Below are 116044 nucleotides of genomic sequence, written 5' to 3'. Positions count from 1 at the left end.
GCAAGAGGGTCACACTGACAAAATAAACGCCTTCAGATGGCTCCTTAACACCTCACTCGGGCAAAACTTTCTGCAGCAAGGGACGTTTTGGTTCTTAAAATTTTCCTTTTTCGTTAGAAACAGGTGCTCTTCAAATTATTGAAGCCAAGTGTAACACAGAAATGCGGCTTGGCCATTGCAACAACAAGCCAACATCTGCTCTAGGGCCCCTGTGCCCAACTGCACCCTGACAGATAACATCACAACTGGCACAAAGCTTATTGCTCAAAATAACTCTTGCGATAGTTAGAACCTTCCTACCGACCAACACTGGGCAAGGGAGATTTGACATCAGCCCGCTTCCTCTTTATAAACAAACATATAAAAGGCTGGTCTAGCTTTTGATGTGTGTTTAAACACAAAAGTTAAGTAAACAAATATTTTTTAAGTACTTTGATGTAAAGAATAATGAAAACGATAGCCTGCACACATTAGAAAGTGTTTGGCTAGGAAGGGGCTGTTTCACTATCAGTGAACAGCACAGACCAAATCAACCAGAGGATTCATTAAAAAAAAAAAAGCACCAAAAAACCCACCAAAGCTGCCTGGTTTGGAACAGACAGTTGTTCCTCTTTAAGACAAATATGTATTTTTCAATGTAAACTCTGCATTGCAGGCTTTAGCCAGTCTCAGATCTACACATATTTTAGAGGAGTTCAAAGCAGCTCTGAAAATAAAGAACCCAAACCAATACAACAAACAAATCCACATAAAAAAAAAAAATGAACTAAAGAATTAGTTTCTGTGCTTCAATGGCAGTTTCAGAACAGAACAGTCTTAAATATTTATTACTCTTAACAGAAAGGTATGCTAATGCTGCTCTGAAGCAAATTGGTAACAGAATGCCAAGGCCAAGGCTTGCAAGTTGCTAATTTTACCCTAGCTCAGTTTCCAGCCTCTTTTTTTTTTCCCCCCAAACTTGATTTAGAACATCAGGTTTGTGGTTTAAGAGCATGTCAGAGCACACCTCTCCCTGTGATCTGGGTGCAGGTGAGTTGTAGATAAAGAAAAATGCAAAGACTGAGAAGACAATCTTGGGCTTAAAGTACCGAGATAACAGAGGCATATGGTAAGGATAGAGCCTGGATGTCACAGCGTCATACAAAACACCCAGAAGGTTTGCAGAAGGGAAACTGTTAGAGTAGTCCTACTGCACGGACAAAAGAAAGCAGAGTTTTGAGCAGCGACACCATCTAAAATCCAGAAATGACCATGAATTCAAAACTTTTTCCCTGAATAACTGCCTTTCTGAGAGGATCCAGGAGACAACCTTTTAAAGTAACTGAGCTCTAAACACATGGCTACAAAGAGCCAAGGAACCTAATGCATGGGTAACTACAACAGAGTGACACAACTACGAGCTCTTGAGAAAGCCCACTTGTATTTGATCTGACTCTCTAGGCTCTAACAGCTTTAATCAATCTACCCCTACATTTCTTACTGTTACAAGATCACCATTTGAAAAAGAGGATGTTCCCATGCTATCAGCAAGGCTATGGGAAACAGCATTGTAAGCAACATAGCAAAATATCCTAAAGGAAAAATCAAGTGTTCTTGGCTATGTAGACAATGATTTAACCTCAGTCCCCTACGAATGTATGACATTCTTTTGTAAGGTGCATGCAGGTATGTTATTCAGTTCAGATTAAAACTAAATTGTAATTATAAGGTTGAACTATATATAATAACAGCATGCGATGATACAAACTACCTATGTGGTTGCCCTCTGGTTTCTAACACTCAAGTTAAATGGATCTGGAGAGGAGTGAAGCCAGAAGGGAAGCTTGAGAATCACAAACTGTTAGCAGTAATAGTTTGGGGCGTACTTGCTCAAGACCATCCCCAATTTTCACGCATACAATTGGTGTGATTGCGAGTTTGGAACAGCAAGCATCCAGGAAATACATGCTAAAACTTTAATACAAACTGATAAATACTTAATTAAATGCCCTTATTCCTAAATCCATCAAAAAGGTGCTTTTTACTCCCTTCCTGGCCCCGTATCTCGTGCCCATACAAAAGACAACAGTAAACACACCTGAGGCTATTCTTCCTCCATACCCAGCTTCATTTGCAGCCTCGGTTTTGCTTGTTATTAGGAAAGACGTTTTTGCAGAGCCTGAAGATTGGTAAGCATTAACTACTGCAAAGCACCGTGAGAAACAGCACACAAACAGGCTGAAAGAAAAAAGAGAAAATGGCTTATAGCAGGCATGCAGAATGTTTTTGATTTATCGCAAAAACAGAAGTGTTTATAGCAGAAAGATGCTGCATTGGCAGCGTCTTGCTGTCAACTGCTAAGCTGCTAACTCTCCTAAGGACCTGCATTACACCACCAACCTAATGCTTATGGATGGGCAGCTTCATCTTAACCTAAAAGAGGATATCCACACTGATAAGTGTATGTCAGTAGGATTTTTCAAAATTGCTTCACATAAGATGTTTTTGAGAGAGTGATGAAAGAAAATTGCTTATAATTTTATTTTAAACATTTTAAAAAGATAAGCATGAAATAAAAGGTTACATTTCCTTAGCACGTTAGTATACAAGTTACAAAAGCAGGGTTAAAAAGCACTACAATTAAATACTATTTCTATCTGAAAATAGGAAATAACTTGGGTATCGCTAACAGAAAAACAGTCATTGCAGACTAAAAGGCCTGATTTTGAAACATGAATGCACGATGAGGAACTTTCCCCAACAGCAATATTGCACATCCAGGTGACTACATATATATAAAACTAATATTCTTTTTTCCAAGGACCGAATGCATGATCACTTGTGCTAACGACTGGTTAGTTGTTACAGGTTCACATTGGTTATACTGCGTATTGTTCGTTTTGTTGTGCATCAAAACTGCACAAGCACAAACTATAGTTATTTTGAAACCTCACTGAAAAGGTGGGCCTCAAATTATCAGCAACATTAAATCCTGGTTAAAGATTTATTCAAATAACCTCAGTTTGCCTTACTGTTGTAAAGATCATATGAATAAACCATGAACTTCCTAACACAGAGAAAGAAAGGATTAATTTTTATTAAAATAAACTACGGGTTCAGAAACAAGCCAAACGCTGAATAACTGCAGCTGCTAACAGATCATGAAAGCAGTTTTAACTTTTGCTGTCATCAGCTGATGTGACTTTTTAATGGTACTAAAACATAGATAGATCTAAAATCTTGCTTAATAAATATAATTTTATAAGAAATTTTTCTTTCTATAAATATTACACTAGTTCGTACAATATTTATCACTAATTGCAAAAGACTTGACAGAATTACCTTCATTACAGTTCTAAATGACTAAGATACTCTAGTTGACTGAATTTCCTTAAAAAGTTTTATCTAATTTTGCCTTTGCATTTTTATTATTGTTCAATATTTTTATTTGCTCCCTACTTTTTGCATATACTTTCCAAACACAAATTTGGCTGTCCATCCATGCCATCAAGGTAATATTTCAGACTCTATTACTTCTTAAGCCTTCGCAGTTTTAACTTCCTGAGACCATTTTCAACTTCTTTTTTTCTTTTTTGGGCAAGCTTCTCTGAAGACTCAGGCTGCAGTTCTAAACAAGATGATGGCATCCCAGGCAGTTCTTCTATGGTTGTGCTTGGCTCAGTTTTGTTTGTCTGTACAATATTGTTCCTCTCAGAAAGGGGCCGGGAGAGGTTTTTTCCCAAAGTTAGTGACTCCTCATCAGACGTGGTACTCTTTATCATGTTTTGTTTAGAAAACAATCTCGAATCAAGCGGGGTCTTCTCCTCCAGGAATGGACCTAAACAATCATCACTGTATTTACTCATTTCTGTATCGCTAGGAATTAAAGAAGCCCCTTCAGAGGACACTTTTTTCCAGAAGTTTTCTTCTGAAGCACAGCTCTTTTGTTGAGCCTGTGTTTTGGTCACTTTTTGACTTTGTTTTGGACCTAGCAGTGCTGACTCATAGCTACAAGGGGGGTTCTCGCTTAGAAGACTTGACTTCAACCACTCCACAGAGTGAGGTTTTTGCTGGCTGCTAACATCATCTGGCTGTCTCCGATTAACATGATTTTCCAGCTCTAAAACAGGAAGCTCCAAGCTGCTCTCAGCTGTAGTTATGCAGTCCTTTAGCTGTCCTGTACTCCTACATTTCACTTCAGATTGAGGACTGAGAGATGTTTGACAGTCGTTCTTTCTGTTCCCTGTCTGTGAGTCCACTGAGCCAAGATACACTTTCTTGGGGTCCTTGCTGATTTGAGGTTTGCTTGTGCTACATTTCCTTGGTTTTGTCCTTTTCACACTGCAATAAAAAATAATTTTGTTTTTAAATTAAATAAAGAATCTTCACTGCCTCAATCCTCCCTTCTTATAAACTCTGAAACACCACCAGGGCAACCCTCTTTCTGAATGCAGAAAAAAGCCCTGTATATCACGTTGACAAGCAGTAATGTTTGTCTAGCATGGGTAATATCAAGTGCTATCCATCTGATTTTCCAGTGCACTAGGGGAACCCTATTTATTAATGACTAAGCCATTAAGGAGTTCTCATTCTATTCCAAGAGGCAGAACTGGATTCATTACAGATGTTAAAGGTCAACACTGCATAAGTATATTGAATTCCTTCCCAAACAGCCTAGATAAAATAGTATTTCATAAATGCCTAAATGATTTCAAACCATTCCCATATATTCACATGCATAATGTGTATCTAAAGAAGAGAGGGGGGCAGGCACGGAGAGCCAGCGTGTGTGTGTCTGTGTGAGAGTTTCTAATCTCTATTTTAGAATGTTCCTCTGGAATTTTTCCCAGGACATTTCAAAGCATTACTTTAAAGTTAACCACTACTCATCTAATATCAAGCCCATTCATCTGGGAAGGACTTAGGTAATGCAAATAGATGATATTCTAAAGGAATAGGAATCACAAGGGACATGATGGAGTGTCAGTACATAAACACTCCTCAGCAGTGTGTTACCTAGAAATTTAGATTTCACATAGGCTGTAAAATGAACTTTATCCACAAGTATTGTAGCTGCCCATGTAAGACTTTGAGTCTGAAGATACTGCTATAGATTGTCCCATGCTGAGACTGCTGCTCTGCTGATGCCAAGCAGTTCCCAGGTCAGCATATCTAACTCTTCAGAAAGGGGTCTCCTCAAAATAGGTAGAGGCGGCGTACCTCCAAATCTAATCTCATTTCTAAAGACAATACAGATGAGACAACACAGGTAAAAAGGAAAGTTGCCAGGGCTCACAGCAAATCCCCAATTCCACACTTGATTTGGGGCTACTGGCAGCTTGCACAAGTAAGAATGGCATCCTCGTACAGCAGAGGGCCAGTGAAATGTTCAGCTGACCAACTAACCCTCTCCATGCACTACATGAGGGACACACTTTAATTGTGACCAAAGATCCAGACTAGTACAGCGGTACACTGCAGTCTCTCAAAATGAACAAAATCTGGTGTTTTTCACCAGATTCTAACATCACGTTTATTTTGGCTCAGAGCTTCATTCAAGGAAAAAACACCCTGTTTTTACTCTGCCTAGTGCTATGCAAGATGTGGATTGTAATAGCTTTTTACATGCTGTACAAAACATTGATGTACAAAACAATGATGTACAAAACAATGATGATCATATCCACACTAGAGTAAATAAACTATGCTACACTAAGTAGTTTCTTAGTAATTTAAAATAATCTTTCATAAAGGAGTTTATATTATTTGAAATTTTATTACATGGGCTAGATTCTATTTAGCAAAATTTTACCAGATTACAAATTTAACGCCTTAGAAAGAATAGTTACATACATTTCTTTCAAGATGTCGTGCTTTGTCTGCTCATTCAGACTAATCTTAAGCTTCTTGTTCTCAGCAGACTCCGTAAAATATTCAGACGTCCCATTGGAAAGTTCTTCTTTCTGCTCCAAAAGAAAATACAGGTTTAAAACATCAAGCTATTATTCAACATAAGACTCCATTTCTAATACTAAGACTTACAGATGTTCTTTATTATTTTGATCTGAGCAGTCTAAGAGAAACAGAATTATTTTTAATCTTTTAATATTTGGTAGTCTAGTCAGTTCCCTCCCCTTTCAGACTCCCAACGAACATATTTCATATGCTAAAATATACCGCAAACAAACAAGGCTGCAATGTAAAGGATGTAGCTTTCCAAACCGTCTGAGGAAACTGTTGGCAAATATTTGACATCTTTGTGGCTCAAACTGTGACAAATGCCAGGAATCTCTCTTGCAGACAGGAGCATGTTTGTCAGGTTTTTTTCTGAAGAGACTGACTGGCGCAGTGGTCTATACACTTATTCTCAGAAGAATTCCCATAATTTTCCATACTTACAAAAAAATATACAGAGCGTTATTTGCTCATATAAGAAGGCAAGGGTTAAAACTTTTAATACTAACATTCAAACGCTCACAGCTTGTAGAAGTTGGCTACCACAGGACAACAAGGGAATTCTTTCTGGTCTCAGCTAACAGCAGCACCATGGTTTTATATAATACGAGATTGGGGCGAGAGGGAGGGAAGGAAAATGCTCTTTTTCTTCAAGCTGTGAGCATTTCCTTTCACAAGGAAACAATCTCAATGAGAGAAGAGCCATTTACTGACTTCGCTATTAACTACCACATACTTCAAAAAAGCATTATCTCTGAGGCTACGGAAAGGAGAGAAAAAAACGTGGCAAAGTCAAGAAGAGAAGATGCTTTGTGCGTCTCCTTTTATTTGGTAGCATTTTTCTTCATCAGCCTGCATGATGCAACTTCTGATCAGGGCTCATCAAACGCAGGGAGTGCTTATTCATACAGTTTCTTGCTCTGCACTATGAAGCCAGCACACTGGAGCTGGGCAGTATGAAAGAACTGAAGAAAGTAGAGGAGGACTGTGGAGGAGCAAGGCCAAAGCGTGTACATGACCGCTCAGGAACCTGTCACCTACAGGGGATTAAGTCCTGCCCATTTTAATTTTTATTCCTATTTTAACGGAGAGAGGGTAAACCTCACCACTCTTTCCAGAAGAATAAGCCAGTGAAAATAACTTTCTATTTTGTAAGCAGAAAGAGGGTAGCCAGGCAGAGAAATAAAGTCATTCTGACAGTTTAAAAAACTATAGCTGTGTGGAGCCTTCCTTTTGGAGGCAAATTACACAAACGTGTTTGTGTGTATTGCTAGATGCATGAAGCTCTGTCCACTAATGGTGCAACACGTGTGTTTACAGCAGGCAGAAGACACGAGACATACATGCAATGTGATTTCAATCTCAGAAATCAAGCCTAACTAGTTTAATCTGAGGGATTAATTGCTCCTTCTATTCTTGTTAGAGGTATGGACTCTCCTAATTTGACTAAATACATTTTCATATTTTGTAAACTATTAAAGAAGGGAATATTATTAAGATATTCAAGAGCTTTGCTATTTTAAAAGAAGCCGTACTCTTAACTGTAAAGTCTGTAGAAACTATTCTGATTTCCAGTAACACTAACACAACGCAGGCTGGAGGATCTTGCACAATCATGCTGCATCAAAGCAGCTGGAGAGCACTCTTACTTAGCCAGAAAACAGCAGCACAAGCAGAAGCATCTGAATTTATGCTTTATGGTAACTGGTAAGGCTAATTCTATTAAATCTTCTTCAGTCCTTGACACAGCAGACCGTGACAGGATCGCCAGTCCACTACAATCCTACAAGCAATCCTTGTAGATGTGGTGAGCAACGCGTGGAAAGTACCACTTTGTACAAAACCCACAGGAGGACTGGGGACAGTTCCTGCCCGCACGTAATCACTACTGCAGATAAGCAATAAACCCCAGTTCTAACTTGCATCTGATTATAAACAGTGCACGTTCATTGCTTGGAGTGTATCGTCACGCCACGGTGTGAAGAGCAGACCCTGGAGAGAGGCAAAGATGATGAAGCCACGTCACTTGTGAGTTGAGTCAGACTGGAGTCAATGGTCCAGAGCTGAAGGACTAACACATTCCCTCACTGTGCCATTGTCAACCTTTTATTTTGTTTTCAAATAACTTATCACATAAAGCAGTGACAGAAAAGGGTTAAGGCATTAAAAAAATTAAAAATCAGAATGATTTATATGTGAAACACTTCTGAACATGCCCTCTAAGTACAGTAGATTTTCCCCTTGGAACCACACCCTGTAAGTGCTGTATTTTGAGAGCTGAACAATTAACATAAGGCATATGAGTCAGTCTTTGAAAGACTCTGTGGGAACCAGAGAGCCTTTTGCTATTAGGAGTGATGTAAACTCCCTAAGGCTGGAATAAGTCCACAATAGAAGGCAGAGAGAGTCATAAATAACAACAATGGGCACTCCATATACTACTAAGACACTCAGCCATTATTGGTGATACTTCCTTTATTTTCTTTATTAGACTTAATAATTTTAGTTAATTAAAAAAAAATAAAAAACACTGTCTGTTTTGGGAATACTATTTATTTCCTATGGGAACTTCAGGACTTGTTAAAGAAAGAAAAAAAGCTAATCTGCTCTCATCCTGTCTAGTAATCCCAAATTCCTTTTAGGCAGTGAAATAATTAAAGAAAAATATTCCAGGCATAAAAAGGAGGACAGCAGAAGCAGACATCATATAAACAATGACACCATGACAGAGAAAAACGTCAAAGCACCGCCAGACTTGTGACTTGACTCTGAAAGAGCTGCAGGGAGTGGGACGGCTGCTAACAAATTAAAACCACATTTCTTGGCAAATTGTTAAAGACAGACATATTTACATTTGTATGGAGACTGGGTGGGCACAAAAGATTAAAATGCTTCTTTAGCCCTTGAACTGCCAAGTTCTATTAGAAATATGTGCTCTTAAAATCCTAGGGTAAGCTCACTCCTTTTTGTCACTAAAACTCGGCAAAGAAGGGCCTGAAGAAATGAAGCTTACAGGGTCTTGCTACCTTACCTGCTCATAACACTGGCCTCTCAAAACCTGATTTTAAGATCCCTAGCATTTATCCAAAGAGATGTCTGGGGAAAAAAAAACCCTCCATTAAGACCTACAGAGAAACATGACCATTAGGCACGCTTTACTTGCTTTAAGGCTCATCAAATTGAAAATTCTTTCACTCTCTTACTCAACTTACTATCTCACTCAAAATGAAGAAGAAATGCTCAAAAATATAAAAGTGGTGACTGCCATCTGCAGATCTCTCCAGGGCAGATGGATTCAGCAATACAGCATTAAATACCTGAAAAAGAACTGCTCATGGATGTGCATTTGTGAAGAATCCTTACAACTCTACAACTGAAGAAGAGTGAAAGGTTTGGCCTTTTCAGCCTGACAATAATACTCATACAAATACTGATATTTTTTTTTTTTCAGTCTAGGGTTTGGAATGCAGGGCTGAAAGAAAGATTTCTCAAGTGAACACTGCCCCCCTTCCTGCCTCTCATATGGTTTCATACTTTCTAGTTGTCTCTTACTACGCTCAGGATAACAGTTGCACATGCTTGTGTACCAATGCAGTAACATTAAGGGATAATTAAGTATCGTGTCTGGTTAACAACAAAAACCAAAACAAAACCAAACTCAAAAAACAGAATAAAAAGCCACACATTGTTTCGGAATTGCATTTATCAATGCGGCTCAACTTGCTCATCAAAAAACACTTAATAGAAAACATCAATGGGTCCAATAAATCACATTTAGCATCATGCGCTGTACAGAAGGAGACTCCGAATATAATCATGTAGATGAAGCAATGAAATAAAGTATTATAGTAGGCACACACAAGTGACTAAAATTATAACTAGTAAAAGGAATCGGACAGAAACAGTTATTTAGGTGAGCTTTACGTGAGCTTGCAATTTCATGATTTCCTCTTAATGTCACTCTAAGCAGTATCATGAGCTCAACCATCTAAGATAACCTCTAGGGCTCAGAACATTTCTAATAGATGATTGGCAGATCAGAGAGGTCAGACAGGACTTTCCCAATCTGATAAACAGAAAAGGGCTCCTAAAGCAAGTGCGGAGGCTTGCCAGTGAAGGATGGATCAGATACTATCATCTAACTGATAGAAAATTGACAGACACAGGACTTTGGGTCTAGTCTTCTGCACTCTCCCATCCCACATGAAGGAAAAGCTACCCACAATTTCATGATGCAAATTTTTCAGCTTTGCCAATGTAGTGATGCATCTGTCTTAGCAATTCTATTTATCAACTCCTACCACATTATAAAACATTCACAAAAGTTTTCCAAGTACGGAAATGCATGTTATTCTCAACATGAAATACAGTTCTTTGAGTGGACTTGTAGAACATTGCTCTACATTTTAAAATGGACTGTCCTGCTGTATATGTCAGTAAGTTCCAGTAAAAAAACATTAAGGATCATTCCATGTTATGTATGGGAGTACTGATTTTCCATTTGAAATAGGTATTTTTAAGGAATGCTGGTGGTTTTAAAAAATCCATTCTTTCCAAGATTGAAATTGAGGAAAGAACCAGAGAAAATTGCATCTCTCCCATGAGGAGCAGAACTGTACAACCTGCCTCTGTCCTAGCACAGAAAGCAAAATCTAAATGCTGGATCAGTACAGTCTTCAGTATCTGCTACCAAAATTCATTTTGATTTGACACCGTGGATCTTAACTATTATGTTTTTGCTTGTCTAGAATCCCTATTGTCTGTACTATTTAGCCCAAGAGCTGGCCCAATCTGTTACAAGTCCCTGGGATGCACATTCCACTTTCTCAAAATACAAGGTGTGAACTCAGGTTTCGCACTCTATACATAAGTCCTGGCAATTCCAAACTCTCCAAAGGTCCCCAAAGCATCATCAGATTACCTTAAAGCATATGACTTCTGTGAGGAAAATGCCTTCTTGCATTTGAAGTCTTTTGTTTGGAATTTAATTGTATTTTACATCTAGCAGGAATCCCAGGCTATTCTGAACGTAGGAAATTCAGAGTTATCCAGATTTGTGTTTGCTAGGTAACGGAAAATAAATAGAAAAATTACTAATAAGCTGTAAATGGCATAAAACAAATAAGTTACATGGGGGGCGTTTTAAAAATTGATGCACATCTGTAACACAGATAGCAAGAACATACGTAACACTGTCTAAAGCCACAGAAGGTGCTTCTGAAACAAACTATTTATTTACATACAGAGAAGCACGTGATACATGCTCTGTGTATGTGCTTGAAGGCAAAAAGCGTCAAAATTAATGTGAAGTAATTGAGCTATTAATCATTCTGATTTTATATACTGATGCTACAAGACTCAGATTCTATCTTCAGAGAAAGTGTCCACTGATAAGAAATGGAGGAAGAGACAATAGTTTTTCAACCAAAATAACTCCTCTCAATGACACTGACAAAAAATGTAAAGTGTACTAATGCTGAATTTTATTTTTTTAAGAAAACCAATGTCTTGGAAGCATGCATCTTTAGCTAGCCTTTCCTTTTAAGGTTCCTGCCTCCAGTAATTAGAAAAGAGGACATGCATGCAAGATATACTTTAAAGACTTGAAGACTTTTTTTACAAATTAAGAAGATAGCAATTTTTTGTGGAGCTTGACCCCTTTCCCCATCTTACAAACCATGAGGGAAGGAACCTACGACTCAATTGTCACATGAGTGTCTGAAATAGCAAGGCACTCCTGGTATCCTGTACTACAGCTTCTAACAGTCCGACATGAGGATCCTCTGTCTGCCTTCCAATCTAAATGGGTTATCAGAGTCAGCCAGTACAGATGTCTGAACTAGTAATACTAAAGTAACTTTCTTTTTATCCTTCCAGATACAGCATGGGCTATATGACATAACAGAATACTATTTAGAGTAAATGATGTATACAACAACATGATTCATATACTTAATCCTTCAATTCTTGCAGAAAAAAAAATACGGAAAAGAATACGTCAATTTTAAATAACAACTGTTCTCTTTAAACAATTACAACAGTGTTTAACAACTGTAGGAGATCTTGGAAAGAATAACTAATACTCTTGATCTTGCTGGTTATACAGAAGCAAAATATGTTAATTAGACAGAACTACACAGCCCAGGAGATAATTACTCTTTAACAATTTAGTCAATGTTTTAGCTTGGTTTCCAAAACAGAGACCACTACTCCTAAAGCCCCCAAGATTTCTGAGCTCACACTGGGGATGTGTCCCTCCAAATAATTTCATTACAAATTGTTAAAAAATCCTCTCGTGAACTTTGCCATCACATATTTCAGCTTACTGTTCAGTCAAGTTATGAAATTCCTACTAGTCATAACCAATTTCTGCTGAAGACTGAAGAACAGATTGCTCTTTAAAACAATTAAAAAAAAAAAATCTGTCAAATATTCTTTGCCCAACAGAAATACAGAGAATTATTATCAAAACCTGAAGTAATTTAAATATTTTTAATTCCTAGAGTCATCAAAGTCTCACAGATGCACAGGAGCTAAATAAAAACTTTAGCTCACTGTAGATTATTACTGCCAGCCTTCCACCCTGCACCTTTGCTGGAGGTGCCTGTCCTCTCAAAGCCTGCAGAGAGGAAAGAACATAATTCAGGCAAATTCCAGAATCTCAGCTCAACTCTGCATTAACCACCAGCATAAGCTGTGACAGCAAGAGAGTGAGAGGGGAGAGGAAAATGAGGGAGGTGAAGGGATGATGACAGATGATAATATCTTAAATAACCACAAGACTTTGACAAATGAGATCTTCTGAACGCTGCTAAGTAGTTACATTTATATCAACTGGAGCACGCATATGAGAAGCAACTACCAAAATCAGTAAAAGATTACTCAATTTGTCCCTACTTTTTAAAGATTGCTTCACATGGAAACCATTTTATGTGCTTAATCATTTATACTGCAGTTGCAGGACCTTTTGCATTTCTGCTATCCTTCACTTGGGCTTTGCACAATGAGAAGCACACAATCTTTTATTGAAGATGTATTCAACTCACTTACTGGCTTTAAGACAATTTAAGTATTAATTTTTGTTTCATTCCATATATACTCTAATATTCTGTCTGCTCTTCAGACAAATAATGCTACGGAACAAAGATTTTCAAATCTGTTATTTATAGCAATTTCTTGGCCTTTATCCAGAGATCATACAGTTAATTCACTCAGCAGTATGCATGAACACTGTAATTGCTCTTTTCAGTAAAAATGCTGTGCATTTATCAACAGATGATTTTCATTTACAGTCCTAATGACCCTCTACCCAGCTCTGAGAAGTTTCTCTGAAATTCTCCACAGCCTTCTCTAGTCTTGACTAATTGAAATAATTGTGTCAGATTTCATTTTTCATTTCATCATTCGTCCACTTCTCTGGATCATTAATATAACAAACAGCAGACAGCTATTAAACTTTTGCCATGCAGAAAATAAATCAGTCAGTTTGTAAGCTATAAGAAGAAACTAAGACAAGTTCAGACAAATCTCACTGAGGCAACTCACAGCATTACTGCTCTCGGGTATCCTCCCTCCCCTTCTGCAGGAGGTTCCTACCCCCACTGCAGGGTTGGCAGAAGAGAGTGCACACACATGCCCCAGCCGCTCCCACCCGCAATTCAAGGCACTAGCTTAAAATCCAGGGAAATTTGGTTTGCATGAATCCACAAGACCGTGATATGCAGCAAGATGAGATACAGGCATACAGCCCTTTTGGCAAACTCAGCTATAGGAGTGGTAATCTCCAAGGAGAAGAGGCAGGCAGCTGGGACAAAAGGGAATATTGTAAAACTGCTGAAGCATTCTTCTTTACGACCAAGTCAAAGATGTTCGTATCATTACTTTGCCATGTAGTTTCTCAGAGAGCAGTTTTATGATGCAAGCTAATTTAAAGCTATCCTGATACTGAAAGGGAAATCTCACCCTTACCCAACAGATGGTCCTGCCAAGTCTCTGTATCAACACTAGCAGCCATGCAGTGAGAGTCTGACCTAAGTGATCCAGCTGAAAGCTAACCACACAAACAAAAACCTCCAAAACAAAAAAAAACAACCTTTGTTTTCAGAGGGATCAATGAATTAACCCAGCTCGCCACACATGCCAGCACTGACAGACACTGAGGACAAGAATGCATGGCCAAGAGAAGAGCAGGCGGGAGGGACTGCATGTTTCAGTACCATCAATCTTACATCGGCTCGAGCAGAATATGAAGGATGAGTAGAAAAAAGCTTTAAGCGTCAAAAGAGAAAACTCACCAAAGACAAAAGCAGTTCTTTGGTCTTTTCCACTCTGTGGTATATAGGAAACTACAGGGTTCATTAGTCTGCAGTTTCTCCTCTCTATGTTTTTGAAAAAAGAAGTGAACACTGCACAGTTACCAAACTACAGCTTAATAGTAGTTAATACCAAGTTAATTATTAACTTAATATCACTATTAACTTGATATCAAGTTAAAAGAATTAAGTACATTATCTGAAATCACATGAAAAACTAGATTTTATGAAATTTAAAAATTATAATGAAATCAAAAGCCATCGTACAACAAATGTAACAAGAACGTGTGTTTTGGATGCTGCTTCCAAACCAGGGGAACTATCAGCTGTGACCTAAAGGAGTGGTTCTGCTCACTTCATCCAAATCCTGGCTGCATGCTCCTGCAACATTTTTTGTGTCACACTTGGCAACTGCATGGGTACAGGATGAGTTGGTTCAGTGAACTGACATGACAGAAAACTAATCCTCCAATAAAAAACCCGAGAAACTTCACAAACAAATAGTTTTCTGCTGGATCAAGTCAATGAACTAATTCATTCTCAACTGAAGAATCACTTGGTCCTTTGTAACCAGAAAGGAAAAGAATATATAGCTGGAACTAGAGGGGATGTGGACTGACCTTTTCAGTAGTAGCCCACTATTACAGTAGTTTAACTGTGATCGTTTTTATAGATATATATATACACACACATAGTTCCATGCCAAGATTAGCACTCACAGAGTGTGAATTGTGCAATTGTATTTCACAGCATTTCCTTCTTCCCCTACCCAATCTGATATCACTTAACAATAGTCTTCAAAGTATTTAAGATAACTAAACTCCACACAAAGTCTTCTACTAATCTTTACAAATTGCTGCTATCTGAAAAGTTTTCATTCTACCTTCCAGTAGACATGCTATTCTAGCAACATATACTCTATTGTTAAGTCACCTGTTAATTACAGCTAAGTGTATGTTTTCATGAAAGAACCAGAAGCCTCTTCCCAGCATAATCAAAATCCAAGCACATCCTGTCACTGATGCTCTTACAACACGAGTTTTAAGAATGAGAACTGTCTAAGGTACCTGAAGTATGCTACAATGACATGATTTATAAAATCAGACATGTATAAAGATGATTAAATTGTTTGTTTTCATTTCTCTGTTGGGGATTTAATAAGCAGAGGCCATATCTTAAGCATTTTTCTCCTCCTTACATACCTACGTAGGTGTTTTTTTTTTCCTTTAAGAGAGTAATATCCTGTTTGGAAAATAATCTTTTTTTTTCTGGTAAAATATTCTATGTAACTTAACAACGCTCAGTGGAAACTTTGAGATCTTTTAAATCAAGACAGGCTCTCCTAATGCCCGTTTTCGTTTCTGACTTCATATGAATTATGACTTCATATTTCCACTTTAATATCATCATCAGCTTAACTTCCCTCACGCTTTCCCTATAACTGCTTCCTCTCATAGACTCTAGTATAAAGCCGATGCTTTATCAATGAATACTCCATTGTTAGCATATTTTCAAATGCTCACAAGCCTCCAATAAGCCTTCCACCCATTTCCATTTCCACTGTTTCTTCAGATAACCTGTTTTCAACTTTCCATTTTAGCTCTGTACATAATAATCATCAAGAAAATGTCGTCATTGACAAAAGATGACTAATCTCTCCAGAGCTCTTACACATTGCCTTGGGTTTCCTCTTTTGCCATGTTCCCAAAACTGTCTTCTTTTTCAAGATAAAACTATTAAAGATTACAAACATAGTTTGGCAAAACAGGAAACAATGGTTTTATGTTTAAACTCAGCATTAATCAGCCAAGCTATTCTTCCATCTTTTCCTTGAAACTTCCAATTTCCTTATGCATTTTTAATAACTTGCTGTATTGTTTCTGTAATACAGCAAGTTCTTCAACAGATTCTTTAAGAGACTTCTCTTCTTCCAAAATTATTATTACTGCCTGTAGCCTGATTTTTAGATATGACCACAGGAGCACCTGTTTCTAAATAGATTTTAGAACACAGAAAATTACCTATCAGTAGATTTTTTTCAATTTTATTTCAGCTCTACCCTTTAGAAGTGCTCTCAAATCCTTTATTAGTTTATGCTTAAAGTTAATTTGAGAGGCTGCCTAAACCACCTTTTCCTTGGTCTTTCAAGATGCATCACAGAAGGCTTCAAATTGCTTCTCTCAGCAATCGATGCTAAGGTTTGTGCTTGTGAATAACTCAAAAGAAATCTAATTATGATCTTTCCTAAGACGTAGGACATAAGTATTTCATTTCATATCTGGCTACATCCCTTGAAACTCTTGGTTCAATCTCAGTCTATTTCAGAGATACAGAGAATACCTGTAAAAGGCAGTGAAAATGCAAAGAATAAAGTGCTGAAGATTGGTGAAGAAAGAGAGAGTTGCAATGAACTAAAGATATGTATCTGTATCAGGCTGACATAAAACCAGTTCCAAGTAATGGGAAAGCAGGGCATTGAGCCTGACTTGTCTTGACAGAGCCAAGGAATGAAAGCTTGACCCAAGCTGTAAAACAACATAAAAGCAGTTTAAAAAAAACAAAACAAAACAAAAAACTGTTAAGTCTTGACTAAGTCAATCACAAAGACATTAAGCAATGTTGAAAAAGTGACAAAGTTTCCATTAACATATATTCAATTACTTTTATAAAACACAGATAGGCCCTCAAAACCAAGGGCATGAGCTGATTAAACATTTAAAAGAACTTGCATGCAACATTATGAAATTATTCAAACCTAAACAACAGACAGAGGAAAACAAAACATAAGCCTCATTTTTAGCCCATGACAGAATACACTGGAGTATATCAACAGAAAGGTCTTCTGGGTGGTCTTTTGTAGTCTAGTTTGGAGTTCAAGCATACTCACTGCTAAATTGCCTAGAGAAAAGTACACACACAAAGCACAGATCCTTAGCCTTTCCTTCTGGAGTGCCAAAAACTTGAAATTACCTCTCAGTGGCAATCAAACACTCCTCTAGTTTGGCAAAGTACTGAGCTGGAGTGTATGATAAAGCCGGTACTAACATGCGGTAGAAATTCTGGATCAACAAAACAGTTTGGAGTGGACCTTTTAATGTAGAGTGGCAAGAATTAAAAAGATACTCCAAAACATTTCCTGAGCATCTGTTCACATCTTGCTTGTTCTTCAAATCAGGAAAGATGGCTTAGGGATAACTTTTTCATATTCTCTCCTACCAATATAGTACACTGACTGTTCCAGACAGTTCTGTGCACATATTGCATCTGCAAGTAAAGCAAACTCCCAAGACTTTATTATTGCTTAGGTCATGATCCCACTAAGAGATTTATTTATTTTAAAATATTAAAATGTTTAAACTCCCCTTTTCAACAACAATGAGTTTCCATAGACAAAGATCAAGGTTTGAAACAGTCAACCTGAAGTCCATAATATATTTTTCATTTGCCGCCTTTTTACTATGCAGAATCATGTGAAAGAAACTAAAGCGAACTTCTCATCTCTTATGGAAGATTAAAAATACCAAATGGGGGAATCAGATATCTCATAAGAGATACTTAAGCAAGAAAAAAAAAAGATAATTATTTCTCAGTAAAAATGCAGAGACAGGATTTTCTACTTAAAGCATCTAAGTAGTTTTCAAGACAACGCTGAGAAAGTAATGATTTTCAGTGTAGTAAAGTACTTCTAAAGCAGTTAATTTCTTTTTTCTGAGAGAGAGAAAAACATTTGCTTGATCTTTTGACATTTAAGAATACTTACTAATGTAGGAATAAAGATAATAAAACTGCACTAATAAATAAAAACACCTTGCTTGATATTAAAGAAATAAGTTGAATGACTGGAAAAAACCTTTTTTTTCAAGGGTCAAATGTACTTTAATACATCTAAAATAAAGTACTAAAATACACATAGACCTCAGCATGTAATTCTGACCCTTACTGTGAGCACAGAAGGGACCGCCTGCCATGTAGCAGCCACCTGGGTCAATGTGAGCTCTCCTGAGACACTCAGCAGTTAACCGCAGCATAACATTTATAAGCCTTTGACACTGATGAAACCTTCAGGATGAAATATTTAAGTAGAAATTTTTATGGCATTTTACTACACACCAGTGCCTTTTTCTCCATAAATATTTGTTTCGGATTTTGGGGGGGGGGTGTGTGTTTATTTCTGTTGGTTTGGTTTTTTTCCCCAGCAGGTTTAGCACTTGTCTATTTGTTTGGCAGAACAAATGCTAAGAAAATATAGAAGAAACCCAGGGACATTAAAAACTTTGCCGCTATAATTTTGGAAAGTAAAACTTTACACAGACAAAATACAAAGGAATAAAAAAGATCCTTAAAACAAGGTGCTAAAATTATACTTAGCTTTCTAAATATGTGGTCTTTTTCTATGAGGCTTATATGGTTCAGAAAATGCTGAGTTTCCAAAAATTACCATTTTCGTCTGTTTCAGAGTCACTTAAGGATCTCTTTTTGAATACTTGGGTGCAACTGTTAATGTGATTTTCTGTTTCCAAGACAACAGTCACAAATATGTTAATAACTACATCTATATATAAACATTCATCTTACTACTATAAAATAAAGCAGGAAATTTACAGAACAGTTTTGTACATACCAATACACCATTTTCACATATCCAAGCGCTTGGATCACATTCAAGTTTACTGACACAAACTATAAATCTTTCTGGAAACACACGTAGCTCTACATAAAAAAAATTGAAAAGAAGATTACAAAAATTATATGCATGCTGAAAACCACACATGACAACATATATACATGTTATTTTAGTAAACAAAAAAAAATTATTTTTAAATTGCACACTAACTCACTCCAGATACTCTACTAGTTTCTTACCTACTCTCTTCAACATCATATGCCTCCTTTTGTTTTGGTTTTTTAAACCATCCAAAAAAAAATCAGTAAGTCAGAATAATTTTAGTTCCCAAGAGGATAGTCATGGCTGCAAATTAGTTCACCTGCACCTCTGGACAAATATACCAGACAGAACCACTTAACAACCATTTATTCTGTGCTATTCTGGTGATGAGTCTTTTCATCACAAAAGCTGTAATTCATGTTTGTAATACATCACAACACATTCAGTCATAAAAACTCATCATAAGGCTAAATGTTTCAAACTCTGACTACAGTGATTTTTGAAGTCATTAAAAAAATTAGTTAACTACTACTGAAATACATATTTTACTCAAGATAACATGGTTTGTTGTGAACATGACAGAGTTCCTATTTAAAAAGAATTAAAAATGGAAGGATTTTCAGATTAGAATAGACCAGACAAAGCATTAGCAATGCTGTGAAAAAAATCACAGCTGAATATTTTGTTATTTTATATATCAGATTATTTCCAGATTAATATCTTCATATTTGCAGATCAGATTTTTTTTGTTGTTGGTTCTTGCTTTGGTTTGGCTTTATAAAAAGTGTGTACCACAGCAACTCTAGAGCCATTACAATCAATGATGGAGATGTTGAAACAGATTACCTTGCATTTGCCATACACAGAGACCTCAGATGCATCTGTATTGGCACAACAGCTTTCTAAGCTACTACAACTTACTAATGAATATGAGCCTTTCATAATCCTTGCAGAAATATCAACTCCGTTAGCAAAACTGTGTCCAAAGTAGTATTCCTGCTGTGCCTTATGTCCAGACTATCGCTTCTCTGCTTGTATCCTCAAGACCTGAAAAGCTACCCTCAAAGGTCTAGTACAATGGCTTCCAAACTTCATGTAGTCTACAGATGTCTTCCAAATGGGCTATAAAAGAAAAGCCAGGCAACTGTTACAAGGACTGAATTTGGTGTATGTGGTTCCAGTAATAGCCTCTTTGGTAAGTTCACTTTAGATATTAAGTGAGCATCACCAATATAAAGTATACAAGATTCTTCTTCTATTGGGCTTAACGTCTGGTCTTTGTGAAGTAATAGGTGTATCTTACAGAATAGAAACACTGGTGCCAAATTATTTCTTTTTGATGATATGGGCTTATTTTGCTATTTATTGGAAGCAAAACCCACCAAAATTAAGTTCCATCCTCATTGGGAACATCATGTGGAAGCAAAGTTTTGACTGCGGCATCAGAGCCTCTCTTTTCGGCAGCACTAGTAGTGCAAGTTCATTCCAGTTAGACATTTTTATTGTTACATTTTGTAACAGTTTCATTTGATGGCTAACAAAATGAAAGTATCTTTAGGTATTCGTTGACGCTTAAAAAAAGTTCAATTTTAATACACAGAAACCAATATTGAGACACCAGTGCAGACACTACACTATTTTACTCTAACTGTTCTTCCAGGAGGCTGGGAGAACATCTTTGATGAAATATTTAAAATCAGCACTCCAATCTCTTCAACCAATCTGGACTTAGAAAACAACTAGCTGGTATTTGAAGAGAGATTTAAACATTTATGAATATAAAGAATTCCTAGAACAATAAGAAATTATTTTAAAATATCCATTCAAGTATTCAATATTTTAAGGGCACCTAATTGATTTATTTTGCTTTTTTAATACAAAAACCTCAACACAAAGGCCAATGATCATTGTAACTTCTTTTTACTTCTGTTGGCGGAACAGGATTGATATCACTTCCTTACAGAGCATCTTGGCTTGAGAAAACATGAAAAAAAGATCTGGTCCAATGACATCAGCTATGTAAAGATTTTATAGCACTGAGGTGAATGAAAGCCTTTTCTTGCATACACTTGTACTGTACAGTTGATGTCACAAGACACTCGAACAATAATGAAGTGATTCATGCTGCAACCTCTGGTTGATTCATGCTGCAGAGACTCAGTAAAATGCTGAGTCTCATCATACTTACAGAATTTGGTGTGGCTTAGCTGATTACCCTGGGGCAAGGCATACACAAATTTAAATTTAAGTTTTAAAAAAAAATAATCCATCATACATTAAGAAAAACCTCTTTTTTTTTTAGCAAACATCCTAAACTAAAAAAAAAATAAAAAAAGCAAGCTCTGAAAAAAAATTTGATTAAGTAGACCAAAATCTGACAAAGTATTAGTCTATGTTCTCTTTTTTCCCCTCCCAGAAATGCAAAGTTGTAAGTAACACTATAAGAAACTGATTTCTTACCACGATAACGCTTCCCTACAGCACAACGGAGATTAACCCATCTCTTCATAAAGTAGGCAGTAATGTGAAAACTGTTGGCTGTAACATAAAACAAAGGGATAATAATAAGTGCAAGGATATCTTGGGCACTGTGGTCTCAAAGCATTGCACATCTGCAAAGACAGGACTGAGAGAAAGCGGCAGTTCAAGAATACAAAAGAAAACATAACTTTAAAGTAATACATTTAAAAAGAAACTGCTCATACTGAAATCTCAAAAAATTAGTATCTGAAGCAGGAGAAAAATCTAAACAAATCACTAACCACCAAGTTCTAGTATCCAACCACAGAAATAAATTTAAATCAATTAATTGTTCAGAGATGTAATCCACTTAATAGCCTAGCATCGTGGTGACTAGTCCAACAAGCTACAGTCCTATTCACTACAATGTTTTCATACATATTTCAACAAAAACACTAAAGATCACCAGTTACTTAACTGCCTTGTAGAGAAAGGCAACATACTCAAAGCTGATGGAAAAAAGCTGGCTACAATAAAAAAACCCAACAAAACACAAAGGAACGTGAAAGATCTTAATGATCTGCAATTTGAATTAAGTGAAAAATGCATACATTTCAACTCCTCAATATCCACAAGTAGACAGAGCTAGTCTGGCTAACCCAGCAGATACCTGTAACATACACAGAGGCTTCTTCAGTTCCTATTCCTGAGAATGACAAAAATCCTTGTGCAGCAGGAGCATAAGAAAAGGACATAAAGGATTATATTACACCAAAAAGACTATTAGACTATAGCTAAGGAAATAAGCTTTTACTTTTGTTCTACTTTAATTCCCAAATGACCCCGAGTAAATCAGTTAGGACTTGATTCATAAAGGTATTTAGCAACCTAAGTCCCACTGAAATGGAAAAAAGTTAGCATCTGGGACAACTCCTCCTTAGTCTCTGTGTACAACTCACTAAAATGAATGCGCAAAAGAGGGTATTTCCCCTGACTCTGATGGGTTTTGCAAGACTTTTAATTATTGCCACTTCCAAGACCATCAGATACCCTTGGTGCAATTACCACAGAAGAGTTAGAAAATTAAGTGCTACTGTTGTTCTTCTAATCTAACCATTTAAAAACAAGTAAGAAAAACTTGCTTGTTCCAGTCTCAATCTCTACTGAGCAAATGCCAAGACACGCCTTATTTCTAAATATAAGACTCAAAATGTACATCCTCTCCTGCAGAGTCTACAACTCTCCTACTTGTAAAAGGTCTCCTGGAGCTCACCATCAAATGCTGTTCAGCAGCATCTCTCATTAAGAACTATAGTTATTGATCACAATCAATCCTTTGAAATTTATCAGCCATCTTTTTCCTTCCCCTCAGGAAGATACCTAAAATTTGACTTCCCTTTAGAGATCAAGTCAAGATGTAACAAGTTGAACCATCCCTCAAAAATGATGAGTGTTAGAGAAAATTTTGGATGTAATCCACCAGCTTTATTAACTGTATATTTACGAGCACAATTAAAGAATATTACTTTTAGCTACTTCCAGTTTGGCATCCACAGTTATTTAGCATTGTTCATAGCGTTAGCCAAATCAAGGAATTTGCCCTGTATATAAATAAGTTATTAGTGTGATAATAGCATCTTCCACTGTGACCTCTGTAATGCTGAAAAAGTAACATTCATAAAAGTACAACTTTGCAAACAAATATTCAAACAGAGTAAATATTATTAAAAGAGTCTTTCCACCTCCATTTGTCTGGCATATTCCAAATGTATTTGTCTTGAGAATGTAGAAGTGTGAATCTTTTGCTTTTCACAAAGCACGATACATCATTCCTGAAATTCTTTTATGAATCGGTGACATGTACATCTGTTTATTTTTCTTGCTATCCTGGTATTCTCTGAGAGGTTAAGTGCTTAATCATATTTGATTAACTAATGGCCTGAATAAAGTTTGAAATTCCTTTTAAAGGGCCTTGATTCAGCTACCACTGTTCTGTGGAAGAAAACACCTACCTCAAATCTAACAAAATAATTATGTAAGAGATCAAGACACATCTACACTATTTTTGCAGTGTCAGCTCAAGTCTGGAAGTTTTATAAAGCCTTCACAGGGACTTGCACCTGAGCTAATAAGCTCAGCCCAGAGGGACTAACACTAGAAAATAATTTTCGTTTTGATGACTATTTACTATTTGACTTTGCTGAAAAAGCCTGAACAGATGATTTACTGTTACCTATTACTAACTGTGAGAAAATGTTAAGATGCATTACATTCAAGATACCTATATTTTGAAAGTATCACCCAGCTCCACTCACCAAATCTTTTGAAATCCTCTTGTATGTGACATCTGATCTAATCTAGTCAGCTGGAGTCTGCAGAACTTCCCTAGTTTTAAAGTTGCCAGTTACCGCAGAACTATAGAAACTGTGATATCACCCTTCTGCTTCCTTCAAGAGAAATCTATTATCCAATTAACCATTTTGATTCATGAAATAAGAAACTAAAAAATAAGCCCCACAAGAAAACCTTGTCCAACAACCTCATGCAACTTGCAGTTTTTTAAACTTTCTACACAGTTACTCAGCATGAGTCTAAGTCTGTTCTCAATTCCAGACTTGTCCACCGTCAACACTGTTTATACACTAGCATATACTAATGCTGGCTTTGGGCAAGCTGTGGATTATGCTCCACGGAAGGAGCTACCCAGTGTATACTCAGCAAGGACCAAAATCTTGTCTTCATGATATCTGGAAGGATGGACTAAGTGATATGTACCAAATGATCCAGCAGTAACTCCTTTTAAACACCCTCCAAGTTCTAACCTTGAGCTATAAACACAGTTTTGCAGCCAGTAATACAGACAGAAATTTCACTGATCTTAGGCTCAGCAAAACCACTTGGCCCAATCTTCAATTTCCTCTTCATCTCCATTTGCAGATTACCAACACAGCAGCAGAAATAAATTGCTGACAGTGATGTGGAGTTCTGTTTTTCTTATTTCAAAACTGTACCCAGGTACCAAAAACAAACAAGAAAAAAAATAAAAAAAACCAACCCTGAAACCGAAAATGTGACAGAATAAGAGTGGTTCTTGAAAAACCACAGTTCAGTTTCAGCTGAAATACGCACCAGTGAGTGTTACCTTTTAAGGGAAGGGGATTTGCCCCGCTCGTTACATTTCAGAGTCCCATGACACTGAGAGGACGTATCAGACACTGACTCTTAGCTGTAAGGCTATCCAGCAACACTTGTTTTCCAAAGGAGTCCAAGCCAAGCTGACTTGTGCTTCCAGAAGCTGCCAAAAAGAGGCTGTGGTGCAGCGTGGAGCAGTGGGAAGCCCTCTCCCACGGCTATTACAGACCATTCACCTGGGAGCCTGGGAAAATGCCTGAGAGCTGCTGAGTTATCTGGAGCCGCCTGGCAGGTGTTCGCTTCCCAGCGCAATCTGGCACCTGCCTGCCTCTGTAACTGAATTCAGGCAAGTCTTATCCAAAGCCACAGCACCAGCCTAAGAAGTCCAGCTGACCTCCAAACATTTCCATATCTGACAGGCACCTATTTCTCATCATACAATATTTTTATACCATCTTTTAAAAAACACCAATTTTTCCTCCCAGCCTAGAGGTTTCACATTGCTGACAGGTTGTTCTGGGTTAGGACCACCTCTAAAGTGGTCCTTTTAGAAAGTAACAACAAAGTAAATCATTGCAACACACAGATATTTTAAAAAAATTTTTAAAAAGGATGAATTTCTTATGTTACAATGTAAAAGTAAATAAATAGTTTCATTAGACTTGCTGAAACACTATGTTGTACATTAAAAAAAAATAAATCTACATTTTGCTTATGCTAGAGTAATTATTCCACATAGATGAAGCTATATTAGTAATAATGTTTACAGTATATGGAGCTTTTCATCTTCAAAGTGCTCTACAGACATATTATTACTTTGCTTTTTAGCAGTTATATTTCTCCACTTACAAATTATTCACCACCAAATCCAAATTCCCAATCATTTGTAAACAAAACAAAAAAGAAACATTTTATTTTAAAAGTACTGTTAATCATGCAGCTTTCCTTCATCAAAACAAACGTTCATATCACGTGCTCCATAGTAGGTTGCCATTTCTAATTCAGAAGAGATTCCATGCCAAACATTGGCATGTAAGTTGAAGTCCAAGTCCAGGACAGACCAAGGACAGCAGACACATGTCAGCAGATACATGTCAGCAGATACACTAGAATCACTAGTATCACTAGAATATTTCTGTATCACTCTCTCACACCACAAAAAAAAAAAAAGTCAACTTCATAGTTAATGGCAACAAGCATCCTCATTTAGTGAAAATTTTTATACACCAAGTAGGGGGTTCAAGCTGAGGATGGCATCCATTCTTTCCACCCAGTCTGCCTTCAGGTCAGAGAATTTTTAGATTCCTGTCTATTTGCTTGTATTCTCACTAGAAATAATAAAAATTTTAAAAGTAAAGTGTGCACTGATCAATGCAAAATAAAGCTCATAAACTTTTTAAGAAGTTTTATACTTAAGAAAACACATTCTAGCCATTAAGTTTATATACCTAAAGCGTGGACTAAAAAAATAAACAAAAGATTTTGCAATTTGCCTCTGTAAGGCACCCTGGAAGAAGACAACCAGCTTAAACCAAGTATAGAGAAAAAATAGATTACTGATTTTTTTCCTCCTTACTTTTTGCATTTTTATTAGTATTAAAGCTATTCTTCTATTCACTAAATCTTCAGAACACAGGCCAGTTGCCAGTACAAATAGGTGAGAGATTGGTCCCATCAAGGATGTCAGGACAAGATTTACTTACTATAAGGAACAGGGTCCCTGACTGGAACAAAAACATTAACCTTTAAATGAATCTGATGAGGACAGGATGAGATATGCCCAGCAGAAACCTCCCTGCTATCAGAATATTGATAGCTGGACTAAAACCTTCACACTGTCTAAAGCCTTCAGAACATGAGTCGTTATCAGTAAAACTGAGCCATTTTATGAAAGCCAAGAGGAGGGTTGTAGGGCTCACCTCCAGCAGGAGAGGTGCGGAATTCACTCTGAAACCAGAACTATACTGGCCAAACTGGATCCAGGGTAAGGCATTTCTTAGGCTGCTTGTCATGGGTATTCTAGAGGGAAAAACTGAGAAGAAAAGCAGATGTGAGACCGTCTGGCCACAAGATGAGAAATGCACCTGATGGAGGTCCTGAAAACAGCTCTGAAGGAAAATGACCGTCTTGCCCTCACTAATACTTGAGATGGAGAGGAAGGGCTGATGCAGTCCTGGAAAACAGCTCTTAAGATATAGTCTCTCAAAAGCCATTCATAATGTATGAACTGTAATAGCTGCTTTTGCTTTCAAGGAAATAAACGTAGAGCAAGGTGTTTGACAGCGTGACTGGTTCCCCTTGTTATTCATTAGAACAACACTATCACAGGTGCCAATACTATCATTACTATCATGCTGAAAGATTTTCAAGTAACGTCCTTTCAATTAAGTCCTCCACAGGTCTCCAGGCTCTACTTTTTTTTTTTCTTGGTAATAGGAAATAACTTGTGCAAAACTTCTGCAATAGGAAAGTCCTGAAAAACATCAGGACTATACTGCATCACATTGTTACAAAATATTATTTGGTGAATAAAGCCCACCAGTCTGCCACTGGACACGATGGGAGATAGCAAGAAGGAAAGAAAAGCTAGTGGAAGGTATCTTCAGCAGAACTTTAAAAAGATGGCATGAATATGAAAAGGTAGTTTCTTCAAAGCTGATCTTGATATATGGCAGCAATAAATGTTCTTGTCTTTATTTTTTGGGGACTCCTGTTAGGATAGCCCAGTGTGGATGGTCATGACTCCTCTTCTACCCTATCAGCTAGAGGACATTCAAAGTAAAGACATTTTTCCTCATATTCAGATGGAATTTACTGTGTTCCTGTTTGTGCCCATTGGCCCTTGTCCTATTGCTGGGAACCACTTAAAAGAGTCTGGCCCCATCCAGAATAAAGCAAGTTGTCCTAGAGTTTCATGGGTTTTTGTCTTTTCACACAAGAACTCAGAATATAAGGAAGATCTGGAGCACAGCAAATAGGTGGAATGTCACTACAACGGAGGCCTCTATTTTCTCTTTTTAAATGCTAGTAAATATTTAAGTCAGCTGCCGAAAGACTCTGTTTCTAAATAGGTCTCAATCTCTGCTCTCACAATCTCACATGCAAAAAGGATACCACCAAAAAGATGAAGAACAGCCTGCGATTATGATCCTCGGATCTATGCCACTCAGCTGTAGCAGTGGAATAGGTGCTGGTTGTGGTGCAAAGAGTTGGAGACTGATTGCAAAATGGTTTGTTACAAAGTGCTCGTTTTAACTTACTCAGGAACCTGGTATTATAACAGACCTGAATTAAGCAGCTCAGTACCTTGCAGTTTCTCGTATCAGTGTAACAGATAAAAAAAATAACAGTGTAAAAAAAAAAAACCCAAAACGTACACAGAGCATCTGCCTTCTCAGTATTAAATACCCAATTTAAGGTCTTTTAAGACCAAAAGCCATGAGCCTTACTTATGCCATGGGAAGACAACACAAGAGAACAGACAGGCACTGCCCATATTTAGAAAACTAAATATCTTAATTACAAGAATACGAGAAAGATACTCTGTAAACAAATACAAGACTGTCACCCTCTATCGTCTCTAAAGCAAGCATTGTCATTTAAAGAACTTTGTTGTCCATAGTTTTGTATAGAGAATATTTCACAGGCAAAATGTTTCTCTCTGAATAAATTAATTTGCTTTGCATTATAACAGCTCGTATCATTTTGAAGTTGATGGAATACATCAAGTTCTGTTACTGTGTCCACAATGCATACTCAAGATTGTGCTGGACTTCTTTCCTGCCATACTAGATTTTCATTTACTTCTTTTTTTTTTTTTTTTAATAAATTAAGGCCCAGATTCTACTAAACTTTGCTGGTGTAGTTTTGTTAAACGTCTGTCACTCGTGCCTTTGCAGTCAATGGAAATATTCTGTGTGTAATAAATACAACATATCCAGTACCTTCAGTGGTGAACCAAATGCACATAACTGCTCTCACTGAACTGCTTATGCCAAAGAAAGTATGCACAACTAATTTCAGGAATTGGCCCTCCATCTCTCTCTGGGCAGATTTTTGTAAAGCCTTATAAAAGTTTTCCAAATATAAATAAACCCACAAAAATGTTTGCAATTTAAAAAGCAGCATTTTCTCTCTTTGTCATATGATAATGAAACTTAAGAACAAAAGAACAAAGGAGAGTGTTATTGTGTAATATGGTAACACGGAAAGTTTAAAAGAAATTCCTATTCATCTCTAACCATGAAATTATACCTACAATTATTTCCAGTTATAATAAAAACAGGCAGGACATCAATGTTCAACATGTATCTATAACTTTTTTTTTTCTTAAAATGTAACAGCAATTTTTGTTTTTCTTGACTGCTGGTTTGAAGACTTTTATATTGAGACTTCTAGGGAATGCAAGAGTTAAAGATGTGTAAAACAGATTTTCTCACAGTTTAGAGAGAGCAAAACAACACATTTAGGAAGCCAGACAGCTAAAAGGTCAAAACGTTACACTTCCAGGTCAAACTTCTGGTTGCAATTAAGTAAATTCCTCTAAACATTTCTAGGGAAATCATATTTCTTTTAGGTTTTATTTCAAATCCCTATTCTTTCTTGCTTACATTGTAATCAAAACAATATTGCTCTCTTTAGAAATGTTTAATAAACAGGACTTGCTTTTTTTTTTTAAAGGAACCTGACATTTCATCTCAAAATAAAAAATCAAATTCTTATTTTTTTCCAATCTCATTTAATATACACTTCAACCAATAAAAATGGCAAACAAAGCTACCAAATATAGTTAATTTTTTTAAAATAGATACCCTTTCTTTTCCCCTTAGAAATCATATTTCCCTTTTCATCCACTTTCATTATCTGTATTTTCTTAGCAGGGTTTGGTTTGGGGTTTTCTAGGTTTTTTTTTAACTAAATCACGCAATTTTCTTCTTCCCATTCAGTTATAAGAAAAGCCCTCAAATCTAAGATGCTGACAATAGTCCTGATGTAAACACTGATGCGCCTGCCCAAATGTACCAGCAATCTCATGACTCCTATCACTGCCCAACAACATTACTTAGGTCTATAAATATAGACACTCTTCCCCTGTAACACACAGAGATTTTCAGAGGTTTTTTCAGAAGTCCCAAGCACACAGACACAGCACATAGACAAGCACAACAGGAATGCAGTATATGTGGGTTTTTATAATGCATAAGAGGTAGTCCTGGTATGCATCTAAGCAACGCAGCCCACTAGGTATGTTAGCAAGTGATATGTGCAATCACATTTACCCAAGCTGAAAAAATGGAATTCTAAAAGCATATTCATACTACACTAAAAATTTAGCCAAACCAAAAAGATATGACCAAATTCAGACATTACTGGCAAACGCTTTAGTTCAGTAGAACGCACGTATTGTATTAAACTGCCATCACTACTTTATAGAATCATAGAATCACCTAGGTTGGAAGGGACCTTGAAGATCATCGAGTCCAAAATCTGTATCTGTAGCATATTCCAGGCAGCACTCTTCGAGCTACCCCACACATATATTTGTAAAGGTCAGACAGCTTAGGAAAGTCAAGTCTATCATACTAAGCAGATAATTTCTTCTCTGGTATTTTAGACATTCCAACACAAGGAATTTGAGCATCCATTAAATGCAGACCACAGAATCTATAAAATGCTTCTAGCAGAAATCCTATTTGCCATGTTCAAAAAAGATGGGAGAAGATAATTTAAAGTCAAACATTCTTCAGAAAATTTAAACTAAAACAGTGAGCACTCAAAACCCCCCAAATCTACCTACTACCTATTTCAACTGTGCCTAGTGCTTAAACAGGTCCATAGCAGCTGTGCACCAATATCCTATCCTCTGTACTCCTGCTTCCAAATGACTACAGAAGCTTTAAAAAAAAACTATACAGAGCACACAAGAAAGAGTACCTTCAAGAGGAACAGATGTTGCACAGAAGAATCAGGCAGTCGTATATGAAATGGCAAGTGCTTAGGGACAGATTTTCAAAATCACTCCATGTGGATTTCAAAAATGTTGAATACCCACTTGGGACAAACAGATGCTAAGGGCTCTTTCAAAAGGTAGCTTTATGTTCCCTGGGCTAGATGAGAGTCACTTTGATATTCTCGAGTGAGTATAAAATCAGAAACTAAAGGTGGGGTTCATCTTGCCTAACTTGCAACACCTGCACAAACTAGTATCCTAAACTTCATTTTAAACTGGTAGAGATTAATTGCCCATCAACTTCTAGCCAGCTTTTATAAACTGAAAGAGGAGACATAATTCCACTTTGTAAATATGCATGATTAATGGATACCAACGTTTTGCCTATGTAATGAAAACTCAAAAAAAACCCAAACCCTTTAAATTTGCATAAATATGTGTCTTTGCATAAACTCAACTACTAACAGCAAAATTACTACGCAGATCTATGTGGATGCTATAGAAAGACTTATATAGGTATACAAGATAGTAGCTGTCAACATTTGTGCAAACACACATGGGTTTTGCAGGCACGTATACTTAAGAGTAATTTTCATAATATTGTTTTCTTTTCATAAAATGAAAAAAATCACATTGAAATAAGAGACAAAAGATGGAAGCAAGAGAAAGAGAACAAAGGCAGATATCAATTAAAGGTTAGAAGTCAAGGCTGTTTTCAAAATGAACATCAAGTTCTTTCTGTTCACAAAAATACACCAAATTAAACAACTCTCCTGTTGTTTTAAATAAATATTTCTTTTCAGTACAATACTAACTATATAAAACACTTTATTAAGGGTATCTTTAAAATAAATAGACTATTTCATTTCCTATCCAAGACCATAACTAACTTCACATGGGAGCTGCAACTTAGGGAAGAAGGAGAGCACATTCAACCCACCTGGTGCTGCAGCTGCAAATGTCCCATGTAAGACAGCAATAGCAATTGCTGAAGTCTCTGCAAAGTCTCAGTGTAATAACAGGAAAACAAAGGTAGATCCTTCAATCTAGAAATTTGAGAACTTTTGCTCAAAATTCAGACAATTTCTGAAACAGACTGACTCTGACATACTAATGAGTTTGCAGTTTATAGGGCAGGCTTCTTCCAGGGAAGTACAACGATAAGAAAGGCCATAATGGGTACGATCAAAGGTCCATAAAGCTAAATGCATGTAAATAGCATGCAAAAGCCACTGTAAATGTCTACAAGGGGAGACTAAATACAAGAGCAAAGTGCACATGGTTATTTCCCCAATACTCTCCCAGACTCTGGCCACTCTTAGCTCAGGCCTTTATTGAAACAAAAGAGATTTGTGAATTCCGTATCCTCCCTGGATTACTCTCCATGTGCTTTACTCTCAGTGTAAGCTTTTATCATACCAATTATCCTTTGGCAAAGAGTTCCACAGTTTGCTAACTACCACAGCACTTCCAATACCTTCCATTTGATGCCCACTTGTTCTCAAATGGGAAGAGAAGGAGAGAAGAAAGTATTTTGTAGATCTCTGTTGCATCCTCCCTAATTAATTTATTTTCCAGGTTAAAGACTCCTGGCACACTTAACCGTTCCCTGTATTTCCTATGTTCCCTGTATTGTATTTCCTCATCTTGAATCATCTTTCTTGCTCTTCTTGGAGTTTTTCCCAATTCTATTGTATTATAATCTAAGGTAAGAAAAAACAATCAATCACTAAAAAGAAAATACACAAATAGCAACTAAGTTTTTTTGTTCTTGTTAAATATCCCCTACCCTGAGAAAAGAACAAAATAAAATTCAGATATATATCCTTGATTTTCCAGAAGAAAAATGTTTTATCGAAAAAAAGAGGTTACTTTCTTCCCTATTAGCTGGCTATAAAAAATGGAAAAAAGTGATCTAAAGTAAATACAGGAAATATTAAGTACAAGATACTAATCAAAATATTTTTCATAAGTTATTGCATAAGTTACTGCATACTTCAGGGAGCTATGAGGCTCTGTTGTCACAGACAGATGAATCTAAGTTTAAAGTTCACAAAGATCTGCAGGACTTGGCCACAAATCATAAATGAGTCCATTGTAAAGAAGCTGCAGTATAATTCTTTTGAGAGACAGAAATTACAATGTGCAACTGCAAACATCAAAGTTAATTTAAAAGACTTCTGTCCTCCTCAGTCCCCTGTGGTAGCTTATCTGCTATAGCTTACTTTCCCTCCAGTTGCACCCATCAAATTTTTGTTGAGTAGCTCTTTAAGCAAGATAGGTGAAATGATTTTATTAAAACCAAACAAAACACTGCTTCAGAGCAGAGAATTAAGAGTTAACAGCTGGGAGGATGGTAATAAATCAGTTTTGCTGCTACAGGATTGTAATGTGGAACATATCCTATGCACATCTTACACATTTCACGTTTTCCAGTAATAGTGGACACTCCTAAAGTAAACGAGGGCTGTCTGAAAAGGGTGTTTTCCTTAAAAATACCATAATGTTCAAATTGAAATGCAAGGCCAGAAGAGTTTGGAATATTTACTACCATGATTTACTCTATATTTTCTGTGTGCTTACAGGAGCCAAACAGTAATTGCATAAGCAACAGACCAGAAGAAATTTATTTTCTTATGAAATTGCATCTTATGCATTTTTTAATATTAAATAAGATGTGAACTTTGACTCCAGATCTTTGTAAGGCTGAAGTATTCACAATAGTGATTGCACCTCTTCCAGTTTCTCATTTCAAGAGCTTATCAAAAGTTAATGTCTGCAAAGTTAATGTCTGAGACTTCTACCTGTTCATAAAGTTGAATCACACGTTCAAAAAGTAAATGGGGGAAAAGATGGATAGACAAACAGACACACAGAGGAAAAATATGATCACAATAAACCCCATTGCCCTTAGAAAACTAGGTTAAAATATAAAAAAAATACACACAATTCCAGAGAAAGCAGATAAAACCAAGCTGGGAGCTCTTTGTGCCATGTGACAGCATGCTCTCTAATTATTTTCACTGTAGAAGAGACTGTACAATAAAAAGATCTGAAATCAGAGCAAAAATGTTCCACCCTCAAGCCAAGAAAAACAACAAGGATGCTACAGAAGGAATGAGAAAAGATCTGAAAATTACTTGTATGATAAAGATAGTTAACTTTTCCCTGCCTCAAGAGGGGGAATAAGGTCAGTTTACAAGATACCTTCTTCCTTCCTTCCATTTCTAACACGGACATTTCTACCAGCCATGTTTTCTTTCTGCATCCTCCTTTTCAATTCCCCTCTGCCGACGTAAACTTTGCCTTCTTCCTTAATTTTCCATAGTCCTCCCTTTGTCATTCTCCTGTATTAAATAGCTCCACTCAGTCCACTTTATAACCTCATTACTTAATTCTTATTGCTTTTAATCAAAACCAGCCACCTTCTGTGGAACACAAAAAATCAGGCTCTGCTTTTAGCCCCTTTAAGTCTACAGTAGGTGAATATTATGACACACTAACTGCTTGACATCATCATGAAAAAACAGTATGTGTTATTGAGTAGCACAAGCGGTACAAAGTGAAAACATATGGAGTATATATATAAAACCCTAAGTTCTACGAATGTACAATCTTTAAAGGTAAAGTGAAGTAGTGGGCTCTTTTTAACGAATGAGAGAAGTTCACCAAAACATGGATTTTGTTATTGGGTGGATTACATTCATTGGATTTAAAATAATGCAGGCGAACCATACCTGACCAATGCCCTTCTTGCATGATTTTGGCCAAGAAAATTTGATGCAGGCGAAATTAAATCTTTGAAAATATACCTCATTTTAATTTTTTCTTAAAAAAATAAACCAATCCAAAATCAAACATGTTTGGACATTAAACAAACATGGAAAATGGAGAGTTTATACCAAAGCCTATGTCCAAAGACTAAATTAAAGCTTACTTTGGCAAATTGTTCATACTGGCCATTTGGGAGGGGTGGGGAAATTGTTCAGACAGAAGGAAGAATAGGAAGAACTTGCTTGTCTTGGCTACTTTCTCTCATTTTTCCATTCTTTCTTTCTTTCTTCTCCTCTGTGTAACACCCACAGATTTCCTAATGAGATGGTATGCGACCCACCACACACAGCTGTGTGGGTGTAATTTAAATGAAAAATAATGTAAATTAACAAGTAACATGCATGTGTATTTATATTATGTGCCACAAAACTGAAAGGTGGTATTAAATAATATTAACATTAAACATAACATTAATAATAAAAAGAAATTGCGATAGGTGAAAATTTTTTCTTCAAAATATTTATGGCAGCCAGTTTAACAACAGTCTTCTCTGCTCAACGGATCTACACAGCAGAACGAGATCAGCTCAAAGTAAGGTAGCTTGGCTTCTGTTTCTGAAGAAAACCCTAAATACAACATGCTTCCATGTTAGAGGTAGTGTAAAATCTTACTGAAACTGGTCTAATAATTCTGCTTCTAATAAATTTTGAATACATTCTGCAATGTGGAGAGCAAACTAATGACCTGAAAAGATGCGAGTTCAAATAGAGGTGGAATGCTGACCTGGGATAATTGGAGTAGTAAATAACCAGCTAATAAGCGCCTTAATGTTCCTTCTATAGATAGGGTTCCTTCCTTGCAACAGCGAGGGTTTTACAGCAGTGAAACTCTAGACACTGACTTGCATAACTTTGAGCAAAAGAAACCACAGTTTGAACAGCTCAAAACTTTTAATAACCTCCAAATGCAACAATAGCAGCAAGCTTAAACATTTCACCAGCAGCACCTACAGTATGTGTATGTAGTTAGCCACATACCAAGCTTGCGCATTTCTTTGTATACAACAAAACACCCTCAGCCAAACATTGGCCAGCTATCTCGCACTTCATCTGTTTGGGAAAAAACACAAAAACATATCTTTGTACTCTACAAACACAAGCTGTGATCCTAGAGAGGAAGGTAAAATACAAAAGGTTTTGTAGCCACATTTGAATGAGGATAACTGCTAAAGACCCTAAAAGGGTCAGTCCCTTAGAGGTAGGTCCCAGTTGCTCTGGCAAACGCCCACCTATTCTGTTATTTCCTTCTCAGGTAAGAACAGACTTGAATGTAACTTGAATAAACTTGATTCTTGGACTTGAACAAAGCACTCCTTTCTTACAAATAACAGCCCTGAGCAAAGCAGGCTGAGAGAAGAGGAAAGAGATTTGGAAATTAAGTTCAACATGAATGTTTGTTATCACAGACTGTTTTCTTCCTTTATTTCTTTAGTGTTAGTTAATGACAGTGAGATTAACTGCAGAAAACTGATAGAACAGTAATTCTGCCTCATCCAAAATAAATATTCTTTAATCTCAAACTGTCACAGATCTTACTGATGACCTCCTCAAATACATATCCTTAAGTTCTTCATTTTTAGGAAATAAGGGGAAGAGTCAAGCAGATCAGTTCACAACCCTAGGACAGCATACCAGTATTTTTAATAAATCAAAGAAAATATAAGACCCTAAAATCTCATGAACAACCTCAAATTAGTGTGCATCTGTCTGCATATATAAAAAACAATTGCTATGTCTGGCAGTTTTATCTTACAAAATCATTGTTTTTGAAAACCTACTTTTTAGTGAGGCAGGAAAGCTTAAAAAATAACTTACAAAAAAAATAACTCAGTAAAAGAAAACACAGAAGAACCTCAACAAATCTCAGAAATTCTGATCCCACCCTCTGTAACATCCCTCTGCTTCCAGTATAAGAGAATTCTATTTGTTCACTCAAACCCAGAAAAGTACGGGCATCTGAAAGTTCATATGTTTTACAAACATTAATATATTTTAAAAGGATAAAATGTAGTTACAACTTGCAAGGAAAAAGAGGGTTTCAAAATCCTTTCGTGTCCTGAAGCACTTTTTACTTATGTGGTATTGTGTTCCTGTGGGTGGAAAAAATCCCTCCCGTCATGCCATAACAATCTGGCTCCCATATATGCCTAAAATTTTGCAATATTAAGCCAACGATACAGTATTTAACCTGTGTTTTCTTGATTAAAAAACTCATTAACATTGATATTAGTGTATAGAACTGCAACCTTCAACTATAATTCCATAGAAATATACCTTTTCAATAACTGAAAACATTTTGAGGGGCAAGAACTTTTTCAGAATTAAAATTGTTAATATAATATACATTGAACTCAAAAATTGGTATCAGTATACTGATTGCATATTGTAAGTACGCAATTATATTCATTGTAGAATTCATATTTCAGTAGAGATCTATTACAACATATTTAAGGAAATGTGAGAAACCATAGCCAACACAGGACTTTACTACTGCAGCCCGTCTTTTCTGTGACAAGTTTATAACATGCTCCAGGCTGGTAATAAAAAAAAAAAGTCATTATTTCCTAAAGAACTATTTAAAAATAAACTGCTTGTGTGATATAACACCAACAGACAAGCCTATCAACTGTAAAATCCACCATGATGACCAGAACAGTTAGTGAAATAATATTAAACAAAATCATTTCATCTTTTTAATTCTAATTATGGGCTCCCATACTAACAGTACAAGTTATATGTTGATTTTTCAACACCACAAAATAAAAGCCACTTTATTTTTTCAATAACATAACTAAAGTCATTTCAGACCCAAACACCAGCTATTTCAAGCTTACTGGCTTTCCCGATGGCAAATTTCTCATGGAAAAAAACCATAAAGAACAGCAGTTTCCACCATACCTTATCTTACTATATTTTACAGTAAGTTAAATAATTTATTTTACCGGTAAGAAACAAAGGACCAGATGGTGCGTGGTGCATTGATTTCACTTGACCACGTTGTTTACGCGCTTCCAAGTAGTGTTTGACCCTTGAAGCAACAACTTCTTCTAGCAGCGTGCAGACCTCCTGAAAGAGTAACCGTTGGCCTATTTAGATCTAAATTTATATATGTGCTCACAGACATACAATAGAAATCAATGCAAAATCACTCCTTTTCACGCAAAAAGTAAAAATATCACCTGCAATTAAGTACTGAGGTATTACATAGAGGTAAGAAACACATAATTTAGGAAATGAATGGGAACAAGAGAGGAGGAAATCAAACAATTTTGCTACAAAACAGGAAAGGAAGTATGTTATAAAGTCTCATTTAGTAGACCAAATACATTATATTACAATACTAATTTCTGAACAGCAAACTAGTTTCATTTATATGCAAAGTAGGAAAAAACCATGTTAAAAATCTATCATAACATTAGCTATTTAAGCAGAATATTAGTAAAAATCCTCCAGAAATTGTCAACACACTATTTCTCTGCAAGAATCCTTATAAGCCACAACAGATATTTTAGTTCAATTCAGTGTCATTTTAAGGGGGAGGACTCGGAGCTAATTAGGTCACAGCAATCTTACTTCTTTAGTTCATTTGATTTTTCTGCTCCTAAACACAACTGTTCACATCTTTCATATTTCCCTCAGCAAAAGCAGAATAAAAACCACACACAACTCAAGAAGAACGAACCCTTCAGCCAGAATAACTATAGAAAAAAAACACTTGGAGTAAAAGCAAAAAATTAATCTCTTGAATACCAGAATAAACTTTCAGATCAATGCATACACACATATTTGAGACTTTTCCCTCAGTATTCTCATTTTCCATTGTGCATAACTGTGTGCTCACAGAAATGATACTTTGTGGCACACAAAAATATCATTTTACCTTTTTTCAGTCTTTGGACAATTGACAAAATTATATCAGTACCAACTAAAATATCTCAGCTTGAAATATTTACTTTTGATTAATCTAGAAAGTATGCAGAGCAACAAATTTTTAAAGTATTTCTCTAAATGAAAGCAATGCACATATATTGGTCAACCACGAACAGCATTTTCTTCTTACAGTAAGAAATACATTTTCCTTTCTGCTTGAAGAGTGCAATTATAAAATACTATATCTACTTATTCTTCTGCTTAACTCATTAAAGTGATCTCATTACACATTCCTTCACAGGACTATGCATTCAGGTTAGAATAAAAAGGTCTAGAAAGCAGCAGAAACACACTGTGCATTTTGTTCCTTCTGCAACAATAAAGATTAGCATGCACTTCTTTAATTTACATGGAAAATATTGTAGTTGTTACGCTTATAGAAATATTATTTAAGTGGTTCTCCACAAAGACCTATACAGATCTATATTTAAGAAAGCATGAACAAGAGCAGGCTTCAAGAGAACCACCCCTGTGAACTTTCTAGCTCTAAAAGGAACTTGCAACTGAGATCTTCTACATATGGAGAGATCATAGCAATGACCTGAACAGAATCAGTTTAAAAAATGTTTCACTTTCACTTTGTTATTCCAGGGGAAAATGAGATAGGACAGAAAAGTCAGGAAAATTTGAAGGGTGGAAAGAAAGAAAAGCTCCCAAATGCCTCAGTTTGCATCTCGCAGCAATCCCAAAATAACTCTACACGACACGTGCCAGCAGCGCACAATCTGGGGCCTTTGCAATGCCCAGCTGGACAATATGCACTGTATTTTCTTACACCAGCATCAAGCAAATGGGTACTCATTTAGCTCCCAGCACTGGGATGGCACCGTCAGCAGAGGCACTGACAAGCAGCTCCATTACATGGCATCCCTTTTCCACTGCAGTGTCTGGGCCCAGGCACCCACCTCACATCCTTCCAGGCTCCACGTGCTACAAACAGCACTCACTGACTTTCATCCAGGGTAAACAGGGGATCAGCAGAAACCACGTTTGTGTTACAAGGGGTGTAGGAGGTATCTGCTTTTCTCACAGACAAGCAAAGAGGGCTGTACCACCACTAGTATTTTCCAGAATTTGGAAACAACAACAATGTAGAAAACTGCTTGTGATGAATATATAAAGGCTCTCAAACAAACCCTCCAAATGTAGGCATAATACCTTATAATACCTCACTGATCTTTCTCTTACCGCTTTAACAAAGATTCTGCATAGGACTTTCAGGAAGCAAATTGTAAAAGCTATTGGAATCACACTTCTCAGTTGTTGAAAATATGCAACCTTTGTACTTCACTCAAAATGTGCGGTCACAGAAATGTAATGAATGCTGCCCTGTCATGCCTCTTTATTAAATCAATCATGATCTAATTTCCTGAAATTCATATCTTTTGTTTTGGCAGTCTTACAAAATACATTTTGAAAACCCTTAAAAGTCAGATAACTGAGATAGTAAAACTGGTTATAAATAGTAGTGGTAATGAGTATTCATTTAGTCAGAAAAAAGAAGTCTAAAAGATTTCCCCTATTTTCTTCTTTCTCTGCTTAATAAAGCACAAATCGGATGAACCACAGGCTGTTAAATATTCTGCTTTCACTCCCTCGGGGTATTAATTTATTGTTTCTTTTAATTTTATTTAAATGTATTACTTTGAGACATAGGGGATGCTCTGCAGTGACAAGTTAATTATGCCATTATTAGGAAAGCTATCTGCTGAAAATTACCGTAACAGAGACTTGCGGGAAAGTCCACAGGCATTTGAAACACGTCCTGCATTCGTTTTCAATAGGGAACTTCTCAAGTTCCCACACAGACTGAAATAGGGGAAAACTCCCACCAGTAACTCATCACAAGACTGTAGCAGAAATCACCCAGGATCTGATGGAAGTTACATTCATAATTTTGCTGGTCCCTGATGCACTGATTTTCCAAAATTTCATCTCTTGTCAGGATATACAAATGATACGCTGAAGAATAAAGACTGGGAGTTTCTTTTTAAATGGTTCTACTTAGTTTATCGTGCATACTTATGTTTTCTTGCACTCTCTAAATATATCATAAGTCACACTTCCCAGAATAAGAAAAAACAATTAATAGAAAGATACTTCAGCAACAAGCTCTGCAAAAATGATACTTGTCACAATCTGGCTTCCATCACACAGGATAATTTACAAACATTCATGAGAGATACGTTTTTAAAATTAAAACTTAAGGCAGATGAATCAAACCAGCTCACACACATGCACGTATGCAAACACACACAGTTTAAAAATTTAAAGACAAATTGAAAGTGGTCATTAGTGACCCAAAAAGCACATATGGTTGACTTAGGGGTCCCAAAGCAACCATTGACGGTTAGGTATAACTAATGATATTCTCATCACACTGAAAAATTCTGAACAGTTCAGGGCAATCCAAATTTTTCCCTGCAGCCACATGCTTTTGAAGTAGAACTGATATTTGTTGTACCTCTTTCTCATGATCTGAAAACCAGCTGGTGTCTTTACTGGAGCCTTCAGGCAAAATATGAACATCCACCAAAACAGCAAAGTTCCCACACTGAAAAAAAAAAAAAAAAAAGGAAGAAAAAAACCATTCAACTGTAGCTGCCAGGAAGCATATGTCAAGCAGACAAGGAGGTAAACAATCAGGTAAGCATATGCATCTGATTCAGAGATACAGCAGGCATAACATATAACTGTGGAAAATTATGAAGTACGAATTACAAATTTACCATTTTTTGTGGGCTTAATGAGAAACAAGAGCACCAAAGCTCTCTTGGGTAGCTCACTGAAAAGTTTAAACAATAACAACAAGCACAAGTACATGGAGTTTTCTTCTGCTATCTATATGTCACTTAAATCTGAGTTCAAGCAAATTTTCACGTGTAAAAAATTAGCAATTCCTCCACCAAACTCTAGTTTGTCTACTTTCTGAGAATGTAGTACTATTAAATCTCTAGCTTGCATTTTAAATTTATTAAGTCCTTAAAAACTCAGCCTCTTTAGAAGTCTTTTCCTCTCTCCAAACTACCTAATGTAAAGAACAGCAAGTTTGAAGAACGTGTGCTAATTACCTAATATTCACTGACATCTGTCATTTAGCCAGTACTATACTTTCAATGCTTAAATGATAATAAGGCTAACCTATTAACAAAAACTACATATGGTTATTAGGATGATACAGGCTACATCTGAAGACACATTGACTATTTCTGAAATTCCTTGATAGCCTTTAATTGAGGACAGTGAGACATATGTGGTTTAATTATTATCTTTCATCAGTACATCAGTCATTGATGACCTCCTAATATAAGGAGTGAATGGCACAAACACAACTCCTTAGTTCTTCTGTGCAATAACTCACCTCTAGCAAAAGAATGCTGCCTCTTTTGATGTGCAGAGGTATGGTGTATTGCAAGCTAATGCTTTCTCCTAATGTAACACAGCACAAAATCTCACTCAGACATACTTTAACTAAACAACTTGTAAGGTAAAAGCCAATTTCATCATTCTGTTTTGGCTGCTCGTGCTGCGCTTGTGATGCAATAAACTCACTCTTTGAGAAGACTGGACATGTGCGGTCATGGCAACTGCACATCCGGAACGTCTGATGGAATAGAAACAACATCCTGATTCCAGATAAATATCAAATGTGTATGTGCAATCCAGTGTTAGATTGGTCTCATTTCAAGTGGACATGCAGTGCACACTTCCTGCCCTAACTCTCTCTCTCCATTATTTGCTCTTCACTGCCAAACATCTGCAAATCCCACACCAGAATTCCAATTGTTAACAGAATGAGTTCTAGAAATAGTATGATATATATTTTTACACTATAGTTGTACGTTATCTACAGTCTAAGAGGTACATCTATATATTAGGCTTATGGTATAGCAGCAGTACAATTTTTGAGAGTACTCTTACCTGTACAGTTAGTACAAAGGACAAGATTTAGCATTGATTTTATTAATCATGACAGCTTATTTAGTAAGCTAGAAAACTCTGGGATTAAAAAACACTTAGATCTATAAGTTATCCATGAACAGAAGTATTTAGATAATTATTTAAATACAATGAAAACCTAATTCATGACGAATATATTGTAACTAGAACGCAAAAGCTTGGCAAATGAGACAGGCATTGTGAAATCATTTTGAGAAACTTCTAAGTTACTTATAGGTATCAGTCACTGAAAGAGCAGAATGCTTTGATCTATTTTATCAAAAGACTTCTCTTTCCTCCAGAGAACCAAGAATTACCAGATGGCTGCAACAGCAAACCTCTCCAAGCTTTAAATTGATGACAAAATATCTCTCAAAAATCTCTGGTGAATCATTAGTCAGTTCCAGCAAACTATAAAGTTGACTACTGAACTTCAAAGTTAGCAGACACTGCATATTATAAAGAGAAAGCCAGTAAATTATTCATGGTTCAGCACTTATAGCAACGAACAAGTATTTGATACATCAAGAAAATTCAAATTATCAAATGCTATGTGTTAACTTGCATTGTTTTCTATTGACTGCAGAAACTTTATGTATAGATACAGATGCAAAATATAGGCCTGTTTTTTTCAAGCAGAGATAACGTTTAATTATTTTCTTTTGAATGGCAATATTTGTCTCATTTGCCAATCTTGAAACAACTGGAAAAAAGAAAGTAACAAATCATATTTGAAACTATATAATGAAACAGTTCAAAATTATCTTAAAAATATTACTAGCAGACCAAACATTTGTAGTACTTCAAGGAAAAAGAAATATATACGAATAATGCATAATTCTTTGTAACAGACAAGCTTTCCCAATGGAAGATTTCTATCCCTCTGAGTTTTGGAGCACTCTTCTTGTAGAGAGCATACCTGGAATTATTTCAACATCAAAAAGCCAACAGTTTTGCCACTCAATTAGTATAGCTTTAAGACAGGATACAAGGAAGCATAACTGTCACAGACAAAGAGGAATAAGGGGAGTAAGAGAATATAAGCACAGAATCTTTCTGGGTCTCATTACCTTCTATTTTTCCTAAGTCCTAAACATGATATAAGCAACAGCTCCCATGCAGGCTCCTTTGCACTCTGAAATTATACAATACACTGTATACCCTACATCTCTATTTATACTAGATATGCCTTCACATGGTACAGCTTTATGTATGATATTTACACCAAGAAGCTCAATTCAGCTTTGGCTACTCCAGCAGAAAAGGAAAAGTTCCCTGTACAGACCAAATTCCAATACAAGTAATTGCAGGGAACAGAGGGAAGTGGAAGAAAAATGTACTCTGTTGATTTGATTATCTTAGAAAAGTTTCCAGATAATTCTTTGTTTCTATTATGAAGACACGCAGTTCTGTGAAAATACTATTATTATTTTAGAGGAAATGAAGTGTTTCCAGTCATTGTAACTGCAAGAAGCAACTTGTGCCTCCTAAGTACCGTAACTGAAAGGAAAACAAAAAGAACAGGGTTTTTTAATTCAGAGGTGCAATTGCTAAAACAAACCCAAATGCCTGATTTGATGGGACACATTTCTGTCAAGAATCAATACAAAAAACATTTCACTAAAAATTAGACAGAAACAGATGCGTCAATTTTATATATCCTCCATAATTCTAGAATTCAAAACCTCTTCATTTTTACAAGCTGGTTTTTAATGTTAATGTACTTAGCGTAACAGTCTAATAACATTCACTGTGCTATTAAACAAAGGACTTTAAATGATCTCAGAATGTTGTTAGTGTATTGTTGTACAGTAATGGCATCTAATTCAGAACATATTTTCAGGAATCAAAACTGTTTATATACAAATACATCAAACACTCCATAGATTCTGGAAATGGAAAAGATAACCAGACGTAACATAAACAGAATGAATACCACCACAAAGTGGTAAGTCAGTCAAGGAGAGTAATCTGTTCACAACCTGTTAAAACCTTGGCACAGGATAAACACATATTAGATGGTGGATTATTATCTGAAATCCCTCAATGAGTAGATAAATCCAAACAAATACTTTTTATCGCTATACTCATTTTTACAATTTACATTTTTAAAATACTCAATTTTTACATTTTTGCTCCTGCACGGGTACTCTCATTTCTTAAAATGCATCACTTCAAATAGCATAAAAACAGTCATCATAAACAAAAATACTTGGGATGCTGGGCATAAGCATGGTGAGTTTGTATTCAGTTACATCACTCCAAATGTTCTGTATCATTAAACCAGACAGGACCGGAGCACCAGCCTCCCAAGACACATATTAGCGTTTCTCTTTCTGTGATTATTCTATGGATGCGGGCTGTAGGGTCAGAATTAATTGAAGCTTAGTTGAAAAGGAAACGTGATAGTTTGGCTGGCTTTTGGGGGTGGGCAGAAGGAGGCAAGCTGCAACTGTCACACAGGTTTGCACTTTCTAGAAGGATCACTGCAAACAGAGATGAGACATCAGCGTAATAGCAGTAGCGTGCTTGAAGTTTCCTGTCCCTGCTTCAGATCAGAATGGTCTTGGTAGTACCAAAAGCTTGGGAAGTTTGTTACATTAATCGGCCTACAGAAAGACAATACTTTTCCCTATAAGCCTTGCTTTATTTATCATAAATTTTAATTAAAGATTATTTTGAAACATTTTTCTCAGTTCCACTGGGAGAGAAGCATGCCCTACACCGTAAAACTTTTGTTCTCCAGGATAAGCATATAGGGACCGTTTCTTTCTAATGTTACCTCTTCCCTTAAAGTTCTGGTATATAGTTACAGTAATAATTTTATTCCACTCTCAGATGACATCAATAGTTAAGAAAGATAGACTAGATCCTGATGACCACTCAAAAATGTCATGATGCTGAAAATGGCTTCCAAAGTCATAATAGGAGGTATCATCAGTCCACAGGTGGCAAAAACATGCTAAGAAATTTTGTGGAAAAAATAAAATAAAATATATAAATAAGGAGCTTATGTGAAATATATTGTCCTACAATAAACAGGAAAATTTTAGTATATTCTAATCTTCCCAAGTTCTTTCTAAAAATCAGTAAATGTTCTACATTCATTTATGCAAGTTCAAACATCTACAGCATTAAGTACAATTACATACTGTCATTGACAACGACATTATGATAATATATAGAGGCTATCTTCACTTTTCCCAGACTTTTTAGAAGCAAAAATTTGTTCTTCTCCTTTATCCTTCTGACCCCAAAGAAAAATTCTATTGCTTTTTTAGGAGTATAGTCCATGTGTGAGAAATTTCTTAAGGGAGGAGCATTCAATTTTCTGGTGTTTTAGCATAAGGACAGAAGTAATATCTGAAAATTCAATCAATGAGCTATAGGAGCATTCAGACCACATTCAGGGGGTCTCATGCCAAGCAAAGAGGCGCAAGCAGAGAACAAGCCTTTAGAACAAACTTCTGAGAAAAGTAGTCTGAGAACACAACAAGAAACTAGGATGCATCATTAAGGCAGTATGTTAGACTCTCAGAAGATGCAGATAGACAGGATATTAAATGTAAGAAATAATGGGGAAAAGAAAACAAGAAATACATGTGAATGATTCAACCCCTAGGTAAACCTAAAGAAATCAAAGTAGTTTCAAATCTGATGGAGCTGCATATAATGGAGACTTTCAAATTAACAACTAATACGCTGTTGGTAGAGCACATAATTGTGAGAGAGCCACCCAAATAAACAGATTAAAACAAAAGATAACTAGAATAGAATTAGAATAAAAGACAACTCATTCAAGAACACCTTGAGTATCTGCCATGGTAAAGGATCTGCATGTTTTTAAGCAACATAAGAATGCTTCAGTGCAAGCAGAGCCCTTCAGTTCATCACTCACAGCCAGGCTAAGGAGTAATTATTTAATCTAAACATCTGAACTGGTCTCGGAGAACTGCTCTATCAGGTACAATGTTGAAAAAAAGGCCTAAATTGCATGAGAGAATTAAGCTTAATTTAAGTTGTCAATCTATGCTGGTCTGGTCCCAATTCTGTAGGAGGTTCTGTAGCCTACATACTGAAAGAAGTCACGAAGCTGGAGCTCAAACAATTGCAAAAAACAAGTTTTTCCTGAGGGCAAGGTCTCCAAGTAACAGTGCAATCTCAACATTGTTTTGAAAGGATATATACCATGCCCCTGCCTGTGTCAGAACTGATCCAGAAAACCAGAAATAGCAGCACAGTATTTGTTCAAGATAATCAAGAGATCATTTGAGATTCCAACAAGCTGCTTTCACCCTTTTTTTGTAATATTTTTATAAAAACTATGGTTTGTTTTTTTTTTTAAATCATAGCTAGCAAGCCATGAAGAAATACTAATCTCTGCAGCAACCTACATTCATGAAACTTTGGGTTGGGGAGGGTGAGAAGCCATATTAACTGGGGAGCTGATCGTATTCACAATCTATCTAAATGCAATTAATTCTTAATCACAAAATTTCAGGACGTTTCCTAGGGCTTTGACACAGCAATGGAGTGCCACAGGATAACATATTGTTGTGTATCACCTGATCTTCGGTAAGTGGGTGCAGATAAAGGTTAGAGCTAACTTACCTAGCTCACCCTAAACTATCATCAATAAAAGTTTGGCATAACGAGATTGATTCATGACGAGAAGAATGGCCTTGTGACTGCTGTACTGAACTGCAGTTGGGGACGTCCTCTGTGGTTCTAGAAAAGTCATTGTGGGGATTTAGTTTCTTACCTAGGTGAAAAAACAAACGAACTATTTATGCACCCTGTACAAAAAGCTCGGCACATCTGAATCATTCATTTTGTAATGATCAGATACTACAGTAATAGGTATCATCACATTAAGTATTGAGAACTGGTAACCCTGACAACGATCGTTACTTCTTTTGATTGTTGCGCTGTAAGATCAGAGAGACACCTAGTTCCCTATCAGCCTTTTCAATACTTCCTCATAAACTAAACTGAACTTCAAATTTAGCTATTTCTATCACAGGTCTAGCAAGTGATTAAAACAACTAGAATGAGTAGAGATTTCTAACACATAAAATGGCTTGCTTATTAAAGTCCTGCTAAGTGACAATGTATTTTTCTGAAGCCATTACAGCCACTAATTAAAAGACTTAAGGGCCTTTTTCAGACCTTTCACTTGTTAAGTAATTCTCACAGGGTTTCACATATATCCTCTACATGCTATATTTTAATATTAATCAGCCAGACTTTAACAAAAGATTACCAAGTACCTACTGGCAAGCTACTGATGCATTTGTGGACAGCTAAAGAGCTGTTACATACCACATGATTTTATGTGTTTCTGAATATACTAGTCATGACTGGAAAATTAAGTGCAATAAATTAAGGTAAAGACACCACCCTCAGCATCTTTTGATGTAAACTCTGTCAGACAAAATAAATCTAACCATTGGACAGCATGGAAAACATGATTTACAAAATTATTGTAAGCTGAAGAGGAGATAAACTACGAAGTTTGTTCAGTAAGTTACTGTGCACATTACTAAGCTGAAGTGAGCAGCAGTTCTCAAGCATATGATGCATCCAGTAACATATTTCTTGACTTTATTGTACAACAGCTGCAGGGTTGGGTCCACTTCCCTCTCACAAAAACAGAACGGGGAAGTGAGGGCAGGTCCCACGCAGGAAATTGTTCCCCAACTTTGCAATTATTTCACAAAGCTGCTGATTCCTTTCTGTATTAAGAGACGAGGTCTCACCTGCCTAAAATCTACTTCCTTCCCTCCCTCTCATGAAGATGTTACCTACCGCAGCATGCAGCTACTTAAGTGGGAAGCAGGAGGCAACAGAAAACCAAACCAAGCATCTGCAGTCCACGTTTCAATATAAAATATTTGCAGATGTTAAAACTTTATGCCAAAATAATTTAACAGATTAAAGATACATTGATTGCAGATGCTCAGACTTTAAGACAAAAACATAAAGCAAAATTATTTTTTTAAATTAAAAAAAAAAAAAGAGCAAGGCAAATTTCTTAATATTGCTAAATTTGCTTAAGTGTTTGAAATGTTACATTTTCCAAGTGCGTAAAAGTACTATTTAACTCTGCGTTTTGACTAAGTTGTTTTTGAAACAAAGCTAAGCCAGGAAAGTTTCAGGCCTGCTTGAAAGCTCTTTCAAAAATAATGTAAGAAAAAAGTGATTCACTTCTGAAAAAGGCACATTACAAAAGTAACACCCTTTGGACAAAATCCTTCTACTAAGTAGTAGCGTATTTAGTCAACATAAAGTAGAGGAAAGCTCAACAAAATAATCAATGCTTTATCTACAAAGGCAGAAGGGAAGAAACAAACGAAGCCTTTCAAGTGAACAAGTGAGGCTCTAAATCTTACTGCTGAAAAAGCAGAATCAAATGGATGAAGAATACATGGTATTTCAAAATGGAAATAGTTCAGCAAAAACCTTAAGGAATTACCAGCTGGAAAGCAAAAGAACATTTTTTTTTTTTTTTAAATGTCCAAGAGAAAAAAATGTTTTCATCTGACATCAAACAGAGTATATAATAAGTAGACTTTGTACTTAAACAAAGAGGGATAAAAAAGGAATAGGAGAAACATCTGATTTATAAAAATATGTAAAATATTAACATAGTTGAGCACTGAAAAGTGAGCGACAAGCAAGAACGAGCTGTGAAATGTACCACTGATTCCTGGTGGAGGTGCCTGTCAGCAGAAAGGCTGCTCAGACTAAACTTAACCCAAGAAGGAAGCTATTTCCCTATTTGTCTGTCCTTGTCCATTCTGCTTCCATCTTACTTCTTCCAGACATTACCACTTCCAGAACTGAACAGGTACAGCTGTTCCCTAACTAAACCAGTTTTGATACATCTGTTTCAAAATCCATATTAAAAACTGCTGAGTTTGATAGAAATAAATAGAGAGTGACTATTCATATGTCTCTCCTAGCAAACTTAAGAAGTGGTAACCTCTGGTAGGAGAATAGGGCAATGAAAAGCAGGTGGTAGATGACTCGATCTTAACTTAAATCAGATGCTGCTGAAAAAGTACACCTTACTGTGCTAACATCAGGCCTTCAGGAGGCATCCAGTAACACACCACCTACCTATAAAGAAGGCAGGTGTGTACAGCATTAGATCACACACATGTAAATAAGTATTTACATGCATCTAGCAAGCACATAAAAAATTTTAAACCAAAAAAGTGAATCCTTCTGCAAATATTCCTGTTTCTACAACCCAGTTTCTCAGGTTGGGGTACGTACCATTTTTCTTCTAAAGATTTGTAAAAATGAATTAATCAACTCAAGTCTCTTTCAATAGAGGAAAAGATGATCCAGCCTGTGATTGTTTTAACACAAACACTGAATGGCCATAGAAAGAAACAAACTCAATACTTTACTCAATCTATAACTTATTTTGTCAGTTTCTGTAATTCTTTTTCACACTAAGTGCATTGATAGGTATTATATTCACATGTGGTCAATCAAGTAATGAAAACCCAAGGGAAAACACTTGTTTTTATACAAAGTACAGACAGTATGGGTAACACATTGCTCATTTTCACCTATTATGAAGTATAATAGAAACAACATGCTTGCAAGATTTCAGAAGACTCCTATTTTAAAGCTGGGAGGAGGCGGGGGGAGGGGGGAAGAATGACAAAAAGGACTGATTTATTCTCAAAAAATATTTATCTATTTCACTGAGATCAAAAAAGGTGTTGCCTCAAAGAAAAAAAGGACATAATTTTAGTAATGTTAAAAAGGACTATCAGTACCTAGGATTTCAACTGATATTTGGGAATGCACTTTAAAAAAGTTGAAGCTTTAAATTTCAAAGGCAATTTTTTAAATTTCCCATGGATTAAGTTACTAATTGGGAATATGTGGGAAATATTTCCCACAATTATGTTTATAAAAGTCAAGTTCCAGTGATAATTAACAGCAATCCTAACACACATGGGAAACATTAAAACCACTTAAAATGATAAATAATGATGATTTTGGGTAACAAAATATACACTATAAATACATAAAAAGTTATATTGGGTCAATCCAAATGTCCACAATGACCCGTATGCTCCGACAGTGACTTGTAGTAGATGTCTGCAGCAACAGGTTAAAAAAGATAAGGAAATAGTGGTACTTTCCTCAGTAGATGTATTATATATTCAGCAATGTGAGATTCCAGGGCTTTATATCTCATAGACTGTGTCTGTAATCCAAAGTCATTGGTGACTGTATTCTCCCAGAATTTGTTGAACTGGTTTATAAAACTGTGTGAATTTTTGCATCCACAAAATCTTGTGGCAAGCAGTCCCACAAAACGATCACATGCACATGAGGAATCATATCTTCTAGTTCACTTAAAATTATCATGTTGGTTTAATTAAATACCTTCGGTTGTTAAATTAGAACATCATTTCTTATTTATCTCTTCCTGCCATCCATGATTTAATAGACCACTATTATTCCCTACCCACCCACCTCCAGTTTTCTCTCTTCCAGGCGGAAGAGTGTTAAATTGTTCCTTAAACTGAAGAAGTTCAACACCTCTCACTAATTCTCTTAGTTCCACTAAGGAGAGCTATAAGCATACATAGTGTTTAAAAAGTAGATGTGCACCAGTAGATGTGCACCCAATTTGTACCATGATATAGTGATGTATTACTTACGTTTTCTTCATACTGTTCCTACTACTTTTTAAAATACTGGTGTGAATAGAGCTGATGCTTTCAGAAAATGTTATAAACTCTAAGAAGTCATTCCTGTGTATTGGTCTTGTGTTCAAGACCCACCATTTACATCTGTAAGTTTGAAGCTGTTCTCCCTCACTCCCTACATTTACCTGTTCATCTGTCATTTAATTGCACAGCCACTCAATACTCTGAGATTTCACACAATACTTCATTATACCTCAATACTTACACCTTTGTTATTCAGCTACTTTCTCGAGTCATTTGCAAATACAAAGACTGTCCACCCCAGAGTTCCCTATTCTACTCCAATATTGCCTCCATCCACCTTTATCCTTTAGCCAGGCAATCTATGTAAGGACCTTCTTTTTCAGCTCACTTAAAGAGACTTTGGTAAAGCACTTGTCAATCACTTTTGGAGAATCTAAAAGGGTTATAGCAACCAGATTTCCTTGTTCCTAACACTCACCAGTTCCTGTAAATAAGCCAGAAACTTGACTGACTTCTTTTTACAATGGGTGTTTTGACTTTTTCCCCAATGTACTCCACAAATCTGTATATCCATTCAGTCTGTCTTAATGGAGTTTGTGCTAATTTGCCTGCTACAGATGTTAGACATTGATGTGACATTAATGTCATGTCTTATCATACGAGGCACTCTCAAAAACGTGGAACTAGGGCAGTTCAAAAAGAACACGATCAGCCAGAGATTATTATTCATGCATATGCTAAAATCTGGCTTTCTGGGTACTTATTCCAGTGCAGAGTACCAATTAACTAAAACAGATAACTGTATTAAAATTCATTGTTTCTTTTTCAGCTAAGAACATGAGGAAACTGGAAAATTAGTTTTTAAAGTTAATGTGTTTGTTTCAAAAACGTTGGCATTTTAACATCTTTGTAAATAGCAAAGCTCTACAAATGCATCTCTCGGGTTGTTTGCAAACACACAGAGAGAATCGTGCTCAAGCATGTGCCTTCTCCCTCAGGAGACTAATTCTGCTTCACTCGTCTCCCAGAATCCCCCTACACGGAACCAAACTGCTAAAATAAAACCCTTACCTTCTGTATAGAAGATGATAAACTCGTGTAAAACAGTCCCTTAACTATTTTTTATTTTCATCATTTTCTAGCTAAAGATACACATATTTCTACATTTATCAGATTCTTTTTCTCCTTGCTCTACCCGTAAGCCTACCACAAAAAATTGCCATAGGTCTTCTAACACTTCATGATATTTTTCATGAATTTACATTGATCATTCAAGACTTTCTCCAGGCCTGCCAATTCCTGTCACAATTCCTCCTTAGTGAATCTTCTAAACAGGTGAGTGCTACATTAAAATCAATAGAAGAAAGCAGCTCAGTAAAGTAAGGTAGGCCTTCTAATAGTGAGCATCTAAGATGTCACCTAGCTGAAATAAATCTTGCTAAATTGCAATGTTAATGTCTATCCAGCAATATGTTAAAATGGAAAACTAAAACTGCATTACTTACATGTCTGCAGTACACCCAATTTTCCATAACCTGTATTTACCTGCTTAGCTCTGTAAGGGGGAAAGAAATAGAATTTACATGCAACTAACATCCCTACCTGCTGCATTGCAATTTAATACCCATAATAAATAAAAACAAGACAATCATCACTGTCAACTGCTTAGTATCGCACAAGGGGTAAGTAATTTTCAGCAGTTTTGATTTTGCTCCACTGAAAAATGAAATTCTGAGAGTGATACAGCATTTTGCATTAATAAAAACAGAGCATTTTTCTTAAAAAAAAAATAAATCTATGGTCAGTTGCCTGAGCTGTAAAAACTAGGCCCAGTTTACACAACATGCCAACAAAAACAACTGTTTCTTAACTTGCTATTTCTTTTAATTTATTACCATATCAAGGAGATATAACTCAAACTTGTAATCAACAACAACAAAAAAAATTATTGGTGCATCAGCCTAAGACTTTTTCCCCTGCTTGCTGGAGTAGAGTTCTGGTCTATATCACTCTCAGTTCCCAAGCCTCTTTCCACCTCTCCTTATCTTGGTCTTCATTTTCCCACTGTCAAAGCCTGTTTTTCCAGGAAGGAAAGTTATGGTGAAGATGAGGAATATTGTTCAGCACCTCTTTGCCCTTTGGCACTGCTATCAAACACTGGGATTTTATCTGCCACATTAGCAGAGATCTTACAAAAAACACATTCCTTTTTGTATAATGTACATGGTGGTCACTCAAACAATAACCAGTAACAGATGTCTGAAGTGAGGAGAATGGACTATTTAAATAGAACTTTATAAATTCTGATGATACTTTCCCAGATTTGAAACCTTGACACTTAATTTATAACTATCAGTATGCCCATATACTTTCCTTTGTGTGTTTATTTCTAGTTCCAACCTCAGTAAGTATACTTTGTCCATCACGCTTTAAGTTTCACTATGACCTTGCAGATAATCTTACCCTCAACTTGCATTCATTTAATAGCATAAAGATAGCTGTAAAAAATGAAAAACCCTTTGCAAAGAATCCAATACCCAAATAAGGAATTCTGACAGGGGCTATGAACTTAAATGCTTACATAAAATTACTGGTCACATTCAGTACCCTGCAATGACCATCTGGGAAAGTTTTTCTTTAAAAAGAAACACAGAAGTATGAAAGAAATGTAACCTGCCAGAGTCTTTCCCATTGAAGTTTTTATGTTACAAGATTTTTATTTAGGTCTGCTTTCCAGGGATTTTTAAAAAAAGCACTCTCACTCAATATGCATGGGAAATTAAATAATAACTGCTTTAAATACCCTTACAGTTCAACATTAAAAGAAAATGTTGGATGTTTTAGAATAAAATTCTATTCTCAGCCAATAGCCCTTTTACTCATATAGAAACAGTAGAACTAAAGATCAATTTGGCATCACACAGAAGCAGTTTAAGTCTAGAGTCTTTACACTGCTGTATTATGTTTAATTACCTTGTTTTCACAATCCCTTTGAACAAATAGTTTCCTATATGTATTTGTGGTTACAGCTGCTTAAGAAAAAAGTAGGTTTTTAAAATATCATTAAAATAAAAAAATAAAATAGAGAGCTAGGGAAACAAAGGATAGCAACAATAGTAGCAGCAATGGAAGAGAATAGATTTTAGAAGACAAGGTCAAATTCTACAATTGTAATATCTCTGCATAGACGCCCAAGAGGTTCAGAGACACCCATCTAGAGACAATTTGTTGCACTTGAGGACAAAACATATCCTTCAGGATCTTTAAACCTGCCAATATGTGAAAACAAGCAGATCGAGGTAATATCTCACATTCCTAATTAAATTTTTAAAACAGTGGAATAAGATGAATAATCATCCCAGAAAACATGCAACCTTTTAAAGCTTTGCAATCAGCTTCAATAGCATAAATCCATTTGTATTTTGCTCAAGACATTCAGCAATGAACGTTAGGGTCATTTTTAGGGAATACATGTCCCCTTTCTTCTTAAGTCAGTGCAAAAGTAGTATCCTGTATAAAGGTCTTACCCTCTGTGGGCAGTAGATAAACAGATCTATGAAGTGTTCTTCCAATAGACAGATCATATTCCAGGACAGAAAGTTTCTTTTCTTCCTGTTACAACATTCACCTGTACCCATGTTAATGGAAACCCACAAAGTTCAAACCGACAAGATGGAAAGGGCTGTTTGTATACAGCAATAACATTTCTGATAGAACTTAAACATTGCCTACCAGTAGTCACAATATTTAATTAAAATACATGACAATAGATGCTACCAATATAATGCAATTTCAGTGGTTTGAAAAAAGCTACAGCTGCCATACAATTGTAAGTGTGAAAATCATAAAAGCAAAACCAAAGGATGAACTCTCACATGCTGCCAAAGACAGTGGCTGATAAGACTATGCCAACTAAGGATCTTCAACAATATCCGCAAAGCTAAACTGCTGTGGCTAAGTTTTCACTTCCTATATGTCGGCAGCTTTTTAAAGAGCAAACATAGGAAAGTGTCCACTTCATAAAGGAAAAAAATATTTTTTTTCCCATAGATTTCAACAGAATTAACATTACAGATTGAGAGGGAATTACCACTTGGAAAGCAACAGCTCATTTTTTAATTAAAAAAAAAAAAGGAATAGTATGCTAGACTCACTACTGTCTTTGTTAAAAGGAATGAAGAAACAGAGATGACAGCAGATGACCAATTACATGTGTTCATGGATGTCAGGCATGCAGAGTACCACAGAGACAGGAACAAGTAAATGCACTCCCCATATTGTCTGATTCACATCAGTAAGAGGAAGACCAAAAAAAAGAACTTTGCTTTATCATGTCCGAGAACATTGTTAAGTTTCATTATACTTACATATAGCCGTGTATTTAGCCTTTGTATTACTTTTTGCTTGAACAAAAGGTCAACTCAGAGCTTTTTAAACAGACAGAAAACATGAGCATTTGTATATAACAACCACAGCAAAAATACATGTTATTATTCAACTAATAAGGCCTACTATCTTGCTAAAGGACGCAGTTAAATGAAGATTAAATATTTCCTTACTTGTCTGACACCAAGAATGAATTTATGTGGTCTACTGTAAAGTAATTAACATCAAAGAGAACACTAGACCAGGGTGTGTAAACTTTTTAATTCATTAATATTAATGATTATAACATGATAAAAGTGCTAGATGTTCCAAATCTTGCTGGCTTTAAAGTTTTTCAATATGGCCTTCAACCTTCCTTCGTTAGGCTGAAGACTATTCACTAAAAATTAATAGATAAAAAGTCATCCTGAGCTTACCAAAAGTTACATCATCTTGAAATTATACAACAGGTCATGAATAGCTGAATAAGCATAAGTGGCAAAAGAAAAATTATTAATTTATAGTATTCAGTGAAAAGACTTTCAGAGACCAAATGTTTTTATCTGATGCTTCAGAACAACAATGAAAAATAACAACCTACAAAAAATCTGCAATTTTAACAACCAAATATTTTTGAAACATTCAGACAAGTATAGAAATGCTTAAAAGCCATTAAGAGAAATACACACTTTTTGGATAAAATGTTAGATTTTTATATAACTGTAGATGACAAAAACAGAATAAAATCAAAATTTAAAAATATTCATATAGATTTCTCTGTTTTAAAAGGGGTTTGATTTATCACTTTCTATACTACTAAGGGTATGGAGATTATTCAAATTTATTTTATCCTCCATTAACTAATTAGAAGTAGGAATAGCTAGGAGACAAATGTTCAAGAAGTCTTGAAAAATGGACTCCTAGAATAGCTCACCTACATCCCAGTTCAGTACACCTTTGAAGACTTGCTCCTGTAAGTATACTATGCTGAAGTAAACTTTATTTTTTCACAGATACTGTTCACCTCTTCATAAGAAAAATGCACACAGTGGAGCAGTGATATCATAAAACCACAATGACAATACACTACAGAAAGACTTCAAAAAGGCGAAGGACATCAGACATGCTCCTAGATGACTGTAGGTAGATCTTTAAAGTTAAACAGTTTCTGAATACAACCTTGGTAGGGGCAGGTGAAAAATTGATTAAGTAAAATCTACCATATGGTGACACATTGACCCCCACAGGGAAATTAGCAGGATTGGAAGCACCATACCGATCTCTGCCAATTGACTCAATACAATTAACCTACAGCAAACCATCATCCTTTCCTTGGATTAGTACTGGAGAATGATAAAACATTTTACAACTTTGTTCCTCTTCAGGGGCCTTAGGTTCTGTGGAAAGGAGAAAAAGCAGAAAATTGTGCCCATCATCCCCCAAAAATGACACTTTTTAGCATCTGGAAATTCCTAATCTCTTCCCTATTTTAAGCTGATCAAATCAGTCTTTTGACCAGTTAATCTTGACGCTCAAGATTTTCCATCAGTTTGAGTATTGTTCACTGCTCCTAATCCTCATCTCATTATCGAGCCATTACCAATTTCTATTTTACTCCCCTTGTTCCATGCCTTGGGAAAAAAAAATAAAAATAAAAAAGGGCAAGCAGGAGACAATTTCCCTGTTTCTAACTTTGTTCATTCAACCATTTAGTTTAGCTTTCAGTCCGATACTACCTGTGCATCCCTGCTACAGTGCTGATGTCCAACATTAATTTTCTCCTCATTCCTTCTCCACTGCTCTCTTAACAGTCAGTCTCTTCCTTGCCCAAACTACTGAATCCCTGTAGCCCATTCTCATGCCAGCCACTCCCAGTCTCTGGCCCATAAATAAGGATCTTCAGCAGCTTTTGGTTTGTTTGCCTTTTGTTGTTGTTGGGTTGGTTTTTTTTTTGTTTTAAGTCTTCTTCTTTACTTTCAAATTAGGCAGACTCCATCTTCACCCTTCTTATCTCCAGTCCAGCAGGAGCCGCTAAGATCTCAGGAGATTCACTCTCAGTAGAGGGTTTTCTTAACTAAAAATGGAATCTACTGAATGAATTTAAAATTATTTTCCCAGATGTAACTTGGTGGGGAGACTTCCAAACCAATGGCAAAGGGCTCATCACAAAACTCAACTTACAATTACTATCACTTCTTAAAGCCTGTGATTTCTCACCATTCAAAAGACTACAACAGATAGCCAGTAGGTATGTCCAAATTTACCATTTGCAGAGAAAAAAACAAGTAAAAAGTAACTTTTTAAAAAATACATGTATTATATATACATTAATATAGAAACATTATATAAACACTATACAGCATGTATGTACATTAAAGAGGCCAAACATATTGTCAGTTGACATTGGCGGGGAAAAAAGCCCCACCAAAATGGTTAGGAACAGTTTTAAATGAACTCCTTTCTATGCCATAACTTGCAGCTAGAAGGTGATCTACTGGTTCTGGAAAAAATATTCTGTTTCAATTACACTGCTAAACAAATTCTCTGTCCAAAATTCACAGTTTCAGTTAAATGTTTAAAATCTTGGAAAGCAAAACTGGTATGAATAATTTAGTTTTAACTAACAGATAAAGATCATTTGCTGCCTCACTTTTTAATTTATATTTATCATTTTTCCATCAAAGGAAATGAAACTGGGCCAGACAGCTGAACAGGAATGATGAAACACATAGATTCTCTTTGTTCCTATGCTGTTTGGGAGAATGGCATGTTTGGATTTTACTGGGCAAAAAAATCATTCAAACTTTAGCACTTACAAAACATCTGGTCCAAGCTGTCTTCAGTAATGGTAACAGAATTTAAGCAGCAAAGAGCACTTAAGTCTTAAAAATGAAACTAAATGCATAAATATACTACTGAAGACTTTGAGAACAGAGATAAATGACACTATATAAAAAACAAATATTTATTGTTTGACCAGCTATGATGTCCATTAAAATGTTTCTGTGTCATCTTACTCCTATTAGACTGTTCTTCACTTGTTTATAATATGGAGCTGTCAGAACTTGCAGTCTTTGCAATTCTTTGTGATGAAGATAATATGGAGTTTTGATAATATTGCACATGACCACTGCACTTGCAGTTCCTAATGGTAATAATAATGCTGAAAACATGCATTAATTATAAAAAAAAAAAATAAACAAAAAGTCTTAGCTATGTTGAAGCCATGCCAGGACTCACAATAACCATGGCCTGAAAGAGATGTACATTTCTGTCTCTATAGCTAAATTAATGTCAAATAGTAGTTACAGAATCTTATTTAATGTATTGTACCTGTGCCTACTAACATCAAACAGGTATAAGAACAATATTTATGAAATATATTGCTCTAATGTTCCTTTAAAAAGCCGAAAGATAGCTGAAAAAAAAACCCAACTCCTTTGTTTTACTAAAACCAGAGTGATGATGCAAAATAATTCTTTGATCTATTATCTATGTGAAAGTACTAAGTTAAATGCAGACAGTAATTGCTGACAAATCCCAGTAGTAAACAAACCAGTTTCACATTTTACATATTATCAAGAGGCTACAGAATTAATGGTTGCAGCCAAAGAAATGTTGACACAGTTGCAGATTGAGCCTTAACATGCTGATCATGTTAAAATACTGCACAAGAAATATTTTTCCACTTTGTAAAAAGCCAGACTGTTTACATGCGTAAGTGGCTAGAGACCATGTTGTCTGTGTGTGGTCTTAACATTTCAGTATCATAACCATGAATATAAAGAGAAGCAGCATGAAATAACCTATTATACTTACAATGAATGCCAGACTTTCAATATTAGAAGCATCGAGATTTAAGTTTCTTAAAATGAGCATTACAACATACACGTAACTACACCTTTATACGCTTTTACAGAAGTAATAAATAAATAAGTTGAAACAAAGCTTTTAGAAAAGTAAACAGAGGACTCTTATTTCACAAAAGTTATTTTTTCTTCCCTTTACATTGTTTAGAACAGAAAAGTTGGAAAAAATAATCAAGAATTTAAAAGTAAAACACCATCATCATTAAAAACCAAGACATTCTGAAACCACCGTAACTTCACTTGTACTCTCTTAGCACATAATATGTATTAAATTATTCTAATTTTTATTACAACTGTAATTATTCCATCACAGCTGTAGTACATGAATGTCTTAAATCACCAATTTGCTGATTTTGAGTAAATTTTTGCCGCAAAACAATTACAGCAAATTTTTGCTGTAAATTGCCACTGCTAATTTACTTAGAAATCACTGGAAATTCTTCTGCAATTACTCATAACTTTGGGTTTTTTTTTTTAAATTAAAACCAAACCCCTACTGCTCTCATGGTTTACTGAAGAAAGCACTGTGAAACCATTAGGGAAAAGAAGGTGCAAGCTATCTGCAACACGGGGAGATCAATCAGTAGCTTTACCAATTATACATTTATATCTAAAGACTGCCATAGATAAAGCATCTCAACCTGTCCCATCTTCCCATGTATGACAATAACATCTCCTACCTATAGCAATAAAACATACAATTTTAAAAGGCAAGTATGCAGTATGAATCAAAAAATTTTTTCTTCAACCACTGAATACAAGAATTCTCAGTATTTTTCACAGTAATTGAGATTTCTTCCTACAGCCAAGAATAAAAGGCATAAGCCATCATCTTTCCAGCATCTATCTGTGAACTCCACTACCATGGAGTTCACCATGGCTGAAATTTTTAAGATCTCATGGAAGAAAAAGACAGATTAAAAGTGCAAGCTTGTTATTAAGAATTTGGGTGTAAAAAGGACAGATGCAGATTTCTGGTTCTATTTGCACCCCCTACCCCCCGCTCATCTGCATGTGTGGGAAGGTGAAGGGGGAAGTAGAAATTGCCTATATGAAGTTTTCCATATGCTTATATCCTATTGATATTTCCAATGTGTGCATGGAAAGCAAGGTTCTTCAAAATAGTTTCTTCTCTAAAATTACAGGATTAAAGTTTGAAGAGAAAAAAAATCGAAGATACAATAATGGATGAACTGAATTAACACTGTGGAACCATTCTAATTCCATTTGGGACACACACGCCTCATGAGGTTGTATTTCTGTTCCATAAGCATTTAAGAAAAATAAACATGTCACCAAAAGTCTTTAAAAGTATACCTCCCAAATTAGAGAAATGATCAAGAAGCCATTAGAAAAGAAATATGTATGAAGGGGAATTCACTCAAAAACAAACTGTAAATGATTCTTGGAAAGGGTTCTTCTGAGTTTCCTCAAAGGAAGCGGTAGGGGTCTGTAACTAGGCAGAACTGAAATAAACTAACACCGCTTTCGTTTTCTGTGTCTTTGAAGAGGGGGACTAGTTAGGAAAACTATGCCAGGGAGGAACAAACCAAGCAGCATGACCCGATTTTCACGTCTATACCGGCCAAGGTCTGGAGGGCGGGCGGGCCTCCCCAGGCCCGAGGAGCCCACCCTCCCGCCGGCGGGGCTGGGGGCGCCGCTGTCCCAGCCGGGGCTGGTGCTGAAGCCGCCCCCGGCCCGGCCCTCCCCAGCGGGGTTCCCGGCTGCTGCGCGGGCGGCCTCCTCCCTCACCAACGTTATCACCACCGTAATCATCCCAATCCCATTACCTGCTTGCATGCCATCTATTCCGTAAAATACAGATAGCACATCATTGCATTCTCATGCTTATAATCCACGCTTTATCCACAAAGTTAGAAGTTAAACATAGACCCCTGATACTCAACAGCAGTTCCACCAGTGAAAGCTTATCCCAAATTGGCTCCTCTCACTGACCTTCCACAGCCCCTTCCACAGCCCTGCCACTTTTCATTTTACTCTTTCTTTCCCTAGTTCTGCCCGATTTGTAAGTCCCTATAAGGTGTTGTTATAAACATGAGAATAAAAGCAAGGGAGATCTTCAGTGCTGAGAAGGAGCTCTCTCAGAACAAAATTTTCATAGTCTTTTCACTTTGTGGAAAAACCTGGAATCTTCATCTTAAATACACAGGAAACTATCACACAGCCCACAACAGAACTACCATTTGAAAAAAACCTCACTGTTTTTCACAATGCAAGTAAGATAATAGATAGCATTGCATTTAAACTACATTATATTTTAATACATTTGGAGTAAAGTATTAGTATTTTAATTGAAATCTGTATCATAATGACATTTTGAAGAGGTCCAAACTATTACTGAAAAGACAAGGGAACTAATCAAAACACTGAGATGATCACTGAACTAATTTACAGATAGTCAAATTAGAGAAATGAACACACCACTTGCTGATCAAGGTCTAGCTGCTAAATCTGTGTAGCAATCCCAAGAGAAAGAAGTGGTATTTCAAAATCAAGTCCCCATATGATGACAGCCAGCAGCAGCGGAGATTTTCATGTGGGCATTACTGCAAAGTAGATGTTCATGGTGGATGAGCTTACCCTCTTAAATACCATTATGTTGCTGATTCTGAAATCACCATTTGCATCAACTTAAAGTCACTAGTATCTATGTAGATAAAGTCCAGTGTTAGGGACACAACCACTTACTACATGGAATACAAATACTGGGAAGGAGGATACAAGCTGAAGTTATTTCAGGAACACCTGCACTCTCTGAAGAGTAGGCACAGCTTTGTATTACTACTTGGGCAGCATTTCAAAAAGTTCCATGCAACAGAGCCCACACCTAATGAGAGTTAATGATCATACCAAAGTTCTTCACTTTTTGCTTCTTAATAAAAAAAAGCCAAAGTGTTTGACAATCTATTATTCCTAATATCTCTGTGTAAAGTAGGAATAGCAAATTGGCAGAGTAACAGAATGTGAAGTGAGTCTCTGCTTACACATGGGTCTCCAAGGAGCAACGCTGCTGGTAATTCCAGAAGTACTTTCTCCTTCTAAACTAGTTTTGAATTCGTAGTCCACTGTGAAGATCAAACTTGCTATTATGTTTTAACAGTCTTTGATCATCAGTGGTATCCATGACACTTTGCTACAGATCCAATGGCCTGGCCAAATTACAGATGTGGCAATTGTATTTTGCCAACTTCATTTTCTCTGCTCAGAGTAGGAATGCTGTCTCATAAGTGTACGTGGATAACTGTTGCCTCACCTTGCCACAATGCTGGCTATCAACAACAGAGCTTTCAGAGATTGTCTAGGTGTACAGCTTGAAGTACTGTGAGATCTCTTGATGCTTGCAAAAGATACTCAAACAAAAAGGTAGGTTCTAATGATATCTGAACATCCTTTCACTTCTGAACTTACAGTATTTTTTTATTGTATTCTTCATCACTAGAATTTTCCCTCCCAAAATTTGTATGATAGCTCAAATAGGAATTTATAAAACCAGACTAAATCCTAACAGTTCCTACATGCTTAATAATGTAGGCCTCTATAAAACAACAATGACATAAGAACTTTCTCTAATAGCCCTACGGAAAATGGCTTCACAGTAGCCAAGAGTTTCCTGAACTATATAGAATATGCTGGGCATCTGCAATTAAATCTCTTTTCAGTTCATAATCAGCAAGTACCCCTAATTGTATCCTCAAAACATTCTGCAAATCAAATCACAATTCCTGCCAATTATCAGGGTGAAGAAGGGATAAAAGCAAAGAAACATTTCCTTAAAAAAAAAAAAAAAAGTTAAGTCTTTTAAGGCCATCTCCAAACACCACCCTCTGTTTTCACCAAACAATAAAAGCAAAATAAAATATTTATTCAATTTTCTGGAAGATGCACAAATTAACATATAAAAATTTAAAATTAATGATAACTTCTAACATTTTTTCTGAAGAAATCTAGAAGACAATTTTGTTGTTTTATTCCAAATTCACCTGTAAGATTTCTCTCTGCTGGGACGCCCATGGCAGCCAGTAGCACCAGCCACTGCTAGTCAGTCTACTTCATACTATACTATAAACATTCGGTACTCAGCACTTGTTTGAGGCAAGAATATGTTTTTGCTTGATTTTTTTTTAAATTGTGAATTTCATTTTCAACTTCTGACATGTCAGACTTACTCCTATCATCTAAATTGTTTGTAAATTCCCTGAGACATGGATTGTGACTACGTGACAGTTTAACAGGAAAATAAGAACCAGAGACTTACAGACAATACCACAAAGGGAATAACTCTTTATAAGTTTGTTTTCCGCTATCGAAGATTACCTTATTATGGCAAGGCAACACACTATGGTAGTGCTACTTCTATTACTCTCCTTCCTATTTTTGTACTACAGAAACGTCAAAATAAAGAAGGGAAAGTTATGTGCTGCATGACTCTAGCGACTGTCAAATCCTAGGATCTTGGCATTGAACAGATCCTCTTTAATGGCCAAAGACTTAGCTCTTTCCCAACTCTTTAGCTCAGCAAATATTTTATGTTCAGAGCTATACACTTCTATCAGCCTTTATCTGTATGATACAAAGCAGAGTAAACCACAACCATATATATTTGGTTAATTATGAGTGCTATTAAATCACTGGTATATTCAACGAACAAAGACGACCCTCTGAGTTTAAAATAGGAGAATATTGGCTTGAACTTGAAAGGCTGTATTTAACTGCATCTTAAATAAACTATTGTTTCACCAGCTGAGTGGTGTCAGATATGCCAGGCACCTTACTACTTCCTGGAAACTAAGCAGGGCTGTTCAAAGTGAACCTTGCACATAGGATAGAGCTTAGCCCAGTTACTCCACAGGGTTTTACAGCAAAATGAGCACAGTCACTAACAATATGAAAGTGCTGAGAAAATGTTCTGTGGCTGTGTAACATTTTGTTGCATGGAAACCAGTGATATTATGACATTCGTCCTTACCTCTGATTTTCACTTCGTTCTTACTCAAGACTAACAACTAACTATTCTTCAATGTGCACTTGATGCAACATCTTTATAGCAAATCTCCATTTGAATGCTACTTAATATGTATGTGGCAAGTGACACAAAAAAAGGAAGAAAATCTTTGTTTTGCTGAAGCTTGTAGATTCAGGACTTCATGCAAAAGGATCTGTCTAAAACACACATAGCAGAAATGGCAAAGATGCCACAACAAAAGAAGTTACAAAGACATGAAAGCACAAACATTATAAACAAACAGACAGCATTTTAAAAGGACAGAAAATCGAACTGAAGAAGGCTGCTGATGACATAAATTAGTATGTTCTTAGTTAAGCTACAGAGTGCTGCCAATATACTCCTACAGGCTCTGATCCAAACCCCATTGACTTCAGTGAGGTTTGGGTCAGATCCATTAAAAAAAGAACTTAATTCAGTAGTGGTAAATGAAATCTAAGATGTATAATTTGATTAGAAAACACTCCAAGTAACATAGCGAATAATATTGGTAACTTCTTCACAGCTCATGCAGATTTTTTGTTCCTTAAACTATTATTAAAAAAGTCTGGAATTCATAGTTTTTGCAAACCACATTGTCACAGCTTAATTGAGCAGCTGTCAACTGTTAGAAAATAACTGCACCATCATCCCTTTTAGAAGAACTAGTGTGGGAAGTGAAACACTTACATGGGATCTGAAGTCTCTGGAGTCATGGTAATGAATCTGTTTTCATCAGGTGACCATGAGTCATCATTTTATCAGCAGTTTAAAGGGTTTTCACAATCATTGAGCGTCATCAGTGCTCATGCTTAGCAATGACTGCAGCAGAATACTGAAATAAGGTGCCATGTACCGTTATTTAAGAAAAAGTTTGGCTATTGAGTCAAGAAAAATACTGCAAAGTCACGGTTGAATAAGCGCTGCAGTGAACACAAAATGTCCAGAAACTAAGCTTTTATTTGAGAATTGAAACCAAGCAATAATTTTGCTTTTAAAAATAGACTCCTTTTAAGGAAGTTGTGAACCACATGGATGAAACATAAGGAAAGAATAAAAATGTGTTGTCAGTCTCTCTTCTCCTTTTTACTCCATAGTCCAGTAAGAACATACTCGTACATCAAATACTGAGATGACTTCCACATATCAGAATCCATCTACAATGTCCAGACTGGGGAGAGGCCACACGAAACAATATGAAAACTTTTTATATGAAGTTTTCATGATATTAACATGAAGAGCAAAAGCTGCATTACTGCATCATTAAACTGTTTGTACATGATATTACCAGGTACTATATGAAACATGGATCCCTTTACCTCCCAGCCTACTAACCTCCATCTGAACTCACTGGAAAGAATTGAAGAATTTCACCTACAGCACAAGCTGAAGCCTCTCCCAGGACCTCAAGACATTCAGTGACCCCATGCAGCATCTCTGCTAAGCCCTGATGTTTTGCTGGACTCAGAGAGATTGAAGTCTGCTTCTAAGTTTCCCGTCCCTTCCTCCTTAACTGCTGGACTCCAGGGTCAAGCAGACAGTACCACAAAGATCTCCAAAAAGCTGAACAGTGGAGGTGTAAAATATGGTAGTGCTGCTCAGAAATAAGGCATATGGCAATTACCATGGTGATTACACCTTTGAAGTAATTACATCAAAAAAAAATAATTAGTATCACTGGCATTGTATGTATTTAGAATCCCATGCCACTGTCACAGTAATATAGTGCTCACAGTTCGCAAAAGCCTCATTTTCTGCCACAACTGGAACTTTTAGAACTAATCAGATTAATTTATTTGAATTACCAAAAAAAAGTAATGCAAGTTGAACCATTCTTTTATTCCTTATTTGAAGTGATTGCCGGGAAAGCAGTGTTTCCACTATTGATGTTTATCCCTCTGGCTTCCTATTCCTTTCTCCTTCTGCTAACACTTTAATCTCTCAACTCTTCATCCACTCATCATTTCCCTAGGCTTGAAAATTAATCCTCTGAGGTCAGTGAGGAAACTTCCATTGACTCCAGGAGGTTAGAACTAGACCGTACACTTAATTTTCCTCCCCCCTCTACCTCCCAATTTCCTCTTTCCTTTCTTCTGGAACTTATTTACTCATCACTTTAGTCATTCCATATCTGGTCCCATGAAATTGGGAATTAAATGCAGAGTTAAGAAAGAGAACTAAATAGATGTCCTTCCATCCATTATTACTGCTTTCTACTTCCTATTTTAAATCAAATCTTCCCCCCAGGTCCCTTGTTATTTTCTTGAGACATTTAAGCCCTTTTAGACAACTATTGTATTTTATCCATTCAACAAACATCACAGCTAAGTGAAGTGTATGATGCTACTTGATAACAAAAAATCTAACCACCTGTATTTATAGTTGTTGCAAGCAATGTTGCTTTAGGAGAACACCATCCCTAGAAAACCATCATTAAATGGTTAATATTGCTATTTCTTAATTTTTAAAGACCCAAAAAGCAAATATAAGAACATGCAGGACACATAAAAAAAAATTCAACAGCCTTTAATCAGTTTGGAGAACTTCTACAAATTCTATCCGATTGTAAAAAAAATTAGTGTATTTCTATTGAAACATTTGTAAATACTCCAACTACAGGAATTTCACACATAAACATCTTAGTTCTGCAACAGGAAAAAAGAAACAGACATAAGAATATCATATCTATTAGTTACTTTAACTAAACACTCCAAAAAAACCTAGCTCTCAAACTAGAAATCAGTATGCTAAATAGTTCAAAACTATGTATGGTAAAAAAAAAAAAAAAAAAGCACCTGTAGTATCAGTCTAGTGACCCTGACTAGTCATAACATAAAAAAAAAAAAAATCACTTTAGACACAAATTGTTCCTTGTTCTAACACTCTGCTTGACAGCACTGCATTCATGCATCTATGATCTTAGTATCGCAGTAAAATGCATTTACTATCCTCCATTACTCATTACACAGAATCAGAGAAAAATTTAAAAATTAGATAAGAAAACATACTCATCTCCCTTGGTTTTTTTTTTCCTCTCCAAACAATTTGCAAGCAGCAGCAAACACACCACTTCCTCACAGAGCAAAATACTTAGAGAAGGTATCTCTTAAACTAATTCAACAGACACACTTCACAGAAATGTGAAGTTTAATCTGTCTTGCCCACTTAGATGTCACCTAAGAATCAGCCAAACAGATGTATCTGATACAGAAATCTTCGCCTTAGCACTAGAAATCCATTAACATATTTAAACATGCATGAGAATATCAGAAAAGGCCCCTTCAAAATTAGTGGCTCATTTTCTTATTCCAGACCAAAGACAGTAATGCCTTCCACAAGTCCGTGAGCAGACCCTAAAATGACATGTACAGCGCTGTAAGTACACACTAACATATTGTCTGACAGGAAGATATCCTTCCATTTCCATCTACCTACTGTTGGGGCCTATAAGCAACATTATTTCTATGCACCCTTACTCTCACGGAGCACTTCTAAGATATGCAAAGAGAGATGTTAAGATGCCTTTGATTACCAATTGGTGTCTTAACGATTACATTAAGATACATCAACATAAAAAAAGTAAAGGATACATACACAAGCAAAATGAAGGGGAAAACTGACCTAATTTTTCTGCCCAATTATTTCCAGTACTTCCATCTTTGTTCCCACTATAAAACAGAGAACTATGTCACTGCTTCAAAGGAACTCGCAATTTCAAGCAAGCAGTAAGTTTGAGGTAGGAAGTATCAAAAAGTTTCATATACACCTCCAGCATGCAATAATTTCAATTGATACCATGGAACATTGCTGAAAGATCGATTGCAGAGTGTGCTGGATGACCAGAAAGAACAGTGAAAATATAATTATCTTAATCTAAGATATGTGCTAGCAACGGCTTGCAAATCTGAGACAGAACAGAGCTCTTAATTTGTCAAAGTATGAAATAAGAAAGTAAAAAAAGTTTCCCTTTGAGTTGAGCTATTGAAATGTAGTAACAATTTAAAGTCTTCAGTGTCTGGCAAATGAATGAGTTGGAGAAAACAGTAAATGAATTTTTTTCTATTACAGCCATAAAAATTACTATATTTAGTTCTGCAGTTTGGCATGAATAAAGTCAATTTACACAATTCTGGAAGATAAATTCTTTCTACTTTGTCCAAAGTTTTAAACAAGGCCCTAGTGATATTATTTTTCAAATCCATATAGCATTCAAGATTTTGCTTTAAGCCTCACCAATTAAAGTTAAGATTTATTTGTCAGAACAGCAGTAAAATATTTTAGCAACACACACAAAAAGTTTAATTAAATTCATATGTCTTTTTTCCAGAACTGGGGCTATTTTACCATGCAACACTTTATGAAGTATCAATATTTCCTAAAATTGAAAATTGCTTATCAAATTTAACTTGTATAAACTATCTATTGCACATCACAACACTACGGCATCCGGCTGCTTGGCAAGTGAAGAAAGTGTGTTTAAGACTTAACTGCACTTTTTGCATTAAGGTTTAAAGCTATTTTATGGCATCAATTATTTTATTTCAATCGCTCTTAATTGCCCATAAAACCAAGCTTAGGCTTGCCTTCCAAAAATAGGCCAACTACTCCCTCTACTGAAAGTAATTGACCATTACATTGGAGGTACAGAGATTCTCATATAAAATATATGTAGTTAAGAAGCAAAGCCATTAAACATATTATGGGTGTTTTTCTCTTAATTGCATTCCAGTCAGCTAAGACTTGAAAGACTGATAAGCTGTACTTTTCAGTCTCTTACCGAAAACATTAATGTACACACGCTTAGAAAATCTAAAAAGTAGAGAATGTAGAAGATGAGGCAGCATAAAACATTTTCAGACTCAGTAAAATACCCCTATCAGTTCAAACACTAGGAACCTAAAAGTAAGAACATAGTATTTCCTATACTCTCCCTGCATAGAGAAGTGGGAATATTTTCCACTTTTTAATGGAGGATCTTCTGCACAGGGATCTTCCTTGAAAAAATTATGTGAAAGTTGAACAGTCTTTAAAAAGAGAATATTCACATTAAATTCAAATCCACTGAATGTAAAGGAGCAAAAATTCACACACAAAATCCCCAATCTAACAAGTGTTACGTATCTCCACACAAAGTAAATTCTTATCAGCTTTTCACATATTTACATTATATATTTGCTACAGTTTAGTCAAGGCAAAGTTAATTTTCAGCATTCAGTACATGCATAAAACTTACCCTCATTTCTCAAATACTATCTATCAGAAAGAAAAATAAAGTTGTATCTCGTTGGCACTCTCAAAAGTTGTATCGGTGATATTGCTTACCAACAAACGCATGCTCAATGATAACCCAACCACTTGCTCAGATAGTCAGTGACGTTAAACTACTTAGTGATTGTCAGGGTACAAGCTGAATACCAGCAAAGTGTCTGTGCTGAATCAGCAAGCTGTAATAATGCAAGTCAGTAATGACACGTCTTAAGACTTTTTATCTGGTGAAGATATTTCAACTCACACCATTGTTTTCTTGGGCACTTACATTAATATTGATGACATCAAGAGTTCTCAGCTGAGAAAAACAATGCCTTCAGCCTCAGCTCCTATTGTTACCACCACCAGGGTCATATAGACTCAGAATATCAGCAAAAAGTGTTCAAAATCAAAGATATTTCTCCTAACTCCTACCTCACTTTTGAAGCAGTGAATAGCATAGACATGACGCTGTTAAGGTTTATAATCATGTTAAACAGTGAAAAAAACCAAAACCCATGAAGCAAGCGTCCCAGTAAATGACAGCAGTTTTCTTTGAAAAGAACACACAGAACACAAAAATTAAGTGTTTGGTCTGCCTGTTGAACAGGTTGGTTACCCACAAAACCAAGCTTCAACAGCTTCCGTGGCCTGATCAGTCAGGAAGGCTTTTGTAGCTGCCCTCCAAAAAACCCAAGCTTACCCACAGAGGAAAAAGTCTCTTCTATTAAGAAAATTCCTGGAAAAAACATTTCCAAGAGAATAATATATTGCGCTAATCACTTTGAACTGTATGCATTACCTAAACTACCCCAGACATACAGGAACACACAAACAAGATAGATGGTCCAAAAGAGAAGGTTTCACAATTTTTACTGAACAAATAGATTTTTTATTGGTAAGCTGATATAATTACAGTAGAAGAATTATGAAGTGCTATGATTATTATAGGATGTTTTGAAAAGTGTTCAAACATGTGATACATAACCAAAAGCCCGTTTCCAAAATAAACTGCAATAGCATTTTACTGGATGTAAGACAACTAATCCTTGAAAATGGAAAAAGAGGGGGGAAAAAAAGATGCAAATAAAAAAAAAAAAATCAAGTGTGATAAATAGTTTAAGAACATTGTTATGCCTTAAAGCAGGAACTCTTAGATTATCTGGGAAGTGCACAAATAATATTGCAAGATTACAGTAAGAGAAGAAACAACTCTAAAATTTTATTTCAAGTAGCAAATACTTTTTACTGAGAATTCATGCAGTTTCTAATTCTAACTACACAACTAATCATTTTTACTTATATGATTTTAATCTTCCTGCTCCAAAGAGAAAGAAAAGCTGATACAAAACATGGTACTATGACCAGAAGTCTAAAGGATGCACCTCTTCATCATTAACTTATAAAAATCAATGTACACACATTCTAGGAAGTATTACAGATTTTCTTTTTAAATTAAAGCTATGACATTCTACTTACCTTAATGACAAACTTGTTGGATGCCATGATAGGTCAGTGTAAGCTGGTCCTATAAAAACATCAATTAAAAGTGATCAGCACTAGGGAAAAACTCGGATCTCTGCACCAAAAAGGATTTTTAAAATCTGTTACTCTTTTTTTTTTTTCATTACTGCTGTTCTTCAAACCCTATACGCTGCTTTAAGAAACCCAAGGAAAACTCTTATTTAAAGGAGAATTACTTAGCTACCTGCATTGGTTTCTTTTAGTGAACCTCTTAACTGTTCAGGCACTTAGCATCCAACACATGAAATACAAAATTATAACTATTTTTCAGACCAATATGAAGACAGAGACAAACCCACATAATCTATCCTCAAGAAGCCTTTCAGAGTAGCAAACTAAACCTGGAATATTCTTTTGCTATTGTCTTAACCACTGGTCCTTACATATACAGCCCCGGCCTCGTTTCTCTTTCAATTTAATAACTTCACATAAAATCCCTGTGCATAGCTTAAAGAAAGAATGAAGAAGAAAAGGGGGAAGAAAACACACAAAATTTTAAAAGGTATTGTTTTCAAGAAAAAGCAATCTTAATAAATAATACCTTCTCTAGTCAAGAGAGTCCTCAAACCTCTCTATGTGCAATTCATCCCTCCCTACCCTGTGGATTTCTACTTAGCCAGGGAGACGACAGGCTGCATAAACCAATGGCCCTAAAGAAATAATATCTTCCATCATGTTCTCTTAACGGGGGCTCGGCAACACTAAGCAAATTTCAAAATTTGCTTTCAGACCAAGCAGCGGTAAGCAAATTCAGAATTGAGATACCCATTCACTACTTGCAGTTCCAGTATTCAGTAGTATCAGAGTTTAAACCAGTTCAAAAGCAAATCACAGTCACTTTTGTTTTTATTAAATAAGAAACTCTGGCTTCTGGTGCATATAGTATGCATATGTATATCCACACATTAAGCATATTTAAAACTTTAAACTACTACATGCATAAAGCAATGTGACACAAGCATTATTGTGGTTGCACACAAGTAAAGTGAACTCTGGATATCCTCTTCTCTTGCTTATCCCAAAAAGGATTTAGATTGCTTAATTTGGGATATTGAGTGAAGTACATTTAGCTGCACAAACCCTGACCCTGCCTCAGACACTTCAAGTCACTCAAGAAACATTAGTTCATGCTGAAAGTTAAACGCACTCTCTCTTAGGTGCAAGAAGAAACCTTCAATTAGTTGCTAAGATTCCCTCCCGTCCCCTTAGAAGAACTCTATCTCACTCAAATGACTACAAGCTTCAAGTTGGCTTGCAAACCAAACCACCAGTCACCTTTTTGACTAGGTGGTTTTATTCCAAACTGATAACTGTTATGGTTACCGCATTGAAACTACTGGGGAAGTTCGTCCTCCACGTAAATGGGAGCTAAACATTCACTTGTCAAAAGGTAGAAGATTAGGTTAAATTAAAGACATGAAAGGCTTTCCAGCTTACTCCACAATGCTAGGATTTAGAAGCAACGTGGAATGGACCCTGTGGTACCAAAATTAACATCTACAAAACCCCGAGAATAAAAAAATTAAGACACATTCAATTTTCACACAGGATAGGAACAGAGGGAACAGACAAGGAAGAGATTTGGATTGGACAGAAAACAGGGTGAACAAGGGTCTTAGTATATACTGGCAGAAGATAGAGTACCCAAACAATACAGTTCAAGCTTTAAAATCAAGAAAGAAAAGTGTCAGTAGCTGCTGCCTGCAACAGACAAACTGCAACAGAAACTACAATGAGAATAGAGCTGCTTTTTACACTCTAAAGTTTCCTACAGGATTAATCTCCTAGGAAGACAGTCAAATCCAGTCAATTTTCTTGGAGATGATATAGGAAAATAGTAAGAATGCAGAAGACATACCCGCTTCTCACTGCATACTTCAAGTTATTGCAAAGCACTGGGAGAGAGCTGTCAAAATTTCAGGACACAAGTCAGGCTGGTGACATGTGTCTCTGTCAGGCACTACACTTACACATTTCAAAATGCAGTTGTTACCCTTATTTAACTTCCAAAAAGTGCAAAACAAGATAAAGAGCCACTTTACAGCTACGTAGCATAGATATTTTTGATCTTAAGATTCAACAGTAATCATTTTGAACTAAATAAACACTTCTATGCAGAGCTTCCATTTCAAATATCCAAATGCCGAGACCCAAGATTTCAAAGCAACTACGAGAAAACGTGAAAGTAACAAGGGCACAATTCCATATACTGGCTCAAGGAAAACTGCCAATTACTGAAAAGATTTTTTTCCTATATATGATATCAATATTGAAGTAGTAAAAAACAGAAACAGTAAAAGGATTGTAAAAAGTGAGAAGTTAAATGGTTGTTACTGTAACCAGGTTAAAATGAGTTTGAATTGAGACCCACTCTGCAAGTAACTACTGAATAAAAACGATATATAGAGAGGAAATTGAATTTTCAAATAACAGCCGTGCAGACAAAAGCTGGAATAACATGCCTTGTGCCACTCAACTATCATTCTTCCTTGCACAAAACATAGAATTGTTTTGGTTGGAAAAGACCTTTAAGATCATCAAGTCCAACTCTTAATCCAGCACTGCCAAGTTACCGCTAAACCATGTCCCTCAGCGCCGCATCTACCTGAATGGAAGCTGTAGAGAGGTGGGGTCGGTCTCTTCTCCCAAATTAACAGGCAATAGGACAAGGAAATGGCCTCAAATTGCTCCAGGGGAGGTTTAGATTGGATACTAGGAGAAATTTCTTCACTGAAAGGGTTGTCAAACATTGGAACAGGCTGCCCAGGGAAGTGGTTGAATTGCCATTCCTGGAGGTATTTAAAGAGGTGACCTAGAAACTCTTCTGTCTTATCGGAGTCTGTCAACTTTACCGATAGCAATTTCGAGAAACACAACATAATGAACAGCGCTCTGGACCAGTTGGAACATCATATTTCAATTCAGTCAGGTAGTAAGGTGCTACTTTATAGAAGTAAACATAGTCAAATGACTATAAGAAGAATCTCAGTATGAGATAAGACTCAGAAATTCTTGAAACAGCAGTGCTAGAACTAGGTCAGAAAAGATGCTAAAGGGAAATGGCAGCTACCAAATGAAAACCAACTGCACTTCTCAGTTCCTTGTAAAGGTGCACAAGATTGTATTCTTGGTGTTCAAGAGCTCCAAGGACTACTCACTCCATCGGGAAAAAAAATAAAAAACAACAAAAAGTAAATAATAAGATATATCACAGCCTTTTCAAAACACCACAAAACTTGGGCACAGATGACTCATCAGTTTCACTTAAAAAAAAAAAGTCTCAGCAGCACTTCAGGATAGGGTTTTTAATTTTAATGAAAGGCTAATATCTGAAGCTTCACTGATGATCCCTACCTCCTTCTCACAACCAACAAAAAAAAAATAAATAGGAAAAACAGCAGGCAAGAACAGCAAAAAGTAGGATAGTGTTAAATGCTATAGTCTCTTCTCCAAGCAACTAGAATATTAACTTGAAGTTAGGTCATGTGTCATTATAAACACAATTTGCTGTGGAGTGCATCATCAACTAAGAACTCCTACAACAGCAATGACAATACTGAACAAACCTAACATTTACACAGAATTACCTGCACCTTGGGATACAGCAGAACACAAGGTACTTTGCCTCATGCTTCCAGGAACATAGTTTACCTAGATCGTATGTAATTTTTTGCTGCATGTAATTCACAATAGTGCTGCAAGCCTATGATCTGAAGAACAATACTTGGACTGCTTATGTTTTATAATTAATCCTTACAGTAGTAACAATACGAAGAAGAGTTGCAACAAAACATGACAGAGCATCATCTCTTTTTTCCAAATGCTCATATCCTGCTTGAGAACAAACCAACATGTGGATGAATCACCAATCTTTTTTGTAACAATTTGCCATCTAGAATACCACTGTTGCAACAAGTCTGCTACTACTGATGTGAAAAGGATTGCTAGTGGGCAGAAATCCTCTCCAAATCCAATCTGGAAAAAAAAAAAAAAGTAAAGAAAAGAAAAATAAAAAAGATGTGCAAAAAAAGTTACCTTTGGTTCTATTTGCTCTTCACGGGAGTAATCTGACTTTTGGAGTTTGCCAACTACCCCATTCTTTGCATTAACCATATACATAAGGCAAAGGAAATATAGCAGACAAAAAAAAATGTAAGCAAATCCTTAGAAAACCAAAAAGAACGCAGCTAATGTGTCACTGATCTGTCACAGACAAAAAAATACCCAATGCTAAGACATCAGAAAATGAGGCAAATTACCCATCAATTGTACATTAAAAAAAGCCAACAAGCTCCAAATTACTTTGCCATTTCCTGCGTTTAAAAAAACCCAGAAACACAGATATGTTACAATCAGTCTATTTGGTAAAAAGACTCTGTTTCATGGAATACTGTACATGTTGCAAAGTAATGCAAACCTCTAAAGGAAACTGTACATAAGGAAATGTGACGATAAGAAAATAAGGCAGAAAAAAAACTCCTCTCAGAAACAATGTTTTAAATATTTTCTAAGAAGTCTTGACATTGTATTTGTAGTATTTCAACATCTAATTTTTTGATAGACAGCCTGTACAAAAAACCACGATCCAGAATTAAACACGCAGGTCCCCTGTAGCTAGAGTGAGACGCACTTCAAAAATAATACAGCAGAATATCTTTCTTTCCTAAATTTGATATCAAGCAGAGTGGCAGACACTCAAGGGAAGCCAGAAAACATGGCCTCCCAGTGAGCAAGCTAAAGTGTTTGCTGCCAACTGATGAACAGCATCTTACCGTAGTAGCTTCCTGTGGCGAGGGAAGTTGGAGCTCAGCAGGAATGAGGAATTGAAAACTCCTGCCACACATGCCCACTTGAAGATACGGCAACTTCTAACACAACAGCTGCAAACTCTTCACACTCTGCCCATCTTTGGGTGCCTTTGCCTTGGGTGGGGAGAGGTGGACACCTGAAAAAGGCAGAAACAAAACCACAAATGCTAATTAAGGAACTTTCTCGAATAAGTTAACTATCTTTATAGTTCAAAATTAACTATCACAATACAAGAGAATTTTCCTACACTTTCCAGTCCCTAGATACCAGACACTGTTCAGCCCATGCCCAGCACTCGTCAGTTTATGAGAGTGGATCCTAAACTTGGGATAAGCAGTGTAATTCTCAGCAATTCACAGATTTAGTAAAGTTTTTCTAGTTCTGTAAAGACATAGCAGAATCTTCATGTTTTGCAGTCTCAGGATTTCTAGTTGCACTGTTCCAAATTTTTCCACTTAACCTTTAGAAACTCCCAACAAGTTAGCATGGTTTTAGCTCAATGCTATCTACACTCCTTCATTCATGAACTGCCCATTCACCTTTAAAGTCCCACAATTCACTTTCAAAAATGTTACCCATTCACCACACAACTGCATAGAACTAGAGATATATCCGAGGAACATCAAAGTGCTCATTAGAGACAGGTGCTGGCTATTATCTTTTTACATTTCTGAACCCTCTTTTTTAGAAAGTTTTGTGGAACAGCTGAAGGCAGTGTTCATAAAAACAGAATTGTTCTACTCCTTTCTGTATGAATTTAGGCATTAAAAAGTTGTCTTTTGGCTACAGTTGTAAACTCTGCAACTATGCACAAAATTAAAAATAAACCCACCTATTAACACATGAATATAATACAAGATATTCTTGACAGAGAGTGCAGGGGTAGGGTGAGTGAGGAGAAGAAAAGGTGCAGAATAGAACAAGAGGCAAGAAAAATTTTTAGAAGAGGTCAGGCAACAAAGTTTTCTTAAGCTTGTTTTGGTCAGGGTAACAGTGTCCGCCTGCAGGAAGGCTCAGAGAGGCGCGTGAAGAAGTGAAGCTGAGTAACTGCAACAGGAGTTAAGCAAGGAAGAAAAATCAGAGAGATATCCACATTTTCAAGCCTGGCCGGTGCTCCGAAGGCTCGCACCTCTCCGGGCCGGGAGGGGGCGGCGCAGGAGGGAACCAGCCGAGGCAGAGCCTGAGGGAGGCGCGACGGGAGCCGGCCCCTGCCCTCACGGCAGCAGCTCCCCCAGGACATCACCTCATGTGTTTATCTAGGGAGGAAAGCGAGACTGAAGAGCAAGGCGCGGCCTCTCCCCCTAAAAGCCTCCTGGCCGAGGGTCCCGGCGTGGACCCGCCGCCATAGCCAGGCCGTACCTCCTCCCTGTACCGGCGCCTGCCTCCAACGGTTCTAACGGCTCCTCTGCCCCCAAGCAAGATGGCTGCCGGGCACGAGCTTCTTCTCCCCTATCCAAAATGGCCGCTGGCTGTAGCCGCCGCCCGCCCTGCCTTGCCCGAACGCAAAATGGCCGCCGGGGCGGCCGCGCGCGGCGGGCCACGTGACGTAGGGCTTGGCCAATGGCAGGCGAGAGGAGGGAGGGCGTCGCGCTCGCCTCAGCGCCGTGCCGTGCCGTCGGGGAGGCGGGGCTAAGGCACCGTACTTCCGGGCCGCGTGAGGCGGCCGGCTTCCCTTGGGTGGGTTCCGGCGCGGAGGGGAGGGCGCTGAGGTGTCGGCGGGAGGGCGGCCGGGTACCCCCCCCTGCTGGGGAGGCTCCCCCTCGGGGTGAGGTGAGAGCCGGGAGGGCTGCTGGGGGTGTCCCCGCAGCCTCTTGCTGCATGAGGAAAGGGGAGAGGCCTGGGGTGCGCCGTCCCCCTCCCGCACCCCGCTCCTCAGCCGCCTGAGGGAAGCCGCTTCCCTCCTCAGGCGCCCGCGCCGCAAGGTCGCTAGGACGCGGGGACAGAGAGGGGTGGTCGCCTAGCGACATGCGTGACCGAGGGCAGAGGATTCCCTCTAGCCGGCCCTCAGCGAGTTATGGCCGGCGTGCAGCCGCCTCGCTCGTACCGGCCGGCCTGGTGATTTTTCGAGTCCGCTTTGCCTTGTGTGCCAGGGGGTGTGAAGCTGTGGAATCCCCACAGCGTGATGGGAGGGGTTTTAGTTGGACTTTGTTATTTTTAGTTTACTTCTGGAACAGGCTGCCCAGGGGGGTCGTGGAGTCCCCTTCTCTGGAGATTTTCAAGCCCCGCCTGGATGCAGTCCTGAGTTAATGTGCTCTGGGCGACCCTGCTTTAGCAGGGGAGTTGGACTAGATGATCTCTAGAGGTCCCTTCCAACTCTGACAATTACGTGATTCTGTCAGGTGGATGAAGTCGGGCAGGTGTAGGAACGTTTAGTCTATGAGTTGTACCTTTGTAGCTGTTTAAACCAAGAAGTAGTTTTGATGTAAAACCTGAGTATACATATATATTTTTTTCTTCCTGTATTTAGTAATTCTTGATGAAATCCCATGGGAAGTAGAGGCTTATGCATTCTTTTTAGACGAGGATGTATTTATTACGTTTGTAGTTTCTGAAGATCGAGGGCAAAAAGGGCTAAGGTAGGTATAGCTGCTACTCTGGGCAGCTTAAAGTGAAGTCAGAAGCATTGCAGCTTCCTTGACTTGCAAGTTAAAAGTTTCATATTCTTTCAGGAGCTCTGTTAGTCATGTAATTTTACTAACTACAGGGGGAAAAAAAATGGGGTATTTTGAAACTTCTTTGTTTTACACTTCAAATATTTACCATCTGAAGCAGTAACATTTGTAATTAGATAAACATAACAAAGTAACAAAGCTTTAAGATTTAGCATGCCAAAGCTTGAAGCAAATGCAGCAATTAACATTTCAAGATGTCTGAATTGAGGTTATTTTTATAGCTTTTTTTTTTGAAGTTCACAAAGTAAGACTTTCTTGTGTCATTTTGTGTTTTAATCATCAGCTGCACTGTAATTAAAGATATTAACTTTCAGGTTTATCTGTTCTGTGCTGTTATTATAGAGTAAAAAAAAGAATTTCTAGAATATATTTAAAATAATAAATTATCTTTACCTAGGTAGATGCCAGTTTGCAATGGGTCTTAAAACCATCTGGAAGGACTACAAAGTTCTGATTGTTATGGGAACTAGCCTTGGGCTGGTGCACTGGGGGTGGTTTTACGTCAAGTCCAGTCCTATTTTCCAAGTGAAGACAGAGGACATTGTTCCAGAACCTGGGATTGTGGCATACGTGATGCAAGGGGATCACAAAAGTAAAGAAAAATAGCGTTAGTGCTATGTATTGTGGGTAAGTTACCTACTTAGTTGTATCTATATCTTTGAGGCAGGAGATGAGTCAATTAAATGGGAATTTTCTAACAGATGTAGTCTTGCCGCTCTAACTTTAGTCTTCCAGAATTTTATTATTTTTTTGCAAATGACTTAATCTGGTAGTTACACAGACCCAAAAAATGCATCATACATCTCAAGCTACTGCTAAATCCCAATTGATAGGATCAGTTAAGTGATGGTATTATTGGTCTTACAGATATTTAAAAACAAGGCAATATTCAAGCTTTTGTGACTGGGTCTGCAGAAGTGTCCTTTCAGGTTCAAAACTGCCCAGAAGTAATGGTGACTTTATGTAGTAACAGTATGTGTTGTTAGTAGGGATGGTGATTACAAGAGAGAAGGAACTCAAATATGAGAGAAGCCTAAATACTGTGCATTTGCATAGAAATGTGAATAAATACCCATTTAATTTTTGAAGTGTTTAAGAACTGAAAGAAATGCTAGGCATCTTGAAGTAAGAAACATTTCTTTCAAAAGGAGAGATTTCTTAAAAGTTATTTGAACGATAAAAGCTTTTGTTTCTGAAGTGGTTGCCAGGGAAGCAGTGCTGGATAGTTCAGTTCTTTTGCTCTTGAGTGAAAAAGTCTTTAATGTCGCTACAGTTTTGACATATTCCTACAATTAAGTGCAGTTTATAGTGGCCTGTTACTTATAGACTTAAGGCTAAAACAGCATATAAACTGGTGGTCAGAATTGAGGTTGTTAACAAACATGCATGATTTGTACATTATATGCTTGTATTATATATGATATTAATAGCTTTTCTCAATTAAGAAACCTTTATAGTTTGGTATTTGTTCTTAAGCGAGGTTTTTTTTGTGAAAAATAAAATAGCAGTTCAAGCTATGCAATATTGTCATAAGATTATCCTAATACCTTTCTGATTTTTATTGTAGGTATAATTATCTTTGGAGCTTTTCTTCTGTGAGTGTTGCTGGAAGAAGAGATGAGGAAAACTAGCTGGAGTAGAAAGAACTTTCTGCTTCTGGCAGGACTGTCAGTCATAGCTGTCCATTTTGGAAGCATGCTCGTTAACTTTGTTGCAAAAAAATCTGCTCGATCACATTCAGAAGCTAAAAAGGAAGATCGTCGTGAATGAAATAGTTTACTGCTGTCATTATATATCGTTTTCACGGTAGGATTTAAGCCTTGATTTAAGAGGTAGATCACAGTCAGTCACAGGAATGTCATTATCATACTGTACCTACTGTTCCACATTTAAAATAATCCTTAGCTTTAAAGAATTAAAATGTACTACTTTAAATTTTTAAAGTGCTATGAATTACTGATCTAAGTAAAATGAAATCTGTTTTGTTGTCCAGAATTAAAATCTTTCTTTGAAAATGTCTCGTCTTGAAGCCAAAAAGCCTCCGTTATTTATTAGCGAACCTTTAACTAAAGATACAGTTAGGCAGTCGCTGTCTCTGCTAAGTGGAATATTGAAATCTTGCTATGGTCCTGCTGGTAGACTCAAACAGCTCCACAATGGTGTGGGAGGCTATGTTTGTACAACTTCACAATCTTCAGCCATATTCAGTCGCCTTTCTGTCAGTCATCCTGTATTAAGGGTTTTGACGGCCCCTGTACAGAACCACGTGTCGCGCTTCAGTGATTGCGGCTTGTTTACTGCCATTCTTTGCTGTAGTTTGATTGAAAACTTTAGAAGCCTGAACATTGCATCTTGCACTGTCATTAACATAAGCAAGCATCTTTTGAGTTTATGTATGGACTACCTCAAATCTGAGGCCTGTGGTTGCCGGGTATCTGTGGATTTTAGCAGTCTTGAGACTCTTCTTTGTTTGGTACGTAGTGTATTAACAAGCAAACCTGCTTGCATGCTTGACAAACAAGAAGTTGAGCATCTCGCCACGCTGATTTTAAAGGCTTTTATGTTTACTGTTCCATCTCACGTTGAGACTAATGCTGTTTTAGGAAAGTGTATAATAGTACCTGTGAAAGGTAAAAGAGTTGTGGATTCTACAGTTCTACCTGGACTACTCATAGAAACACCAGAAATTCAATCGGCAAAGCCACTTACTGTCAAAAGAAGTTGTTCGAACATGATCAAGATAGCACTTTTCTGTGTGTCCATGTCAGGAGACCTCTTCAGCCCTGAAGAAGGAACTATAACAGTCCATCATGGAATTTCTCTAGAAATGTCAGAGCTGAATCAGTTGCTTAATGTAGGAAAGCAGCTGGTTAATGATGAGATTGGCCTTGTCGTGTGCCAGAAAGTTATCCATCCATCCTTGAAGCAGTATCTGAAAGAGAACCATGTCATCGCTGTAGACAGAGCTGGGCTCTCTCTGATGGAACCTCTGAGTCGGATGACAGGTAACAAGCTGGTTTTCTGTACTGGTTTTCATCTTGTAATGAAAGCCAGTCTAGGTTGGTCACTGCAAAGTAAGGATTTCTGTTTGTATCCTATCTTAGCAGCTGAGCAAGAGTTGATCTTTTCCAGTCTGAAAACCATTTTAAAAGTGAGATTGGTCTTTTGCAGGCTCTAATGATTGTGTATACTTGTGGAGGTATACAGCACAAGTGATTACCAATTGCTGCATGAGGAATATCCAATTATAGTTACTGCAAATGCAGATTATTTTCAAACTCTTATCTAGTGAGAATAAAACAGTCGTTTTTTTTAAATCTTAAACTATCACTAAGTCCTGTACTTTGAAAACATACTGGTTTCTGTTTGTGATTTCCTGTGTAGATTGAAATGTTAGGTATTGAAGAATATATATAATTTAAAAAGCCAAGAGGAAAAAAGTTCCTGCTTTATGAAATGCAACAGATAGCTGTTCTGATGACAGTAATACATACTGTTCTCTGCTTTTCTTAATTGTACAGGTTCAAAGCCTATAGCTTCCATACATTTGTTGTCTCCCAGTTGTTACGGCAGTTTGAAAGATGTGCGCATTGAGAGTTTTGCTTCAAAACATTTTGTGCATCTAATTCCTAATGACACAGTTGTCTGCAGCTTGATACTCTGTAACAGAAATGAAACAGCATGGGATGAATTGAAGGTAGGCAAATTTTCTTGAAATCTTCCTTGAAAAGTTATGTTTGTAATGAAAAAAAAATTAAAAAGTTATGAGAAACAGATACAGTGAGTTTAGAAAAGTGATTTTTTCAGTACATAAATGGAGCTTAGTTTGGGTTTAGGTATACAATTTCAAGAAAGCAATTCAGAAATGCCCTTATTTCTAGAATTTCAAAATTCTTAAAGTGCTTATGTTCATTTTGTGCTTCTGTTTTAATATGGGAAGTTGTTTAGGGACAGAAACATTTTTCACTTGTTCTTGTCCTGGATAAATGTTTTCAGTCACATTACTTGGTCTATGAGAGCATAGAGAAAAAATTGCCCAGCAAAAGGCCAGCAGCAGTACCTGCAATGGTAGTCAAGCATAGCTTTGCATTGAATAGTTGATCTCGAAATGTCATTGATACTGATGGGCTTTTTATATATAACCCTGTTTTGCAAAAAGAAGGAATAAAATATAGCACTTTTTAGTTCTGCTTTTCCATACCAAGTGTGGACAAATAAAGGCAATTTCTTATTGAGTGAGTGAGGTTTTGGAAATCACTCAGCAGCTTTATATCCACACATAATTCAAGTTTATGAAGTCTGTACTAGAAACTATTGAAAATTTTATTCTAGTAGTTTTTTCAATGGGGGAAGATTCTATTAATCGTTGTATGTCTAATGAGAAATTAATACGGTTTTCAGCGTGCCTGTGAAACTGCAGAACATGTGCTACAGTTAACAATCAAGGAACCTTTGGCATTGTTAGGAGGTGGCTGTACAGAAACTCACTTGGCATCGTACGTAAGACACAAGGTATTTAAGACAAGGGTTTTTTAAAGCTGCTTGATATACTTAGGAAACAAGAATTTATGTTAAAACACTTGTCTTTTATAGATTATTGTTGCATTTTTGCTGCCTAATGACTAATATAAAACAGGTCTATTTGAAGCACTCGGTGCTAATTACATCTTTCAGACTTGTTAATACTGTATTTTTACTCGTTAAGTCTTTTGGTATTTATTATGTGAGTGCTTATTTTTTAAATGTTAAAATAAAAAATATGTAGAATCTTTATACTGAAAGATAATCATGCAGAGCTCAGCTTTGACTTGTCTAGAAATTTTTTCTATTGTGGAACAATCATCACGAACAATTTTTTTAGATAAGACTGAACCATCTGTTTAAAAAAAAAGGCAATAGTATGATGTAGGTTTGATTTAAAATTATTTCTGTAAAATACTGCTCTAATTTTCTGTTTCCTGTGTTTGTTTTTTTAGAGTTGTAGTCTGTCGACCAGCAATTTTAAAGATATAGATTGTTCTCGGACACAATACCAATTGGTTGCTGATGGTTTTTGCCGTTCTCTGGAGTCTGTAGCTTGCTCCCTGAATCATGATGATGGAGAAATTCTTACAGACTTGGTTTATGGACACTGTTGGTTTGTTCCATCAGGTTTTCCCTCTGTCTCTAATTGGTCAGATCTAGTTTCAAAATGTGGCTGTGGGATTAATGGTAACGCTGAGAATCTCAGCTGGAGGCTTTTGCAGGGCCAGTTTGGCTCCCCTGTTATACAGGGCTGCCCTAAAGAGCCCTCAGTAAAAGTTGCTGACTTTCTGACATTAGACTGTTTTGCTGCAAAGTGTAGTGGCCTACAAGTAGCTTTGGAGACAGCCAATCTGATTTTGGATCTCTCATATGTAATTGAAGATCAAAATTAGCTCTGATCTTATAGTGAATTGGGTTGCGAAGCAAGGTACTTAATTGAAAGCAGGGTACTACATAATGCGTTAAGATACTTTAAATGGTTAGAATGTGGACGACAGAAATTTTAAATCAAACAGTTTGCCATTGCATACTCTTCTGATTGCTAATCTACTGTGCCCTCAAGCATTTTCAAATGTTTAATTTTTTGTTAGGAACTGTTAAATGATTAGCCAAATATACAGTGAATCATAGTAACATATGACTTACAAGTATTCAAATTAGTGTATTCAAAAGAGTGAATGACACTTCAAAAAATTGAGTTTCTTGTGTCCTTCTGGGAGATTTGAATGTTCTCCTTCAGTAAATAAGTGCTGAATTTAAGGAGACGTATGAAATTCCCTCCTCATTAAGCAAAATTTTGGATGTTTCTGTTAGCTCTGTGGCATCTCCAAAGGAAGGGGAAAATGAATCCACTTGCTGAGAAAACATATGTTAAAGATTAGAATTTATGTGGTCTCAGCAAAAGCTTTACACGTTCAAACAGACTCTTGTATTGCAACAGAACTTCAGCACTGGTATTTTTAATTTTGTAGGTAAAAAAGAAAGCTTTCCTTAATAAATACCTTGAGCCACTTTGTTTTCAAATTTTGTTCTTAGGATCTTGTCACCGTATATCATATTGCACTTTTTTTCTCTAAATGACTGGAAAATTTTAATTCCTATGTAATTTATTTAGCAAATTATTAAAACTCACCCTGGACATCTTAAGGTAGCAGGTAGGTAATGGAAGATTTGAAAAGAAATGGCAGACTGTGTGGAAAAAACTTTTGTAAAGTGCACCTTGATTGTCTTCTGTGGGGTATAGGACAGTGTATAAATGTTTCTATCATTTAAGCAAAGCTGCAAGAAAGAACGTCCCACTTACCATTCAATTAACTCTTTGATTGTGCATAGCTTCTTTTCTTTTAATGAAGTAAGGCTTTAAGCTTCTCAGGCTTGTTTTGATCTTTAAATAAGGCTGTAGACTGAATGATCGAAACTTTTTCTCATTTTCAGCTTGCATGCAAGATCAAAAGGGGTGTTACAATTTCTTGCTTAAACTCATTTTCTTTGCCCCTTTTCTTCTCCCTTTTTGTTTTCAGTCACAAGGGACAAATTGTTCATGACACGCTTTTCCAGAAAACAGCCGTGTTAGTTATAGAGTAGTCTGCTTATTTGTTTTCTTGTCTCTTAAGTTTTTAATATATTTACTGAGTATAAGCAGTAGAATTGTTTTATATAACACAGTTTTGAAATATATAATTAAAAACAGATCTTTCCAGACCTTTTGTACAAAGTCCTTTTCATTTCAAGAGCATAAATAATCATTTTCTCACTGGAAAAAATGAAAAGTTATTTAAAGTTCTTTATCTTTTTATGACCTGAAATGATTGCTTCAGTGCTATAAGGCGTCCTTTGGGAATTGGTGGAAGAATGTTACAAGGGTTGAGATGGAGGCTGTTCAAAGTTGGTTACTAAAAAGGCTGCTTTAATATCTTGATCCTCCCATATACCATAAACCAAATGAAAACATCAGGAATAATGAAGCCAAATGATGGTGTATATCTTAAAGCACAGAAGAATCTTGGTAATACTTCATCTAATTATGAGTCTCTAACTCAAAGTGTCGAATTAGAGTATTTTGCTTCCTATAATATCAGTTTGTTATGCAGTGCAAAAATGTTGAATTTAGTGACTACAGCTGTGAAGTGAAAATTAAAACAATATTTAAATAGAAGTAGTTGCTAGTGTTCTTTTGTCTTGGTGTCTGAAAGTTGGTTCACAGCTTCTATAAAACCATTGTTAGATCTGATTCCATTCTGGTTTTTTTCTCTGCCCCCCTCACGGTTTTAAGAAAATCACACATTAGAAAATTATTTAAAAACCAATTAATTTTTGGTGAGCAGTTCAGATATAAATGAATTTTTACCTGAAGATTGTTTCATATATAGATAGTTTTAATAACAATGAATTTTTTTCTCCTAATGTGAATGAAAAGGATAAATGAGCAGCTGGCAGTGCTGGTAATTGGGCGGGTGAAGTTCGGTTCTCAGTTGTGCTACAGTCTTCCCAAATCTTTGGTGGTTAGAGTTACCCTATCTTTAGTGGGTAACATAGGGGGCATACAACTTTGGATACTGTTTAAAATGCAAGTAATTAGAATTTTGACTCCCAGTGCAAGAGCAGCAAAAATAACTTTGCTGGACTCCCATGTTTTATCATAAAACTTAGATGCAAAAATGGTGGTTCTTTTTTATGTCGGTATGTTTTTTAAATTGACAAAATGAAATATCCCCAGTTATAAGTCCTGTGAGAAGTGACTATGGTTTTATTCCTGCTCCCCTTGGAATTTAAAGTTTAATCAGTGGGAAAAATTAGCATTACACAAGTATTATTAAGAGACAAGTGTTTTCTGATCATGACCTCAGTCATGTCTGTTGACTTCCACACATTGCTCAGAGGCTATTAATTTAAATTTTAATAATTCTACTGGTAATGCACAAAGAGTAAGAACATTCATCTCCAATATTCTTAGCTGTGTTAATGCTCCAGGCCTAGCAGGAGTGAAAAGCAGTGCTGTATTATAATCACTCAGGTCAGCATATTTAAGTAAGATGCCAGTTTAATATAGTTGCTCCTCAGTTCAGTATTTCAGTTTTCATTTGGTGTTTCAGTTCAGTTTAGTATTTAAAACTTTGAAGTGACGATCTGCGAATACTGATTAATTTAGGAATCTTTAGTATTTCTATTATTGCATCTCCTATTTCAAGTAGACATACTATTCAACATTACTGTTTTCACATTGGCAAAGAATGGAGAATATCTGTTTTTCACTGATTTCTGCTGCTGATTTGTGAATCTGTAGTCATTCTGAGCCATATGTGAAGTCTTTTTCTGTCTATGTTCCTATCTATAAAATGCAAACAAAGATAACCTGTCTTAAGGTGTGGAGCTTTGTGGGCGAAGAGCTCCAAGTAAGGTCCAGATGTAGAGTGAAGAACTCCTGGCTGCACACGAACAAAGACAGATACTTCAAAACAAACTCAAATCCTTCCTAAAATATCATAGGGAACTTTGGCCAGGATTTATGTAGACTCCTTAAAGCAGTCTGCTGGGTAAAACTCCCCTGTTCTCCCTGTATATTAAACCTGGCTGCATTTTCTTTTTCTCTGAAATTTCAGCAACAGTATATTACTGTTGCTAATGGTAACCTAATGTATTGCCTTAGATCTTCAGTTCACATACCCAGAGAAATGTGACCTTAAAGACCTGTAGAGGAATGGCTGAATGTCAAGACGAACCTTGCCAGACACCTCAGCAATCCTTACTGTATTATGTATGTCTTCAGAGTCTCTGCTCTGCATGTGTTTCAGACCAGATGTTCATATGATGCTAATCCTTGAAGAGAGGAAAAACAGATTTATGAGTTTGGGAAATATAACTTTACTGTATATTACTGATATTTTTTATTTATTCAGAAGTGTTTGGGCATTTTCAGGCTAATCAGCTGTTATAATATTAGATCTGTCCCAGTAAGGGAAGAGATAATTTGTTGTTGTCAAAGCTTGTAAGAAAAACATTGCTTGGAATATCACAGGCACAGTAGGGCATGTACAAAATAAATCACCTTGCCCCAAAATGGAATTTTTGAATTTTACTGGTGTCCTTATTTTGCTGTTGATGAGTAGCAAAATGTAGTAGTTGTCACATTTTCAGCAGTGCCATGTGAAGTGACTCATGTAAGTACTACACTGTTCAGTCTCAGAAGAATCAATATCCATGAGTCAGTCGTGTCATAGGAAGAACTTTTTAAACTGGATTTGCCTTTACTACTGCTCTGAAGAGGCAGAAACAGTCTGTTTTTTATTGCAAAGAGGCTGCCTCCAGCATGCTTATAATTTGTGCAGACAGGCTTTTTGAGAACTCAGTTTCTTGTCACATTAGATTGTTTATTTTGAGAATTTTAGTACCTTTTTATCCAGTAATGTAAATACAAGTTATTTCTACCTGCTTGTCAGCAGAGTTAAATTGCACAGAACTAATAAATAACTTCTTGACTGGTAACACTGTGATCTTAAATTCTCAGTTAAGAAATACCTTTACTTTTTGCCTGTAAACATTACACTGTATAAATTAGTCATGCACACTGTAAGCTGAAAAGTATATACAGGTTTATTCTTTATGCGGGAAGCAGAAATGTGGTCACAGCATTTGTAGATAGAGTCACAACGTCATTAGTCCAGAGACCAAAATAATTAATTGCAGAATAGGTTCCAGGATTGGGCTGGGCACTTTGTATCTTTAACTGTACTGGCTTTCATTATTCTTGACCTAGATTTACATTAAACATAAATATATTGTAGACATACCTCCTGCAGAATTTTATTTTCATACCTTACAACAAACCGCTTCATAAACTTGAACTCTCCAATCTGCTAGCACATGAAAACCTTTTATTCAAGCTTTCAGCATGTGCCTTGAAGGCCACAGCTGTGTACTGTCTGGCTTCTACAGGCTGATTACTGGTGTCGTTATTTTCTGTCCTGACAACATCAGCTCTCTTCAGGTACACATTAACCACACACTAAATACTCGCTGCTTATTATTATAACACAATTACGTGTTGTCTGCTAAGCATTTGTGTGGGAACATACCACAACATCAACAGCTATTCCTTATCAATAACTTTCTTCTCATGAACCTTCGAGTCTTTTTGCAAGTAGAAGAGCTGAATCACCTCTTTTTAATATTTAAAAGCCATCCTTAGTATCTTCTCCCTTAAGGTTTATGATATTGTTAGTTTGATCAGTTACACCTGGTGAGTAGTGGAGTAAAAAAAAAAAAGGGAGCTTGGGGTGAAAAAATGAGTTCCCTGGTCTGTAGCAATGACTCAGCAAGATTCCGAGTTATCCCTTGTGTGGGGTGTGCAAGATCCTCTGCTGAGGTATTTTCAGGGGATTGTAGGGACTGGGGTAATTCCAGTGCTTGAAAGACTTTGTGACTCTGAGAGGCAGAAGCAGAACTATTACTCCTTGTCCACATGCCAGCAGACCCTAAGCTCTAGCAGTTTTTGTCTTAGGGTTTCTGGTACGTTTGATTTGATTACAAGTGCACTTTTGCAGGTGAATCTCATGGGTTGTCCGTGGCCGGGTGCCAGGCGCCCACCCAGCCACTCCCTCACTCACCACCTCAACAGGACAGAGAGAGACAATGGGATGAAAACCCTCCTGGGTCGAGATAAACTGCCTCCTGATGCCTTTCTCTCACTTTTAACTCCTCGCTGACAAGTGGTATTTTGCCCTTTCTTAAACCTGCTTCTGTGAAGATACTGCTGGCCTGTGCCCTGTGGTGCGGTGGCTGGGACAGGCCTCTCCCCTCACAGGCCCCAGGGCCCCTTCTGCTGAAATACCCCCCAGGGTGCCATTTTGTGAGCCCTCCCTTAATCATCCTTGGAGGACATGGGGAAAATCACTCATTTTAAAGAAACTTGGAGCTGGGGGGGGAAGAGCCCTAGAGATGGTAGCAAAGCAAAGCCTAATCCTGGAGGAGGTGCTTGATAAAAGAGATTTTGTTTGTGTGGTGAACGCTCAGGAGGAACATGTGCCCCTCCTGGAGATCAACCAGCCAAAAGGCCTAATCTCAAAAAAACAGCAGAAGAGGCAAAAAAACCTCCCAACTTCTAATTGGATGTAGGTGGTGTAAAGGTGCAGTTGCTGATGGCTGTTATCCAGGGCAGGTGTGACAGGGTGCCGTGCTCCCCAAAGAGGCAGATCACAAGGGGCTGCCTGTGGAGAAACAAGGGCTCAAAGCTGTGCTTAAGGCCTGAGGAGTTTCATGAAATGGGCGCTTTCTGGGAAGGCCATGATGGCTTCCCACTATTTTGAGAAGGGGAATGGCCCCAGAGCCACATCGTGTCAAGAGTTCAGATGGAAGACCAGCTACCAATAGCCATAAAAGCTCCTTAAGCTTGGCCTGAGGATATGAGCATGTATGTGATACAGAGGATCAACCCATGGCATTTTTCTCATTGCATGAGTGTTGCAATCCACGCAGTGACTCCAAAAGGTGAGTTTTTCTATATTAACTTTGCACCAGTATGATGCCTACTAAACAGGAGTGTGTGGTATGGCTGCCTCTCTGCTAGCCTTTTTTCTCTTTGTTGCTTTCCATTACTTCAATTTTAAGCAAGCAAGGAAATATTTTTTCTGTAACTAAAAAAGGTAGGACAAATTCTTCACTTTGTTTTATATTCCTTGACCCTGGCCTGCTGTTTTTTGCTGGGGGCAGCGAACAGAGATGAGAAAAGGAAAAATTAGATTTTTAGTTTGTGCTCAAGTTCTCTTTGGATGTTTAAAATCATGATCCTAGAAAGCATCTCCTGAAGTATGTGTCCCTGTGTTTCGTAAGTTTCATGTAGTTCAGCGATCAGCATTGCACTGATTTCCATGCTTTGTGTTTGGCCCAGGTATCTTTGCTGAATCAGGTCTTGAACTGTCCTGTCATGATGCGTTACTTGTAAACATGAACTTTTCCATAAATTATGCTTTTCCAGTATTACACAAAGGCACTGAAGTGTGTGGCCTGGCCACTCAAATGTGTTAATGTTACCCAGATGGGAACGTTTATAAAGTTGCTTTTAGCCGAAATATGATTAATCAGGCAGTAGCTAAGTCAGTTGAAGATGTCCCTACTCTTACCTTTGAAATAAACGGTTTTATATTTGTTGGTAATTAGAAGAATATAATGTAAAATGCTAAGAAAGTGGAATACTTGAACCCTGCATTGCATAATCCAGTCTTCCCTCTTTTTTTTTTTAATTGGTTGCTGCGGGCCTTTACAAATAAAGTATTCATCCCCAAAGCAAAGCAGCAGAGAAATTAGTTTAGATTTTTAATAATGAAAATGGCTGTGTAAAATCTTCCTTTGAGTACTGAAATACTATAGATCAAATAAGAAAAGCCACATGCACTTGATGTCTTTGTGAATGTAAAATCTCTTCAATGAAGTCTTTATATATCTGTTCAAAAAAATGATAGCATTCTGAGAGGAGCATGAGTGCACATGCATCCTGCTTTTAGGTGTTAAGAAGATCCATTGCATCTGTTTAATCAAAATGGCTGCTAAATGAAAAAATCTTATTCCTAAACTGCCTGCAAAACAGCAGATGTCACTCCAATCTTTCTCTCTGGACCAGAGAAGAATTTGCTTCTGTACAAGAGTAACTCACGTGTGATATTATTGCTTATGTTTAATATAGGGTATGTTGAAGAATAGATGCAGTACGTTACAGAATTTCTGAGGTTTATCATTACTTGCTCTTTTACCTACTAGAGAAATGCTGTTTCTGGGCTGTCTCCATTTGGATCTGTGTATGTTAGCATGAGGTGGAACCAATTTATGAAGAGATGTGGGCCATGAGTAGCAAAACAAACCTTTCTCTAATTAATGGCCTATGTTTAAGACAGTGGAGTTATTAACTGAGAAATATACACAGTTGCATGGCTGAATTTTCTAAGCAATTGCTTTAGTATTGCATTATTACAGTTCTTAAATTCAGGATGAAGTTAACAGCAAATAGTTTGAATAAGAAGTTTATTTCAGTGTTCTTAGTTTGGTCATTACAATTGCTAACTTTATTACAAATTTGTATGTATAGAAGCCCAGAAAGAAAGTCTTAGGTTTCTTGAGGTAGTGCTGATGTAAGTATGCACATATTGTGTGACTTTATACGTAGTGCTGCAAAATCTTGTGGTAAGGTGGCAAAATTGAGTTTTCTGCATGACAAAGTTAGAGGGTCAGAAGTGTCTGCAAACTCCATAGTAGATGCTGTGAGTACTCGGTGTATTTTTGGCAGTGTGGTTTCAGTGTGTGCCTGGTGTTGATAGGTTTGGTTTTCTAAGCTGATCAGGTTCTAAATCCTACGTTGCTATTGTCTCTAAAGCTGCCGGAGTAGAAAGCAAGATTCTTCTGATTCTATAGGTCTCTCTTAGTTGCTTAAAACTCTCACTTTTAGGCATAAAGTCACCCAGGACTACATCTGAATCTAGTGGCTGAGTTAAGGGAGGGAAGATGGAGTAGTTCTTACACTGGGGGGGGAGAAGTTTTACAATATCAAAATGCACTTTACGGGAAAACAATGGTGGTGTTTTGGTTTGTTTTTAGGTTTTGTTTTGTTTTTAAATTAAAAGAACAGTATAGCCCCACATCATTCTGTTTTAAGAACATTAGGCTTAAGGAGCCTGTGTTACAGAAGACAAAAGCTGGGGAATTGTAGATATCTTTGGCATTATGCAAAAGTATAATTTTTTTGTGTTTACCTGTAAGTTCAATCTTCAATTATTAGTTTTTGTCCTGAGACCTGGATCCTAGCAGTATTAAAAGATCTGCTGTTTAAAAGCTTTGCAAGCACATATGGCCTCTGCTCCAGTAAATGCACAATCTGTTACTAGGTCTTGGTATTTTAAATAACTGATTTTCCCTTCCACCCTTAAGCCCTATTTTTTTTTAATCTTGTGATTATTTTTGAAGAGAGATGAGAAGGAAAGAACTCAGTTGCATTTTCCCTTTTTTGTTTCCTCTTTTAAATCCACACCACTATTAAGTGGTTGAAAAGACATGAACTTACCATTTTTTAAAAAGTCATTGTAAGAAAACTAGTTTTGGGCATTACACAGTGGGGGAGGAAAAAGGGAACAGAATTCCTTGAGTGGTTCTTGACAGTTGCTTAAAGAGGCCGTAAACAATATCTGAAAATTTTGCAGACGTAATTGCCCAGCCTCCAAGAGAGGTGTCTATGTGAACTGGAAAAAAAAAAACAACAAAAAAACAAACAAACAAAAACCTAAAACCAAAGCCCAAGGCTTAACTAGGAATAGTTTCACCTCTGAGATAAAGCAGAGGTGAGTTTACATTTTGCTGTCAAATATTTTGCTTGAAGCTTTGCATACTGAAAAATGTTGCAGATAGTTACCTTTTTAACAGGTTAATATTAGAAGGACTACTTGCATGATTGGGAAATAGGAGTTTATTTGCCACAGTGATTTGGTAATACACAGCAGTTGTTGCAAGGTGCCAGGCAGGTAATATTAAAGGATTCAAAATAATAAATGTGCAAATCTGCTTTGGAAGTCATATATTTCTTTGTTGTGCCCTGAGACCTTGTGGCGAGGCTGCCTGGCTAACTATGAGTTTTGCCTTCAATTCATCACTGGCTTGCCATTGCTAGAATTGCAGGTCTTTCTTATCTGTATTAATATTTATAGCTACAGATAGAGAATATTTGCCAGCCTAAATGATGACTAGGTATAGTGAGTGGCAAACCCAGTAGTAGTTGTAAGGCACAAAATCAATTCCATAACTGTAATAAATATAATTTTAGAAACAGCCAAGATGTGCAGAGGAGTCAGTGGATTTGCAGCCAGAGGCCAAAAGATTGTTTCTGTACGGGGGGGAGAAGAAAACATTCAATTTTATCATAGTTGTGTAGAAAGGCTCCTTGAATAGAGAATTAGGTTGAATAGAGAATTAGACTGATATTTCCAGGTAATAAAAGCATAGAATAGTTTGTGTAGCGTGCGTTTAGTGGAAAGAAAACCTGAACAGAATATCAGTGCATTGCATATATGAGCTTAAAATTTAATTCGTAAAGATCAGCAAACCACGATCAATATGCTTGTCCCTTACATTCAGTAGTGCTTAATCAAGAATTGGTCTAAATTCCTACAGAGACATACTCTTTATAGTTCTCAACATTAGGAAAAAGGATTGGTTCCTGCCCAGGGATCTGGGTATCGGTAGAAGTCCAGCTGAACGTGATGTTTATCTTTGTTGTGGGCAAGTCGCTTCAATACAAACTTTTTTGCACTATGGAGACATCCAGACGCTGAAACTCTGTGCTTCAGCCTCTTTCTGGCAGAATCCTTGCGGGCAGGTTGGTAATAAATCGTGTTTAAGAAATTATCTCAACAGAATGTTCTTTGTGTGATGAATCTGAAGGCAGTTTGTAGTTCTGTGTGGTTCTCGTTACCATCAGAGAGGGCGGGCTGTGCTCTGTGTGTGTAGACCTTGCTGGGGAGCCAAGACATTTTTTTGAAGAGTGTCTTCCAAAGAGATTCTCAGTTTCAGCCAAATTGGTAAGTGCAGGAACTGCTGCGTTCCCAGAGCTCACACAAACACTTACTGGTTTCTTTTGGCCTTAAACAATATACCAGGAAGATGTTGTTGAGGTGCTGTGCACTTGGTTTTTCAAGAGCTGGAGCCGCTGAGATTCCAGCCCCTTGGAAAACTGGCATGTTTGGTTTTCTTTGGATTGTCTGATGTGCTTTAAGCTTCTTTTGCTTGTTTTTCATCCTTTATTTGGGGGGGGGGGGATTAGTGACTTGTATGGTAAGAAAAAAATGTTAGTCTGATTTCATGCCAATTTTTAAAATAGGAAATATTTTAAATTTGGACAAGATCTTACAGATGTCAGGAGTTTGTTGTTCTGGGACTGTGGAAAAGTCTGTCGTTTCACCGCCACCATATTGAGAATTCGGTGCGTTTCTTGATGCTGTTTGAAGGCACAGAACAAGGTACAGATCAAAAAGATGGTCCCTGTCCTCAAAAGATATGAATACTGATGAGGCAGAGTAAGCATGCTCCCAAATGAGATACAATTATCTTTATTCTCTACAGTGGCATTTAAGTGCTGAGGGAGGAACAGTGAGAACTCTTCTGGACTGCTCTCAGCTTTTAGTAATCAGCAGTTTAAGGACTGCATCTGGATTGTCAGTTTTAATAGGTGCTGTTAGGACTATTTCTCAGTTATGCCTAAATTTGTGTTTCTTTAGGTATGTCCATATTCAGAGCAACAATAAAATCTTGTTCAAAAGCAAATGCGTGCTGAATTGAGACTTCAGTTATGTGAAGGAGCATGTTTTTAGGGCTGAGCTTTGCTTGGGCTAGTTCTAACACCAGTACCTAGAAGCCATGGTGAAAATACTGAAATGGCAGGATAAGATATAAAAGTGTTTATATAGACTGTCTCTAGGACTCTAGACCATGCTTTAGAGAGATTTTCAGGCTCTGCTTTGGTCATAAGAATCATGAGATCCTGGAGGTCATTTTTATTTGCTTCAGGGACAGAACAAGAAGGCTGAGCTTGAGATCCAAGCTCAATCATGTGACAGCAGGGAAAGAAATCTGAGAGATGTGCATGTCCTATTCTTGAATTCTCTAGGTGTCCCTGTTCTTCTGCACACCATCTCTTCTGTAGCTCACAGAATCAGAGGGTAATGATGGTAGTGCTGAATACAAAAGATGTACAGGTGAAGTTGCCTAGGGAACTCATTTTATAGTAGATGTACAGCAGACTGGCTAGCTATGCTGTAACAGGAAGTATTTAAAATGGTTTAGGTTTCTGATGCCTAAATGGTCACATTACTCTGTGTAAACCAATGTGCTAAGTTGTTACAAGCATGTAAACCAGCAAAACACAGCTTCAAACATACACCTCCAAAGCACAGCGTGGGCTGGACAAACCACCCCTGATGGGGTATTGTCCTCTGTGGCAGGAGTGGCCTTGAGTTATTCAGAATATAAGGGCTAGGAGTGAGAGACCACAATGGGAATTTAGCACATCTTTTAGCATACACTGGGACTTAACTTTGAACTTGTTGCCTGTTATGATAATAAATACAGTAAAATAAGCCCTATTTGTTTGGTTTTTTGTTTTTTTATTTATTAAATAGGGATGAAGGAAGTTAGGAGAGAAAAACTTGGGTGTAGCTGATATTCTACTGATTAGGCATTCATGTGAGAATCTAGTTAAAATCCTTGAGCTGTGTGACAGCATCCCACAGTCCATGGGAGTGCTGTAACTAGCAGTCTGTGTCTTTTGAGAGGAAAAAAGAAACATGTATGTTTCCTGTTTTAATTTTTAAAAGCAAACAAAAAAAGTCAATCTTCAGTCAAAACTGTCTGCATGTAAAATAGAAGGCAAAGTCAGGCTCACTTTGTGAGATAATCCATACAACAGAGCAAGGGGAGAGAGATCTGGCTTCCAGATGGATGGTTAGAAGAGGAGGCCCAATCTAAGATGCTGTAGGTCACACTTCAGGTGAGAAGAGATGGTATTTGATTTTATTATTTTTTTTGTCTCGTGAGTCCTAAACTAGGTTCTTGTCTACAGAGGACCTGAGATCTGCTTTACATCCACATGCTTCTAAATTATAGAGTGTTCATTTGATCTGGACATTTGGACTTTTGCAGCTTTATATGTATCAGTTCTCCTATACCTGTGTATGAAGTCGAAACCTTTGAGATGCCCTTGATATCAAGGATGAGAATCCCCATTTTTCAGGAAGTAGCTTTATAGCAAATTGCTGGACTAGGGAAACAAGCAAGAGAGACGAAATCTGCGCTTTTGCTGAATTTTTGTCTGGAGTAACTATGCAAATCAAAGAAAAGATCTGCTTCTTTGCTTTTGCTGCTTTTCTTCCCTCTGCTATTTGTATACTTTAACACGTTTGTCAGCTGCAGATGGGCAATAAGTGAAGGACAGAGAAAGTGGCAGGTGTCCAATCCTTTCAAAACCCAATCTCATTTTAGCAAAATAAAAAAAAAATAAAAAAAGAATTGGTTGCTATGATAAGACTAAGTCATCGGTTACTCTGGCTTGCTGCAACACTGTCATGGGACTGCAGTCAGGCTGCTGTGGTAAGGCAGACACCTTACTCCCAAGCCTTTGGTTTAATTTGTAAAAAATTCTTGTAAAATTTGGAATGATGATGAAGTTGAAATGCAAATGTACATTTTACGTTTTTCTTGGTATTGGACATACCTATTTCCAGAGCAGCTCAGGCCTTGGTAGTATTTGTCCCTGACCCCCAATAAACCAGTGAAAGACTGCAGTGTTTCTTACGTTGGTTCGCAAAACTGGCAAGTGAAATATGCAAGACTCATGGCAAATCTTTTAAAGAACAAGCTGTTGAACTTGGATTCTTTCTATGTTTTTTTTCTGGCTGATGGGTGGGAATAGCAATACCAAAGAGATCAAATCCCCCCAGTGATCTGGCCAGCCCCTGTGCTTTCATTGCTGAACTGCAGCAGTTCAACGCACTGCAAATCAGTCATGACTGGCAGTAGGACAGTGCTGTGCTGCAAATTGAAGATTTCAACAGCTAATTTGTAGATGTTTCAGTCCATTTTATAGTAGGTGTGGGTCAACCAGTTGGGGTTGCTAGCCTTGGCCACTGTGCCAAGGTCTGTGTCTGGAAAAGGGAGCCAAAACAGATAGCAATAGGGGAACGTGTAAAGTCAGTTTTAAGCTAATAATGGTGCTCCATAAGGATCTGTATTTGGCCATTAGCTGTGTGGCATATAGTGCTCTAAGGAAGAGGTAGCCTGGGTAAACAAAGGAGCTAAAGCTGGAGGGTTTTTTCCACATTGAAAGCTGTTTATTTGTATCTATATTTATAACCATTTTCTTTAATAAATACCTCTGCTTAGGAGGTATTGTTATGCCATATGTTTCAACAAATCTAGTATCAAACAAGTCCTGATGGCTGGAAAGAATTTATGAAATGTCTAGTCTTTTTTTTTTTCCTTTTCAGTGGGTAAAAGCAATATATGAAGTCACGCACAGTGTATCCAGATGCTACTGTTTTTCTGAGAGCTATCTAAAAACCCCACTCTTCTGTGGCTTTAAAAGCAGAAAAGCTAGAGATCCAGGATGGTTTGAATTTTCCATTTTACCAGTGTGTCTGAGATGAATGCAAGTAGTTTCTTCCATAATGACTGAGTGGGGTATGAATTTCAGCTTGCTTCTTTTTTTCTTTTTTTAAGTTTAAGCTAGTGTATTGCTTTAGGCTGCCAGGCACTATTTATTTCTGTCTAGACAGTAAGTTTTATGTTAAAAATGAATATCTAATATCTAATGGGTTCAACTTTTGTTAAAATTCAATATATAAAGAAACTTCTACCAAACAAATCAGTTTCCCCCTCATATCTGCCCATGACTGTGTCTCAGGATTTCTTTTTTTTTGCTTATAGAAGCAAATGCATCCTCGACTATGTCTGAAAATGTTCTGATCCAATTATTTTGTTTTCTAATATGTTTTCTAGATTCACCTCTTAGTCTGTCCTAATTTTGGCAGGGAGTGGGGGGAATGACATTTTTTTTCTTCCATGAGATAACAGGAGTGATCTCTAGCAGCAAAAAGGTAGGGAAGTGGTTTGTGTACTTGGAGAATAGAGAAACTTTTTTGTTTGTTTTTTATGCTTCCCTGTTGCTACTTATTTGAACGGCGCAGCCAGAAGCTTCATGGTGTCCAGAAGAGTAAGTTACGTGGGAGTTCAATGCTTCTGTCATGTGAAAGATAATCATGTAGTCTTGGAGCAGTACCTTGTAATGTGCAGCAAGCGGGGTCTTTCTATGTGGCATTCTCATGGCTCAGGCAAATCCCCTCCATGTAACCTGTCATTTGTTCTCCGTTTTAAAATGTCTCTTTCCATACTAGAAAAAGCCTGGGGTCACTTCAGTAGGTGCTTGTTACTGTAGTTCAACGCTTAAATTAGCATATTTATTACAAAGGAAGTAGCTGGTCATGAGCTGTAAGTCCTGCTAATATGTCTCATCTTGACCTTCTGTATTTCATGGGTAAAGCGACTGTGACTTCTTAGTCACCTGCAGTAACCAAAGGGACCTGATCTCCAAAAGGTGCCAAGCATTATTTCTTAAAAAGAAATGGCAACATTCAGATGTTTGCACTGGTCACTTACAGACTGTTTTATAGCAGAAATCACTAGTCGTCTCTGAAAATCATTATCCTGTTGGTAGGTTTGTGGTTTTCTAACTGCTTCACACCTACTCACAACTCCCAGTTGCTGTGACTCAGCAGCAGGAGTGTTTCTGCACTTCTGTGGCTGGCCGGGAGCTACGCTAGTCATTGTGTTTTTGTCAATTCACATCTAGGCAGTCCTCTTGCTTCTGATATGTTTTCATCACTTGATGTGAGCTCTGAGCACTGCACAGGCTGGTACTTGTCCTGAGCTTACTGTGTTGGCTGTTAAGCAGTTAGTGGGCTTCCAGTGTACTCCCAGCCTCTTTGCTTGCTGACAGGCTGCCCTGGCTGCTTCTTATCAGTTCTCTTACAGCTAGCAAGGCCAGACAACAGAGAGTTTCCTCTGGAGAACATAAGCACTCTTACTTCTCCAATTTCTTGTATGTTTTTTCTGTATGCACTTCTCCTTTGCCAGTGATCCCAGGGTGTCTTACCGCTGTAGCTGATCCAGTGCTTGGATGTTTCCTGTATCGCTGTATTGTGTAAGCAGGATTTCTTTAGAGAAGACAAAAACAGGTGTCTTTACATTTTACCTGGATATCTCATTCCACCAACTTCGTTAATTGAATGTGGGAATTTTAAGGGCAGGTAAGCTGCCCTTAATCGAGGTAAACTTATAGAGATAAACTGTTCAGCCAGCTTTCAGAATTCAATGCTATAGCATATAATTTGTTTGCTAAAAGAAAGCATTCATGGGAATAAAATATATTTTTGCAACTGAAGAGTTCTTGTAATAAAAATATGGGAGTTGCACATAAGGAAGAAAAGAAAAAGTAAAACAAAATACCAAAGTGCTTTTTGCTGTTGTTGTTTTAGTAGCGCAGAGCAAATAAATGTTTAACATGAAAGGAAATATGGATAGGATTAAAGTAATCATTAACTAAACTAGTTTCCCTGCAGGAACTTGATTGAATCCATTTGAGAGTATTGCTTTGTGATCTCTTTTCTTTTCAGAGTGTGTTTTAGGTTAAAATACAATGAAACATTATTTGATCACCCAAGGATGTGATGAAAATAGGATTACTGCAGGGTTTTTGAGGAAAAGAACTGGTGCTCTGTAATTTGAGTGTTCAGACACTTGAAATAGGCTCATTAAAGGTTACTCAGTAAGGGTGAGCATTAAGTGGCTGCTTAAGTTATTATATAGTAATTACAAGGATTTTTTTTTTTTTCCAGAAAAGATATTTCATAGGTATGTTTGAAGTTAAGGGAAAATCTTGCTGTAATTCTGTTTAGAAGTCAAGCAAGGAACTTGTGGGGGACAGAATTGTACAGGAATAGAAGGAATAGTCAGAGATCACAGGACAGAGAATTGTCTTAGTTTTGCCATTCAGAGGACTCCTTACTGTGCTTGGTCCAGTAGTTGATCAAGAGATTTCTAGGCTTAGCAAGCCACAGCAAGAATGTTTTTTTTTTGCTGGAGACATTTTAACAATTTGTGCCACAGTTTATGTCACTAGCTTTCTTTGTGTTCTTCCATCTCAAAACAGCAAATAAAAGGAATAAGCACTCTCTTACAAACACAAAGGGGATTCTTTGTTCTGGCTGCTATGCACAAAGACCCCAAAATTCCTTGGCTCACATCACCAGGCACATAAAAGCTCATGGACAATCACAGAATAAATTACCAGGATTCCTGGCCCATTGGTTTGTTGTAGAAATGGCTGTCAAGTATTCTTCAGTCTTTATTTCTTACAGCTGATTTCCTATGTTGCTGCTTCTTTCTATTCAGATTAAGCTTTTCAAGTAAAATTTTCCAAAACACTCCTCTTTGTCAGCGACCCTGTGAATTTAGACATACATTTTTAAATGCTACATTTTCTTCTCTGAAGTGACTAAGGTGTTTTGTCTGTATTTCAGGACCTTGGCAGCTCGTATCTTGAATCCAAAGTCAGTGTCATACTTTTTCTCCTTGCATTATTCTGACTTTGTGAAGGACACTCAGCACTATAGAAAGCCTGAAAAATTTGTTAGAGCTCTCTGAAGATCTGATTCACTTCATCCCAGTAGTGGATTGACTATTATTAGTCCGAGCCCTGATGTTCTGATCTTTATGTCCCTTGATCTTTTTAGGGAACTGCTTCAAGTGATGTTCAGTCTAGCTGGATTCTCAGATACCCATCGTGCCTGTATATTGTTGCTCCTAGGAAGGCTGCCTCTTAACCATTGTAGTGGCAAATGCAGTAGAAAGTTGCTGAAAAAGTCTGGTAGAAAGGGAAATATCATGCAGGCGGTTTTCGTTTTATGCATAGCAACATTTGAGGCAGTAAATGACTTTTCACAACTGCGACTGTGGAGCGTGGCCCACCAGAAAGCCTCTGAACATAAGACTACACTGAGAGTTAGGATGGAGGATGAATAATGAGTGTCTGAGATCTGTATCAGGAAACTGGGAAATTTGCGAGTTTGGATGAGATATTTTACTATTCTTTAAGAACGTTCCCTTTTAGAATCAAACAAACAATCATAGTTGCTGTACTGAGGTAAAAAAGAAAAAAAGCCTGGTTGCTTAAATGATAGGAACTAATGGTAAAGATCTAAATCAACCTGCAAGAAGTAACAAATGAATTAATTTAGATTCTTTTCAGTTAGGAGGGTTCCCTCTGTTTCAGTTGGACTGTTTACTTTAGCCTTGTTTCATCTTGTCCTGTCAGTTTTCACAACATCAGGCAAATGCATTCCTAGGAAGTCATCCACTTCCTAATTTTTATGTTTTAATATGCTTTCATATATGTGCATGTATATGCATGTATATAAATGGTTTTTGCTTGGAGCTCTAGTCAAACAAAGCGGCCATCATGAACTGTTAGTCTCAACTTATGTCCAAATAATTTCTACAGAAGTACAGTGGAAAATCAAGTACTCTTTAATTAATTTAGTAAAAAATGTGACATATTTGGATCATAAATAAGGCCTAGCTCTTCCTTTACGTGTGTTCTTGTGCAGCTAATAGAATTGTAGTGAGGATATTTTATGCGTAGTGGAAGGCAAATGCAGGCATCATACAAGCAAGAAACCTGTCCCAAATCCCTAGTTTTGGGATGATCTGTAACCTTAATTTCTGCTAAAATACTCTTACATTCATGCCCATTTACTGATCTTGAGTGTCCTCTGGGATTTTAGAGCATGCATAAACAGCCACAAGCAGATCAACCCTTTGGCAGCAGGAGTTTTATTGTGTATCTGGTTAATTCCTTGTAAATCATGGTGCAAGTGTCCACTCTTACTGTCTAGAAAGACTGGAGTACTCCTCTACTGCAGTGTTAAATAATCAAATATAATGATTGAACTTGGGAGATACACAAAACTTAATTCTTGAGATTTCTGTCTTGAAGCAGTGGAAGTAGGCATACCTGCACTTCCTGCAAAAAATTCTGTGAGCTTGGCTTCTTTCTGCAGTTGCAAGCACCTGGAGTCCTGTTTTTTTGGCATGAAAAAAAAAAAAGAAAATAAATCCACGTGTACTGATTGCAGTAAAAGAAGCTTGAAATATGAATCTGACAATTTGCAAGCAGGTGAAAAACCGTAACTATAAACCAAATATTTTGATCTACCTTATAAATGGAGGGGGGGCATTGGAGAGAGTTTAAAGGTTTCACATGACTAATAAAGGTTTTAAAAATGTGGGTTAGAATAGTGTATTAGCTAGGGGACTCAAGTGGGAGGTCACGATGAATTCCCAGAGATGCATAAGGGGCATGTTTGCTTTCTTCACTGATGTGTGCAGTGAGACACACTTTCCCATAGCACAGTCATGCCTATTAGCTCTGTAGTTGCTGTGCAGGGGTTAATTATTTTTTTTCCACCCCCAGCCCTCACACTTTCCAACTTTACCATGTCCATCCCAGCTTGAGGAATTGGACAAGCCACTGTTGCTCTTTCCCGTGGGCAGTGAGTGCATTTCTTCCTGGAAGCGTGAGCCATAGGAAGCCTAAGGAACAGCCTGTTCTCCTCCGCTGTGGTGTTATATAAATAATGGGCTCCTGAGACCTCTGCCATCTCTGCAGTGAGAGACCAGCTGACTGACACGCAGCCAAAGCAATAACTGGGAGGTACGGGGGCAGAAGAGGACCCTGCTGTTTTGGAGGGGATGGCAAATGCCATTGTTATCCTGATGCTGTCAGACAAAATCTCTTTTTTTTTTTTTATTTTGTCGTGGCCTCATCAAATAATAGGCATGTGCTAATTTATTTGGCAGTTAACAAAGTAAATTCTGTCATAGTCTTTCATGTTTTCTTCTGGACACATGGAGATTAAGAATGTAAGAATGAAGAAGGAAAACAGCCAGATCTCAAGAGCTGCCCACTGTCAATCCTTGCTGCTTTTCCACATCGTCTGTGTGGCAAGGGTAGAAAGCAAAACACAGGACAGTACTGAAATCTGCACTGGGTTTTATTTCTTTTATTTTTTTTCTTTTGAGGGAGAAGTTGCTAGTCGTTGAAGGCATAAATGGGTCATGTAGCTGCTGCATCTTAAAAATAAAATTGTTGGCAGGCTTCCCTGCCCGCAACATAGTGCGCAGAATTTCAATGAAAATCACCCAAATGTACAGAGCTCTTAGGCAGCTCAGAATGCTGCAATATAAAATGCTGCAACATACATTTCTAGGCAACTTCCATGCCATTGGATTTGCTTGTTCATAAATCTTTTCTCAATCAACGTACTATTATTTTTTTTCAGATGAGTCTGAGTTGAGCAGCATTAATAATACTTTATTTCCTCTTCTGTAACCATGCAGGGGATGACTCTTACTTTGAAAACATAAAATACATTCGTCTGAAAACAGACAATTTAAAAAGCAAAAAATAAATCTAAACCCTGTGGTTTTTGAAGGAGTGGATAAAATAGGAGTTTACTGTAACAATTTATTTTAACAGATATGAAGACTTAGTCTTGCTCACACTGTTGAGCATTTTCTTTTCCCTTGGATTTTTTTTTTTTGTTTTTTTGAGTTTCACACATGCCAAAACTATCACAGATGTGAGATGGCAATATAGGATTATTGGATTATTGCTGTTTAACCAGCCTCCTGGCTGGTTAACAACTGCCGTGTTGATGCTGGCATTGCTCCCATACTAGTTAGCCATTAGTTTGTTTCTACCACATTACACTTCTATTGTAGTACTGTGCCAGCTAATTTGTATAAACATACTGCAAAGTATGTGTGATGAAGTCTAAATCATCAGCTGGGATGGGATGAAACCTCTAGAGCCTCCCTTGGATTTTCCACTGATTGGCATTCCCATTGGCATAAAATGCAGACTGAACAAAGCAAGCCTCAAGTCTTTCTATTTCACTATTCCTCGTATTTTGGCTGTTCTTCATCCACAAACTGATCTTAGCTAAACAATTAGCATTAGTAGTAAATTGTGTTATGTGAAGGAATAGAAGAATGATGTGTACATATGGAGTGCTGGCAGTGGAGTCTCACCTGCGTATCTCATCTAATGGCTGAATCTAAGTGCTGAGAGAGCAGGAAGAGATTTGATTCTGGTGTGATCAGTAAGTGAATTTCCTAGTGGAGAGCGTGCATCCTTTTCACAGGGAGGAATGTCTCTCCAGAAGGGCTAGAACCATTTCAGTGCATTCCCATAGAGCCCTGCTGCTTGCATCTGGCAAACGTGCAGCGGGTTCTCACTTTTTCTTGCTGCTGGAAGGTGGAATGGCGTCACAGAAGATGAAGCTGGGTGTCTGTCTTCTCTCCTTTGACAATGCATCATGCACAAGTATTATTAATGTATTTTCAGTTCTGTCTCAGCCTCAGACAGTGGCAGACCTAAAGTCTAAGCTTTAGAGGAACTGGTGGCTGTGGTTTGGCAAGATACTTCATGATGTTGCTTAGGAAAGGAAATCTTGGTAGTGGTTAGCAACTGGGGAGCTGCCTGTGACTGATCCGTCTAGTGAAAGGGAAAGGCTCTTCTCTGAATGAACAGTTAAATGACATAATTTTACCTTTGCTGACTGTACAGACTATCTAGCTGCCTTTGCCATTTTACCTGGTCACTGCAGACAAATTATTCCTTATGTATTTTTACATCAGTTAGCACTTGCTTGTGTGAAGTTTGCCCATGGTAAGTGATGTCTGATATTGCTGGACTGGGGTTCATATTCTCCAAATATTAACATTTCTGTATGTAATATCTAAAGGGGATGTTGACCACACTTCAATCTAAATTAATCTCATTTATGTTTGTTTTGAAAACATTAGCTGTCTTGTCTTTTTCTTCTTCCCGCTGGTTAATTTTCCCGTATTTATTCTTACTGGCTGATGAATGTCTGTGCTGTTTGTTTAATTGGCAGTTGGGTTCATTTAAGTTGATAGAAGACCAAAGTCTGAAGGGAAGCATGTTATCAAAATGCATAGACTAATCTTATTACATGAAAGCATTTTTGTTTAAATGGAAAATTATTAGACTGTATCTTCAGTATCTCTTCAAGAGTGGTTGCTGTTCCTGGAGGCTCATATGGTGTTTCCTGAGTCATGCAACTGTGAACAGAGAGGCAAAGGAACATGATTTCCTTTAATTGTCAGGGGTGAACTCTGTCTTGCTTCCTATGCTGAAATCGCTGCATTGGTTTGTTTTCAAGTATCCCTAGAATAAGCAATATGGTACAGTGCATGTTGGGAAGTATACGAAATCCTTTGGTGGTTTTGGTTTGTTGTTTTTGTTTTTTTTAATATTTTATCCTCCCTCTAACAGAACCCACTCTGTTTTATTCCTAGCTGTGCCTGCAGCTGAAGTCATGTGGTAGTACATCTGCTTTACACCAACAGGACCTTTTTACATAATTCATTATGTGCAGCCACAATGTCAGATGCTAATCCGGGCTAATCCAGCACTTCACTGAAGAGCTGCATTAACAAATCTTGCTTCAGCATTTTCAGCTCAGCCCTTAATGGCTCGCTGGTCGACTGGACGGCATGTGGTGCAGGGAGCTTGGAGGGGGTCAAAGCAGGGTGTGCAGAGCCACCGGTCTCCATTCATCCCTGATGACTGCAGCCCTGCAGGGCACGGCTGTGGCAGCAAGCCATGGGGTGTGCTGCTGGACTTGCTCCTCAGCACTCTGACTGCAGCGGTCACAGTGACACAAGTAGACATGGTTCCTGGAAGAGCCAGCCCTGAAAGCAAAGAGCTGATGTGCCAAGACAGGCAGAGCCCCTAGTCTGTGTCAGTGACTTCTAAAACAAATCACAACGAGCATATCTCTGAGGGAGCACAGACTGTGGTGTGCTGTGCGTCCTTGCACCCCTGCTTGGCCAAATCCAATGTCTATGCAAGGATCCTGTTTGTTTCCCTGAGGGTGAGTGGGGGTCACAGTAATTTCTGCAAATTTAGGGAGTATAGTTTGGGGTGTGTGTGAAGGTTGAGGAGATTTTTGTTTGCTTTTTGTTTTGTTGTTGAGTTTTTTTATATTTTTTTATACCTGTGCTGTCAGGAGATGCCTCCTGGCATTTGGGGAAAAGGAGCTCTTCTGAATGGCAGTGAACACCTGAACATATGCTCCTCAAATAGAGCCAGCAAGAGCTAAGAGCTCAGGCTGCACTCCCACAGGAACTGCTGAATTTCAGACTGCTGCTTCAGAGCCCCTTCTTACACTACTATGGGTCTTAGCACCTCTTTGCTGAAAATGACAGACTTGAAGCTGTTTGCTTTTTCTAATTTACCCTTGAGTTGCTATTGCTGACACTTTTTTTATACTTATGTATTTTTATAGCCCCACTTTCCTGGCATAGGCTATACACATCTTGACCCTGCCTGAAAAATAAAAATTGAGCTTATCTAATTCTAATTTCTCTCCTTTTTTTTTTTTTTTTGGCATATATAGATGTTTAGGTCTGATTTTTGTCCTGAGGCTGCATTGATAGAGATGATGGGACAACCTTATGTGTCAAGAGGGCACGCCCTGGCATAAAGCCATGCCATGGGTGTGGATGTGCGGAAGCAATCACTGCCCTACACTATCTGCTGTCATGAGCAGCTCCAGGTCACATTTGATGCATTTTTGAATAGCATTTGGCCAAGAGACATAGGGATCTCCCAAAGGTGTCCCCTGTCTGGGCACCTAAGTCCCTTGGAGTGAAATTAGATTAAATATCCTTAAGTGTTTTCTTAGTGTTGCTGCTTTCTATCCTTAGTATGGTTGTGAAATCGTGTAGCATGTGGGGGTCAACATCAGAAGCCCGTTGACAGCCAGAGTGTTTGTGCTCTGTTTAACACTAAGTACCACTCGTACCAGCACACTGATTTTAGTGGGGCTGCTTGAGGCTGGGGAGGAGAAATGTGCTGTCCTCTCTGAAGTATTTGTTCATAAAACAGCAACAACAAACAACCCAAACCACAAGCTGTGGAAGCATGACTTCATCTTCTCTGTTTTCTCCATGCTGTGCTGGACAGAAGAGCAGCTAAGGCGTTTGCAGATGCAAAACCATACTTCTGGGACTTCTCCCTGTGGGAAACCATTGCTACACAGAGGAATGATTTAAACAGCTGTAGTTTGTCTTGACAGCATATTTTCTTTGCTCTGAGCTACAAAATAACCTTTTTGCCACAGTTACTCTCAGCTGTGAAAATCAGATGCTGCAGTACATGGCCTTTGCAGGTGTTGGGTGTTTCTTGAAAGAGACAGAGATAAGTGAAAAATGGAGGGGCACTTTGAAAAAAATTATTCCCTGCCAAAAATCCAAAAATCTGAATTTCAAATAAAAAAGTGTAGTTCACCTGGAAGCCAAGATAAAATTTACAGAGGGAAAAAAACACAACCACAGCAGTGTTTGATCCAGAAATGCTGCTGTTTCTTTCCATGGAAGTTGCTAGCCAAGCCTTTGAGCACTTTCTGGTTTGGGGGTTTGTTTCTGGGGTTTTGGGGTTTTTTGTTCACTTTTTTTTTTTTTTTTTTATTCCTCACACCACCACCACCACGCTCCCACCCTTACCACCCACCAGGGATAATCTTCCTGTCCCACAGTACTTCCTATTACTTATCACTGCACCACTATTACTTCATCTGTCAGCACAGAAATTCAGCTTATTCAAAAGACCAAGATCTAGTGGTGATACTTTCAAGTTTTGAAATCACTAGACTTTGTTTAAGGCTTGCCTAAATAAAGTATTGAGTTTTGCTTTTTTGCTCTTCTTTTTTTTTTTAAATGGAACAATGAAAATTCTTCATGGGGAAAAACTTTTTACCAGAAAAAAACATTCTCAAAAGACTTCATTTCCTTAGTGTAAAAATAGATTTAATGTGTTTGGCCATTCAAGTAAGTAGAAAGAGTTGTTATAGAAAGCACCACCCATAGAGGGGAAAAAATTGCTGCAGGGATATTCTGTCAGAGATGGGACAAAACCAAAGATAATAAATAACAAAAGGCTTGAGGTTTTTGTGATGTGTCTTAAGCGTTCAATTCAGACTGAAGTTCTGCCAGCCACTCCTCAATGAAAGGATCAACAAGGTTTGTTTAGAGAGCTGTGCCTTCCACAGCTTGCTTTCTGCCCTTTTTTTTGGCCTCAATTATTACTATTTGCTATGTTTGTGTGACTCACTGGCAGCAAGTCAGTGTCCTTGTCTATAATACAACCATTTGCTAGTACATCTCTGTCATATTTAGTTCTTGTAACTTCCGTGATACGTTGATTTTGGGTACTGTGTGAATCACTAACTTCATAAAAAACTGATTGTATCAGTGTTGTACAAAACACAAAGTGGTTTTTTAATCCTAGAGAGTTTTCACAGGATAGTGACAGTTGTTCAGAGTTATTTGAGTTTGAAGACATGTCTATATTACAGAGCTTGTATGAATCTGCACCTTCCTTGATTTTCAGATTAATTTTACAGCTGCTTGTGTCCCTTCGTTGACTGGTCACATGTCCTAATTAGTTTCCCTTTAAGTAAATAAGATTGAGGAATTCAATTTCAGACTTAATATTGAAACTGACTAGTTTGTGGCTCAGGTTTGAAGATTTGGCTAGCAGTCACTGTCAGAAGACTCGGGGAAATAAAGGAGAACAAATGTTCTGCTTAGCACTGTCACAATTTCATAAAAATCATAAAATCTCTAATGCTGTCACCCTCATCTTGCACTTTCTCTGCATTCAGAAGATTTTCTGTATTTTGAAAGATTTGCAGAAATAATTTTGAAATTATGATAAGTGTTTTGTACCTCTCATGGTATTCAGAGACTCAGGAATTAATCTTAGACAAGATTTATCAAACTGAGCATTTCCCGGCAGTACTGAACAGGGGCTGGCAAGAGGTAAAGAACTGCTTAAAGATTTGTGGTGGCTGCAATTCCATCCATTTCTTAGGTTTTCCTTAGTATTTTGTTGGACTGGAACTCTAAAGAACTAGTAATGTGCTTAGTTGTTTTGGACAGTTAAGTAAGGGGTGAAAATCAAAACTGGTACACAGCAATGATACTTTTTACATATATTACTCCTTTAATAATGAGCTGAATTCTCAGCAGCCATTTTTGCATTTAAAACTCTGCAGAAACATGGTCTATGTGTTGGATATTTATTAGTGTAGGATGACTCGCATCGTTGCAGAATCTCTAGATAGCCATGAAAAAAAGAACTGCGCTCACTCTGACTTCTGCGTTGTCAACTGGGCTCAGCTAAGATGACTAATATGAACCTGTGTCAGTAGAGATGACTGAAAGAAAAGAAGATAGCCGTGTGCCAGTTCAGTTTCTCCCTCCGACACATGGATATTAGCTTTTGAGCAAACTGCCTACATACAGTTCCTTTTCTATAACTACACCTTCTCCTGTCTTGTCTGCTTAGGTTGTAAGCTTGTTGGGGCAGCGGCAGCCTGTGTGTGCGCCTGTGCTAAAGGGACGGTGACCTCAGGAAGAGCCTTGAGGTGCTGCTGTGACAGAAGCACTGGTGGTACGAGAATTTGATGGGCAGGGAGAACATCTGGCTGGCACCTAATGCGTAACAAGTCAGACCCTTTCCTGCAATACACTGCTACTGACTTATGTTGAAGTAAGGTTATTTAGTTCTCCTGATTGGCTTTAAACAGAAAGGGAATGATAAGCAAATATTTTGAATAAGCTACTGAGATATGTGGGTAGCGTGTTCTCTCTCCCCCAGACTGCTTTTCTTGGTTTAACTTTTACTATTGAGCTTAGCCAAAGCTGTTCTAGAGTAATTTCATAATACACTAATATGCAATCTAAAGGTTTCCAACTTAGTATCAACTGAGCCCCTGATTTTGCTCAAGTTCTTTGCTTGCTCAAGCAACTGTCCATGTGTGCAGTGGTTTCTACTATGAGGTCCTTACTGTCTGTTTGCTTTCTGTGTCTTTAAATCAGGTCACTGCAGAGCAGAACACTATTGCAGAGCTTTTGCTCGTGTTCCTGCTGTGTCCTCACATCCACCACAACAGCTCTGCTTCACAGCGTGTGTTTTATTGTGGCCATTTTCAGCTTGAATTTCTTGTCCTCCGCACCCTCCTCTGGTCTCAGCCCTTTCTCTTTCTCCAGCTGTCTGACCTGCCAGTGCTTCTGGTGTGTGCTTAGGGGTTTAAAACCTAATTATAATTTAGTCTGAGGGTGAATAGGCTTTCTCTCTTCTTCACCTCCAGGCTCAGCAAGAGTCAATGAATATGGGCTGACTTCTGAGGGTAAGGCTGTAAGCATCGCCCAAAAGAAGCAGCAGTTCATTAAATTCTATGTTTCTGGTTAGTTTCCCCTCATTCTAATTTAAACCAAGAAACAGAAATGAGCAGTGGACACTGAAAATAAATTTTAAGACAGGGCTTAAGACTGAATATCAGAATTATAGCTGCTGTTTCTTCAAAATTAACTTTTCAATGTGTGTTTTCATGGAGTTTATAAAGTGACTCTAGAGCCACCTAGGCTTTTAGGGGTCCTTCGGAGCATTAAAAGTGGTTAACAAAAGATTGTAAACAGCTGGATTTATTATTGTTGATATAGTTATGTTTGGGAGTACTGTAAAGTCAAAATAGGTATGTTTTTTTAAAGATATTTTGCTCATGTTTGCATACTGTTGGTTTTGATATGCAAGAATACCCTTAATGCAGTGGGATTTATACGTATTCATGCTTTGGAGGTCTAATCAACCCCCTACGAATGTGGGAAAGAACCATTGTGTTCCTTTTAATGAACTTTTGATCAGAATTTAGATGGAAAACCTACTGTGCTGTAAGTGGAACTTATAGCTGCCTGTATTTAAATTAACTTAGCAAATTAACTTAGGACTACCTATAGAGAAGTTTACTAAACCATTTCCAATATAGTATTTAATTTTAACTTTCTCATGCCAGCTTAAGCTGCATTTTGGATGAAATAACCTAGTGCTGGGTATCTATTCCAGGTGGGGTGGTGGAAATCTGCTTCCCCTACCTGCTTTTTAAAAGCACAGGTTTTGAAAGTTTCGGTAGAAAAAAATCACAACACTAAAATCTTTATCGTTTTAATGAATGAAATTTGGGGGAGAAGGAAGGAGGGTTATTTTGCCTGTCTTACAAAAGATCCTCCAGCTGTCTTGAAGCACTACTGTCCACTAGTGCTGTGGACCAGAGATGCTGTGGACAAGGCTGGAGGGTTTCTCAATTATTTCTTTCCTGTGAAATGCCTACCCAGTGCTTGCCTGTCTGCCCTCAGCTGTCCAAGCATCTTTGTTTGCAACCTCCTACAGAGACTTTTAAAATCCTTTTCAATAGACTATCTAAAAAATTCCCTTAGCAACGAGCATGCCGCCTTCTGGGACTGTCAGGGCTAAGCAAGACTTTTTTGCAGGTGTCCCTCCGGGTGACACTGTCACGGTGCTCAGCTGGGGAGTGGAAAGCAGGAGGCTGGCTGTTTCCTCAGTGCTTCTCCTACTGAAGTCATAGAGGAGAGAGAGAGCCTGACTGAAAGCCCAGGGGTGAAAAACATGTAGATGGAGGGATGTGACGCGAGTGAAATGATGGAGAGGACTGAAGGCAGGCTAATTCAGCACAAGAAAAACATGAAGACAACAAGCAATTGCATAGGTACTGGGGGATGTGGGAGGAAGAGGGGAGAGCTGAGAGAAGCCGGGGAGCAGGGGACAGAGGCACAGGGTGCGATTGAGTAGGAATCAGTGCTCTGGTAGCTGAGGAGAAAAGGCAGAGAGCCAGGACTCTCTAATGAAAGATCCCCACAGCACCGTTTTTAACCAAGGCAGTAACCAAACCCTGAGACCCTGGTTGATACTCTTCAGTTTCAGCAAGCAGCTGGGAAGCCTACCAGGCAAATGAGCACACCCTCCCATCTGCTACCCGTTGCTTCACCAAATTGCTTTCCTCATTCTATGCAGTTTTGCATGGGCCGCAGTGGTGTTGGAGTAGGTCCTGAATGTGTGGGAATCAGCATGGTCCCACACAATGATTTCTTTTTTTTTTTTGTTCTTTTTTGTTTTGTGTTGTTCTGATTTTTTTAATTACAAAAGAATGTTCAAAACTAAACACGTTAAAGCTGCTTTGTGTTTTACAACATAAACATAATCTTTCTGAATACTGTTACAGAGGGGATCCAACAGTATTTGACAAGTGCTTCACAAGGTAAATCAGACAGAACATGACCCCTTCATCCCTATCAAACCCGCCCAACGCCCTAACTTCTCAGCAGGGCTTATCTCCTGCATCTACATTTCTTGTAGCTGTTGCAGATTTAAAAATACTCTTTTTGTGTTCTGCTAACTTCCAAACAAACTGTCCCCATCTCTCTTTAGAAGGGCAACAAAATGGCTCAGAAGACAGCAGTCGCATCTTGCACACCTACGCCCACAAGACGTACACAGCAGCAGTGCATATACTTAAGCTGTCTCTGACACACATAATTTTCCTTATTACTAAGTACTCATCTCTACCCTTTTCAGTGCCTTTAAAGTAAAAGATTTATATGTGCATATGTACACACAGTAGAAGAAAGAGGGAGGAAAAAAGTGCAGGAGTTGATGCGTCTGCCTCTAGATCCCTCAAATAAAAGTCTTGACCCATCTCTCCAGATTCAAGTTCGAACCCAAAGCCTGTGGAAGCTTTCATAGAATTGTTGTGGTTTGAAAAGACCTTTTAGATCATTGAGTCCTAACCATTAACCCAGCACTGCCAAGTTACCACTAAACCATGTCCCTCAGCACCACATCTACCTGTCTTTTAAATACATCCAGGGATGGTGATTCTACCACTTCCCTGGGCAGCCTGTTCCAATGCTTAATAACTATTTCCTAATATCCAACCTAAACCTCCCATGGCACAACTTGAGGCCATTCCCTCTTGTCCTATCACCTGTTACTAGGGAGTAGAGGCTGATCCCCACCTGGCTACAGCCTCCTTTCAGGTAGTTGTAGAGAATGATAAGGCTTCCACTCAGCCTCCTTTTCTCCAGGCTGAGCAACCCCAGCTCCCTCAGCTGTTCCTCAGAAGACCTGTTTTCCAGACCCCTCACCAGCTTCATTGCCGTTCTCTGGACACACTCCAGCACCTCAATGTGTTTCTTGTAGTGAGGGGCCCAAAACTGGACACAGTTCTTGAGATGGGGCCTCACCAGTGCCCAGTACAGGGGGGACAATCACTTCCCTAAATCTGCTGGCCCCAGTGTTTCTGATACAGGCCAGGATGCTGTTGGCCTTCTTGGCCACCTGGGCACACTGCTGGCTCGTGTTCAGCCAGCAGTCAACCAACACCCCCAGGTCCTTTCCCACCAGGTAGCTTTCCAGTTACTACTGTGGCACACATAATACTTTGGAGAATAATTGTCATCTATATTTCTGGAGAATTTAAGGCTTATCTGTCGTAAGTGTGTCATGCATTACAGACATCTCTCTCGGGGTTTAGAAGAGACATCTCTCTTTATGGTTTGCCATCCAAACTCTGGTATACTTGGTTTTCTTCAGAAATGAAGGGAGCATCATATTTAACCCATGTAAGCTAATAAAATTTACATTTCTTAAAAAAAAACCCAACACCCACCAGTTCTCACCACTTTTTAGAGTTATCATTTTCTGTTATATACAGTAATACCACCAAATCTTCAAGGAATATTAAACAATTACTTTTCACTCCATACCTTTACCTCAAGTCCACCTGCTTTTGTAAGATGTGCTCCATGAAACCACAAGGTTCTGTGTATGATCCACTGTTTCGGTTCTTGCATTTGTGTCAATCTGGAAAGCTGTAACAGTCTCTCTTGAGTTTAGAAGCTGTGTGTTTATGCTAATGCTGGGAATCATCAGCATCCTAAAAGTTTTAAGGTTTGCTTCAGATAAGCCACCTTGATTTTATTGAGCTTGTCTGGTTTTCTCTCCTAGTTTCTCATTGCTGAAATCAGGCAAGGTATTTAATTTTTTTTTTTTTTTTTTGCATGAGATGCTAATTAATTTTGTTCTGTTGAGGAATATCCTTCTTAGCGATTTTTTTGATATTTCCATTTCTAGCCTAGAGTAGAAAAGGAGGATAATGTGTGATATGAAAGAATTCATTTATTGTGAATTTCTAGAGCTCAGAAAAAGTTTGTCTTTTAGTTGGAGACTTCGGTTTTAAAGGAAAACTTTAACTAATCCAGCTGGGTAATTCATTCAGCTTTGGCATTTGAGAATATGAAAAAACCTTTTCCCGATGACTACCTCAAATCAACACGAGGATTTTGCTGTGTTGCACACAAACTGTTGGTGAAATTCCAGTGAAAGTCTAGGAATAAGTAATATTTCATGAAGCTTTGTATCTTCAAGCGCTCTTTTTTTTTTTTCCTCTCAAACTTGGATTTCCAAATGGCACCAGTCCAACGACAAAAGAAATTAACGATTGGAAAATATAATGTGGTCAAAGGGAAATTTATTACCAGGAAAAGAATGCTTTGCCAACAGAAAAATCTAGGTGCTTTCTGTTTCCACAATCAGTGTGACCATTTTATCTTATGGGAGCTGATACTCCAACTCCTTCCTTCCTGGTGAGCCTTGCCCCTCAAGTGGGTAACTCTGCTTGTTCAGCCCCAGGGAAAGCTTGCAGCGCATCGTGGGAAACAGGGGCTGACCAGAGGGGAAAAGGAGGGGAAAAAGGGAAATACCACATTTGAGGCAATGTTCTGTTTAAAACCCTTTTTTTCCCTGTTGAGCCAGCTGCTACATCAGGGATTTGGTGTGAGCAAAACTTAACCAACAGTGGATTGTTCTAATAACAAACTGCATGAGATCGAGCCTTTCTTTGAATTATTTTGAGATTAATTAATCCTAGAAAAGTCAACTTTCAGAAACATCAGAGAAATGCAATATATTAAACTTATTTACTTAACTCATTTTCAGCCAGCTCCTAAGAGACCCTGCATACAGTGGAGGAGGATACAAAGACAAATACAATGAAACATTACAGTATTTTTCTCCTTTAAACTTTCAACTTGGCAAAAAGTTCCAATATTTTGGGGTTTGATCTTTGTTCAAGACAAAAACAGATGTCAAAACATAATTTTTGCCTTTGCAGCGACAGCTTATATTTTTGATTAACTGTAATGACTTCTGGAAGTATGATCTTCTTCAGATAGGATGCATTCTTGTGAAACAGAGGGGAATAATATCTCCATTAATATCTTCGTTATTTTCTTACACCTTTCTTGCCCTTCTCAAATATCCTTGTATTTGTATGTTCCCAAACTGACGCACTTTCCAATAGGATTATTGCCCTCCTTCAGTAGGCTTTGACATTGCAGAATGATAGCGTTGTCACAAATATTAGATTCCCTGAATGAACATGATTAAAAATGGTCAGCAGATTAAAAACAGTTGCTTGAAGTTTGCTCTTTGGTTTGAAGTAGTGGGGGGAAATATTTGCATAAATGAATTTTTAATAGATACTAAAAATAAAAAGCTGCTAAAGAAAACAGAGCTTGTCTACATTATCATGCGATTTTAATTATGCAAGCATTTATGTTCTCTGTATATTTTGACTTAGGGCCATGTGAGACACATGAGTGAACTGTCACTCATGCAGAGTTAATTATAATTTGTCCATATAGGGGAAAAAACCCTTGGGAAAATATGATAACACTTTTCATTGGCAGTAAACACTAGTTGTTGTTAGCCATTTGAGAAAACTATTTTTAGCAGACTGTACAAATTCTGTAGTTCAATGTGTTCCCTGAAAAGAGGTGTATTAACACGTGGCTAGATCCACTACAGAAATAGATTTTATTGACTAAGGAACTGTATTGTTCTGTACCAAAACATTTATTTCATTTTTTCTTTTGTTCGTGCAAGAGAATATATTTTGACTCGATGTTTGGCCAGGTTACTTAATATTCAACTGGAATGTGCTGAGTGTAAAATGCTATTTTTAGAGTAGTTACTTTGATATGATATCGCAAACAGAAATCTTTAGTTTCCCATGTGTAACACAGAACCAGTTTGTAAAGAGTCTTTGGACTTTGCACTTCTCCTTTTCCCAGGTAAGTGGC

General features: G+C 37.4%; 2 protein-coding genes across 13 annotated transcripts; one reads left to right on the top strand and one right to left on the bottom strand.

The window, feature by feature from the left end:
- Nucleotides 1-2519: 2519 nt before the first annotated feature.
- SLX4IP (SLX4 interacting protein) lies at nucleotides 2520-77169 on the bottom strand. Of its 5 annotated transcripts, none has more exons than XM_014966310.1 (9): nucleotides 77037-77169; nucleotides 75641-75813; nucleotides 70824-70872; nucleotides 40682-40771; nucleotides 37230-37353; nucleotides 21373-21450; nucleotides 18868-18956; nucleotides 5833-5942; nucleotides 2520-4320 (listed from the first exon to the last, which is right to left on the bottom strand). In XM_014966310.1, exons 3-9 carry the CDS (start codon nucleotides 70848-70850, stop codon nucleotides 3510-3512), a joined length of 1329 nt encoding a protein of 442 aa, XP_014821796.1. In that variant the 5' UTR covers nucleotides 70851-70872; nucleotides 75641-75813; nucleotides 77037-77169; the 3' UTR covers nucleotides 2520-3509. The 5 variants fall into 5 exon arrangements, with proteins under 5 accessions (XP_014821796.1, XP_014821800.1, XP_014821799.1 ...); XM_014966314.1 differs by having other exon boundaries at nucleotides 76921-77037; XM_014966313.1 differs by lacking the exon at nucleotides 77037-77169 and adding an exon at nucleotides 76807-76925.
- Nucleotides 77170-77286: 117 nt separating this feature from the next.
- On the top strand, nucleotides 77287-85529 carry MKKS (McKusick-Kaufman syndrome). Of its 8 annotated transcripts, none has more exons than XM_014966453.1 (7): nucleotides 77330-77354; nucleotides 78145-78253; nucleotides 78747-78976; nucleotides 79917-81354; nucleotides 81871-82046; nucleotides 82751-82861; nucleotides 83326-83766. In XM_014966453.1, exons 4-7 carry the CDS (start codon nucleotides 80364-80366, stop codon nucleotides 83764-83766), a joined length of 1719 nt encoding a protein of 572 aa, XP_014821939.1. In that variant the 5' UTR covers nucleotides 77330-77354; nucleotides 78145-78253; nucleotides 78747-78976; nucleotides 79917-80363. The 8 variants fall into 8 exon arrangements, with proteins under 8 accessions (XP_014821942.1, XP_014821941.1, XP_014821944.1 ...); XM_014966457.1 differs by lacking the exon at nucleotides 77330-77354 and adding an exon at nucleotides 77355-77447 and having other exon boundaries at nucleotides 78751-78976; XM_014966451.1 differs by lacking the exon at nucleotides 77330-77354 and adding an exon at nucleotides 77355-77447.
- The last annotated feature ends 30515 nt before the right edge of the window (nucleotides 85530-116044 follow it).

Source organism: Calidris pugnax, unplaced genomic scaffold (genome assembly GCF_001431845.1).
Source record: "Calidris pugnax isolate Ruff unplaced genomic scaffold, ASM143184v1 scaffold31, whole genome shotgun sequence".
In the NCBI taxonomy this organism is placed as follows: domain Eukaryota; kingdom Metazoa; phylum Chordata; class Aves; order Charadriiformes; family Scolopacidae; genus Calidris; species Calidris pugnax.
Note: the sequence above shows the minus strand (reverse complement) of the source record. Positions and strands in the feature narration are given on the sequence as shown.

Bases quoted from the DNA above. Each gene is read 5' to 3' on its own strand.
- MKKS (XM_014966450.1), top strand. From the start codon at position 80,364: ATGTCTCGTCTTGAAGCCAAAAAGCCTCCGTTATTTATTAGCGAACCT. The intron at 81,355-81,870 runs GTAACAAGCTGG...TTAATTGTACAG, and splicing joins ACCTCTGAGTCGGATGACAG to GTTCAAAGCCTATAGCTTCC. The intron at 82,047-82,750 runs GTAGGCAAATTT...TACGGTTTTCAG, and splicing joins CAGCATGGGATGAATTGAAG to CGTGCCTGTGAAACTGCAGA.
- SLX4IP (XM_014966310.1), bottom strand. From the start codon at position 70,850: ATGGCATCCAACAAGTTTGTCATTAAG. The intron at 40,772-70,823 runs GTAAGTAGAATG...TTTTTTTTTCAG, and splicing joins CCAACAAGTTTGTCATTAAG to TGTGGGAACTTTGCTGTTTT. The intron at 5,943-18,867 runs GTATGTACAAAA...CTTTTGGAGCAG, and splicing joins TATGTGAAAATGGTGTATTG to AAAGAAGAACTTTCCAATGG.